The sequence below is a fragment of the Cryptomeria japonica genome, chromosome 7, assembly GCF_030272615.1.
Source record: "Cryptomeria japonica chromosome 7, Sugi_1.0, whole genome shotgun sequence".
NCBI lineage: Eukaryota > Viridiplantae > Streptophyta > Pinopsida > Cupressales > Cupressaceae > Cryptomeria > Cryptomeria japonica.
The window spans coordinates 747505607-747649785 of record NC_081411.1 but is presented as its reverse complement, the minus strand read 5'-3'; the positions used below and the strand labels follow the sequence as shown (position 1 = coordinate 747649785).

At 36.7% G+C, this 144179-nt stretch overlaps 1 protein-coding gene and 1 pseudogene across 4 annotated transcripts; one reads left to right on the top strand and one right to left on the bottom strand.

Moving 5' to 3' along the window:
• The first annotated feature begins 34109 nt into the window (after positions 1 to 34109).
• Positions 34110 to 122719, top strand: LOC131039808 (uncharacterized). 4 transcript variants are annotated; one of them, XM_057972645.2, is made up of 10 exons: positions 34112 to 34502; positions 44874 to 44919; positions 45040 to 45176; positions 46045 to 46111; positions 46367 to 46508; positions 46638 to 46847; positions 102499 to 102572; positions 121440 to 121631; positions 121879 to 121974; positions 122067 to 122719. In XM_057972645.2, the coding sequence occupies exons 1-10, from the start codon at positions 34228 to 34230 to the stop codon at positions 122460 to 122462; spliced, it is 1635 nt and encodes a 544-aa protein (XP_057828628.1). In that variant the 5' UTR covers positions 34112 to 34227; the 3' UTR covers positions 122463 to 122719. The 4 variants fall into 4 exon arrangements, with proteins under 4 accessions (XP_057828631.1, XP_057828630.1, XP_057828628.1 ...); XM_057972646.2 differs by having other exon boundaries at positions 34282 to 34502; positions 44846 to 44919; XM_057972648.2 differs by lacking the exon at positions 122067 to 122719 and having other exon boundaries at positions 34110 to 34502; positions 121779 to 121893.
• A 12319-nt stretch (positions 122720 to 135038) lies between these two features.
• Positions 135039 to 136752, bottom strand: LOC131039795 (heat shock 70 kDa protein, mitochondrial-like; annotated as a pseudogene).
• Positions 136753 to 144179: the final 7427 nt, after the last annotated feature.

Sequence of the window (144179 nt, the reverse complement as noted above, 5' to 3'; positions counted from 1 at the left end):
CAGAGAAGATTGTAAACCAATTAGACAACCTCAATGAAGGATTAATCCTGCCCTAAGGGAAATAGTTAAAGAGGAACTATGAAAGCTACTTAATGCAGGATTCATTTACCCTATTTCAAACAATAAATGGGTTTCTCTCCTGGTTATAGTTTTAAAGGAAGGAGGGAAATGGAGAGTTTTTGTGGACTATAGGGAGCTCAACACTGCTACCAAAAAGGATCACTTCCCACTTCCATTCATAGATCAAGTGTTAGATTCTCTAGCAGGTAAGCAATACTTTTCATTCTTGGATGGGTTTAGTGGTTCTAATCAAATCAGAATAGCTCTAGAAGATCAAGAAAACACCACCTCTACCTACCCCTGGGGCGCATATGCCTATACAATTCTCCCTTTTGGTTTATGTAATGCTCCTACAACCTTTCAAAGGGTTGTCCTCAATATATTCTCAGATATATCCCATGATTGTATGGAAATTTACATGGATGATTTTACTTCTTATGGGGCCACCTTTAAGGAAGCATTACAAAATCTTGCTAAAGTGTTGTAGCGGTGTGAGGATCACAATTTATCCCTAAATAGTGAAAAATATTTTATGATGATGCAAGAAGGAATAGTTTCGGGGCATCGTATTTCTCAATCAGGTATTCAAGTAGATCCAGCCAAAATTGAGGTAATACTTTCTCTTCCTACCCCTACAAAGCAAAAGGATGTAAGAAGCTTTTTAGGCCATGCAAGGTACTATAGGAGATTTATCAAGAACTTTAGTAAAATAGCAGGACCTCTGTATTCTCTATTAATAAAAGATGGTGAGTTTGAATGGACAACTACATGTGAAGAGGCATTTTCTAAACTAAAAGGAGCCTTAACTCAGGCCCCTGTTCTTAAAGCACCTAATTGGTCTCTTCCTTTTCACATTCATACAGATGCATCTGATTTTGCAATAGAAGTTTTGGGGCAGAAGTAAGGAGGGTTGGAAAATACAATTTATTATATCAGTAAAACTTTGCAAGGACCAAAGTTGAATTATATTGTCACTGAAAAGGAAATGTTAGTTGTCATTTATGCCCTCAATAAATTCAAGCACTATATAACTAGTTATCAAATCTTTGTGCATGTTGATCATGTAGCTATTAGGTACCTCATGAACAAAAGTTCCATTACAGGTAGGTTGGCAAGATGGTTGTTGTTAATGTAGGAATTTGACATTACTATCATAGATAAACTAGGTAAAGCAAATGTAGTGGCAGAATTTCTATCTAGAATTCAAACACCAGACAATCTTGAAGTCATTGATGATTCTTTTCCAGATGAGCATTTGTTCTCAATTAATTTGAACAGTCCATGGTATGCTAACATAGCCAACTACTTAGCAGCTAACAAGATACCTCCTCATTTCTCACCAAAAGAAAAAAAATTGTTGGTAGAAAAGAGTTTCAACTTCTCATGGATAACAAATTGCTTATTTTATATAGGACCAGATCAAATTATAAGGTGATGTGTAAGAGAAGATGAGACTTATGATATCCTTCACGCCTATAATGATGAGCCTTGTGGAGGTCACTTTTCTACCAAAAGAACATCTCTCAAGATATTGACTACAGGGTATTATTGGCCAACCTTGCATAAGGATGCAGTCAAATTTACCAGGAAATGTGACAAATGTCAGAGAATGGGAAGACCAACTCGGTCTGATGAAATGCCTTTACACCCACAAGTGGTTGTTACACCATTTGACAAATGGGGCTTAGAATTTGTTGGGCCAATTGGTCCATCATTAAATGGTTGGTCATACATTCTTCTTTGTACCAACTATATCACAAAGTGGGTAGAGGTCAAAGCATTCAAGCATGCTAGGGATAATAAGGTAGCAGAATTTTTATGTGAAGAGATCTTCACTCGGTATGGAGTTCCCAGAGAAATTGTAACAGATCAAGGGGCACAATTCACTTCCACTTTGATCACTGCCCTGGTTAATGAATACAATGTAAGGCATAGAAAATCCACTCCCTATCATCCTCAGGCTAATAGACAAGCAGAGATCACTAACAGGGACCTTGAATCAATATTGACCAAAATAGTAGCTCTTAACTGCAAGGATTGGTCTAGCAGGTTATTTGAAGCAGTATGGACTTATAGAACCACTGGGAAAATGACAACGGGGTTTACACCCTTTGAAATGGTATACGGGACAAAAGCAATGATGCATGTGGAATTTGAGCATAAAACCTTGACTATGGCCATTCCCTTGGATATGACTCTTTCTGCAGCACAAGAGGAAAGACTTATGCAGCTTAATGCCTTAGATGAGATAAAAAAGTCAGCCCTGCAACACACCGAATCAATTCAAAATCAGTGCATGAAGTGGCATGATCACTATATCAAAGATAAATCATTCAAGCCAGGTGATTGGGCCCTTCTCTATGATTCAAGGTATAAAGATAACTTGGGAAAATTACAGACACGATGGTTAGGACCTTATGAGATAGTTGAAACATTCTCTAATGGTGTCATTTGATTATCTACAATTAATCCTATCAAATTTAAATTGTTAGTCAATCGTCATTGTTTGCGCCTATACCACAAGCCTCTTAGAAAGGACGAATTTCTATAGCAGTTCTCCACAACTGAAAATGTCGAGATTCTTGCAGCAATTGGCGATGGCTTTGTCGTTACCTCTCCATCCTAAATCTTTGTTGCATGCTCATAATAAATACTTCCATATCCGGAGGAAGTACATTTTTGAGCAATAAATATTTCATTTTGTATTCACTCATTTCTTTCCACTCTCTTCATCCATTTCCACCTCATTTTCCATGCATGACGGCTCAATGTCTTCAGCTGCAGTCATTATCGTGTGATGTCAGGTACGCTCGTGTGTATTTATTTTGTTACATGTATATAATTCAAACATATTAGCTATCATTATGATATTTTACATAGTGTCCTTTTTCAGTCATCCTCTGCATGTGTGGACACCTATTAAACCTTAGGTTTGTGGGGGAAAGTATGCTAATAATTACTCTAGTAGATAATTTTTATGTCATCGCAGATTGAGTTTTAAGTTTTCAAATTTTTAGTTTGAGGTGATATTTTGTACTATGTCCTTCTGTCTGCCTAGAGTTATTTTAAAATTGTAGTTGGGTTCTGACCAAGAGCGAGCACATTGAGTATATTTTAGTTGAAGAAATTGGACAAATTTAGGCCATTAGTGAGTAGAAAGTGTTATTACTGCAATGGGTGGTCCACCTGTTCATCATGAGCCGACAGTTCATGAAGTCCTTCTTCAAGACCAAGATTATGAGCCAATACTCTGCAACAGTGGGTGGCTGGATTATTTTTTGAAATTGATTGAGTTTAATGAGGAAATTGCAAGGGAATTTACTCACACACTTTCAAATGGAGAAGCCTAGGTAAAAGGTTTGAGAGTTGTGGTGACAGAGGAATGGATTACAAAAGTAACTAGGTTGCCAACAGACGGAGAAAAGTACCCAGAATCTAAGGATGCACATAGTGCAAGAGCAGAGTTTACACGGCAGGGAGGCCCACCCTTAGTAATAGATAGATAGGGATCTAGGCGAGAATCTCTTCCGCCTGAATGGAGACCAGTTGCATTATATGTTTTGAAGTATTTAACTTGTGAAGGAAAGTTCTCGTGTCTACATTCCCATCATTTCAAGCTTCTGAGTCATCTACACCATGAGAGAAGGATGAACGTTCCAAACATATTGTACAACCTTCTTTTCATAAGCACAACAGAAACCCAAAAAGGTAGGCCTCACTCTGTTTCTCATCATTGCTTAATTAAGCAGTTGGTTGAAAGATCTTTAAGAGATGTCTCTCCAATGTCTTGGAATGAATTTATTGAAATTAGAAGGTTTAGGGTAGAAAATGTGGGTTCAGAGGAACCACTTCCATCTCAAGAATAGGAAAAATTTAAAAATATTGAAAAACCCGGTTCCCCTATTGAACCCTCATCCTCTAGAATATCATCAGAACAAAATGTTCCTGCAGCAGAGGAACCCTTATAAGAAAAAGCTGCAGCAGGGGTTCCTTCTCAAAGCCTAATAAAAACTAGGGTTGTCGTATGAAAGGAAAAAGGCAAAGAAAAACAGGTTGACATAGAAAAGAAGGAGGAGAAAAGTAAAAGTGAGAATTTACCCTCTTGTGGCCAAGAAAAGGAGAGTTACAAAAACAATTTCTCCTATAACCACTAAAGTGGTTGAGGAGTTAGCTACAGGGAATAGTCATGCAACTGCTAAAGGGAAATCTCGGAGAAGCAGTGGTAGGCTCCATAAAACGCTTAAAACCAAGACCAATCAACATAGCCAAATGTCACCATCCTGGTTGATTCTCTAGAACAAGAGCCACATAGTCCACCCACAATGATGTTCCTCCTTCTCCACCTAGGGAACTCCAAAGGGAACAAGAAAAAGATGAAGAGGAAGAACTGTAGCTGCATGAAGAGTAAGAATTGTAAAACATTGAGCAGTCGCAAGGAGAAGTAGGTTTTGATAGGTTGGATAGTTTAGCATCCATTGTAGAATAGGTTATTGAAGTAGGGAGAAAAGTTGAAAAGATGAAACCTAGGGCACCTATTCATAGACCACCGACTTCCCTTACTAGTCATGCAGTGGCACTTTCCCTTTACCAGGAATTGGATTGGAAAAGGAAGAAATGCAGATCATAATCAACCAACAGAAGAAGATTATTGAACAAAAAGATGAGGAGATTTCTCAACTTAAAACTAAGGTTGAAACGGTACCCAGTATGGTACCACAGCTAATTCAATGGTGAGAACCTCCTCGTGTTTACTTTCTATATTAAAACAACAACATATTTGTTTCTAGATTATGAGAATTTTCAGGGATCTAAGTCCCTCATTGCAGACACCTGAGGAATTATACAATGTTTATCAGACATCTCCTACAACCATTAAGAATCTACTCTATGAATTTTATATGCATAACTATGTTGTTCCTGATGATGTCAATTGGAACCCTCTCCTCTACATTAGAGATATCCAATTGAGAGCTCTCATGTCATGGATGCAAAACAAAATAGCAAGAGGAGAGTAGTTTCTGGTACATAGAAAGGAATAATTTGACCTTTCACTGCCATTAAGTGATGAATCAAGAGAGCCTAGAAGACTTTATTTTGACTGGCAAAAGATTGTATATCAGCTAGATTATGCAAAAGATATTATACCCTTAAGAGAGGAGTTGTATAAAAAATATGAACAAATGGCTACAACTAAAGGACAAGTAGCAATAGCACATTTGGTCCAATGTTGGAATAGTTTGCTAGATGAGTTGAGGCAATCTGAGCCACACTCCGTACAAAAATACCATGCAACACTAATGAGAGCACCCAAATATATGCGGTTTAAAGAAGCACCAAGTATGTAGCCACAATGCAGACCCAGTCAAAGAAAAGAAGTATTAAGGGAGATCGAAGCCACTTGACCAGTTCTTCAGCAAAATGATTTATGGGACATTTATAACTGTCCTTAGTGGAGCTTAGATCTAGGAAGCAAGTCATGCTATATTTTCTCAGCTACAGGATAGATGTTATGTTTTCCTGTGCTGACTTCTTCTTCTTTTGTTTAATGAATATTGTTTGCCTATTCCGTAGGAATGTGGTTGATCAGTTAGGAATATGTTATAAGTTTCCATATAAATAAAGGGGTCTCTCTCTCCTCTTGAGGACATAAGAGAACGACCATAATATTTGTAATACTCAGTCTTTTGGTACTTATGTATTTTCACAGTCAAATTGGAATAAAGAGATCAATGCAATTTTAAAAGCTTAACAATTATAATCTGAAAGTTCTGGATATGCTCACTCAAGGGGGCCCACTTGGTGAGTAATCCTTGATGTTTTCTAGTTAGTTTCCATTTTTCAATAGTTGTTGTTTCGATAATTGTCTATTTTTGCAGCCATTAGAAACAGTTCCTGTGTTTGTTCTTGCAGCCACAGCCGGAGAGTAGTTCTTATTTGCTTGCCAGAACATTATCATTTAGTAGTAGTTGTTTGAGTGATTTCCAGTTGTGAATTTGGATTAAGTATTAGTTCATTGAGATTTTGCATGTTTACTTCAAAGAATTTCCTTTCCTGCAGTAATATAGAATGATTGCGATATGAACTTGGTGCACATACAGTGCTGGTCCATTTTAAGTTTACATCCCTGGTTGATAAGTAAATGAGGCTTTGTTACTAGAAAACTAGCTATTCAAGGATATCCAATCTCTAAATTGTGTTTTATTACCTAGTTGTCATTCCAGTTGTGAGGACCAAGAATTTGCAGAGACAGAAGAACCCTTTTCATTTCATGGATTTTGTGGAGGACCATGTACATTCCCACCATCGTCCCAACTACTTTTCTCCAAATTTATAGGGCAGATCCATATCAGTCTAATTAGCTTAGATCCAAAATTACAGCGTGATCCTAGACCGGTAGCTCCTCATTTCACTCGTTTTCTCTCTCTTTTCCACATAGTCAACATGTCAACTTTCCCATTTACAAAAGAGGGTAAATCACACTTCAACCCTTGCAATCCATTTGGTATTCACATCCTTGTTTCCCTCATATTTGGATCTAGTGGATTCAAGCCCTATTTTGAATGTAGAGTTCTCCCAAGCGAAAATCATCCTAGTGGCTTCCTTTCTCTCTCCTAGGTGGGGAGTCACTAGGATCCAATTTTCTACTTTACATATTGCATACTATAAATTATTATCACTATTAAATTTAGTTCTCACATTCTTATATTTGTACCCTCTAGTTTATTATTTAACTACATCTTTCTAGAACATTAACCATTGCAGCCTGTAGCACACAAATATTAAGACATTTACTTTAGCATTTGTATGTATCTTATTTCCCTTATAGAAGATTAGTACATATTTAATTTGTAATTTTCATATTCTTCAATACCTTCCTTTAGGGTGTGATGCTAAAAAATTCAAGGATTCTACTATATCTTAAATATTTAATTAAATAAAAGATTTGAATTTTGTTCTTTCTTCATCTAAATAATAAGAATGCTTTGAAATATACATAGTGGAATTAGGACAATGCTTGTTATAAAAAAATTACATAATATGACTTAAATAATTCTTGTACATGGAATGATCTACAAAGAGATTTATAGTGAGTTGTTGTAACAATCATAGTTAACATGGTTGCCTTTAAAAATAAGGGCATTGAAAGACCATTACTTTGTAATTTTATTATTGACATTGTAAATATCTTTGTGATTTTACTTGTCACTGCATCCTTGTTTATATCGAAAGATTCTTTATTGCCACACCTAATTGTAACATTATTCCTCCATTTGAAATATTACTCCTTTCTACTAAGGAGATTAAAGAACACCCCACACTCAATATTCAATCATATACTCCATAAATATCAATAATGTTATTTATGAACATATTGATTGAACAAACACTACCAACACACATAAAAAGATTGATATAGTAAAATATCTCATACCCATCCAAGCAGTCAATGGGTATGTGTTGGTGTAAATAAATATTCATTATGGATATTATTACACTTTACTTAAGTTAACTTAGGATAATGCATCTCTTCGTAGTTTGGATTTGAGACACTTAGGGAAGTGTGCACATAGGGATAGAGCTTGTAGGAGAAATTCCACCTTTTGTGGTCTTATTTTGCTGTTACACTCCACATTCAGTGGGTCATCCACCTCTTGTGGAATATTATATTATTTCTCCTACCTATCCCTAGTATTTCTTACCTACCCTTGTTTCTCATTGAGCCACATGTCATGATTGTGTGCTCGTACATCCATATGGCCTTGCCTATATAAGCAGGCCTATATTCATTGTATTGGTGAATCCAGTTGATCATTTTCATATTGATGAGAATACAGTTTGTTCTTGTCATTCTTTTGTCTCTATTTTTATACTTTTCATTGTGCCCTTGATCTTGGCAAAATCTCACAGTATGAATATAAATTTTTAAAAAGGAAGAATTTTTTTAAGAAAAATGGATGGCACTACTTGTGCACAAGGAAGAAAAAGTTTTATTTAGGCACAAATGGGTGATGGGGGATAATGAATGAGAGTGTGTAGAGAAGGGTGGAATGGTAGAATGTGAGCTACAGAGGAGATCATTTCAAAAGAGAAATTTTGGTAAATTTTGTAGTTACAATTGTTCTAGTAGACCTAAATGCAGAATGTTGAAGCATAGAAAAACACATGAATTATTTGACATAATGTCTTAAAAAAAAGTGGTCTTATAAAATGCGATGAATGCAATATATGCACAAAATATATTTTTTGATAAGGCTTTGAAAAATATCAAAGAAAATACAATTGATAGGTGTAGATCTAGAATCTACAACCTATGCTAGCATTGTCTCAATCTGTTTTGCCGTTAGAGATTTAGAACAAGTTATGGACACCCCTTGATGTATAAGGGTTAGAGGGATTCTCCAAGAAAACTAGAAAGATGGGATTTTGCAGTAGAAGTTACAAGGATGTGAGAAAAGAAAATCCTAGGATTAGGAAGTGGCATTGGAATAAAAAGGAAGGACTATAGATTTTTGGAAAGAAATCAAGAATATCTTCAACTCTCCCCAAAGCCAAGTATAACATCTTTCAAATGGTATTGAACTTGGAACCTTATATTTTCTCATTGTTATGTAAGGATTTTATGTTAGCATTGTGTTGTCATTGATGTCAACCGATATAGGATGTTACCGACATCACTAACATTGATGTCAACTAGTGAACAAGAGGTTGTTGGCATTAGAGTTTGATGACAACCGGAATAGAAGATGGACCGGTATGGGAGAAGAGATTATGTGTTGTCATTTGTGACAACTAGGTGACCATCTTCATGCAGAAGGAAGAACCGACATGTACCAGTATGTTTGATGTGCAGTAATGTGACCACTCTGAAAAAGGGTTGTTGATACAGTGTTGCATACAACCAGGATGAAGATATTACATGATGAGCATTGGTTATGCTGAAGTAGTAGAATACTGTTTGGTTCACATCAACACCGAAGGAGAAGTAGAAGTATGAACAGGCCACCTGATTGCTAGTATAAGGATAACTAGTAGGACTTCCACCAGATGAAGAAGTCATCACAAGCTAGGCAATAGGATTGACAGAGTATGTTCCCTCTATTTGCAGGATGACAAATGTCATGAGGATGATGTATTCTCCCCCCAACAAAGTCTCACTTGGACCGGCAGAATGATTCCCTGAGATAGACAAGTGATTGAATGCAGAGACCGGTTATACCAGTGAAGGAAGAATGCGGTGTTGAGATGGCGTGTTTGTCATCTTGACAAACTAGATGAGAATAGAACTGGTTTGATGAAGAAGCATGTTAGTGAGTCTACAGGAATATACATATGGTGTTACCAGGATGCTGAAGGGAGATTGATGCAGAACAGTAGGAGTGTGATGACTTGGTTTCATCAATGTATCTCACCGGCAAGAAGGAAAGTATGTTGTCCACCGGCAAACACATCTACTTGATTCTGCATTGGTGATAGTTGACATGTTATGTCAACTAGTGAAACAACAGAGAAGAGACAAGGAAGATAAGGTTCTCACCTAATAAAGATGGAGTTCGTTGAATGTTGATGACATGGTGTCATCAAGAGTGGTTACAAGTATGAAAGCCCACTGATAATATGGACAAGGTGCAGGTGCAAAAGACTCCTATGTGATGAGAATGTGCATGTTTTGGATCTAACATGTCTGAAGACCGGTTTTAGTGTTCCATCGGTAGTTCAACATAGTGCAGACATGATGAGGTAACCGGTAGAGTGTGAGACACCGGCATAGCGGTGAAGTGCAGACACGAGGTGTCATATGCTAGTAGGGTTTGTTTACCGGGAGATGAAACTGGTTATTTATGTGTTTGGTGACTAGGCATGAACCGATAGAACAATATGATGAGGTGGATACCGACAATGATGCCACGTAAAGATGAAGTGGCAAAATTACATGAAGTGGCAGTTGAAACATGCACAGGTCGATGAAGTAAAGTCGGTGAGGTAGTTATGATTGGTTCAACATTAATGGTGACTGCAAAGCTTGAGGTAGAGTTGTGCGTCTGGAGATCCAGGATAGATTGATTATGTAGATTGAAGTAGGTGAAGGAGACAACTGGGCCATTTATGGCGATTGAGTGAGCAAAGGCGATAGATTGGTTGCAGGTTGTTGAAGAAGGAAGGCGTGTTTTGGAAGACACGATATTGGCGGAAATGTACAAGCAGTCATCATAGAGTTGTGAGCCTATCAGATATGATTGGATTCAATGTGCCTCGTGATTAGTGGAGAAAACCCTAAGGTGCCAAGTTTGAATTGGTTTTTGGTGGGAAGTCTAGGTTATAAATATGCAAGCCTAAGAGATAGTAAAGTGTTGTTGAATAGAAGAAATATGGTGTGCTATTGTGAAGTGGTAGAGTATTACTTCTATATGTGAGAAAATTAGCCAAGTGCTCAGAGAGTATCTGAGAGGAGAGTGAGAGTGAGGGAGAACCAGGTTGAAGTATTCAACTGGTAGCAGAGCAGGATCGATAGTGTCCATACCGGCAGAGCAGAAGTGAAGGAAGCTGCAATGAAGGCAAACAGAAAACTGAAAAAGTATTGTACTAGTAAAGAGTAGAGAGTAAGGTGGAGATCTAGTAGAGCAGAAGAAGAGGAGAGGTGTACCGACAGAGAAGCATCAGATGAGAGCAGTAGCAGAAGTGAGTCAGTGTAACAGAGAAGGTATCTCACCGGCAGAGAAAGGTGTATGAAATGGTTGCGAGATCCACTTGTAACAAGATAACTACTTTTGTAGTCGAAGTTGTCATTGTGATCACTGAGTTGTAGCTAGGTGTAGGGGTTGGTGCTCCTTGGGTTGGTGCCCTAAATCAGGGGTTGGTGCCCTAAACATTGTAACAGTTTTCATTGTGAGGCTATATTGGAGTAGTAGTCTCCAACAACATTGCTCATCGAGGTTTTTCCCATCTTGAGTTTTCCTCGTACATCCTGGTGTTATGTGATGCCTCCTTGTGTGTGATTGTTTTGAGTTAGTCTCCTCACTAACCGATATGTCTCCATTGTTGTAGATCCCATAACCGGTATACACACATTATCTAGTTAAAGAGAAAGGATTAAGAACCATTGATTCACCCCTCTCTCAGTTGTGCATTGTGTCTAACATTTTCAAGATTTGTAATAAAGGATATGGTACAAATAAAAAATGACATCTAAAACTTAAAGTTATCAACTTTAAGTAATTTTGTCATATTTTCTGAAACTTGGCAATTGTTAAGATTATTTGGTATTTGTTTTTAATATTGACGAAGTTATATTCATACACCCTTGCGCGATGTAGAATGTAGAATATTAAAATAATATTTTCCAAGGTCTCATTTTAGCTATGAAATATGTAGAATGTTAAGGTGTTGTGATTGTCTTTCTTATGAGTATCATTACTAATGTTATTTCTTTTGACATTAACCAATCAACTTAAAAGTAATTTTATTGAAACTATTAATTGGTAGGATAAGGATACTTTGTGATTGTCCCTTACATAATCAATTATGAAATATATTCATTTTCACATAGAAGCTTGCAACCTATGAACTAAGGTATATTACCTAATATTACTTGATTCTCTCTAAGTTGGAAGGAAATCGAGAAGTAGGAATTTTAATCCTCACAAAAGTAACCTCTTGTATGTTCTCCTTAAAGTCTAAATACATATAAATTGTAAAGAAAATTATCCAAATAGGGATTTTGGCCTTGTTGAATATGCATCCACGATCATATGCATGAATGTTGTTACTTAATAATAAACACTATGTCGATGATTGTATTTCTTTATATGTGGAACTATATTGGGTCATAATCATATCAAAATATTATAGCTAGTAGTGGCATACGATGTTTATGTAACCATTATGTTATTATTCCAGGACCAAGAAAAGTGTCTTGAGTATTAAACTCTATCTTGAAATTAGATTGTGTCTTATGTGAACACTTCCTAGTAGGCTTGGCATCAAGTGAAATATTATTAATGGTTGAGAATTAGAAAAAGGAACTATACGGGTTAGCAATGAAACTTGACTCTTATTTGATTTTATTGGATATGAAGTGGGTATTAATACAAGTCAAACTAAATATATATAACCCTCTACCTAATTTTCCTCTACATAATATGATAAAATGATTAGCATAGTGTTGGCATTAGTAATGTAGCAGTGCAACACTTAAATGCGGATAGTTATTTTGGTTGGTTGAATAAATTGATTTTTTTCTTTAGAATAGGACACCTAATGGAACCATATCAAGGCTTGCATATTGGGTGCATTGTCATGATACCTTGGGCTATAGTGATCTTATTCTATGATATCCCCTCATGCATAATATCTAGATATACAGGACAATAATATTAAATTAGTTTTGGTCAAGTATGTGGACCTTAGTTGGATGAACAATATTGTAAGACTTTCTTTCGAATCATGAGTAGAAACATGTTTTATGGTATTGTATGTTATCATTTTCTATTGAATAATCATAAATATATTATCACCATGTGGATGGATTAGCAATCAAATCCATTATCTCTATGATTGGTAGGGCGGGCATTCAAATTTTGGTATGATATACCAACTTGTGTCATTCAATCATATTTATAAATTAAATGCGAAGATTTGAATTTGTAAATATTTGCTATATGTGCAAGAACATATTATTATTTGATGTAGGGTGAGAGTTGGTAATTTACACCTTACATTGATTGCATCAGGATAAATTTTGGATGTGTATATAATAGTGAAACTTCATGTTATGTATTCACTATTACATGTAGTCCTAGTCCAATGATTAAGTATTGTTTGTAAAAACAAAGAGAATTTCTTTTTAAGTGATAAACCTAAACCTTGCTTCATGGAGATGAACTTATAGGATATTATGGGGAAACTTTATTACCTAAGAACTTACTATAATGAAGGGTTAATTATTTAAATAACTTTATGTTTGAACTTTAAGAGAATTAAAATGGAAAATAAATCTCAATCAAATCTTTAGCTATAAGATACCCTTATAATGTGAACCAAGAATACTATATAATTAATATGAGCCATGGCTTTTGATTGCAATATATAATAGGGTTGACTTTGTTTAGCAGTACTACAACCACACTTTACTACACATATTTTTAATTATTGGGGTAAGTGCACCAAGATGGTGAACATAAAAGTGGCCACATGCAACCAAAAAAAATGAAATTTTTCATAACCCGTGTGTTCTAAAAATTCAAAAACGTGCTAGACTTGGTAACACCAAGCCTAGCCAAAAACAACTAAAAAAACAAAAATTTCCTCAAAACTCGTATGGGTTTTGAGGAACATTATGTTTTATAATAAAAAAATCATAAGTTCCTCAAAACTTGTACGGGTTTGGAGGAACATTATATTTTTTGGTAATCCGCAGGTTTTGCCCATTTTCAATGCCAAAATTCGTGGAACAGTAGCAAAAGGATGCCAAAAAACCACAGAACCCGCACGGGTTTGGAATCATTTTGGATTTTTCCAGCATTAAGAGCAATTTTTCAACAATGGCACCCTGTCGAACAGGTAAGATTTGATTGGTTTGATTATTTTTGTTTTCATTTTAATTAAAGTAGGGTTTTTTAATTGATTTAAGCTTTGTTTTTATTAATTTGATGTCAGATTCTACAAGCAATCCCCAAAAATGAAATAGACAACAAAGACCTCCTCCTGCACAAGCAACACAAGCAAACCATGTAAACATTGCACATGAGCAACAAGAAAACCCTCAAGACGTTTCTCTACAACCACAAATCCTCAAAATGTTGCTCCTCAACAACCACCACCACCCTAAAACCCTCCACGTCCTCCATTAGATCATGTAGATGCCACACAAGAGGATACCATCAATTACCTTACACAAAATAGTGCCCAAATTTCTATATTGGTGAATAGGTTGAGGTCCTCTAGTCTTGAGCACCACTCAACCCTCGCCACAATGCTAGAAACAATGGCCAATAGTGCAAATGAGGTATTTAGGGAGGTTACAAAATGGGGTTCATGGAGGGATAGATGTCAAACATTTTATGCGGATGGGTTGTCATATGATCAAGTGAAAAAAAAGGGCATACTTAAAGCTGACATATGTTCTCTTTTCACTGATCTTATTACCAGTAACAACCTAGAACTAAATACGACTCTGTTTCCTATACATTGGTGTGTTCATGCTAGGCTGAAAGAAGTTTTTTGGGATAGGTAGTATATGATCTTTGACCAACCACCTTGTAATAATTGGGAGGTGCCTCTATATTTTTTGAGAAAGTTGTATTGTGAGTTTATCCTCGGCAAGAAGCCGAATTACTTTGACATCTGACAATTTTAGGGTAGAGGGAGAGGCTCTGCACAGGATAGACCTGGGGCCCATAGGGTGGTACAGCTCCTAAATTCATGGTTCATGTCACTGTCCCTATATCCTTGAAGGAGTCTGTGGAATTGTAGACTCTTCAGGCAGTTGCATCATTGACTGATGTCATTGTTCAACATGGCACACAATTGGTCAGAGCAGAGGATGTACTAGCACCTATGAAACCTCCTTCATCAGCAATGCCTCCTTCATCGGCATCACCTCATGCATCATTTGGCACGAGCCAACCCATTGAGTATATGTACACCACCTGCCAGGGTGTATGTTCTGGTGTAGACACTGATGCAGATGAGGATGGTTCAACATCTCATTCGTGTAAATGTTGCGGGAGTAGATGTCATGCTTCCACTATAGAGGATGTGGCCCTCACCGACGACCTGATGAGTATGTTGTTCCCTCGCTATCAGACACAGGTGCGTTTAATTATGTTTATGACATGTTATCAATTAAGTGACTATATCTTATAAAAAGAAATGATTTTTTATTTTTAGAACAATTTAAAGTGACATAAATAAAATGCATTGCAGGGTATAGTAGGTGGTGGGAGTACACCACATGCTTTTCAGTCGACTCCATGGTCACGAGTAGTTTCGCCACCGGAGGTAAAGATTTTTAAATTTATTAAAAATATAATAATACATTGGTTTCAAAATATCTTTTATTAATATACATGTATCATTAATTTGTGTTTTATAGGGCTTATCAGGGGTTGAGATGTCCCAACTTGATGATATCACGCTTTCAACCATTGACTTTGGCCTAGATAGCTATGTGGTACCATTTAGATTTATATATTTTTGACTTAGGTGATATATTCAATACATGCTTTTTTCCCTTATGTTAATTTTTTCCTGTTAGTTTACCCCATGTGCCTGAAGGACATCTTGTGTGAGAAAGTCATCCTCTAGCACTCCGAGGCAAAAAAAGATATCCTCTTGGACACCCAAATGACAGAAGGTAATTCAGTACAATTTAAATGCATCTGTTGAAATGTATTATGATTAAGCATGTATATGTAGATATTGATAAATGCACTTAATTTATTTGTTCTATATACAGAAACACATGGGGTTTATGGAATTGATGAATGCACTTGATGTAGATGAGGTTCAACAGAGAGAAGAGGTGATATCTTCATATTCACTTTGGATTGCATTCTTGCTTGTTCGAAATAACTAAATCCTTTTATGTCTATATCATATTTAATTATTTTTTATACAAGAAATGGTAATAGCTGCATCAGATTCGACTGGGCCTCCTAAGGTTACAGGAGAACTATATGAGGCTTCGATGTGCATTTTTTCTACATATGTTGGCATATGTGCAGAGTTGGATGACATGATGATATTGTATATTGTCATTGATGTCAATATGTTGAAGTATGAACTGGTATATTGAAGAAAGCAAACTGGCAAGAAAACCGATATGATGGTATGAAGTGAACCGGTATGATGATGTGAACCGGTATATGCGAAAAGGTGAACCAGTATGTTGGAATGTGAACCGGTATATGCAAAGTTTGTATCGGGGTTCATTTGATATGACTATCGGTTGGTAGTCTCAGCTTCAGGGTTTTTGGTTGATGCATTTTAAGTCTGTGTGATTCGACCGACGACATCCTGTGATGAGTTAGCATTGAAATGAAGATCAGATCATGTTGCCAAGTCAGCCTTGTGCATGTGAAGGATTTCCTTGAGGATCTTGCATGAAGAAGATTGATTTTATCTACCTCAGGAATGTGCAAAATCTTAATAAACGACGGAGAACACGTGATGGGTTATCAACTTCCAGATTTGTTCAAGATTGTTTTACCCTATGGAATGTGTTCAATGATCAAGATTGGACTGATTGTATTGTTAACCTAGATGCTTAGGGTTTTAGGTTTTGGCTACCGCCCTAATTGTTGTCTATAAGGTCGATGATGATTCTCATTTGAAGTTGTTGGCAAATGTTGTGTGTGTATCCAAGTGAAGAGATACTTGATTCTTGCCAGACCAGTGCAGTGAGTAGAGATCTGTAGAGTGTGATTGTAGATGTAAAGGAACTGAAGTAGATTTGCCTTGGCATTGAGTGTTGTTATCAGATCAGTGTATTACCTGTTGACTTCTAACCATTTCAGTAGTTGGAAAATCCCTTTACCAGGTAGCTTTAATAGGCTTTTTGTAAATCCTTTAACATGGTGACTCAAAGTCATTGAGTTCTTTAAATCCTTTGACAAGGTAACCTTTAACAGGGTTTTAACCTCTAACCGGGTATCTAGCCATCCCTTAACCAGGTGATCCCTAGCAGGATCGGTTCCTAGCAGAACCTATTGTAAAGTCTTTAACCAGACTAGGCTCCTAACAAAGTGAACTTCAGAAGAGTTCAAGAACAACTTGTGGGTATTCATCCCCACCATGGTTTTTCCCAGTTGGGTTTCCACGTGAAAAATCAGTGTGTTATGTGTGATGATTTTTCATGTGATGTTTTAGTGTTTTCTATTAAGCGGTAAAGTATGTTGATCCAATGGTCATTATATTTCTGAGGTTTTACTTGCTTAAGCATATGGGTGAAGTTGAGATGAGATGTTAGGTGTGAAGATGATCTAGATGTTACCGGTTTATGTCTTTCACAGTCTCACCGTGTTTTACCGGTAGTGCCCTGATTTAGATCAATGATGTTGTTTACCAGTTAGTGCAGTCTTTGTAGTTTAAGTTGTTAAAGAAGTTTTTGTCTATACTGATTCACACCCCCCCCAGCCCCCTCTCAGTATCTGTTGAGTATTTACTATTCATCATTATTCATCAACATATGTTAGAAATATTTGTTCTATCTAGTTTGTCAACAACTTTGGGTTATTGACTTGTATAATTGTCTTTAACCTATTACAACCCCCTTCCAAACTTCCTACTGATGTTCTACCATTCCATTTCATTAGAAGTCCTACACGTATAATATGGGATCCAACACGGCAAAGGGAAAAGATGTGTCTTTCTTAGATCAACACCTTTTCACTAAGTGCACAACAGAGTTGAAACCCTCTTGTTAACTCCTTTTGGATCACTTACCATGGATATAGGAAATGATCGTAACCGATTCATCTGTGACTTTGCCTCCTACAACCATAGCACATCCATCTGAGGCTCTCATATGCTTTAGTTTTTAAGTCTATTCATTTTTTAGTTATTATGTGTTATTTTACATATATGTTATTAACTTGTATTAATGTTGTTTTACTAGTTACAGCCCCTTTCAGGACTTCCCACGGATCCTCAACCTCACCCAATTACAAAGGACAAAGATGAGGTAATCAACATTTCAACTTCAAACAATTTAGAGTTCAGTATTTAGTTATTTTGATGTTATAATGAGAAAATATATTTTATTCGACATTTAAATTGTCCTTGTGCAGCCACCTGCAGATCCACGTACTGCTTCGAAGAGGCTCGATTTTGATGATCCACCAGAGTCATAGATACCAATAGAGACATATAGTTGTAGTTGTGGTCATTGAAGGACCAATTTTTTCATATATTTGACATTTGTATATGTATATATCGACTTTGACAGACATGGCACATGCCACATTTTTGTAACTATTAGTGATTTGGCATCTATGCCATTTTTTGATATGTACATGATTAATGTTCATTTTGATATATATGAAACTTGATATTAGATCCAATTTGTCCATTGATATATATGAAAGTTGATATTCGATCCATTTTGATATACATGAAACTTGATATTCTTGAAACTTAGTTATTTGCTATTGAAATGCGATCAAACTTGTTCTTTATGTATATGTCTTGAAATGTGATCCAATTTGTTCATTACATGTAACTCATATGGAATATACTTGTAAACTAGGTTGTTCATATTGTGTATACCCACGTACCTAAGTATTGACACCGCTAATGCTCATATTATGTATTTTGATTGAGTGAATTTGCTTTGTCCTTTTGAGGATTGATGAAATTAAGTTGCATGAGTTTCAACATTTGAATGTGCAATGAAGTAATCTTTAGCTCTTTCATAATTTGCCTCACCTCTGAGTCTGTCTTGGATTTCAAAGTTTTACTTCATGACTTCACCTTTGGAGTGAACTTCAAGTGTGAGAGTTTAGGAGTGAACTTCGGCTTCAAGCAACTAGGAGCGAAATGCATATTTTAGGTATCAAAAGAGTTGAGCGAAGTTTCTTGCTTCATGAATCGGTGTTTATGAGCGAAGTTGATAACTTTAAGAGCTGCAAGCTTCAAATGAATTTCTTTACTTCATGTTTGACATAAGAGGAGCGAAATAATTCACTTCAAGGGTTGCTAAGGAAGAACGAAATTTTTGCTTCATGAATTGGGGAAATGAAGTGAAGTTATGCTTCATACATTTGGGAATAGGAGTGAAGGCATATACTTCATGAGTTGAGTGTGAGGAGAAAAGTTTCAACTTCATTTTCAAACACATTAGAGAGAACTTCATCTTCACCTTTGAGCACAATGAGAGAACTTTGTGTTGGAGAGAAGATGAGAAAACTTCATGTTCAAGAGGAGATGAGCGAACTTCAACTTCAAGAGGAGATGAATGAACTTCATGTTCAAGAGGAGATGAGCAAACTTCAACTTCAAGAGGAGATGAGCCAACTTCATGTTCAAGAGGAGATGAGTGAACTTCGTGTTGGAAGAGAGATAAGCGAAGTTCATGATTTAGTAAGGTAAAGCGATCTTGAGTGTAAAGTTGAATCAACTTCGTGTGCTAAAGGAAAGGAGCGAAGTGATTACTTCTTGAATTGAAGGGAGTAAGTGAGGTTTTAACTTCGTGTTCAAAGAAGAATGAGAAAACTTCAACTTTGAGAAGATAAGAGCGAACTTCAACTTCGATGTGATATGAGTAAACTTTGAGTTCAAACAATTAAGAGCGAAATGACAACTTCATGAGTTGAAAGTTTAAAGTAAAATTGCTACTTCACGTATCATTATTTAAAGCGATATTATTACTTCATGTGTTTGGGATAAGGAGTGAACTTCTTTCATGAAGAGATTGGAGTGAAGTTATTATTTCATAAACTCACGCTTTGGAGCAAAGTTTTCATGTATTGAACAAGGAGAGCGAAGTTTTATTACTTCATGAGTTGAGAGAAAAAAATATAACTTTGGGATTTCATATTATGGAGCGAAGTTCATCATTTCAAGAATCAATTAATAAAATATTTGAGTGCCCAAAGAAGATTTGAAATTTATCTATAGACGAGTCAACTTAGGTAAGGTTTTCATTTAAATTTTATTCCACAACAAGTCGGCCTTAGGGTAAGAAACACACCTATTCACCCAAATCGCCTATAAAAGAAGAGTTGAAGCAATCTTTTTAACATCAAATCAAACCAATTATGTCTTCTTTCATCAAAAACTGTTAGTGAGAGGTGGCAAAATAGTGCATCTTTTGTTCTGCTCGTCATGGGAACAAACTGTCAATGCGAGCGCATCTGGGTGGCCGGGTTTACGCTAGGTGTGCCCTTGTCTTGCTCCCCAAGACGTCCGATTGTTCTGAGCCACCTTGTAGCGATGTTTTCCCTTGAGTGCTCAAAGTGGAAAAAATGGTCAAACTTTGACGTTACATAACTCGGAGACCGTGGTACTTATGGATGAGTCATTTGAACCTATAGGGTTGTGTTTTTTCTACCTAAAAAATTATCTCTTAGTTTCAAACAAATCGACTCCATTTTCTTGTGGTGATATTTTTTTTGTCGCATCAAAAACCGTTAGTGAGAGGTGGCAAAATAGTGCATCTTTCATTCTTCTCATCGTGGGAACAAACCGTCAGCACATCTGGGTGGCTGGGTTTACACTAGGTGTTCCCTTGTCTCACTCCCTAAGATGTTCGATCGTTCTGAGCCACCTCATCGCGATTCTTTCCCTTGAGCGCTCAAAGTGGAAAAATGGTCAAACTTTGACGTCGCGTAACTCGAAGACCGTGACACTTATGGATGATTCGTTTCAACCTATAGGGTCATGTTGTTTCTGCCTAAAAAACTCTTTCTCAGTTTTGGACAACTCGATTCCATTTTCTTGTGGTGAGATTTTTTTTGTCACATTAAAACCGTAAAAAACTGTCAGTGAGAGGTGGCAAAATAGTGTATCTTTAATTCTGCTTGTCGTGGGAACAAACTGTCAGTGTGAGCACATCTGGGTGGTTGGTTTTATGCTAGGTGTGCCCTTGTCTTTCTCCCCAAGACGTCTGATTTTTCTGAGCCACCTCGTAGCGACGCTTTCCCTTGAGTGCTCAAAATGGAAAAACGGTCAAACCTTGACGTCGCGTAACTCAAAGACCGTGGCACTTATGAATGAGTCATTTGAACCTATGGGGTCATGTTTCCATTGCCTAAAAAATCCTTTCTCAGTTTCAGACACTCAATTATGTTTTCTTGTGGTGATATTTTTTTTGTTGCATCAAAAACCGTTAGTGAGAGGTGGCAAAATAGTGCATCTTTCGTTCTTCTCGTCGTGGGAACAAACCGTCAGCGCAAGCACATCTGGGTGGTCAGGTTTATGCTAGGTGTTCCCTTATCTCACTCCCCAAGACCTCCAATCATTCTGAGCCACCTCGTAGTGATGCTTTCCCTTGAGCGCTCAAAGTGGAAAAACAGTCAAACTTTGATGTCACGTAACTCGAAGACCGTGGTACTTATGGATGAGTTCTTCAAACCTATGGGGTTGTGTTGTTGCTGACTAAAAAAGCCTCTCTCGCCTTTGGACAACTTGATTCTGTTTTCTTGTGGTGATATTTTTTCTATCGCATCAAAAACCATGAAAAATCGTCAGTGAAAGGTGGTAGAATAGTGCATCTTTCATTCTACTCGTCGTGGGAATGAACCGTTAGCAAGAGCGCATTCGGGTGGTTAGGTTTACGCTAGGTGCTCCCTTGTCTCACTCTCCAAGACGTCCGATCGTTCTGAGCCACCTCATAGCGACGCTTTCCCTTGAGTGCTCAAAGTGGGAAAAAAGGTCAAATTTTGACGTCGCGTAACTCAAAGACCATGACACTTATGAACAAGTTGTTTGAACCTTTGAGGTCATGTTGTCTCTGCCTTAAAAAAACTCTTTTAGTTTTGGACAACTCGATTCCATTTTCTTGTGGTGATATTTTTTCTGTCGTATCAAAAATCGTCAGTGAAAGGTGGCAGAATAGTACATATTTCATTCTGCTCATCATGGGAACGAACTGTCAGTGTGAGCACATCTAGGTGGTCGGTTTTACGCTAGGTGTTCCCTTGTCTTGCTCCCCAAGATGTCTGATCATTCTGAGCCACCTCATAGTGATGCCTTCCCTTGAGCACTCCAAGTGGATAAAGGTCAAACTTTGACGTCGCATAACTCGGAGACCGTGACACTTATGGACGAGCCGTTCGAACCTACAGGGTCATGTTGTACCCATTGGTGGGCTTATTAGACCATAAATATAAAATTTATTACATTTTCTTGTTCACTGTTTACCCTAGGACAGGGTTATAATAGTTTTGACAAAAAATATTAGAACTTCCTCAATATACAACCAAATCAAGTGAAAAAATTTGCAAATGGAAGATAACTCATCAGTGAATCATTCCCAATCGGCTTGCCAGCCAAATGAAAGAGGAATCAACAAGATTTAAGCCTATGATCAGGCTGCTACACATGAGAATCATAATAAAAGTGCAACAAATGATAATTTTCTTATTGAACATCCTTCAATACATCAAAAATCCTTCAAATGTATTTATAATCAAATGGTACAAATTTATTACAAATGTATTTATAATCAAATGGTGCAAATTTAGGCTCTCAAAATTTGTAAATCAGCCCCATGGGCACTTTTATATATAAAATTTGGCATCTAATATAAATGATCAAGCTCATTACTATTTATATATACAAAATTTTGCATCTAAATATGCAAATTACAACTCATTTTTTTATACAAAATTCAGCATCTAGATATGCACATTACAACTCATTGTTATTTTTTTATACAAAATTTAGCATCTAGATATGCACATTACAACTCATTGATATTTTTATATACAAAATTTGGCATCTACATATGCACATTACAACTCATACGCATATTACAGCTCATATGCATGTAGAGCACATCCAAAAAAGAGAAGTTACAAAGATTCTAAAAAGATATATACAAAATTGTCAAAATTATTCTACCATATTGTGGAATTATTCTTCTAGATGGCCCAAAATCAATCAAGTGAACCTTCTGGATCAACTCTAACCCTTAGTGTCTCAAGTATTGCCTCGTGGTCAGATTCACGAACTTTCCACAAATCCTTGTTAAGATGTCTACCACGATATTTAATCAAATGAATATTAATTGTAACAAGAAGGTTTGACAGGAAGGAAGGAAGTTAAAAAAATGGATGAGAAAAGGAAGGAAGATGACACGAATTAGAAGCAATGGAAGCAGGACATGGAGGAAAAATTTAAAAAAATAGCAGTTCAGATTGACTATCTGGAAGAAGGGAAAGTGGCGATGAAACACCTATTTGGAATGATCCCGAATATCTTGTCTGCTGTTACAAAGAACCTAGAGGATATCTCAAAGGTCCTTGATAACTCCAGCTCTCCCAAACCGGTGGTGGACCTCGACATGGATGAAGATGCAATCAAGATTGGAAGTGGGGAAGCTACACCTGGTGGAGCAACAAAGAGAACTAGAGTGAGTGTTAAGAAAGTTGTTGTCGCGTCTGCTAAGGAAATCCCTAATCTTAGGGATAATATCAAAGACCTGTATGGGATTAGCAGTAACTTGGCTAATGCCCTGAAAAATATAAATTAGTTCCTTTTGTCTGGTCTGGCTGGTTTTTGTTGGTTTTTTGGGGCTTTTACCTAGTTTTTTCTAGTTATTTAGTTGGTTTTCCTAAAGTTTGTTCCTCCTGGTTTCTTAATGCTTTTATCTTTTAAGGTCATTTTGTAAAGGGTTTTGGGGCCCCTTCAAAACCTGCTTTTACTTTAATAAAAAACAAGAAGGTTTGAATAATGAAGAATATGTCTATGTGTCTCAAACTCAAACAACCAGGCATTAGAATTTTTGATAGGGTACCTGCATTTTATAGAAGGATAAGTTAATACTAAAATCAATACAACGACTGATAAATAAATGAGTTTAAGAGGTCTCAATACAACTCGACACAATAATGGTACCTTTTAAGCCATGTCCCTGTCGCAACAACGGATCCTATTGGGTACTCAATACCCTCTCCATCAACCACTGTAGAAGTCAATTTCTTTTTGGCCCCAATACAATGACACAAAAATGTAATTTGTTCGTTCTTTGTTGTTCTCATCTGCAATAACTGCATATACATGACCCGCATTTAATAAAAGGATATAGGTTAATACCCAAATCAACATATGTTAATACTAATAAATTGAGCTTAAAATTGATTTTACCCAAGTAACAAATTGCAACCCTTTACCTGGTTCAACTATGTATGATACATGGTCAAAATCCACTGATGCTTCAATCTAGTTCATTTGTGGTGCTCTAGGAAGTTGATATGTATCTAGGGTTTGCAAAGGTCTACAAGACCATTGGTCAACCCACTCTTTTGATTCACATTCATCCCACACAAAATGCATGCATGAAGAGCAAAAGCATGCAATCTGTCTAGTATAAATAACTAGTGATGTTGCATTTGAACTTATAAATGAATGCATGTCACTTGATCCTGTAAGTGTACAACAATCTAGATATTTTTCAATGTTAGATTCACATATTAACCAAAAATATCTAGAAAACATTGACTTATAAGAATTACCTGGTCCCATCATAGAGTTACACCATTTCACAATTGTTTATGCATCTACTAACATTGCACCACCTTCGTACTTCAATTCCTCTCTGTTAAGAGCTCTTTTCACACATGCTCCTGCACCATGATGCTCTCCCTTTCCATGCCCTACCTTAGTGAAATTACAAAAACATTGCACACCACTTGTCACATGCATCCTAGTCAACCAGTAGAACATCCTTGCATTCTTGAAAAGGGCGGTGCAATTGTCTGACCATATTAAGTGTTGGTTGTATCTTATATCTCTTTCCCTTAAACTATCATAGAAGACTGTTAAACATCCTTGCACAAACTCTAAGGAATGAGTACGATCATCGCTGATATAGAAGTGATATTCTCTTATAACCTTTTTGTCCTCCTTGGTGCTATCATGTGCATGCATGAATGCTATGTGTACACAAATTGTAACTTGTGTAGAGTGGTAATACATAGATTGTACTTCATTTTGCGGCTTTGGTGTATAACTCTTAGCAAAATCAATGAAAGAGACAATAGTGTCGAGGGGGAAAGTGTCCTTACACAACTTGAATTGCTCATCTAACCACCTAGCTCTATGTGTGGGACATATGTACTCATACACTAGTTTCTCTTCAAACATCTTCATAAAATCGGGCTATGCATGTATCCCTTTTCACTAGCTCACACCTCTTTAATTCTTTTCCATCTTTAACACCATATGTGACTGACTTGTATTTTCCAATAGAAACTAGTTCCTTACCAATTTCATGTTGATGAATAATGATGAACTACTAAGGTCCTAATTAGTACTGAGAGGGAGGGTGAATCAGTACAGACAAAAAAACTGCTTCAACACTTTGTCATATCAAAACACAGCTGACCGGTTGTCTTCACCACTGAACTTAACCATAACTATACTGGTTAGACAAAAATTCTTTAGACAACATTCAATAGATCTCAAACCTTGATAAGTACTACACTCATATAATCATGCATGATTTGTACCAATAATACCACAACCATTTAACAATGCATGCATATCTAACTTAATCAAAACCAAACAATCATCACATGAAAATCTCACAACCCATAACACATAGATTTTTCACGCGAAAACCCAAATGGGAAAAACTACGGTGGGAATGAATACCCACAAGCTGTTTGTGAACTCTTTTGAAGTCCGCTCTGTTAGGAGCCTAGTCCGGTTAAAGACTTTACAATAAAGGTCCTGTTAGGAACCGATCCTGTTAGGGATCACCTGGTTAAGGGATGGCTATATACTCTGTTAAAGGTTGAAACCCTGTTAGGAGTTACCTCGCTAGAGGATTTAAATAACTCAATAACCTTGAGCCACCTGGTTAGAGGATTTACAACAAATCCTGTTAAAGCTATCGATCAAGGGATTTACCTTATGTTGAAATGGTTAGAAGACAACAAGTAAAACACCGATCTGATAACAATACTTCTTGCTAAGGCAGATCCTTTTAAGTTCCTCTCTTTTGCAATCACACTCTGTAGATTCCTAACTCTGGTTCAACAAGTAACAAATCTCCAACACGCGGACACAAACACAACTTTTTCCAACCACTACAATAACAAAACTCATCTATCTTATAGACAACAACTAGGTCAGTAGCATAAACCCTAAACCCTAAATATTTCAAGTTTACACTTACAAGTGGTCCAATCCTGACCGTCCAAACACATTACATAGAATGAAACGATCTAAAACAGATCTCAAGACATTTTTGCATCGTCCAATCTTCACCGCATCTAAAAATCAATAACCCATTACGCGCTCTTCACACACCACTAAGAAAAATGCTCATTCCCAAGGTAGGCATTTAATGCATTCAATCTTCACGCGCAATAACCACAAAGAAATCCTTCACGTGCACATAGATGACATGGAATCTCGACCCTTATCCTTATTCCTTACCTAATTGGTCACAAAACATCATCGGTTGCACTGTGCAAGCCAAATCAGTAACCCTAGAGGTGAACTGGGACTACCAACCAGTAGTCACACTTAGTGAACCCCGACACCGGTCCATTCCATCCCGGTTGATCATAACCACTTCTGATCTTCATATCGGTTCATACCGGTTCACTTGCTTGTGTACTTATTGACATCAATGACAACATGCATTATCACTGCTTCATCATATGCCAACACATGTGTGCTATCCAGATGTAGGCATCTAGGCAATTGTTGAAAACCACCACATGTAGGACATAAACCTCTCAAACACATCATCTTATAGTAAATGCATGTGTCATCTCGTCTACATAGTACACTTGAAATAAATTCTCTCGGTGACTTAGGAGGTGCTTGTAGACCACATTCCTGCAAAACATCATTAGTGTGCAAAGTACCACATATTTAGCGATAAATATCATAATGCATGGAAAATTCAACATGGACCCTACAATGGCTTGGTATGCATCAAAAATATTTCTCACAGTGGTTCTTTCACTATTATTTTCGGATGTTCTTAACCCCAAAATTTCATCATTTCTCTATATTTCAGATTTTTAATGATTTCAAAACTAATTGGCATCTTCCACTTTGATTTAAGTTTTCAAAATAGTTATTCCAAATTCTTCTAACCATTCTTCTACAAGTTCTTTCAAAAAATTTATCATGCATTGGCTTCACAATATTTTCATCAATGTCTATTAGGAACTTTGGTTTTCTACAAATTATTCTAAGAGGTGTTAAGATTGGTGCATGCTCTTCGTTTTCATTAGGTGCATTACAATGCATTGATCACATCAAATTGAAATGGTATATCTTCTTTAATTTCATTAACATGTGCATTCACCGAATCATTTTCAAATGGTGTATGTTCATTGCATTCATTAGGTGCATTCATCATATGCATTTGAATTGGTGTATGTTGGTCATTTTGATTTGGTGCATTCATCATATCAATTTCAATTGTTGAATGTTCATCACTTCCATTAGGTGCATTAGATGATGTACCTTCACATAATCTCCTCATTTGCTCCCTTTGTCTTTCCTTTGCTGCCTCTCTTGTTCTTTCCCATTGTCCTACACATAACATCATGATGACAATCCACAATAAAATAGAAAAAAAATAACAAATGATCATCATTTTGGTATAATCTAAAGTAACAATGATAAAAATAACTTCAAAAAAAATCAAAATACAAGACAAATCAGTCATGATCAAAGCAAAAAAAACAAATGATCATCATTTTGTTATAATCTAAAGTAACAATGATAAAATAACTTAAAAAACAATCCAATATACGAGACAAATCAATCATTTCAAAGCAAAATTGACAAAAAAAAAGATGAAAACCTGACTGTTACTGTCCCAAAAAATTATGTGCAACAACAGTGGGGCCTTCAATTAACTTGCAATGTTGGTTTTTAGGCCATTGGGGCTAAAATATATTAAGATTTTCCCATAACCTGTACGGGTTATGGAAACCTAATTTGAACATTCACAATTTCTCATAACCCATACGGGTTATGCAAAACTAGAAGTTTTGGCCTTAGTTCTACATAACCTGTACGGGCTATGGAGAACTAGGAACCAAATAGAGAGAGAGAGAGAGAGAGAGAGAGAGAGAGAGAGAGAGAGAGAGAGAGAGAGAGAGAGAGAGAGAGAGAGAGAGAGAGAGAGAAGAGAGAGAGAGAGAGATTAGGAAAAGGAGAGGGGGGGAGGGAGAGAGAGGGAGATTGGGAAAAGGAGGGGGAGAGGGAGATTGGGAAAGAAAGAGAAGGGTGAGAGAGAGAGAGAGAGAGAGAGAGAGAGAGAGAGAGAGAGAGAGAGAGAGAGAGAGAGAGAGAGAGAGAGAATAGGATAAGGAGAGGGGGAGACACAGAGGAGATTGGGAGAGAGGGAGAGGGAGGGCAGAGAGAGAGAGAGAGAGAGAGAGAGAGAGAGAGAGAGAGAGAGAGAGAGAGAGAGAGAGAGAGAGAGAGAGAGAATAGGATAAGATAACGAGTGGGGGAGGGAGGGGGAGAGGGAGAGGGAGAGGGAGGGGGAGAGAAAGAGAGAGAAGGGGGAGAGGGTGAGAATAGGATAGGATAACGAGAGAGAGAGAGAGAGAGAGAGAGAGAGAGAGAGAGAGAGAGAGAGAGAGAGAGAGAGAGAGAGAGAGGAGAAAAGGGAAAGAGATTCGACAGAGAGAGAAGTGTGAGGGGGAGAGAGATGAGATAGAACTCAAGGAGGATAATTAGGGCTCAAAATAGACAGAGATGGTGATGGGGGAAGGAAGACGAGAGAGAGAGGAAAAGAAGAGAGACGTGCATGTATACAAACATATATACATATATCTATATAAATATATGTATATATAACTGTAGATATGCATATATACATACATTAACACATATTATATATGTATGTCTATACATATGTGTAGTAAATGCTAAGTTTACAAGCATACATTATTATGTCTTCATAACCCGTATGGGTTTTGTGAAACACAAAATAATGGTTTAAGTTCTACATAACCCGTATGGGTTTTGTGAAACACAAAATAATGGTTTTCGTTCTACATAACTCGTATGGGTTATGTAGAACTATGAATAGTACTTTTTGTTTTTCAAAACCCGTGCGGGTTTTGGCTTGGTAAGAGGGTTGGAAAATGACCCTAAGGCTTGCAAGCCCATTTCCCCCCCATTTTTGTCCCTTTACACGTTTTTTCATCTTCCAACATGATTTATCGACTTCGTCATCATCAAGTTTACAAATGATCAAGTGGGCATCTCTAAAATTAAGACCATAATCTCACATGTCTTCTCAGTTTTTTGACCATATAATTTTTTCTATTTTTGGACAACATTAGCATAGTAAACTTTAATTTTCTTTACCACTGCCTTGACAATCCTCACAGACATATGTCTACCATTTTTTTAATAAATTTTTATATACTTGACCAAATTAAAAACAAATTACATATTATTATTCTACACTAGATTCTATACACTTTTAAAAAAAGAAGTTTACATTTTCGATTATTTTGATGTAAGTTATGCCCAACGCACGAATAGGTACCAAATTTTCAGGATGCGGTCACCTCACAAAATCATAAAAAAAAAAAACTCAATGGAAAATTACAAAAAAATACAGAACTTCTAGATCTCACTCTTACCTATCATCCTAACAAAGGGTTTTGCAAAATACTAAATCTAACTATATATTTTGTGCAGTGCACGAAATAGCTATGCTATGTTTTTCTAAAAAAATCAAGAACAATTTTTCGTGCGTGAGGGGTTTGACCCTCTTAATCTTATCTAATTTAAAAAAAACTTTAGTAGTTTAGAAACTAGATTCAGAGTAACTATAATTCTTATTCTTTTCTCAACTCCTAGTTTTGAGTGCATGACCTTCAAATATCTCTTTGAAGTTCAAGTTTACATGTTTTTCAGAAGAAAAAGAGTGGCCACTTATACCCCCCTTTTTGTTCACCATCTTGGTGCACTTACCCTTGGTTGATAATGTGACATGAAATAATTTGAAGTGTCTCAAATAAGATAATAGAGGTGAATATTGTAGTAAAGAGTTTAATAGTTACTGTTGATACCATGTGATTCATAGACAAAAAACACTTCTAGGAACACCACAATAAAAATGGTGTGTTTGAAAGGATGAATAGAACAACCATGGATGGTGCAAGGATTATGAGATCACATATGAGATTGCCCTTATAATGTTGGCCATATGTCATGCATATTATTATTTCCTTCAAGTTATTAAGATGATGGTATTTCAAAGGAGGCATGGATGAGTAAAAATGCAAACTACCAATCTCAGAAAAGCTTTGGTTGCGAATAATTTATCCATATTGATATATATAATAGAACAAAGCTTGAGGCTAAATTCATGAAGTGTACTTTTATTGGATATGGAGTTAATGATTTTGGTTATCGTTTATGATATTATGAAAATCATAAAATAAATAGGAGCAGAGATGTGATATTCAATGAAAAGGGCATGTATAAAGATTAATGTAGGTAAATAAACGAGAAAAAAGATAAACACATAAAATATGGTTCTTGATGAAATCCTAAAAAATGTAGTTCCACAGGTGCTAGAAAATAAAAAATATTCAACAATAAAAAACAACACATACCTCAAGCTCCTGCAAAAAGATCTACTAGGATAAGTAGATCCCCTAAATGATACTCTCCTTTGTTGTATTTTGTATTGTTGATTGATTCCGGTCAACCAAAAAGTTACGAAGATGTAATGCAAGTAGAAACCAAAAAGAAGTGAGAGAAAGACATGAAAGAGGAAATGGACTCTTTGATACAAAACTATACTTGATTCAATTTTTTGAAGGTAAATGATAATTCCAAAATAAATGGGTTTACAACATTAAGGAAGAAGATGGAGGAAAAAGGAGGTACAAGGAAAAATTTGTTGTAAAGGGTTTTGACTGAAGAAAGGTATAGATTTTGATGAAATATTCTCTTGTTATCAAAATGATTTTCATTAGAACTATTCTCAATCTTGTGGCTATAGAAGACTTTCATCTTGAACAACTAGATGTAAAACAACTTTTCTCCATGGAGTTTTTCAAGACGAAATCTACATGCAACAACCATTGGGATATGAGATCAAAGACAATGACTTAGTGAGCAAGTCAAAGAAGAGTTGCCTAAAGAAAGCACACCGAAATGGTATTTAAAATTTGATAATTTTATGATTGAACAAGGTTACAAAAAAGTAGATAATGATAGCTATATTATCCCATTATTATATGTTGATGACATGCTTGTTATTGAATCTAATATGTGCACACATAAATGAGATTAAGTAGAAATTATCAAATTCATTTTCTTTGAAGGATTTGGGTGCAACCAAACAAATCATTGGTATGAGAATAGTAAGAGATGAAAAACATTACACATTAATAGTGTTTGAAAGTGAGTATCACAGAGAAGGTGTTGAAAACATTTTAGATGCATGATGCAAAATTAGTTAGTACACCTTTTCCTAGTAATTTTAACTTGAATAAGGATATGTGTCTCAAGACACAAGAGAAGATGTACCACATGCCCAAGGTTTCATACTCTTTAGTAGTTGGTAGCCTGATGTATATCATGGTATGTACAAGGCCATATATTGCACATGTAGTGGGAGTTGTGAGGAGGTATATGAACAACCTAAAAAGGGCATTGAAATGCATTAAAGTGGATTCTCAGATTTTTTAGAGGTACTAATACTCAAGAATTATGTTTTGGAGGTTCCAACTCTACTCTATTGAAAAAGAGGTTAGCCAAATGAAAGAAGCAATAACTCTATGAAAATGTAGAAAATAAGTGATAGATTTTTTTTATTTTTTTTATAGCCAACTTAACCATACATACATTTGTCTTGATATGCATGGTTGCTTTTTATTGAATGCTATAGAATGAATTTGCATTTCATTAGCTAACTTAAGGAAGCTAAGATTAAGGCATTTTAACATTATAGATATAGTAGATGGATGCTAGCATAAACATATATTTAAAAAAATCCATGCAAAAGATGTTAAGAGATATTCTTATGAAGGCACCTATCTTATTTGTACATTATTCCACTTAAATAAAATAAAATAACAACCACCTAAATGACAATTAATAATAACTATAATGACAATTGTGTCTTTTTATTTGAAGGCACTACTTTTGAGAGGATGCATAGCAATGATTCCCATTGAATCCCCAATGAACACTATAGTAAGCATCTCAATGTTACTTGCAATTCAACCATAAACAATGAAACTACTGTAAAAATACAGTTGATAAAAAATTTAAAATGCTAGTAACTCTTGGTAAGTTGCAATTTGCATGCTGCCATCTCTATTTTGTAGAGTCCAAATCATTGTCTCCATTGGCTCATATAGGATGACTCTCCATTGAAATAAAGTGAATCGAATGAATCATCATGTATCAATTTTCTACATAGAGAAAGTTTGTGTGGTGAATATATGAATCATATATAATAAATTTTTAGAATATTTCTATATTTTTCATCAACATTTAATACCATACTACATGATACTTTGTTTTCTATTTTCAGATTTGAAACCTTGACACTTACCTCGAATTGTTACTAAAGCCAACATACATGTTGATTTAAACAAATGCACAATACAATACAATTTTTTCTACTGGTGGAAAGAATGTATAAGACTAATCACCAAATGTGGCAAAATTTTGGAGGACTGTAATTCAAAACTTGAAACGAAGGTCCACCATGTTACACAAAAAATGTGGCCAAAAATCACACATATCTCTAGAACATCAAGATCGACCACTCAACATGGTGCCACAGTGCCTCTTACATTTATTCTCAGGGCTTGCGTATCCAACAAATTGATTTTCAAATTTTCTTTTAAAAGTTTTAAAATCTGAAGATGTCCATCAAATTAAGGTAACTGATGTAACATCCATCAAAAATAACTTATGCTACCACCATGGTTGATTCACACAGAACTGGGCGTCAATTTTAATCACTATTAGTATTTTTAATGAATTAATGGATATATTTGAATTTACTTGTATATTAATATTATGAATGGATTTCAAATCTAGGTACTATTGATAATTGATTTTATTGGTTTTAATTTTTTTTATTGGGGAGCCTTTCAATTGATTTTGAATTATTGTAATTATTTGTGTATTAAATGGATTAAGGAGAGAACCTATCAATTGAACTCTCTTATGTTTCTCAGAATTCTACATAGAAATTTCAAATTAATTCCAACTTTTTATAGTAGTTTAGTTAACAAGTCTCGTCTTTATAATTAAGGTTTCAAGGATATGCTTTTAGCCAAGGTGTCCAAAAAGGCCCAAGTCATGTTTTTTTGGTGCATTGATGTGGCATCACATGATTTGTTGCTTTTTAGATCTAAGGAATATATTTCATTCAATTATGAAAGCACTAACAACTTTAAAGTCACAACTATTGATGCAATATTGTAAAGAATATTGGACATTAAATCAATAAATGTTATAACAACTATAGGGTCCTCTTCCCTAATATTTGAACATGGTGATACTATGTAACTTTATTAATAATATCTAGTACACTATTATGCTCTGTAAAATTTATGCAACTGTTAGCAAAAGGATATTCATTAGTCATAATTAATATGAGTTTTTTTCATATCCATACTAAAATAGAACAAATACCATTTCAAACATATACACATAAAACCACTAAAATTTATGTCATATCAATATTTTTACAAAACTATATATTTAAAATTTCATTATTTACTTTTTTACTTCAAAATATCAAAATATATTTTTTTGGATATTAATTAAATCCTTTCTATAGCTATTAGGGGAAAGGACCCGGTAGTTGAGCATGTATCAATTGTTGTGAGGGTTGTTGATACCTTTTGTTCCAAAAATTGAACAAATAAAACTTATTGTTTGAAACAAAAAATATCAATTTTTGTTAGGAAATGTACCAACAGTTGTTAGGAAATGTACCAATAGTTGTTAAGAAATGTACTAATATTGTAAAAAGTAACCAATCAGGTGTTGCCACATCAGCTGCACAACTATTGGGGTCTCTTTTGCACGTCTATTGGTCTCGCTTTTTTTTGGGGCTGTTTTGGACACCTTGGCAAAAAGCATGCTGCTGTGGCATCATATTTGATGATGTGGCCTTGAAACCTTAGTTATAAGCAGGGGACTTGCCAAGTACGCTGCTGTAAAAAAATCGGAGTGATTTGAAATTTCCAAGTAAGATTTTGAGAAGCGCGAAATTAGGATGCACAACAAGTGGATCCTTTCCCCTAATACCTTAAACTACAAATTATTAAAAATAAAATTCAAATATGACTGTTACAACAAATAGAGTCCACATGATCAGTTCTAGAACATCTATAGGCCGCTGAGCCGCTCTCCTATAACAGAACCAACGGACATCAAGTTAATTTTAAAAAAACAAAAGCAATGGTTTGAGTTTTTATTTAATCTGCAGCGTATGGGTGTCATCCAAATTTAGCAAGCCGGTTTGCAATGGCTTGTGGAGGATTGATGGTGAAGGCAAGCACTAGCTTTCAGTGCAGGGCTTACCAGACAGCAGCAAGCGAAAATGGTGGCGAAAAGAGTGCCCGAAAATTGAGGGCTGTGGTTGTGGGAGGCGGATGGGCTGGATTTGGCGCTGCACACACTTTAGCCAAAGCTGGAGTTGAGGTAACTCTGCTGGATGCTGCTCTTTCTCCTGGAGGTCTCAGCACAGGCTTTAGGTCTGCTAAAGGAAAGCCAGTTGAGGCTGGCATCAAAGGATTCTGGTAGTTTACACAGCCCTCTTAATTATATTAACTTTTGGTTCATCATCTGGTTTATTTACAGATTTCTGATCACCTACATTGCTGAATTTTTGAATTACCGTCTACTTATATCCAATTAATGTTAATATTCTTCAGTTGTGATAATTATAAGAAAATTTTCAAAATCACTATATAGCTCACACCCATTTAGTGGGTGCTACCCTGATTTTGAGAAATTTCTAGCAATTATTCTTTAGGAACATTGAATGGAATTGGGTATGATTGGAGCATATACACATTCTGGAATGGAGATGGGCTACAGACTAATTTGCCAAATTTGGTCCCACTCACCCTCTTAATTATATTAAGCTAATTCGCTTTGGTTTATCATCTGGTTTATTTACAGAATTCTGACCTTCTACATTACTGAACTTTCGAATTGCCGTCCACTTATATCAAATTCAATGTAATTTTCTTCTGTAGTGATAATTATAAACAAATTTTCAAAATCACTATATAGCTCACACCCATTTTCAATATAGGTGGGAACTACACTGATTTTGAAAAATTTCTAGTAATTATTCTTCAGGAACATTGCATGGAATTGGGTATGATTGAAGCTTATACACATTCTGGAATAGAGATGGGTTACAGACTAATTTGCCAAATTTGGTCCCACTGATCCTCTTAATTATATTAAGCTAATTCGCTTTGGTTTATCATCTGGTTTATTTACAGAATTCTGACCATCTACATTACTGAACTTTCGAATTACCTTCTACTTATATCAAATTCAATGTAATATTCTTCAGTAGTGATAATTATAAGCAAATTTTCAAAATCACTATATAGCTTACACCCATTTTCAAGATAGGTGGGAACTACACTGATTTTGTAAAATTTCTAGTAATTATTCTTCAGGAACATTAAATTTCTAGTAATTATTCTTCAGGAACATTAAATCGAATTGGGTATGATTGAAGCATATACACATTCTGGAATGGAGATGGGCTACAGAGTAATCTGGCAAATTTGGTCCCACTCACTCTCTTAATTATGTTAAGCTAATTCGCTTTGGTTTATCATCTGGTTTATCTATAGAATTCTGACCATCTACATTACTGTACATTCGAGTTACCGTCTACTTATATCAAATCCAATGAAATATACTTCAGTAGTGATAATTATAAGGAAATTTTCAAAATCACTATATAACTCACACCCATTTTCAATATAGGTGGGAACTACACTGAGCTTGAAAAATTTCTAGTAATTATTCTTCAGGAACATTAAATTGCAGTGGGTATGATTGAATCATATACACATTCTGGAGTGGAGATGGGCTACAGAGTAATTTGCCAAATTTGGTCAAACTCAAATCCTCGTGTAGTTATTGCATGCTTAATGATTATAGGGGAATCTTTGATCATGACTCGTGCCTCTCAATCCCATTGAGTGGGTAGAATTCTATTCTGGCAGATTGTAATATTGTGGATCTAAAAGATAATCAGTCATTTCATTAACAATCTTCAAAGAAAATTAAGGCTTATTAGAATTGAAGCAATCAGTCATTTCTTGATCTAAAACAGCTCCACACGCATCTGCCTGATTTGGAAAGGGAATCTACCAAAATAAAAACTATCCATCAATTCAATTGAATGGATAATAAAAATCTTTGTCCTATATTCGGGCAATCACCAATCTGATGATAATTGTCTGATCATAATATCAAATAAAAAAGCATTTCTAAGATAAATAGTGATTTGTGCTTCTAGCAACTCCAAAGCATCTATGATATAGAAATCATTCTTTTCTATATTGTAATCCCAACTAACTCTTACCAGAGTCTTTGAGCATTTTGAGCTACTTGTTAGCATGTCAACTGGTTAGCAAAATATCGAAAATCTCAATTGGTAAATAAGGAGGATCTATGGGATCTATTATTTCAACATCTTGCAGTAAGTCTAGGCAAGCCTTGGGGAGTCTTGTAACCTTATCTTATGTTCAGCAAGTTGTAACAAAGGGATCTTAATCTGTTGGTTAGATTGGTAAAGGCAAACGTATGTCCTCATTTGTATAAAAGGCTGGTATTTTAATAGAAAAATATTTTTTAGCAGGATATCAGAATCCATGGAGTTGAACTCATTAAAATCCATAACAAAATCACTCCTATGAGAATTTGCACATTTTTAGAACGAGCTTCTCTCGTTATAGAGCTTCTCATGGGGGCTAATTCTGCTTCTTTCTAGTACTCGAGAGGTATAGGTTTAATTTTAGCAAAAAATCTAGAAGACCTTGTTTCGAAAGGGCATCTAAGCTTTAGGGGTTATACTTAAGCACATAAAAACTAATTCTAATGTATTTTGATACCATCTTAGTGGCGGTGCAGGCCAATCTGCTTCCAGGATAATTTTTCCAAGGGCAAACATTCTTTTGCCTAAGTCATTTGAATTCCTTTCTGATCGAAGGCTAATCTTTTTATATCTTCAAAATCCTTTTTAATGTGATTTAACCTAGCCATAAATGGATCAATGGTACATATTTTTTTTGTTTTTCTGCTTCAACTTCTTTTTATCCTCTTCTGAATCATATGGTTCACTTGAACCTTCTTCCTCTTATTCTGAAATTTCTTCATTGTCTTCTTCTATTGATTCTTTTTGAGCCTGTTTTGTATGTTTTTGCCAAGCAGGTTCGTCGTATCCATTGTCAATCCTTTTAGATAAATCACCTTTTTTACATTGCTTGAGCTTTTTAGTTTTTCTTTACTTTTTCTTTTTATCTCTTGAGATCTGATATGTCTTCTTGCTATCTTTCGCTTGCTGCTTTCATTTCTTCTTTGGACATTTCTTGTTTGAAGACATCCCTGTTTTCTACCAGCACAAGCTTTGACTTCATAGATTTAGTTTTTCTCTGAGAGTAGTTTTGATGATATAATCATCTTCTTCTTCATCCTTTGATGACTCCTTTTTCTTCTGCTTTAACATTTTTCTCTAGCCAGTTTATCCGTGATCAATCCATAATTTCCAATTAGAATTTCAACTAGCTCAAATTATTGATCTTGTAGTTCTTGCAAGGCTTGTTCTATGGGTAGGACATCCCACAATGCTTCTACTTGAGGAGACTCAATGAGTGCTTTTGTAGGAAAATTTTGGTTCTTGCCATGGCAGTCTGTGGCATGATGAGGACCTTTGCAAATATAGCTTTCACATGTGAAGGAATTTTGAGGGGGTTAGAATGTTTGAGGAGAAAATAGCGAAGATGTTTGGACTAGGCTTGACAAAATTCTTTTTAGACATGGGAATGGCATTAAATTTGTGGTGCCATTGGCTATAATAGGGAAGACAATCTCTAATCATTTTGTCTGAAATATTGTTTCAGCAAGTAGGATGCTGTTTGGAGATAGCTTTTTGGGAGAAACACTTGCATTTTCTGTCTTTAGAATACCCCCAATTAGAAGACGAAGGTGTTTTTTTACAGAAACTTTTTAAATTTTAAGATCTATTATACTTGTTCATCTTACTTTTTATGAGATTCAACAAGCATTGCTTAAGTTTCTGATGAACAAAACCTTTCAGTTCTGAAAAAGTATAATCATTAATCTCTTTACCTTCACTCTTTTGAGCCCATTCAATTCAACCCAATCTCCTAGCTTGCATGGAAAAGATGTTAAGAAATGCCTTTTGAGTCCAGACTGGTCCCAATCACTAGATCTATAGGTATATTTTTCATCGACAAGATCATACTCATTGAATAGCTTGATTGCATGATTTCATTGTGTACAAAATTCTTCTAGTGTCTTTTAGCTTTATCTTTTCTATCAAGGCAGAATTGAGCAAGCATATATAAATTGATTCAGTCCCAACTTTGCAATTTCATGTCTTTCCCAACGCACCATAATTTATGCTGTTATCTGGGTTTAGGGATCGTATTCTTGTATCCCTTCCCACCGGTCTTTAATTATTCCTTAAAGTAATCTAATTGCATGATGGATGAGTTTTTCATTTGACCATCCTGCATGAGTGTCAGAACTTTTTTGCATACCATAACACAGTGTCATGATTGCATCATATGGATCAAACTCTTTTGTCAATATTTAGGAAATAAACATTAGCATTTTTTGATCGTGATTGTACTGGGCCAAGGACTTAATTGACAACATCGTCCATATTTATATCAAGGGATTCATCTAATTGTATTTTTCCAATAATTGCGTCTGTATTAGGAGTTTCCAAATTTTTGTCATATTCTGTTAGGGTTTTTTGATTGACCTTCTTCTTCAAAGATATCTTTGTTATATGATTGTTGACTATAACAAATTCTTCTTCATGAGTTAGGACTACTTATATCTGAGTAGAGATAGGTTCTATCATTTCTTCTTTCACTCCAGTTTATTTAAACTAGTCAATCTTTTCTTCTGTTATAACTTTTATGATTTTATCTAGAATTTGCCCAAAGATATCATCGTGCTTCTTTGTATGTGGTTCTTTATGAGAAACTTCCTTGTTTTTCTTTAGGCTTAGTCTCTTTTTGAGAGGCTTTGTTGGTAAATGAAGAAACTAAGATGTTTCTTCATTAGAGCCTGCCTGATTTTTTTATTTCTTTTACATATTTTTTAATTTCTCAAGCTTTGAAGCTTGCAAAATGGGAAGCAATTGCTTTATCGTAATTTATTTCAGACAATTGTTTTTTGATTACTATTGATAGCAAGTATCATCTCGTCAACTTGGATTTGAAGATCTGTTAAATTATTCACCGAAGCTTTTATGTTCTTTTGATAATGAGCAATCATTCAACAAACGTATACAATTACTGTCCCTTCGGAGTATATATAACCTGAGTCTTTTCTTGGACTTTGACAATCAAATCTTCAACCTTTTCCAAAGTAGAAGTTACATCAGAGGCATTGTCATCAATATTTTCCCGTGTATGTTATGTTCCCATCCTTAACCCAATAATCAGATTAACAACTGTACATAGTTAGTGGCAGACCAGATCTGACACATGTCAGATCTGTCTGCCTTTGCAACAATTAATTACTAATACATGCATTAAAAGAGAGCAGCGATCTTATTACCACAGGCAACAATTAAGATAGTATTAATGATGAAGTTTTTATGTACAACGATTATGATGGGAGACCAATTGCTACGATAGGTATATTTAACAAAGACAACTACATGAAGGGGCAGCGATTGTTATAATAATCACAAATTAGCAATGGTTATGAAAAGGTATCCTATGGCAGCGATTCACAAATAAAAATTGTATTTATCAAGGGACGTCACCTTTTAGGGAGTTGCATGGGTAGAAGATACAACTTTTCTATCAATGAAAAGACTATAAAATATGTTAGGATGGGAAAAGTAAAGGCATCGGATCAAGGAGAAGACAGCAGTTTGATAATGATATCAACTGCAGTATAGATCGATCATAATAAGAACAGCTATTATAGTAGACTGATTTATTGGCAGTCATTAGTTTATATCAACATTAGTGGTAGCAGCAGATTGATATGCTGCATCCTACCCATGGAATTAATGTTTATTTATGATAATGTACAATGAAATACTGTTAGGAATAATAGGCCAATACAATGGCATGTACTAATAAGCTATTCCAATTATTCCTACAGATCTAATCTGTATATATAGACTGAGATAATATCAATAAGATTTATAATAATAAGAAATACAGATTTATGTGACAACCATACCTAATTTCAAAGCGTGCTAATGGTGAAAGGGTGTGTCTCTTGCCAAAGGGCATACATGATGAAGAGGTTTGACCTCTCCCTCACATTGAGAGATATAAAGGGAAGGAGTCAAGAGCATCTAGCGACATCACCATCGATCAGATCAGATCATAACTGTTATTAAGTTACAGACAGTAACATCTTTGTTCTTGGTGGTATGCATGGGGATGTGCTTAATATGTATGCTTAATATATGAAGCCTGATAATGTTCTTATGCAGAATTTAATAGTAATATTAATATGGACTGCAATATGTATGAAAGTCATACTTAATTTCATATATATTCATAATACATGAGAAGTTAGTATACTTATAGTCCGATTCTTGTTATTCTGTCAGTACCTAAGAAGCAGGGACTGAATTGTTTCCAAAGAGGGACAGTCTAAATCCAGCTACTAGGATGATTCCCAAGATAGGGTAAGGATCAGCATCCGGTAAACTTTGAGGGCATGGTCCCAAGATAGGGTAAGGGCTTGGATTTGTAAACTTTGAGGGAGCCTATTGAATTTTGCTCTCTAAGCACTTTGGTAACATAGACATCCTCTTCTTCCTTAGAACTGAAGTAGTAACAAAGGTTGGCATTTGCATTAAGAATTATGGATGATAAAGTTAATTATCTAGTATGGTAGATGAACAATTTACTTATTAATAATTGATAAATTAATTGAACCATGGAATATCACAGATTTGATCCATGTTAAGATAGATTTGTCTCCTAATCAATTTAGTTTAAGTCATAAGTATATTGAAATAGATTAATTATGGTTAAAACAGGCCTAAACCTAGTAGGGGACATTACAGTGTAGGTAGGTACCATTTTCCCAATTAGTTTCATTGGACTTCTAAATTCTTTTGAATTTGTCCCTATATTTGAATATTTATAGCTACTACAGTTTAGGAATATCAAATTGAATTGAGTGTGAGGTATACAACTATAAAAATCTCTCTTTGTTATATATATTTGTAATGTTCCTTTCTAGAACATTTCTAATTCTTGCCCTAAAACAATAATTTCAACTTATAATGATAACTGCATTATATTTATAAATATAACCTTCTCTAAAATGATGAAATTTTATTATAATATTCAACTATATATTTCTATGAATAATTCTGGCAATAGAGCTTATCTTGGTTTTCTGCTATAATTCTCCTTCAAACTGTGATGAGTTCCTCATCTATGTCTACTTTGGAAGTGCTTCCAGATCTGCCTGAATCAGGGGTTTTCATTGCTAACTTGCTAAGATAATTTAAGGGTTTTTGTCCTTAAAAATCTTAATTTACCTTGGAGAATTTTTGACCTCCTTGGCTGTAGTTCACTGGTAGACAGTTATAATATTTATTCCCAAAATTGATGATCTTCTTAATGGAATGGTTTGCCCTTTATATCCATTTCTTGAAGGAGTCACCATCCTTCACAAGAAATGAGTCACCACTCTTCATCACTGCCTTCTGAGATTAATAATTTATTTTTAATCAAACTAATGGTGCCAGCGCTACTTTCTATTGCTTGCATCCTCTTTGGCTGTAATTGCTTATTTGCAAGTCACTTCATATTTTCCCAAATTGATTGCTTGATTTCCCCACAAGGAAATGATCTCCCTTTTTATCTTATATTGGAGGGACTCACAACCTTTTACCTTGGAGGGAGTCACAACCCTTCCTCCAATTGCTGCCCATGATGGCTTTTAGTTTTAATTCTAATTAAATTCTTTTGTCATCTAAATCACTAGCATCTCCTTGTTAACTTTGGTGCCATTTTATTATGCTATTAGAAACCAATTTGCTTGGACCATGGTTTAAAAGGGATTGCGATCTGATGTCATCAGCAACTTTCATGGAATGCTGCAATCCTCTAACCCTTCCTTTGGGTAGCTTCTCTTTGAAATTGTGGCCTTTCATTCTCCAAGTCCGATCTGATACCATTTGTGGCGTAGGCATGGCTATGTTTATGTATATATATGAGAGTTTTATAGTTGTATAACTTAGACTCAATTCAATTTGATATTTCTAAACTATATATATATATATAAAATCTCCTCTGCATTCTCATTTGTTCTTGAGGTTGGGTAAACAATAGTTAACAATCACTTCCTGTAGAAATAATGCTTATTGAACATATTGGACCCATAGGCAAGCGATCTTTAGAAATGACTAGGTCTCCTAGCACAGGTTTATCCCTTGAACCTTATGGTAAGCTTCTATAAGTTGATTAATAAAAGATTTAGCAATTTGTAATGTCCCCTATTTTTAAGGTGACATTTAATTAAATTGATTTTTATTAAGTTATCAAAATATAAATAAAATATTCATATGATGACTTAATATTAATTAATTTAATTAAATAACAATAAAATAATAAAATATTATTATAATGTCACTTTATTAAACAAAGTTTCCCAATGTTCAAGTCGGCCTTATCTTCTAGAAAGTTCCTGGAGGTCTTTATAAGGAGGCTTGCTGGGAGTTGTAAAGCATGCTTGAATTCGATAAATGGATTGTGATTTCTGGAGACGAAAACCTTCAGGAGCTGAGAGGAGAGCTGGACGAAACCCCGGTTCTTCAAAGGGGTGGATTTGTGACAGAGTCTACATTGTGCCAAATTTGTGAAGTCTCCTTTGGAGAGAAATTTGCAGAAAAATAATTGCATTGGTGATTCTAAGGTTGGCTTCAATAATATTATCGAGGTTTTCCTATATCGTAATTCCGGCATAAGGAAATCATTCAAAGATAGTAATCAGTACCGCACAACTTGATATCAATTAATTAACTGTTGCAGTAGGGAGAAAGGACCAGAAGGAGGAGACAGAAGTGTTTGTGAAGGGAGATGGTTGCCACTCAGCGCCACTGCAAGGGCGCCCCTAATCATCAATCCTCTTTGGGGACTGGAATCACCGCTAGCCGATGGGGGTTCGAGTCAAATGAGTATTCTATTGGCTGGGTCTTCAGATGATTATTATAAGTGAATTTGAAGGGAAAGTGGAGTCCAGGCAAATCTATATAACAAAGCAGGGTTACAAGAAGAGGTTCTGCGCATCGGGTCTGATTGGCCTCTGCTTCTATTCAATATTTAGACAGAGGTAGCAAAGTCACTGTATTGTGCATAAAGAACAGTATGTAATTTCTTCATTTTCAATATATGAACTGTGCATTGAGGTTGATAATCTGAAAGATAAGACTCTGTTTTCACTTCTTTTCTCTAATTAATACATACACTCGTGATCACGGCATCAGAACACATTCTAAGATTCAATTGAGAGCTTTTCGCTGTTTGTTCCTGTTGAGTGATTAATCAATTCTTTCGCTGTCTGTTTTCATGCCTTGATAATGTTGGCAAATTTTGCTTTAAATTTTCATTGTTCATAAGTGGGCATCTTTCACAATTTAAAGGGAAAATAGTTGTTATGAAACTGGCTAGAAAACCAGGTGCTTGTGTTACTTTTACACATCATCCACTTGGAAGGCCTCTACATCTACCAGGGTTGAACCTGTGTCATTTTTATGGAGACAACTAGTCTCAAGCACTAAAATACAATTAAATTAATTATACTTTATGTTTAATATTGTTCAAGAAAATATTGAATTTGTTGATAGTACTTGAATGCAAGGAAGATCTTAAGGGCAAGCTTATATTTTTGTTGTTGCAACGCCATGCAAATGCTTGCTTAAATTTTCAGAATTAAAAAAATTAGGACACACCCACATACACTCACATATATATCTGAGCATGTATATGTCTTTTGAAAAGTAAACAAATATGGCCATGGCAGTTGACCCCTATAAGAGGTTTGATGACGATCATTTTCCTTATTCCTATTTGGAAGGTATAGTAATAACATGCTTTTGAAGGTACACAACAATTTTCTTTGATTTTATGTAAACAGGAAAGCAAAATGGCTTTGTTGTAATAATATACATATATAGTGATAACACATTCCATTTCTGAAAAACTTTGTTTGAAAGGTATCCCATTACACCATAAGAATGCATTGCAATTAAATTCATAGACAGTTCTCATTTCAACATGATGGAAGATATATTATTTGGACAATAATCAGCAATTGTTTTAGAATTTTTAATACATATGGGGGGGAATCGTGCTGTTCTTATTTTGACAAACCACATGTCGTGAACATACTTTCTAACTCTATGTTTCGATTGAGATAATGTTGTTGTGATTTTCATCAAGTTAGCTTAGTTTAACAAAGTCTTTATTGGTAGTATAATTTGAGGTTCATTCTTAAGGCCGGCCTGCACTCATTTATGAACATTGATTTGTCTTTTTGCCTCACTCTTTGGAGCTGTTGGTAAGTATTCAGAGAATATCTAGTTCAATGTATTTTGCCTACCTCAAAACACTTCACCGATCACATTATATTACTTCTATATGTGGATCAATTACTTGCCACAATAGTTCTTTCTTAATTTATGTGAGTGGTTTGGTTCATCACAAGGATCAGCTTGACAATGCCACAGCATCCATAGTTTGATTTTTTATATAGCTGACTTATTACTTTAGTAGTGTTTGAATGATTTGGTTATGTGTGTCGAAGCTTTATTGAAATATTTGTCTAAAAATTTATTCCTGTGATTGAAATCCTTGCATCATAGGTATCTGTTTTCCCAACACTTATTGCAGGTGGCAGTATCGCAATATATTTTCTCTAATCAAAGAGCTTGGAATTGTAAGTATTTGGGGTTCATTATTGTTGTGCATTTCAAATTCTTAAAGATTTATGCGAGATCCAAGATGCTTTAGGACAAGTAATTTTTAGTTTCAATACTTAGAACTTTCTGTGCTGCAGTCTTGGCCATTCACCAACTGGACTAGAAGTTCTTTCTACAATGCTTCTGGGATTCAAGTTGAAGCCCCTGTCTTTAACGAACTGCCTCGACTTCCAACACCTTTAGGTTCTCTTGTTTACACATCACCATATTTCAGGTACAATTTCTGGATTCTAGACATTACTGCACTTTCAAATTCTACAAATACTGTGTTTAACTATTTGGCCCTGTCTAGATGTTTCTGCGTACTATTAGTTTAACCTAAGAGAGTTTGTAAAAAGCATACTACTCCCAAAGACAATACTGTTCTATCATGGCCTACTATTATAGGCACAGCCCTATGTTTTTCTTACCTAACCCTCATTAAGGTATAAATTTAAAAAACTCATCATGGTTTAAAATTTTACTTCTGAAAGAATTCTATTCAAACTTGCAAAACAAATAAATTTTAAAATACCCTAATCCTTTACAAAAAATGTTCAGTGTGCCTTTGCTATGTTTTTTTTCTCTTTAAGTGTGAAATGAGTTTTAGGTACATAAAAAATTGTGGGTTTTTCAAGTGTGATATCACTATGGTTTTAGGCATTAGAAGGGTGTGGGTTAGATTAGGGCTGGATTAGTTTAGGTTAAGTTTATTCTTTGTTGATGAGTCTTTTTGTTTGAAGCTTATCTATGTGGATCCCCAGAATTGCTTGTTAGTTTCTTTGAAAACTGCCTGGAAAGGCATGTTATATTATGGGGATAGCTTAACATTTTGGCTGTTTCCCAAACTGACCCTCTGAGGATTAGGACCACAACAATGAGCCAAAATGTTATGGTATTAAAATGGGAGTATGCCTAGGAATTCTTGTAACGTAGATGCCAAGCTATTAATGCTTGCTTTGTGTAGTACTTGAATGTTAAAATTGATGCTAAATTTGTTTGCAATGTGCATTACTTACTTTGCTTTAACTATAAATAGAGTGTATGCTGTTGCCTAAATAGAGTGTATTCTGTTGCCTCGTATGATTTTGATTGTTAATCAGGTCTCTTTCAGTGTTGGACCGTCTATCAGCTTTGCCTCTAGTTAAAGCACTAATAGAATATGATGTGGTAAGATGTTTTAGTTATTTTGCATTCTGAAGACACTTGAAACTATAATATGGGTTTTCTTTGGTTTTTAGATGTGTTTTATGTTTTTAAAATCTACTATTCCAAAGATCAATTGCCAAGTTTTCAAAGTTTGTTCAGGAAGTTATGATCTTATACCACATTATCTAATAAGATGTATAGAAGAGTTGATATTGAAATCATTTACATTGCTCAATGTCATGTTGATGATTGAAGTATTCATAATATGGTATCCAGGATGAGAAAGCTTACATGTCATATGACTTCATGACTGCAAGACAACTTTTTCGTGAGGGAGGCATCTCAGCTCGACTTTATACTGACTTCTTGGAACCTTTCCTTCTGGTTACTTTATTCGCTTCTCCAGAAAAGCTTTCAGGTATGCCAGAGATTTTGGGAGTTACTGACACACTTGAGGGAAGCGTTTTAGAGGGCAGTTTACATCTCTTGTTTCACTTCCTTTCAGTGTGCATTGCAATCAGGCACAGTTTTCTTTTGTTTTTGACAGCTGCAGCAGCTTTAGGAACTTTATACTATTATGCCTTAGCCCACCAACAGGATTTTGATGTTTGCTGGTGCAAGGGGCCTGTGGCTGAGCTCATATTCATTCCATGGATTCATGAAATAGAACGGTTAGGTGGATCCATTCTTCAGGGAATATATGTACAGGATGTAGTACCTTGTGATAATTCAGACAGAATCACATCTGTTATAGCAGGTATTTTAATGGTCCTTTATAATGCATCCGCTAAATAATTGCTGACACATGGAAATGATGCCTATATAGAATAATTTCTCATTTAAAAAAATCTGGTTATGATTGTTCAAAGGCTCCAGAGTTTCTATTCTTTATACATTATCCAATTTCAACATGCAAACAATTTTTTCACTCATATTATTCCTTCTGATGTTCCTATTAAGTGGTATTCTAGAATCACTTTTTTCTCTGACTATGTGTATGCAGCATTTGACAACACAGGTACAGTTATGATCACAAATTTCAAATTCAATGGGAAAAGGCAAAAATATGTTTCAATATTTTCCTCTCTACTGAAGACTTTTTTCTGAATTTTGACAGAAGCGATTCCAAGAGTAAATGGACATATATCAACACACCAAAAAAATTAACCCATTAGGTTTGAGTTGCTTTCATCCAGCTGACCTGGTTTTCAATTTTTGCTTGTGCCTTATCCTCTTTGACACACTTGTCCTCTGAGGAGAACCCACCAACTAAAACCCAGGAAGCAAGGCTGTTACCGATGAATTTATCATTTGACCCACCACCAGGGGGCTTGTCATCTGGCTAAACTCCACACAAGTAGGAGGTTTGTCCTAGCTGTTGGATTTTGAATTAACCTATGGGACCATTTAGGTGTTGGGGTCAATGTCAACTAAAAATAAAAGAATGAAATTTATTGAGGTAGAAGGGTTTGTCTATAATTGGCAAGCTTTGTGGTCATTTTGAGAGGTTTGGAACCTCAATTCTCACATTCCAAATGAAAGGGCTTGCCTTATAGGGGGACTTATCACCTACCTTTACCATGGGAGTCTTCTTTAGGCTGGTTCACCCTCAGCCTGCCTCATTTTTGAGAAAGTCTGCCTCTACCAACAGTATTTCGCGCAGCCTTGCCTGAAGCTTTTTCTATTTCTGCCTCTTGGTAGCTGCCTTTCATTCCCCTTTTCTCTTTGCTTCTCTGCCTTCCTTTGGCCCTAGGTTCCTCATTCTCAGCTTTCTTACTGTAGCATTAACATTTATAGTTGTAGGACAAGTCTGGAATTAACTTTCAGCCATTGATCTTCTAGGATTCTTGTAGTTTTCTTGGCTTAAGGTTGAGACTGCCCAAGATAACGACATAGTGATATTTGTTCTGATCCTGAATTATGAAGATCAGTGTGATATGGGTCATATCTCATTTACTTGGAGTTAATGTTGTCTTTTCTGATGACTACTTGGTGTGCTTGAGAAAGAAAGAAATAAAATTTAGGCATGTCCACAATTGATCATTTTTGGTCAATGAGACTGGAAAGTACATTCCATAAACGTGAATTCTTTGTTTGAATGAATGAGTTTGATAACCTAGTTTAATTAGGTGGATAAGTTACTTGGGTATGTCTGGTTGGATATTATTTCCGATTTCTAGTTTCTTGATTGTTTAGACTTAAAACTCATTTTTTATATTTCTATCTTGAACAAACCATTGTTATTGAGCTGTTGCCATCAATATTTCAAAATGGCCAAAGGCTTTAATCCATAGGTCTGATTGGCAGGTCGTAAAATTAATTTTTTCTGTGGCCACCATCACTTTTGTTGTCAATGCTCTAAAAGATTTTACGTAGTGAAGTGTTGAGTGAATTGATCTCAAGTCTAGATAGTTAGATGACCAATATCCTTTGTGCAGAGGGATATGTCAAAATCATTGGACATTGAGTTGTTTACCTCCACCTTAGTTGGGATATATTAAAGCACTAAGATGAGTGTGCCTTGATTGAAGGTATTAGTAGAGGGATAAAGTGAGTCATTCTGGGGTGTTGACGTGTATTTTGTACACAGCCTAACACAGAATAAAATACCCAAGGGTACCTTATCCTCTCTTGAACAAAGCCTCCGATTGCTGAAGATATCGCAAAAAAGGATCAATCAGGATGACTCCAAGGTTCCTGTATGTAGGGTCTCTACGAGTGGATAAGCTCCAGTGGTATGATGTGATTTGCTGGAATCACAAGGGGACTTACATTCTATGATTGAACTTCCGATCTGTTTTGCTGGAACACAGGCTCTGACTAACTTAGATTTAAAAAAAAAATGAAAAAAGGATAAGGGCGAAGAGAGGATCTAATCCTAATACTAAGAATGTAGGAGCAATGATTTGATTTTTGATGAAACTCTAACTAGGTCTTGTTTTGACATCAATGGAACATCTACACAAGGCTAGTGCGATCTTCTAAGTGGAGCTTTATGATGTTCAAATTATCACCGTAGGCATAGACACCATCAAGTTGATGCATATCAATGAAGAAGCGACAAATTGAAATTGAGCTTAAGCGAAACGATTCCAGTTGACTACACAAGGCAAGTCTGCAATCAACAAACCGCTAGTAGTATGGATATACGAATTCCATCATCAATCAATCACATTTCCTCCATTCATCTAATTATCTACCATCTAAGATTGAAGACTCAACAAGAAACCATGCAAATTGCAAGAAAACGACATATTTCACCATTACTTCAATGAAAATGGAGTTTGTTTACAATCAATGGCAACAATTTCTTGCCTTGTCCTCCTATTCTATCAATTTCTAACTACTCTCTATCTACTAACTGCTTTCAACTATTTCTATCCTATCTCTAATTATCTCAACAAAATGAAATGTCAGGGCTTATATAGTGCCCTTAATACAATTTGATGGCTTAGATCAATTCAAGATCAATGGCCAAGATTCAACAATGAAAACCCTAATTAGGGTTTGTTACAACCATTACATAACATTTAATGTTTGACCAATGATAAAATTGTATTGCTTGGACACATGTCCCTTCTAGAAAAATCGACCAATGGATAGCCAGGGTAGGTACATCGGAGTTTGTGCCACCTTCCATGAGTTAAGTACATTGAATCTGGACATGCTGAGGTGGAACACACTGACTGGAGAAATGATGACTAGGACGCCACCTCATCTGACACTTGTAACTTGGTAGATATTCAACTTGATGTTGTTGAGAAGCTTGCTTTAATTAATTCATCTGGAACTATTTACTTCTTCAACGAGCCCTTGTTCTAACTCCCTGTGTCCTTGATGTGCAGGATGATGATGTACCTCGCCTTGGAATGCTGGATTGAAAGAGGTCGCCCTTGTCCTGGCGAAGACCGTCCTTGATCCGGCTTGATTTTCCTCGAAGAGATCTCCATTTGATGCCTACACAACATTTCAAAATTAGTACCATGATTTTGCAATACATAACATAAATTAGAGAGCAAATTTTTAGGAAACTTAGTGATAAGTCCTTTATTAATCATTTCCTAAAAACTACTGAGCTAAGGGAAAACAAACTTTCAAAATTCAAAATTAAGGCAATGATGATCAAAATTCGAAATTAAAACAAGAGATCTTGCCATACCTTACTTGAGAGCTTAACTCTAAAATGCAAAATAAAGGAATTCGCCTAGGCAAAAATCAAAATTTAATGGCTTCGATGTGATCTTGAAGGATAATGAATGTCCTCTTTGTCAATTCGCCACCCTTGGGGATATCTTTGATGTGTTCTTCAATGTCCTTGGCAAATTGGCTCAACTTGAAACTTGAACTCCTTTGATAATGCTTGCACCTTCCCTTTGAAATTCGCTCCTCCTCTTGAATGATACTTTCGCACTTCCTTTGTATACTCCAAATTGCATATGAAAGAGGATGCTTGAATAATGATTTAAAAATGAAATAAACACCTCCTTTATAGGCGCTTAGCCCCTTATTCACCTCTAGGCCGACTTTGCCAAAATGAGGCAATTAAAATGATTTTTAAATAAATAACAAGGGCCGACCTTCATAAAATAAACTCAAGCGCTCCATTTTTATTGCAAACAATAATTAATTAATTAAATTTCCTTGTTTATTAATTAATAAATTCGATTTTTTTTTTTACAAGGCAAAAATAATTAATTAATGTTTTGCGCAAATTTTAAATGCCATTTTAATTGAATTTTCAAAGTTATCGATTTTTAGCATTTAAATAAATTCAAAAACTTGTTTGAACGCCAAATTTGGAGAATTGGGAAGAGTACAAACCTCATCGCCCTGGTCCCTGACTAAGGGACAGGAGCGATCCATCAACTTAGTCTTGATCCTTGCATTTTTGACGTTCAAAGTTTTTATCCTTACGTTGGAATTGCCATTTTCGCTAGGTCCTTCAAGCTTGATTGACTTGTTCTTGCAAATGAATGTCCTTTAGATATGATATCGCCCTGGTCCCTTGGAGAGGGACAGGAGCGATCCCTCTTCTTTTATGTGAAATTCTCCGTTCTTAATATCAACTCTTCGCTCATTACCTTTTAATCAACGTTTTAGACCCTTTGCAACTTTGTTTTGTTATGATCTTCGAAGGATAACAAATGTTTTAGTAAATATCGCCTTGGTCCCTTGGAGAGGGACAGGAGCGATCCTAGTGTTCTAGCTAGAATTTGCCATCTTTCAACCTTTGTTCCTCGTTCATTATCTTTCAAATGGCGTCCTCGATCTTGCCCACCCTTGCATTGTCTTGATTTTGAAGGAGCATGAGTGTTTTAATAGAAATCGCTTTGGTCCTTGTCCAAAGGACAGGAGCGATATAGTCTCTTTAGCTCAATTGATGATCATTTAACGTTCGAAACCTTTGCATATCATCTTCAAAAGACACCTTGTACCTTTTACCACTTTGCAAAACCTTGACTTAACGTGATTTTTGAAGGAATTAGCAACTATAATCAATATCGCTCTGGTCCCTTCCTGAGGGACAGGAGCGAATTTTAAGATTTTGAGCTTGTCTTTGTTTCCATCAACTTGCCATCACTTTCATCGCGTAGAATGAAGTCCCTCTGATCCCCTTGGATACTTGATGTTTGATAAACTTTCAAAATTTAGAGCCTCATGAGGATTTCACTCTGGTCCCTTGGAGAGGGACAGGAGCGAATTTAGGTTTTTAAGTGCAAATCCTTCATTTTGGCGATCCTTGTAACTTTGTGCTTGATTGAGACGCTTCGAAATGTCCTTGCCACCTCTCACCTTGACTTGGAGTGGTTTGAACTTGGAGGAAAGGCAACATAACCATTATATCGCCCTGGTCCCTTGGAGAGGGACAGGAGCAAACTTGTACTTGTAGGCTCCATCACACTTCGCCATCTTCCAAGTTTATCTTCAACGGTCTTGCAATGTCCCCTTCCATTCATCCATGCCTTGGAATTCATTGTAGTTTGGCAAGAAATTTGTCCAAGACAAAAATCGCTCTGGTCCCTGCCTGAGGGACAGGAGCGAATTTGACCTTCTAGGCAAAAACTTCATCATTTCATTGTTTTTGATCAAGTCTGGATGCTCTATCATGCTCATTTCGTCCTTCACCATGCCTTTGATGTCTCAATTCGTCCAAACACGGTCAGGAATAGCTCAAATAAGTATTTTCGCTCTGGTCCCTTGGAGAGGGACAGGAGCGAAATTCGCTCTGGATCCTCAGTGAAGGACATGAGCGAAATTTGACTTTTCGCACTCTCTATCAGGATAATTTTTATGGAATATAACATTTAAGTATAAGAAAGAAGAAACATACTTATACTTTAAGTTATATTCCATATATACTTTCAGGATGTTTGAGAGTGGTTTCAGACCTCCAGGAGTTATATTGCGAAATCTAGTTTTTGGAGGTTTTTCAGTTTCCAGACTTAGTCAAATTTCAGGATCAGGACATTCCAGACTTAGCCAAATTTCAGGATCAGGACCTCACTCAAGCCGGACTTGCTTATCCATGTGATCTCCCCGACAACACTCAAAATGCCAAGGCTAACTAACAAAACCCTAAAAAAAACCAACCCTAAAAAGCAAAAAAAAACATGGGTCCCCATTTGCAATGGGGCGATGTGTGAAAACGTCACAACACGGGGTAAATAGGTGAATGTCATATGGTGTTGCCCATTGTGAGATGTAGTGAGTAGAGTTTTCCTCCCAAAGCTCCTAAAATGGAAATTTTGTGAGAAACTCATCATTCTTATTTACTTGTGTTCTGTGGAGAATTCTACAAGGACATCAACTATTGCATTGCCATTAATTCTTGTGGATGATAGCAGATCTATATAGAATCGTCTAAATCTAAATTGGTGCAATATCTATGATTTCTTTTCCATTTACTATGTCACTCTATTAGGATATTTCTTGGTAATAAAGATGTAAATAAATAAAAAATGAGACCACTTCAAGAGGGTGATCTCTAAAAAACAAAATTGGAGAATATTAATTTAAGTTCAACTTATGATGGTTTGTATGAGACTTTTTGTAGCCGGCATAACATGCCTATTGTTATATTTGGTAATATTTGTTATTTGCCAATGTATTAATTGTTTGTATCATGTGGGTTGTCACTTTCTGGTAGTTTATGTGTCAGTTAATTGACGATTGTGTTCCTCTCGGCAATCGTTGGGCCCTTTAAATATGTTGTGTATTGCCAAGGAAGGTAGTACGGTATAGTCGGATCTATTGTAATCCTTGGTTGATCATCTCTATTTTTCTCCTCTGTAATAATTTCATGTGCGAATAAAGATATATTTTACTGCTATGTTTGGTATGCGTTGTCATGTATATTATCATTTCCTGTATTTGATTTATTAGATATAGCGGTAAACATTTTGGCATCATTGCCTAAAAAGAAATCGGTTCAGCCTTGAGTGATTCATGCCCTTAGACCCCAGTAAAGTTGAGAAGAGGTCACAGGGTGCTCAAGACCAAGCGATTAGGTGATTTGATGACCCTCGGCCAGAGGGAGCATGGGGACGAGTTAGAGCATGGAAGCACCCAAAGTGTTGGGATGCTAGAGGTGGACGTGTCAAGGACACGCGTGTGGTTGAGAGTGCACAGAAAGCACCAGAACGTAGTGGTCGAAACAGTCCAACTAGGTTCGACATACTTGGAAGTACCTAGAGCGTTGGGGATGTTGGAGGTGGACGTATAGAGGACGTGCGTGTGGCCGAGAGTGTAGGGAAAGCAGCAGAACATAGCCATCAAAATAGTCCACCTAGGTTTGGCACACAAGGAAGTAAGTAGGCGAGAAACCAACTTGCACTGTATTGGGAACTTGTCCCTCTTTGAGGAACCGAGAATAAGGGGGCCTGAGCCGAAGACTCCAGGGAGGAGAGAGTATAGAAACGAAGAAGGTGACCAAGGTGTAGAAGACACAAAAGGTGGATGCGTAGAGAGCTTGTGCATGGTCGAGAGTGCAAGAGAGGCACAGGAACGTGGGCGAGAGCGAGATGTTCTTATCTGGTCGAATACACATGGTACCTTCCAAGTGAAAACAATGTTAAACACCTTGGAGAAGCAAAAAATCCTGAAATTCACAAGGGACAGATCGGAGGATCTCGTACGCCATTGCAAGACTTGCGTAACAATATGCGAGGCGAATGGTCAAGACAACCATGATTACTGGTTGAAGGTATTTCTCACCACCCTATTTGGAATTGCCATCGACTAGCATACAGAGCTAGAGGCTAAGCGCAATGCGAGATGGACTGAACTAAAGAAGGCATTTCAAGAAGAATTTAAACTGCTAAGAGATGACAATGAGATTGTTGCAGAAATTTACAACACCAAACAAGGGAAGCATGAGAATGTGGGGGCATACAATCGTAGGCTTAAAGAATTGCTGAGCAAGATGGAGAACCAGCCAGCCAACGAGTTGAAGAAGAGGGGGTTTATTGAGGGATTGATACCCTTGTTGCACAAGAAGATGAAAGTAGTGCCTTTGTCCTCGTATGGCGATGCTTACAACCGAGTGATGGACATCGAGAGTGAAAAGAAAACATCCTCTTGAGGGAAGAGGAAGACCGATGATGACGAGAGCACTAAAGGTGGCAGTGATGAAGAATCCAAAACTGTACAGGCCCTTTGATAGGATATGTTGAGAATGATGGAGGAATTCAAGACCAAGAAAGGAAGCAACAAAGAATGTAATGAACTATGGTGTACTGAGTGCAAAATTGAGGAGTACACGAAAGGTAATTGTCCTAGAAATATGTTTTGTGAGATTTGCCAGGTGCTAGGTCATTCAATCAAGGAGTGCCCATATAATTTGAAGACAAGTACACAAGTACTCTTCACACAGGGAGAGTCCACTCCATCGAAACCACAAAATGCATCACTAGGGCGAAATCAAATACAATATGACTCCAGAGGATGTCCTATCATTACAGTGCCAACAATGTAGCGAATGGGGACACTTTACGAGAGACTACCAAAACAAGAAAGACAACATACAATTGTTGTGCAAATGGTGTGGTCCATGTGACCATGAAAACACCAATTGCTTGAAGAAGGGTATTAATATGCTGGACGTGGAGGAACAAGATGACACAGTTTTGGCAATCACGAGAGCACAAACCAAGAAGGCGATGTACTCAAACCCTAGTACAGAGAAGGAACAAATAACTTCCAATGGAAGTGCGAGTACGTTATTGTAGGAGTCAGAGAAGAACATAGTTCGGCAAGTGCTATAGACAACCGTACCCATCAAGGTGATAGATCTTCTTCAAACTATGTCACAACTAGGAATGCCAATTACCAACATGGTCAGTGACGACAACTCCAGTCATCACAAATAGAACAAGCCACGAGAAATCGGCAGAGAAACCTCCATGTGAAGGGGACTAGGTGAGTGACCAAATGTTGTTGACGGTGGACATTGGCAGGAGGCTAGCCGTCATGGGGATGGAAATTATGGGAATGAAATTAACAAACACCATCATCAATGGAGGCTCGAGAGTCAATGTACTATTGGAGGAAACTTGGAAGAGCCTTGGAAAACCTATGCTTTGGCCGCCAACGTTCAATTTGGTGGGTGTCGACCAAAACGACATTAAGCCATTGGGGACTTTGATGGCACAAAAGTTAACAATTGGCACACAACCCTTCTTCCTGGATTTCGTCGTCATCCCATTAGAGAAGGCGTACGAGGCTTTCCTCGGGAGAGGGTGGTTAATCACTGCGAAGGCAGATCATAATTGGAAGCGTAACACACTCCATCGAGAGTCAGGGAAGGAAATACTTATCGACCTAAGTACTCAGGTGGTGAGTGAAGAATTGGCATTTTTAGACTCTCAGTTTGAAGACGGAGAATGGGGTTCAGAGGAAGGAAGAGGATGGAACATAATATTGAAGAGGTATTGGAATTGGAAGATTGCTTAGAGGATGAAACTAGTTTTCAGAATGTTCTATTCCATTGGCAAATGGAGGACTACGAGGTATTTTTGCCAATGTGTAATTTTCTTGAAGCTACAACTCTCAGTGAAGAGTAATTGATGAAAGCATGTAAAGTTATGAAGGATACATCCCACAGTACGAAGAGTAGAATATGGAATGTGGAGTGTATAGATACTTGTGAACGAAAATCAATGTCACAGGAAATTTATGGAGAAACTCATACTCCCAACTTCCTTGTACGGTAGTTTCAGGTTGCCTTGTATGATAGTCTCATTTTGCACCTGTACGGCGACATTGTGTATGACATTTTCATCTTGCACCCATATGAACTCCTTACTATTTTGTACCATGGCAGCTTGTTTCTTCCCACACTGAACGATGATTTCTTGCTGTATGACAACGTTATGTTCCTCTCGTACGACACATCTTTGGCCATTCCGTACGACTAGACAGTCTCGTACGACAATTTCCTACCGTATCACAACATTATGTTCCTCTTGTACGACCCATTTTTGGCCATTTCATACGGCTAGACAATCTTCACTTCTATTGTACGACAATTTTTTGTATGACAGTGTCATCAAGATTGTTTCATCCTCCTATATGGAAATACTATATGATGGGAGTATGGCTTCAATTACTTGTATAGCTTTTTCACATTCACCTTGTAGGGTCTCCAACACCATATGACATGCTGCATTTTTAAGCATACGAAATATTCCTTGGCATATCGCACGGTTTGGCAAAATCTCTTCCCTTGTACGACTTACTCTTGCTGCTACTATATGATACTCACCCCTGCACAAGTTCCGGGATAGAGAGAGGAAAGGGCTTAAGAGAGAAGGGGAACTTCGGAACCTCGGGGTTCCGGAGTTTCGAGCAAAGGATAGAAGAAAGGCTATGGAGAGGAAGGGAACTTCGGAACCTCGAGGTTCCGGAGTTTCGAGCAAAGGATAGAAGAAAGGCTATGGAGAGGAAGGGAACTTCGGAACCTCGGGGTTCTGGAGTTCTGAGCAAAGGAGAAGTTTAAGAGAAGAGGCAAAGGAAAGGAAGGCTAGGAAAAAGACTAAGGAGAGGAGGGGCTAGGTTAGGGAAAGAACTTCAGAACCTCGGGGTTCTGGAGTTTCGCAGAAACTGGAGAAAAGCTAAGGGAAGGAAGGGAACTTCGGAACCTTGGGGTTCCGGAGAAGGAAAGAAAGCGGCAAAGGCAAAGAAATTCAGAACCTCGAGGTTCTGGAGTTCCGGAAAAGGAAGAAGGAAAGAGACAAGGGCAAAGAGAAAAGAACTTTGAAACCTCAGGGTTCCGGAGTTCCGGAAAAAAAAAAAAAGGCTAAGGGAGGAACTTCGTTCGGACAAGGCAACACTTCACACTTCATGATTCTTCTCTCCCTAATCAATTGGGGCCGCGCTGGTCCATGGAACATATCTCTGATCGGTTTTCACTAATGGACCAAGGGTGTCATAAAATAACATTTTTGGCGATTTCTGCGGGATGCTTGCCTGCTAAGCATGAAGTCCAAAAGCCTTAAACGTCCATTGGGCATTGAGTTGTCGAAAGACCAAAACATTTGTGTGCCATCACTTGGAGGAAAACTGAAAACTAGAGTGCACACCCTCTTAAGGAGAATGCGGCATGTGCATAAGCACTTATGAAAGCAAAATAACTTCTAGTCTAATATTTACATAGTTATCAACACCCTCTTTAGAAGCAAGGCTTGAGATGAATCCCATTCACTAGGATTGGAAGAACTTCACTATCAAGCCTGGAGAGATGAAATGCATTGGCCTCCTTGCAATTAGTGATGACATATGGACCACTCCAGATAGCATCAAACTTAGAGTGTCGTCCAACTTTGGCTCTATTTGCATCCCACTTGAGAACTAGATCTCCTTCTTTGAAGACCCTATTAGTCGCCTTTTTGTCAAAAACTTTCTTGACCTGCCCTTGATGAGTCTCAAGTGTATGCATAGCCTGACTTCTAACCTCCTCTAGCTCCATTAGCTCTGCTAGCCTTACTGTCATGGAATCATTTTCTATCAATTCCAGCTAATGTGCTAGTTCAAGAGAGGGTAACTCTAGGGAAGTTGGGAGTCTTGCTTCCTTCCCATATACTAGCATGAAAGGGGAGTTACTAATTGCCCTCTTGGGTGTGATCCTGTCAGCTCATAAGGCTGTCTTCAACTTAATATGCCATGCCCTCTGATTGTCTTCAATTGTCCTTTTTACTTTCCTGATGAGGTTCTTGTTGGAAGATTCAACTAAGCCGTTACCTTGAGGGTAATAGTTGGATGATGTCTTCAAGTATACACCATGCTTAACTGCCCAAGAACTGATTTGGGTTCCAACAAATGCCTCGACATTGTCTGATATGATGGTGGAGGGGATATCGAATCTTGTCACAATTCCCTCAAGGAATTCCAACACTGAGGCCTCAGTGGCATTTTTCAATGCAACTGCCTCTGTCCACCTAGTGAAGTAATTTGTTGTGGCCAAGATCCACTTATGGCCAGCACTAGAAGGTGGATTGACCACGCCAATGAAGTCTAAACCCCATTGGGTGAACAGTTGATTTGCTTGGATGGGGTGAAGAGGTAGGGCAGCTAGTCTTTGCTTCCCAGAGAAGAGAGCACATTTCTTGCAATTCTTCACCCATCTATGTGAGTCACTGAATAAGGATGGCCAGTAATAACCAGCCCTCATTATTTTGATAGCTGTAGTCCTTGCAGAGAAGTGGCCCCCTGAAGAGCCATCATGAGATTCCTCTAACAGTCTGCTGACTTGGTTTTGCTCGATGCATCTTAGTGACTCCATTGGAGCCTTTTCGGAAAAGAGTGCCATTCACTAAGACATAGGGAATGGACTGCAACCTGAAATGCCTTCTTTTGGTCCTGTCCAGACCTTGGGGGTATCTACCCTCCATTAAGAAGGTGGTCATGTCACCTACCCAATTGAAATGAGTGTTGTTGTCAGTTGGTTGATCCTTTTGTAACATAAGGGCGACCTCTGAAGTAGTCTCGGAAGATGAGACAAGCTGTTCACATAGGCCCCTGCCTCTTACATGCTTGGTGATCTTGATGTTGATGTCATACTCCATGACCTTGGTTATCCAACCAGCCTTCTTCTCATTGATGTCCTTGTTTAGAAGGAAATCCTTGACACTTGCATGTGGTACTAAGAGTTGGATCCTGTTGTTGGACAACATGTGCCTGAACTTTTTTAATGCCCTTACAATAGTGAGGACCTTCTTCTCTACATAGCTATACTTAAGCTCATAGTCCTTTAGTCTCTCACTAAAGAAAGCAATAGGTTGCTCCAACTTGTCGTTGTTCAGCTGTGTTAGGACAACTGAGATACTGGATTCTCCTCCGAAGGTATAGAGGATAAAATCCCTTTCATAATTAGGATTGACAAGGGTAGGGGCCTGAGCAATTGCTTGTTTATCTCTTCGAAACCGGCCCTTCCCTCCTTGGTCCAATTGAAAGCCAAGTTTTTCTTCAACATGGAAGTAAGGGGTTTTACCATGGTGGCAAGGTTGGGAATGAATCTCCTCACAAAGTTGATCCTACCAAGGAAACCTTGCAATCCTCTCTTGTGACTGGGGAGTGGAAGAGAAAGAATAGCTTCCACTCGCTCTGGATCAATGGTTAAACCCTCCTTGGATACGATGTGTCCTAGCAATCTTCCTTGATTAGTAGCAAATACACACTTGCTAGGGTTCAAGGACACACTATACTCCTTGCATTTCATGAATACCTGCTCAAGATGACCAAGATGGTCAGCTGCATGCTTCGAATAAATAGTTATGTCATCATTGTATACAAGCACAAACTTTCCTAATACACCCTTGAAGGCCATGTCCATTGCTCTTTGGAATGTGGCACTTGCATTGGTTAGCCCAAAGGGCATTTTACAATAAGCATAGGTACCACAATTAGTAGTAAATGCAGTCTTGTATTGGTCTGATTCTTGGACCAAGATTTGATTGTAACCTGAATACCCATCCAAGAATGAAAATCTTTCTGAGCCACTGACCTTTTGGAGAATCTGCTCCATGGAGTGAAGGGGATAATGATCCTTGAGGGAGGTTCTATTGAGATCCCTAAAGTCTACACATAGCTTGATTTCCCCATTCTTCTTCCTTATAGGGACAAGGTTGGCCACCCAGGAGGAGTGCTGATAGGGAAGATGATATTGGCTTCTATGAGCTTGGTTAACTCCTTCCTCATTAGTGGCTCAATTTTGGGGTTTATTGGCCTTTGCTTTTGTCTAACTGACTTTGCATCCGAGTTTAGCTCTATGGTATGCTGGGCTAAGCTAGGGTCAAAACCCTTCAAGTCTTCATAAGTCCAACCAACTATGTCATCATATTGTTGGCAAAGCTCAACAAAGGCCTCTTGCTTGGTTAGGAACACACCTTGCCCAAGTTCAAGGACCTACCCTTAGCAACAACAACTGGCCTGTAATCACCCCTCTTTGCAGCCAAGTTCATTTTCTTCTTCAACTGATCATCGGAGTTGAAAATGCTTCCAAGGTAACTAGACCTTTAGGCAACTTGTTGGAGTTGAGCTGCATGATTTGATCTCCATACTGGTCTTGCAACTTAGATTGATTTTTAGTAGAAAAATTTGCTTCATTTTGCAAGAAGTTGACGATTTGCTGATCACTTTTGAACACTTGCCAATTCACTTGATTGTCTGGGACAGCAGGCCTCACAACAAGCCTGATATGTTGCTCCTTCTCACTTGCAACATGCGTTGGTATGTCGAACTGAGCACCAACCACTGCAAGCCTATCAATATGCTTGTTCTAACCCCTAGGAATGCTTTGGATATTGAAGGCCTCAAATCCTTCAATCAAATCCCAAACTCTATGTTTGTATGATTTGAGTAGTTTGTTCTTTGCTATACTTTGGGCTCGGATGTGGTTAACAACCAACTCACTATCTCTAAATACTTGCAAAGATTTGATCTTTCTGCTTTGTGCAAGTTGGAGACCTTGGATCAAGGTTTCATACTCAGCGACATTGCTAGTGCAACCAAATTGAAGCCTAAAAGAGAAGAAATATTTCTTCTGCTCAGGAGATACAAGTATCACCCCGGCACCTGCACCATTCTTGTTTCTCGAACCATCAAAAAACATGATCCATAACCCCTTTGAGTCTCCTTGTGTCTTGATGAGGTTAGGGATGGGAGTATTCTCTTCATGGATATAATAGGTGCCAAGCCCAGTCTCTTCAATCTCAGCTAATGGATCAAACTGAAAAGCATTGGCCCATTCGTCCAATAAGCAATCAGGGACCTCTTGCAAAAGAGTAGCAGGCTCACGGGCAGCACACTCCTCCCCCTCTTCATGCAAAGTGCAATTCATGTTTATAGGGCTGGGAGTGTAGGGCTCTATGTGGTTTTGGGCAATGGGCTTTGCCCTTATGGTGACCTTGGTACCATACCTTGTTTGAAATAGCATATGGGACCAGTCAGAAGATAGATACCCACCTATCTTGGCTGTGAAGTCTCTAGATAGGCAGATGGCAAAGAAGGCAGGGAGGTCGATGATCGATACGTCTTGCAAGACAGTGCAACTAGGGCATGCATGCAAGGTTAACTTCAAATTTTTTACCACCCCTACTGTCTCAATAGAAGTGCCATCTAACTGGACCACCCCTTTGGTCACGGGTTCATATTCTATGCCAAGAAGATCAGCTACCTTCTTAGGCATGACTGAGCTGCTAGCTCCTGAATCTATCATGCAGTTGTGAACCAAGTTATCTCCTATGATCAAGGAGAGATAGAAAGGGGGAGGCTTGCTGATCTTGCTTGAATCTTCTTCCTCCTTGGGTTGCACCAAATTGGTGGAGACTGCCTTTTCACTGACTACTGTCTCACCACCTGACTGATTGACATCCTTCAGTGCCTCCTTAAGCAAATCCCTTTGAGATGGGATTGAAAGGGCCTCCCACATAGTGACGTTAAGGTTGGCCTTCTTCATCTGATCAACTATGTTGAAAGGAACACCAACTGACTTTAGAGGCCCCTTTGAGGCTACAAGGTCTGCCTTTTCTCTTTGGACGACTTGGGCCTCCTCCTCCCTCTTTTTCCCTTGCATGGTACTTTTGGCTTGTATCATGGATGGCTACATTGGGTGTTGGAGCTTGGGTTGATGTTGAAGGTGATGCAACCTCCATGGCTCTCTTCTTTGACCTTGTATACTGTAGCATGGACTCACCGTTTGTTTGGTTCAAAGCACAAAATTCTGCCTCCTGCCAATTGACAAGGTAGAATCCCCTTGTAAGTGAGCCTAGGGACCAACACTAGGCTGATTTGGGTCATATTGCTGGCCAAAAGTGGTCGGCTCATCTTGCACTACTAAAGTTTGGACAAACTCTCCATTTTGGCATACACCTTGGTTGTGCGGCTGATTACATGGCTGACACCAATTTTTCTCTTGGGCGAGGTTATTTTGCATTGGAACTATCGCCCTTGAGTTGCTTGCGGTTGTGGGATTCACACTATTCAAAGGCCTGGCATTGCTCCATTTGTTTTGCCCTTGAAAGGGTGGCCTACTTTGTTGATAATTCTGACCTTGTCCTTGGTAAGGTCTGCTATACTAAGCTTGTTGTCTTTTTAGTGCCACCAATTCATTGCCAAAGTTTTGTAGTAGAGCCTTGACCTCATGGAGCTCATTGGAGGATGTAGATGGTGTGGATGATTGTCCTGCGGAAGCCATGGGAATAGGAGCCAAGGTGGGTTGTTGAGTAGGAGCTTCTGAGAAGAGAGGCATTGGAGGCCTTGGAGGCCTTGGAGCTATCTTCCCAGCTTGAATCAAGCAATTTTCTGCTCTTATGGCTATGTCATCTGCACCCGGTAGAGAGGCTCGACCCATTGATTGGATCATGACAACTATATCGCTATTGAGAGCTCTAAGATAATACAAGAATGCATGATTTCGAGATGGCTTCACTAGAGGAAGAATCCGATTCCATGTCTTATGGAATCTGAAATTGAAATCTCCCATGAACTCGTGGGGTGCCCTCTTGATTGTAGTCAACTGCTCTACAAGTGATAGGTGATCACTTTTGTCTTCGAAATTGTTGCACAACCTCTCCCCCAATTTGTCCCAATTGTGAATGGAGCTAGACGGCAACCCTCTATACCAGTGCAAGGCTTTGCCTTTCAAAGATGTGGCTAAGAGTCTGACAACAACATCATCTTGAGTGATATTATGGATGGAGCAGATGTTTGCAATGTCTTGAATATGCTCAATGGGCGTAGTAGTTGTTTCACCAGTGAAGTATGGTATACTCTTCAACGCAGCCATTGGTATGTCATTCCACTGAGTCAAAATAAGGGGACTCCCCCCATTGAAGGTAACAAAGACTTGATTTCCTGCCATGTGAAACAATGGTCTATTGATATGAGTGGTGGGAGCCCTTGATAGCAATGGCCTTGCAAATGGAGGAGTAGAAAGAGACCTGGGAGATGGAGTGTTTACAACTTGTCACCCCTGACTGGTGAAAATGAAGGTCTGCCTCTCTGCCTTCTAGAGCCTGTAGATGGGAGCTCTACGAATTGGAAACTGCCTCTAGAAGACGCCCTTGTATGAATTTTGGGCATGAAATTTGCAACCGACCTCAGAAGTTTGGAGGTTCGGAGTTGCGGAGTATGATCACTTCGGCACCTCGGGAGCTCGGAGGTCTGGAGTGAAGAAGTTCGGAAGTTCGGGAGTTTGGAATCCATGCATAACTTCATAAAAAATGCACACAAAACTCCCAAGGGAAAATCGATGGCAGTTTGGATTGAAAAATCCACACTCCAAACTCACTTAACTTGCAAAAATCACACCTTGGTGGAAAATCGACTGCTGTCTGGATGAAAATCCAGACTCAAAACTCATTAAAATGCTCTTAGTGGAAAATCGACTTCTGTCTGGATGAAAATCCAGACAAAAATCTGCAGTCACATGTCACAAATATCCTGTTGGAAAATCGACTCAGGCATGGAATCATTCTCAACGTTGTCCACACTTTAGTCCACACTCCTGGTGGAAAATCGATGGCAGTTTGGATAAATCCTGACACTTAGCCAAATTTTAGCACTTCCAGGGGAAAATCGATCCAGGTATGGATAAACAGTGGGGGAAAATAGTAGCCAGTATGGATTTCAGGGGAAAACCATGTGTAGTGTGGATTTTGAGTGGGGGAATGGGTTGGGTAGTCTGGAATGTGAGGGGAAAAGCACCTCTAGCATGGAATTTGACCCTTTAACCCTTGGAATATGAATTTCCCTTAGGATTTTATCATTTTAACCACTCAAAATCACTTAGAAATGTTAAAGTTACACTGGACTTAGGCTAATTTTCCAAAATATGAGCGAAACACTAGGAAAATATTGGAATAAAGTGTGAAATCATTGTAAATAATACCTTAGGAGCAAGAAAACAACTCCAAAAGGTCTGTGAACACCTTGGCACTTTAAAATCACTGATGCGCGTGTTTAAAAACACGTTAACGCTCAAAAGGTCAAACACTTAGACAAAACTTAGGATCATTAAAATATCAACGTTTGCAACTTGATCCTATAACTTCAAAAACCCTAGACGACACTAGGCATGATCAAAACTCCGAGACTCAGGCACGGGAAATGCAAAATTGCCCACTAAGCGCCAAAACCCTAACCTAACAACGTAGAAAGCCGACAAAGAGGGGGTCCCCATTAGCAATGGGGCGATGTGTGAAAAGGTCACAACATCTGGCGACTCCACTGAGGAAATGTTCAGAACATTTCAAGAACAAAGCTCAATCCGACACTTAGAATCTTTAATTAATCCTTGCATAACATAGCAAAAGGTTAGAAAGCACATTTGAAAAGATGGAATCCAAGAATTGTATCAAGTTACTTAGTCATTGATTATCCAGGTGTGTGCAATTGCGTTCATTACCTTCATGAGAATATTGTAAAGTCAAAGGATCTAGTGAGACTACCTACGCAAGATGTCCATACTTCGCAAGCGGCCAATTATAACCTCACGAATATTGCTCCACTGCCGGCCAGGCGTCTATAGCCCCGATGGAGTTACTCGCATATTCCCACTAGCCAATTTAGATATTTCATTTCCTTGCATTTCTTTCTTTCTTTTGATATTTCGCTTTTTGCATACTTTCAAATTCCATCAATTCATTTGGCTTGTAAGTAATAAACTTACTTGGGTTCAAGAATTATAATGGCACTGAAGCAGGATATAAGATTTTTCACTGGTTGCAGCTTCACCTGAGAATCTATAATAACTCAGACAAAATTAATATGTGTAAATATAATAATCAAATGATGTCAGCATCAAAATACAATAAATTTTTTCCAATCTCGTCAAATACGGATTCAACCTATGATACACTATACAAAAACAATCTCTAATTCAAAGAACTTCATGAGGTATCGCTCAAAAATGGACTAAACAAAACCTAGTGAAACGCAGAGTGTGTCTTGACAACAACTCCCACATCACAAGCGGATATCCCTCGGAACCAACACCTACACAAAGCCGAACTAAAACCTAAAGCAGAACTGGGAGCAAAACTAAACTAAGGCAAACCAAAGCAGACCTATTCTAACTATGATACAAGGGGTAGGCTTCAAAAGAAATCTAAGGTTGGAAGTAATGCTTGAGGAATTGTCCATTGACGGGCAACGGAACATCCTCACCAGTTAAGGTTCTCAGCTTGAATGCATTCTCTCCTAGTATCTCAGCATTCTGATAGGGGCCTTTCCATAGTTTGTCAAATTTGTCGTGATCTCCCCTTCTTTTGTGGGCTTTATCCCAATATAGCACTAGGTCAAAAATCCTAAAGGCTTTAACCCGTGCTTGTTTGTCAAACCATCTCTTAACTACGCCCTGATGTTTGGTGAAATTCTCTAATGCTTTATCTCTTTTTTCTTCTAAGTTCATCAACTGTGTCAGTCTTGTTTGCACTCTGTCTTCACCCTCCATGTAATCTTGTATGAATCTCAATGTAGGAATTCTCAGTTGTACGGGGAAGACAGGTTCTTGGCCATATACCAAAAAATATGGGGATGTCCCCAATGAATTATTAACTCTCGTTCTATCTGCCCAAAGGGCGAATCTTAATTGTGTGCCAATCTTTCGGATTTTTCTCTAATAATTTCTTAATCACACTCAGCACATTCTTATTCGTTGATTCAGCTAACCCATTACCCTGAGGATAATAATTTGATGAAAACTTAAGAGTTATACCATATTCAAAAGCCCAATTTGAAAATTTTAATGATGTAAAGGAAGAACCATTATCACAAACAATAGCATGTGGACAACCAAACCTGGTAATGATGTTCTCCTCTAAAAATTTAATCATGGCATCTGTTGTACATAACTTGAAAGCTTGAGCTTCTGACCACCGAGTACAGTAATCAGTCGTAGTTAGAATATACCTGTGTTGCGCAGAGGAAGGTGAATTGATCATACCAATGAAGTCGATACCCCACAGCGAAAGGTCTAGACTCGATCACGAGCTGCAGTGGCATGGCTGGATTCTTCTCTTGAACGACAACAACCTGGCATGTGTGACACATCTTCACATGTTCATGAGTATCTCGGAACAAGGTAGGCCAGTGATAGCCTGCTCTCAAAATTTGGTGCGCAGTAGCCAAGCTTGCACCATGACCTGTCCCAAATCTGTTGTGAAAATGTTCCATAATTTGTTTAGCTTCATTCTTTCCAACGCATCTCAAATCTATTCCTTCATGATTTCATGATTTCTTCTGAGCAGGACTCATATGCGCGGGGCATCTATGGTTTAATAAATAGCAAACAATATCTTTATACCATTCATCTGGAGCGACATCTTCAATTGCATAGACTTGTTGGACTAATCCGGGTCCATCAATTGCTAAAGTCTGCGCTAAGGCTTGACCTCGAACAAGTCTCATTGGTTGGATCTCAATGTCGTACTCTTGGATAGTGGCAACTCACTTTCCTCTTCTTTCTCCTAATTCATTCTGCATAAGGAGTGTCTTAACTGCTGCATTTGGGACAATGGCATTAACTTTTGTCCTCAAAATGTAATGTCTGAATTTCTTTATTGCTTTCACCAAAGCATAAGCTTGTTTTTCTACGTTCGGATATCTCAGCTCCGCATCTTTCAACGGTGCGCTTATAAATGCAATGGGATGTTCATCTTTATCTTCGTTCTTCTGTGTAAGGACTGCAGCACAAGTATGTTCTAAGGAGAATGAATACACATAAAAAGGTCTCGCATAATCATGATTGACCAAACTAGGAGCCTCAACGATGGTGGACTTGATTTCTTCAAATGCTTTCTTTGCTTCTGTTGTCCAATCCATCTTGGCATCTTTCTTCAACATTTCATTTAGTGGTTGTATTATATCAGCAAATCCGGAGATAAATTTCCTCACAAAATTAATCGTACCAAAGAAGGACTTTAGTTCTTTCTTACTGCTCGAGAGGTTTATCTTGGATATAGCCTCAACTCTTTCTAGATCAATGGAGATTCCTTTCTCCGAGATAATATGTCCTTACAATTTACCTTCTGTAACCCCGAATATGCATTTCTTGGGATTAAGAGATATCCCGTACTTTCTGCATCTTTGAAATACTTTTCTCAAATCTTCAATATGATCTTCTCTTTTCCTTGAGAAAATTGTAATGTCATCCATGTAAATAATGATGCATTTTCCAATTAAATCTTGAAATGCAATGTCCATAGCTCTCTGGAATGTGGCTCCAGCATTGATTAAGCCAAATGGCATCCTTCTGTATGCAAACGTACCCCACTTTGTGGTGAAGGCTGTCTTTAATCTATCTTCATATTCTACCATCACCTGATTGTATCCTGAATATCCGTCCAAAAAGGACATCATCTGCGATCCATTCACAATCTATAAAACCTTATCCAATGATGGAAGTGGGTAGTTATTCTTTTCTGATGCTTTATTCAAATTTCTGAAATCAACACAAAGCCTTATCTCTCCACTCTTCTTTCTAACTGGGACCAAAATGGCGACCCACGTCGAGTGTCACACATGAAAGATAATCCTTGTTGATAGCAATTTCTTCACTTCTTGATATATAAGGGGCTCCAACAAAGGGTTCACTAGCCTCTATCTCTGCCTAAATGGCTTACTGTCTGGTTTCAAGGGAATAGTAGGTGTAATAATTGATGTATCATATGTCTTCAAATCATCATATCCCCATGCAATCACATCGGGAAAATCTCTCATGTTCTTTAATATGCCTTCCCTTTCACTGGGTGTGCATGTTTTTCCTATGAATACATTCTTAACTTCGTTGTCATTCCCTAAATTCATTGTTTCACAGGCACTTCCACTTGAGTCATGCAATCTTTCAATCTTCATTTTATCTCTATCAAATATTCTTTCTAGCTCTATCATTCCCTTAGGAATGAAGTTTGTCTTCAAATCTAGGATACCATCTGAATCATACTCTGCTTCTTCGGCTTCCTCTTCATCAATAACCTGACTCAGGAAAATATTTGTATTTGTCAAAAAATCCAATATATGCTTATCATCTTCAAAAACTTGGAAATTGGTGACATTATTTGGTATGGATGGAACTGATGCGAGTTCCATTGTAAACTTCTTTAATCCTTCCATGGCGATGGGTGCCAAGGAACTAGCAGCCTGTGCAAGCACATTTGCCACTTGATTTTGTGATCTGTATATTGACTTGATATTGAAAGCATCAAAGCTTTCGATGAGATCCCATATCCTATTGCGGTATTTTGTCAATCTTTTGTTGTGGCAGACATATTGCTTCCGCACTTGTCTTACTACAATCTCTGAATCTCCAAACACATGTAAAATCTTCACTTTCTTCTGAATGGCTAACAACAATCCATGAACTAAGGATTCATACTCAGCAACATTGTTCATGCATGGAAACTGCAATTTATGGGAGGCCAAATAAGTTTCCCCAGAGGGACTTATTAATTCAAATCCAGCTCCTGATCCTTTCTTTGACTTTGAACCATCAAATCTCAATGTCCAAACTTGATCTTCGTCATGTATTTCTTCTATAATTTCTTCATCTGGCCTAGGAGAGGCCTCTCTAATTTCTTCAAGTGTTAGAATTTCAGGAATTCTCCTGTGTATTTGATTCAAAGCTACCTTGCACATCGCGCAAGAGAATTCAGAATGAGCAGTATTGTGGATTCGGCACCAGTTAGGCAACAATAAATTTTGAATGCGAGCACGGTTGCCTAACTCAACTCCCTGTTGGATATTCTTGAATACAAATCCTCTGAAACTTTCAAACATATCAATTTCTTCATTTGTACCATGCTCACTTTCTACTACAACTTCCGTGGAATTCACAATCTCATGATTTTCTTCTATCTTTTCAATTGGGTTTTGAAGCATCAAAACCTCTGCAACTTTTGGTCAGTAATTTCCCAGATCTGTTTCTAGGAAAAGAATTTCATTGTTTTCCCCATATTCTGTTATCATCAATCTTAATCTTGGGGTACTATCTATCTTGATCTGGTTTGGTACACCTCTCCATGGCAGCCACATGTGAGAGAAATTGGTCGAAAAGTAACCATTCTGTCTTCGTGACCAATCTCGACTCAGGAGCATGCCATATCCGTTTGGAATGTCTACAACTGATATATCTATGTAGTGTTGGACTCTTGGATCTGCAGCCAACTGCATCTGAATATTGTTTAACTCTCCAATCACAGGTACCTCTGTCTTATCTAATTGTGTAACTCTTTTACTAGTCTGTATGGGAATGAGACCCAATTTCTCGCATATAGCCTTTGGCATTACATTACTTGAAGCTCCGGAATCCACCAAACAATTATGTAAAACCTTGCCAAATATCCTTACCGAAAGCAAGAATGGGCCTGGCTCATCTTGATAATTCACTGCTGGCTTATCCCTATGGACTTGCAAGCTCTCTTCTTTTTTCACACTTTCTTTGGAAACTTCATCTTTTTTAACTGCGCTTTCGACAGAAGCAATCTCACTCTTAGGAGGGATTTCACCCTTGGTAGAATTTTCAGTCACAACTGGTGAATCCATAACTCTCTTTACATTATCTCTTGTGAGAAAAGCTTTGCCTTCTAGCATATCTTCTTTCTTTGGCACATTTGCCGTCTTTACTAATTCTTCTTTGTTGGGCATATTAGATGAATCTTGAACCACACATGCCTCTTCTGACAACTGTTGAATATTTGGTTCATCTTGAACCACATTTATGCTTGCTTGAGGAACATTTGAACCTCTTTGAATGCTGGAACTGGTTTGAGCTGTAGCTCTCCTGAAAGTATTCTCATTTAATCCATTCATTAATGTATCTCTGATATTAGGTACCTTCATTAGTTCGAACAGTGGTAGGCTTACCTTGACTTTCTTGAATTCTTCTAACACACACAGACCTAGCCGCTTCAACTCCTCTCCTAGAGGGGGAATGTTCTTTAGTCTATACTCAGGTGAATCTTGTGGATAGCTTGGTGTATTGCTAGCACTTGGATTTGGTGGCGTAGCAAAATTGTTCGGAGGAACAAAAGTAGTTCAAGGCTCTTGATTCCTCTGATAAACTCTTGGTCCTGTGTTTCTTGACGATTGATGAAACACTTATTTAATTCCTTCAACTAAAACACTGTTATTCAATGGTGGGAATTAGTAGTCTGGATCTTCAATAGGTCCATTGGTTGAAGCAGGTGGGAACTGAGAATTAGGCGGAACCACGGGTCCATTCGTCGACTCTGGAGGAAATCTTCCACCTTGTTCCCACATTAAACTTTCTTCATAAACTAGAGGAAACTTGAAATCCTCAATGATTAATGCTTGGTCATATCTTGTAGTGGGGACAATTTCATATCCCGCCGTTGTAATGTTTTCTGATGCTTCATTATTTCACACCTCCTGCTGGAAAATATTAGTAGCAACCTTGAATTCGAGACAATGCAACTCTGAATGCTGACTAGTGTTGTGTAATCTGCACCAATTTGATCAGGCAGCCTCTGCGAGGAAGACTCTGTCAGCCGATCGACCTTTCGAAGTAGGCGGATTGTCTAGGGGTGACGACACATTTCCATTGTTCGGCGCAGTATTCCACGTTCTCTTCTGATAGTTCTGATTATTGCCATGATATCCTTGATTATTCTGACAGTAGTTCTGATAATTTTGATTGTTACTTTGGTAACCTTGATTGTTGTTTTGATTACCACCTTGATAATTTCTATGCATACTGTAGAGCTGATTGTTCTGGTTCCTCAAATGAGTGACCTCTGTAGATAATTTCTTTACTTGGTCTATTAACTCTTTCATTTCTTCTTTCTCCTCCCGTGTCCTTGTGGATGTCATAGCATTTTGCAGGTACACTGGATGCGTCTGTGGAGCTTGAGAAATGGGTGCTCCAGGATGGAGTACCAACTGACTCGATGGCTGAGCAACTCGATACATCGGTTGTGGAACTTGATTCATTATCGGCGTATGATGCACCAAAGCTTGGCTTAAATTCTGAATTTGATTTGCGGCTGCAGGCGACCCCAAATTGAGCAAAGGTCCACTAAGATTCTGACGTAATATTTTACTAACTTCTATCGCCTTTGCGTAGGCTTTGTTCAAATTTGTTGGAGAGGGATGAGTTCGCACAAACATAGCTGTAAGTGGATCTAAAGCATGATAATATATCTCTCGAGCATCTGGAATGAGATAAGGAGTCTGCAACCTTGTGTAAGCTTTCTGAAATCGGTTGTTGAATGAATTGATAGGTTCATTCTCTTGTCTTTTGCACTCAACAAACTGTCTATGCAACTCCAATGGGGAAAATTGGATTCCAAACTTTCCAATGAATGTCTCTTTTAATTGCTCCCATGAGGTGATGGATCCTGCAGGTAAATGGATGAACCAATGATACGCTTCTTCTCCCAAGGAATAGGAAAAAAGTCTGCAAGCAACATCTCCATACTCAATTGGTCTATTTCTCAAATGATCTTCAAACATCTTGATGTGATCTTCCGCCGTCCGGCTTGAGTCGCTAGCATTGTACTTCGAACAAAAATTCTCTGGATTCTTCGGCATTTCATGAATGTCATTAAAGCGAGCGGTGACGGGTTGGTAACCAACTAGGTAGCACCGTTTGGAGGTGGTCCTTGATTCTCGGCCATCTCTTGGTCTTCTTGTTGAAACTGCTGAGCTTCCTCTTGATTTGGATCTGGAGGATTTGGAAAAGTATCGTCTTCTCTCATCACGTCTCTTCGATTGAATAATCTATCTCTATCTGCTATATCTGAATTCGGTGAAGTCTCCCGCCTTCCAAGTCTTGATCTGCGAGGAGTCCTCAATTCGCAATGTCTTCGATCTCCGGGAGTAGACCTTAGAATTCTCTGAAGTCTCTCGGGTGAAAAGGAATTGATGCGATCTAGCGTGATCTATCTAGGATCAATCCGAACTTGTTGTAATCTTTGAGCAAGTAAATCTCTTTCAATCTGCTCCTCAATTTGTTTGTCAATTCGTTCAGCTATCTCTTCTTCTTCGTCCAAGATAAGAGAAACTTCGATGTATTGTGGTGCACTTGTTTTCACTTCCCAGGCAAAGTTGTTCAAACTGGATATAATCTTTCTTTCGTCTCCGAGGTTCGGTTGCTTGAACTCAAGTTCATCCAATTCAAGCTCATTCGTTCTATCAGGATCAGGTAGCACCATGGTATCTCATACTAACTTGAAATCTTCAATAGGTTCAATTTCTTCAAGGCTGATTGGTAGACTGGTTCTCACGATCAATTGCTCCAGGAACAATGATAATCGGAGGCAAGTTTCCCAATTGCTCTTCTTTGTCTATCACTTTTCTCACTTGTCTGAATTCAGTGTGACTACCTTGGTTTCTCCAAGCAAGAGTGTTGAATTGTGAAATGATCTCTCTTTGTTCACCTTGGATAAGTTCTTCTTCAGGCAACACCATTTCGGAACATAATCTTCAAATGATTGCAAATCAAGCCCTCCTTCTAGCGCCAATTCTTTGTTGATGTGTGTTTTAGGCACATAACATTACAGAATAAATTACCAAGATAATTTACCCTCTCTTGAACAAAATCACCTCAGATGCTAAGAATGAGATCAACTAAAATGATTCCAAGGTTTCTACATGTTAGGTCTTGACGAGTGGGTAACTCAATGGTTGATGTGAATTGCTGTGTTCACTTGGGGACTTACGCAAATGTTTGGATTATCATGAATGATGCGGAATAGGTGTGCTGACAACTTAAGATTTATCAATATGGCTCTGGATTTACTTCCTACTAAAAAATGGGCAAAAGGAATAGGGTTCAGGAAATCTATTCTAAGCCTAGGAATGTAGGAAATGATGAATGGATCTAGTGGAATCAAACCAGACAAGGTCTCACAATCAGGTATTGACACAAGTTTAGTGCAATCGTCTAAGGTATACTTAAGGACTTTCAGGCTATCACCATCAAACGTTGACACCATCCAAGTTGATGTTTGTCAAGGGACGAGTAATAGTTGAAGTTATGCTTACTTAAATTCTAGTTGACCACACAAGGCGCACTTACCAACGGCAAGAGGCTAGTGGTGTGGATTAAGGATTCCACACAAATGAATTCAACAAATTTTTCACTCAATCTAACATACATGAAAATGAATTCTAATCTAAATTCTAATCTAACTTGGAGGAATTGAGAACAATGAATGCAAAGACAACATTTGAAGAGCAAAATTACCAACAATTGAACAATGATTAGGATTCAAATAGCTTTAGCATATACCAACAATTCTACAAAAACCCTCTCTTACAAATGAGAGACAAGGAGGCATATATAGAGTCTCTTACAAAATGGATGGCCAAGATTGATCTAAGATCAACGATCGAGATCATGCCAACAAAACCCTAGAATTGCCCTAATTAGGGTTACATAAAAAATGGTGCCACCAACATATGGCCCAATGAAAAGATACCTAGTCATCAAATAAGGAATTTTCTAGAAGATTCCTCCTTGCATCTCTCTCTCTCCTAGCATTCTCCAAGAATCTAGCCAATACTGAATCTAACTCCTCCATGGAAATACTAGGCAAGGTATCCTGTTGTAAATCAATCATGTCCAGTGAATCCGAGCAAGCATTCAAAGTATTCTCCCATTCTGGCATGAGCTTCTGCGAACTAGGAACATGAATTAAAAAGAGACCAAGTCATCTATCCGACTCTTCTTCAAAGAGTCCAACTGGCAAAAATACATAAATTTCATCTTGTCTCTTAATTCGGCTAAGTGTAAACCACTAGCATCACTAACATCAACATCCAATAATTCCTCAATCGAGGCAAGGACCTTCATCTGAATGTCCTGAATTAATTCTTCCATCTTCATACAAGTCGACTGGGCGCTCTCATAAGTTGATTTCTTCATGGCTAATGAACAATACCAGCCAGGGAAATCATATCTGTCTCCACTGTGCACAATGTTCTCGCTGACCAAGGTGGAATTAGGAATCTTCTTCAAAGCCTGGAAGCGTGGAATAGTCTTGTCTTGGATAGGCCGAAATTCTTCCCAAACTCTCTCCAAATACTGGATTCTGAATACAAGCCCTGTTGTCCTATCATATGCATGGACAAACTGAGTAAGGAAATCATCTGCCTGCTTTCTTGTGCTCTCAATCCACTTTTCTACCTCCGAGAGTGTACCTCTCACTGCCTCACAGTGTGAATGCATTCCATGGTCAACTGCAATAGGGGAAATAAGGGTGGGATTTCCACGCCTTGTCCTTGCAATATACTCTCTAAGTCTAATATTCTCTTCTCTGTACCTTTCTTTCTCCGCAATCTCTTTGTCTATCTTTGCATCTATTGCCTTGAGGTTTTCACCAACCTCCTGAAATTCTTGCTTTCTGGATGTACGACCAAGGGCAACTGAAGTGATCTGAAAATCCATAGGAGTAGCAATGTCCGCTGTCACGCCTGCAATAGGAAAAACAATCTGCGCAATCCGCATTCCTGTCTCATCTCTAGCTATATGCGACAAAATCTCTGCTCTCTTGAGCTCCTTCTCCTTAGCACTCCTAGCTAGGTAGTCATCAATATCATTAATAGGCTGTACCTCTATCATTTGTTTACTTTTCTCCATACTTCTCATTAGCCATTCAGGAATAGCGGCCATCTCCATACCATCATCGAGACATATTTCTTGATCAAGTCCTCTCAATGCCGAGATAACATCCTCATTATCATCAAGGTTGTTCCTAGTCCAATCATATACCTCATTTCTCAAACTTACTTCCAAAAGGACAGTAGGGGATTCCGGCGGATCATTATTATCATTCGGAGGTGCAAATGTTGTTGTGGCATGGAATTCTTGAATATTCTCTGGTAGTATCACTGTGTTGGAACACTGCTGAGTCTCCTTATTCTGTTCTGTAACTTCAATCACTTCGATTGATGAGACACTAGGAGGGGGTGAAGGAATGATAAGTGGAGGAATGATAGTTTTCTGTTTCTTCTTCACCTCCTCAATCTTCTTCCCCCTGGCCTCGACTTCTCTTGACGTGTTCTTCCTTCTCTTGGGAGCTTGACTCTCTTCGTCTGCATGAATCCTAACATCACTGATAGTCCTCTGATCATCCTCGGAAGTAGACTCTTCCGACTTCATCCTTTCATAAGTGAAGGGAACACCCATGTCAACTAACTTATTCATCTGTATATCTACCCATATGCGGGAGAAACTCAAGACCTCTCTCATCAATATATTCAGGTCAATCTCTTCTAACTCTGACCAATTTGGCAATAGGATTGCCTTCTTCATTTCACTCTCATACTGTGGATGTGTATGATCTCTATCATCTAATACTTGATCAGGAATGAGGAAAAGTCCACACTTCCTCATAAAATCCACTAACATTTTGGACCACATTCTTCTCTTTACTGCTTGCTCGTCCATCAGGTTAGCCCAATAATCTTCTATGTCAATTTTGTGAGTGAACTTCTCTCCCCTGATCCTTCCGACCTTCTTGTCTGGATCGAATCTTTCTCTTTTCTTGTATGTAGCAAATCGATAGAATGCAAGCTCCTCACTTGCAGTGCTGACGGTTATGGTGGACGGACAAACCTTTGACGTCTTCCCAAGTGAAATAGGGAATGTCATGCCTGTCCTGTGCTTCTATCTCTGAATAACATCGAACTCTAGAAGCTGTCTTACCACTTCCAACAAGATCATTCTGTCAGTCGGGTATCTAGGAAGTCTGTAGGGTTTAGATTGAAACCTATGAATCCTGAGGTATGTGAAAGTGGGAAACTGTATATACCACGATCCATATTTCTCTATTAACTCTGTTGCCTCCTTGGACAATCTTCTGTGGATTCCGCCTTGCAGCATCCGTGTGATGTACATAGTGAATGCATCATTCACTCTCTTATAGTCTTCAATTCTATACATTCTCGGCTGGGGGTAGCATTCATGACTCTTGAACTGTCCTTTCCCATTCCCGACTTCACCTTTGCATATTAATCATCTGTATGAAACAAACCGTGCAAGCAGGTATACCAGGTAAGAAGTCATGGCGAATGACTTGGACCGCTCTACATTCCTCAGCTGAAAATCCAGGTTGTCGCTTATAATCTTGGACCAATTTATTAGTGTTCCTCTAAGACAATCCTGGATGAAGTAGAACATCCATCCATCAAATATTGCTCCCTGTGGCATCCCCATCACTCTGTTGAGTAGGAATATCAAATCACTATATTCCTCCTTGAAATCTATGCACATGAGTGTCTTGGGAGCCTTGGAATGATGAGACCTAGGCTCAATCATCCATTCTTTGTTAATCAAATTCTTGCATACACCCATCTTCTTCGTGTATCTTTTTGCATATTCATCCTTGGTCACATCCTTCATGTCCGTTCCGTGTGGAATTCTGAAATAGCATCCTCAGCAAGTTAGGCGATGACGATGCCCTTAGGAGTCTTAATCATTCTTGTGAGCGGATCGTAACATTGTGCACACTTCAGGATAAGCTCACTGCACTGTATGGACTATGGAAATCCAGCGGCATGGAAAATGCCACTCTTCATAATGTTCGCATATGCTGGAGAAGGAACTTGATCTCCGACTCCGAACATCCGATGCTGCATCTGGTCGAAGTCTAGGAAATGCATGTTTGTATCAATGATCTCCTTCCATCTGGATGAAATCTTAAGCTCTGGATAAAATCCAGTCTCCAGCATCTTCAATAGTTCTTTCCTTTCCTTATATCCAGACTTTGACATCGTACCTATACGAAGCTCGAAGTTAGACTTAGGAAAATAAATAATGTTCTTTTAATAAAATTCCCGACTTTCTAAAGATTTAGCTAATTAGAGCATGGAGTCAAGAAAATAATCCATACACTTGGTAAATTTTAGCAATTAAGCTCAAAGTGTGACAACACTAAGGCATGGAAACTTTTCATAAAATTCATTGATACCTCCTTGCGCTTAGAAAATATGCAAGCTAAAATGCAAAGGAGTATACCAGATTAATGATGAATAAGGAAAGGTGTGAAAGGTTGTGTTTTCACACAATGTATGTTTGAAGACGCCTTCCACAGTTAACAATGGAGGTCAACAATTCTGAAGACAACCTGAAAATCAGACTTCTAAAACATGTTGCAATCTTAAAAAATTTGCATAAACTCGATAAAAATCAGTTTTAATGATAAAAATAATCATATTCAGGAATGTAAGTGTCTGGTAAAAATTAATTTCTGAGGACAAGTCTGAAAATTGATTACTTCAGAATTACTAGCACCTTGCAAAGTAGTTAAAAATCCCTGAAAATGATGAAAAAATGGCTAAGGAATCAGCTCCAAGAAAAATCGTCAAAATGGTTAGGTGGCTGGAAATGAAAATTTCTGAAGACAACTGCCTAACAATGGAGTTTTCAGACCTGCAACAACGATAAGATGGTTCTGAAAATGCACAGAAAACTCCACAAAATACCTCCAAACGCAAATCGCCTAAGTTGGAATTGGCTGGGCAATAAAAACTTAAGTCTGAAAATTAATGGCAGCCATTAATGGAGATCAAATTTGAAGCAAACCTCAGAGCTGAAGTGAATTAGCAGGTTGGAAATGATGGCAGCCACCAAGAATGCATGAAAATCCACCAGAATGTGGCACAAAACACCTCTCCAAGCAAAATTGAAATTTTCCTAGCTATGGCGCCAAAGTCAAATTCTGAAAATGTTATTAATGGTAGCCTTGATCTGCAATAACGGAGGCCTGGAACAGCAAGCAAAAAAATGGAGGAAAATATCGCCCAAGGCTCCAAACATAAAATCGCCACTTTTCACAAAAAATAACCAAATTTGGAAAAATCGCCAAACTTAGCAAAAATTGAAAATCTGGCACTGATCTTTCATGGCAGCAAAGGGGAATAGATCAACTAGCTGGAAAAATGAAGGAGGAAAGAATCCTCAACCCAACACTTCACTTCAATCACTTGCTTAAATTCACCCAACTTGGAGAAAAATCGCCTTTCATGGAGACACCTGGTAGATTTAATAATAAAATAATGCTAATGCTCCTCTCTTATACTTGCTTTTACCTCTTACTTTCACCACACAAGCAATGTGGGATAAAACACTTGCTTAAATACTTGCTTGGTAAAAACCTAACTTGCTTCTAGAAGGTTAAAATATTAAATGATTATTGCAAGTTATTAAATTTTGCTTTTAAAATTTTAAATAATCGTTAATCATGATTTAAAAGCAATTAAAAGGGGCTTATTTATTAAAATATTGCAATTTAAATCCAAAATAAGCCTCCAGGGGAAAATCGACTTGGGTTGAGATTGAAAAATCCCTTCAAAAATCATTAAAATGTCAAAATTTGCCTCATAAGGGAAAATCGACCCCAGCTTGGATAAAAATCCATGCATAACTTCATCAAAAATGCACACAAAACTCCCAGGGGAAAATTGATGGCAGTCTGGATTGAAAAATCCACACTCCAAACTCACTTAACTTGCAAAAATCACTCCCTGGTGGAAAATCGACCTCTGTTTGGATGAAAATCCGGACTCAAAAATCATTAAAATGCTCTCGGTGGAAAATCGACTTCTGTCTAGATGAAAATCCGGACAAAAATCCGCAGTCACTTGTCACAAATACCCTGGTGGAAAATCGACTCAGGCATGGAATCATCCTCAACGTTGTTCGCACTTTAGTTCGCACTCGAGTCCGCACTTTAGTTCGCTCTCGAGTCCGCACTCCTAGTGGAAAATCGATGGCAGTCTGGATAAATCCTGACACTTAGCCAAATTCTAGCACTTCCAGGGGAAAATCAATCCAGGTATGGATAAACAGTGGGGGAAAATAGTAGCTAGTATGGATTTCAGGGGAAACCCATGTGTAGTGTGGATTTTGAGTGGGGGAATGGGTTGGGTAGTCTGGAATGTGAGGGGAAAACACCTCTAGCATGAAATTTGACTCTTTAACCCTCGGAATATGAATTTCCCTTAGGATTTTATCATTTTAACCACTCAAAATCACTTAGAAACTTTAAATTTACATTGGCCTTAGGTTAATTTTTCAAAATATGAGCGAAACACTAGGAAAATATTGGAATAAAGTGCAAAATCATCATAAATAATACCTTAGGAGCGAGAAAACAACTCCAAAAGGTCTATGAACACCTTGGCACTTTAAAATCACTGATGCGCGTGTTTAAAAACACGTTAACGCTCAAAAGGTCAAACACTTAGACAAAACTTAGGATCATTAAAATATCAACGTTTGCAACTTGATCCTGTAACTTCAAAAACCCTAGACGACACTAGGCATGATCAAAACTCCGAGACTCGGGCACGGGAAACGCAAAATTGCTCACTAAGCAGCCAAAACCCTAACCTAACAACGCAGAAAGCCGACAAAGAGGGGGTCCCTGTTAGCAATGGGGCGATGTGTGAAAAGGTCACAATAGGACTTTCGGGGTAAGCAGAGTTACGATGAGGAACCTAGGGGTTTCGGGGTCCCAAAGTTATGAACTTTTTGTGCGAGAGATCGGTCTTGTGAGCGGAGTCGCCAAGTGCTTGAAGATGACTGCCTTTAAAGGCTGAGATGCCAAGAACAACACCGTATCCTTAGCATGTGAATTGAATGAGGTCCCATCGGGCGTGCCAAAAACTGTTATCACAATAGCTCGCACCCTTGCTGAGCTATCAACTCAGCAACCTTGTGGAACATGAAAACAACCTCGAAGTGTGGGACCTTGCACATGGGGTTGAATCTCCGGAGAAGGCCGACTTCCTTCTCAATCTAGTCGCAAGTGTTGAACTAATTCAACACTTCAAAACTAACTCCTAAGCCTACCCTAACAATTTGCAGTGGTAAAGGGAAGAGAGAATGCTTGAAATGAAAGGAGGTGATGCACCAAGAAGAGATTGTATCTCTCCCTACCAAAATGGCAGAAGGAATCAACTGAAATACTCCAGAGATGCACAACTTCAGTTGCATAAGTGACCCAAACGCATGTATGGAGGTTGGAATTTTGCTAAGTGTCAAGAGGGGAGAAGGATTCCCACAAGTCACACTCAGAAAACAAGTCAACATAGCATATATGGAGAGAGGAGCCACAACATACACTTATGATGAAGGTAAGGAAACATACACAACATGCACAAGTTGAAAGAAGGCAAGAATGTAACTTCAATTCATTCGAAGGCCAAAGGCCAATCTTACAGTTGCAGAAATGCAAAAATGATTACAAGTCTTCAAGAGAAGAGAAAGAGCATAGGAAAGCTCAAGGCAGCAGGGAGAGAACCCTTTACAATGAGGCTTAACAACCTTATATAGAGAAATTGGTTATAATGGTGATCATGACCCCTGCATGTCACTCTGGAAGTGCATGCACTTGGCTTGTTCATGCAAGCAACCTAGCCATACCACGAAAGGCAACTCTGAGGAAGGTGGACATACTGACCTTCTGTTGTGACCATTTCACACATCGCCCCATTAAAATGGGGACCCCCTCTTTTTGCTCGGTTTTACCTGTTTCTCTCTCTGCTTTTGGGTTTTTTGGGAAGTGAGTGAGTCGTCTGGACTAGGGCTAAGCCTTAGGGTTTCGTTTTTGATATTTTCAAGCCGCAGTCCAGTCAATTTTGAAGGTTATTAAGCATCCTTGTATGGATTGCAATTTTGGAATGAGAGGAGTCTGTCAGGATGCCAGGTGTGTCTGTCTAGGTCTAGTCGGAATTTTGAAAGCAAGTTCAAATTTTGCCTAGGTGTTAGTGCTGGAATTATGAGATTTTGTCCGGGTGAATTTTGACCTTATTTTGGAAAGTTTGATAATTGATCCTTGGCCTTGGAGATAACCTAATTTTGCCTTGTGAAGTGACTGAGAGCCTAAATTCTTGATATTTTGGCCTATAGAGGTAAAATCGCTCCTGTCCCTCTGTCAGGGACCAGGGCGAAATTGGTATTTTTATGCATCTTGGTTATTAACTTGTTTCATTTGTCTTGTGCAGGGTCGCCGGGAGACATAGTTGAACATGGATTGAGGATTTTGAGGATTTTGAATTCAAAAATGGCAAGTTTTTCAAGGTTTAAGGTCAAATCGCTCCTGTCCCTCTCCCAGGGACCAGGGCGAAATGGCTTACTTAGGGCATTTTTGGCCTTAGTTGATCAAATCAAAGCATCAAGGACGTAATAAGGGATGAAATCAACCTAATGGAGCATCCAGACTTAGTCATTTGCAATGAAAAGTTGAGATTTTGACCTCAAGGACAAAAATCGCTCTTGTCCCTCACTGAAGGACCGGAGCTTGTTTCTCAAAGTTACACTGTCCTTGCAGGACCAAGACGATTTTTGGATTGGAAGAGATCAAGGAGGGCATCTTTTGTCCATTGAATATAATTTGAAGTAATTTGCAAACAAGGAAATGTGCTAAAATGACAAAATCGCTCCTGTCCCTCACTGAAGGACCAGAGCTTGAACACCAAGTTTGCCTTATTCTTGCAAGATTTGAATGATTTCTTGATTTGAGAAGAACAAGGAAGGTACATTTTACTCATTCAATATAATTTGAATGCACCATGAAGGAGAAAATCGACCTAAGGCACAAGTTCGCTCCTGTCCCTCTGTCAAGGACCAAGGCAAATTTCAAAGGTAGCTCCTGTCCCTCTCCCAGGGACCAGAGCGATTTTCTCAAAAGACTAGTTTTGGACCAAAGAAAGGCGAATTTCAAGTTTGGGATGAAAGAAAGGCGACCCAACCAATCCGTTGAAGATAATCTTGAAGGTTGGCAAAACACGAATGAGCTTACAAATGAAAGTTCGCTCCTGTCCCTCAGTCAAGGACCAGGGCGAAATATACCTTATCTAGCATTTCCTTCCGAATTTGGTTAAGTCCAGGCCAAAGGGCATGATGGTAAAGATGTTTGGAATGCCTCAAAAAAGAACGAAGTGGTAAATAGCCCAAAAACTTGATGAAATTGCCCAAGGCGCTCCTGTCCCTCTCCCAGGGACTAGAGCGATTTTCTTAAAGGACAAGTTTTTGGCGAAGGTGAAGTGAATTTTAAGTTTGAGGCAAATGAAAGAAGGCGTAACCACTCTATTGAAGATAATTTTGAAGATTGCAAAGCACAAGTGAAACCTATTTTGTCCTAGGCGCTCCTGTCCCTCTCCAAGGGACCAGAGCGATTTCCTTATAAGGCAAATTTCCCACAAAGTTAGAACAAGTTCCATGTTGGAGATAAGTGAAGGGAAGCATAATGAATCCATTGAAGATAGTTTTAAACGTTGGCAAAGAATGATTGAGCCTATAATTGCCAAATCGCTCCTGTCCCTTTGCCAGGGACCATAGCGAAATATAGATTATCAAGCCGTCCCTTCCAAGTTTGGTCGAATCCAAGCCGAGGCACAAGGTGGCGAAGATGTTGGAGGTGCTTCGAAGGAAAGCAAAGTTACAGAGACCACGAAAAGTGATGAGAAATGACTAAGGCGCTCCTGTCCCTCTCCAAGGGACTAGAGCGAAATATGCAAGTGTGTCCAATTTTGAGGTGTCACTTCCGTTTCAAATGTTCAAGAAGGAGTAAGAGACACTATTTTACATTTTGAAAGCAATTGAAAGTTGATATGATCAAGGATTAGCACAAGGAACAAAAGTTCGCTCTTGTCCTTCACTGGAGGACCAGGGCGATATTCATTGAAACAATCATTTCCTTCCTAGACCACGTCAAGGCAAGGACATGCAAGATCGAAAATGTCTTTAGGAAGACGATGAACAAGGAGCTAACGTCGAAAGTCAACAATTTTGAGCTCAAATATAAAGTTCGCTCCTGTCCCTCACCAAGGGACCAGGGCGAAAATCACTTGAATATCGAGTTTGCTTTACAGTGGACAAGTTAAACATGCGCAAGACAAACAAGGATGATCATTCCTTACCTCGTAAATTGATTTAATGATTTAAAAGGCAAGGACCAAGGAGTAAAAGCAAAAATCGCTCCTGTCCCTCACCAAGGGACCAGAGCGAAAATGGTCTAGGAGGCATTCATTTCAAAAAATTGAATCGATCAAGCTCCTAGTTGCGAATGAAGATCCTGGTTTGGACGTAAAGGAAGTGACTTTGAACGTAAAAATCAATCAAAAATGCATGATCACTCTTGTCCCTCTCCCAGGGACCAGAGCGATGTGGTTAGTATTCCGAAATCCTCCCATGATTAGGCGCCAATATTTTCGAAATGCATTAAATGCTAAAAATCGATAAAACTTGAAATATTTAATTGAATTAGCATTTAAAAATAGCGCATGAGGCATTTAATGATTAATTTAGCCTTTTTTAAAAATCGAAATTATTAAATACAAAGGCATTTAAATTAATTGATTATTAAATTAAATAAAAAGAGAGCGCTTGGGTTTTATTTTAATGTTTTTACAAAAGTCGGCCTCCTCTTTTTATTTAAATTTTGTTATTATTTGCCTTATTTCCAAGTCGGCCTATAGGGATTGCAAAGAGGTGAGCGCCTATATAATGAAGGTATGTGAGCATGTTTAAACTTTAAACCATCATTCAATCATTGTTCATATGCGATTTGGAGAGGCGAATAGGGAAGTGCGAAATTTCCATCCAAGGAGGAGTGCGAACTTTGTTTTTGGTTAGAGGTGGAGCGATTTTTTTTTTTTCCTTCAAGGCGTTGAAGACCCCAAAGGTGGCGAATTTGATAAAGGAGACGCATTTGCTAGAGGAAGCTCACGTTGAAGACTTCAATCTTCATTTTGCCTAGGCGAATTTCCTAATTTTGCATCCTTTTGTTAGAGTTAGCTCTCAAAGTGAGGTATGGCGAGATCTCCCTTGTCCAAATTTCTGAATTTTGAAACATCCTAGCCTCAATCTTGAATTTTGAATTTTGAGTCTTGAATTCCAAAATTGCATCGTTATATTTAGGAAATGATAATTCAAGGATTTATCATGAAGTTTTCTAAAATCAATCTTTAATTTTAATCTATATTTCTATATTTCAAAATCTATTACTCATTATGAAATGTTGTGTAGGTGTCACGATGGCGACCCCGAAGACAGGAGCATCCACCAGTCGTCCAGCCCTCATGAAGGAAGATCAAAAGAACGAAGAATTGGAGACCAAGATCGTGTCGAAGTGGAGCAACATTGGAGATACCAACCTGGGAAACTTCAGTGTGAAGAAGTTTCGAGAGGTCCCTTACATTGGCAAGCCATCACCTGTCGCAAGGAGAATAATTGAAAGTGGCATTATCAAGGCGGCCGGCTTCCCTCCAGCAATCCAGTGCCATGAGTTGATGATCGAGTGTGCTCGCCTTTATGATTCACAGTCTAGATCGATTGTGTCCAAGGAAGGAAATACTCTGGTTTACCTTTCAGAGGAGGCTATCAGTGAAGCTCTTCATCTTCCGGAGCACAGAGATATGATCTATAAAAGCTTAGAAGGAGCCAGGTCCATGTACGAAGATGATCCAGACACTTGCTTGAGCATCATCAACAAGAATTGGTTACTCAAGAGTCGTCCTCGCCTGAGCAAGATTCCGAACACACCACATAGGATCGACTTCCAGGAGGAGTACAGAGATTTGATAACATTACTCAACCGAGTTACAGGAGCTCCTCAAGCCTTCTATTTTGAGAAGTGGATGTTCTACTTCATCCAAGTGATAGTTCAAGGAAAAGGAACAATTCATTGGGCTAGGATGATTAGCCATTGCTTGGACGTGCAGTTAAGAAGATTGAAGGCTACCAAGTCTTTCCACATGAGTTCATACATCATATATGCCTTGGTCAGGAGTTTTGAATATGCGGGACTACCTCACAGAGGAGTGATCGGAAGAGGGCCCGGGGAAGTCAGAGTTTGTGATTCCTATGTTCATTTGCATCATCCTCCAGGAAGCAACTACAAGTTAGTTAATGATACCTTCACGATGAACATCACCAGGACATTGCAAGGCGGGATTCACAATCGGCTATCTCAAGATGCACAAGAGCTTGTAAAGTGGTACGGTGCATGGTTTATCCAATTCCAGAAGTTTACATATATATTAGGGTTCATGGATGTCCTTCACTTCCCTACATGTTGCCAAGATATCCGACAGACAGAATAGTGTTACTTGAGGTAACTAGACAGTTGGCAGCTTATGTGAAGGCATTCAGACACAGGCATGGAAATGGAGTTCCTGTGCCTATCATACTAGGAAATTCAGTTGAGGTATGTCCTAATGCTCTAGCCATGGATGATGCAGAAAAGGAGTTGGCCTTATATTCATTTTCATTCTTTGCTTTGAGAGAGAGTTTTGATCCTTATGGGTATATAGAGGAGACAGTCGGAAGAAAATACAAGCATGAGTTTCAGATAGAAGACTTTATGATGAATCTCTCAGATGATCTTGAAGTAAAAAGAAAGATGCATTCCAGATTGCCTTTAGATTTCATCAGGAAATGCAAAATTTACAGAGTGGCCGACCAAGCTTAGGACAGTGGCAGACATCTCCAATCATCTTATGACCGAGAAAGCAAAATAGTGAGGCTAGATTGGAACGAACTTGAAATTTTGGATCTAGATGTTTTGATGGCTCCAATTTTGTCTTGTACTCGCAGATGGGTTGATGTGCAACATCAAAAGTTGAGAGAGCAGGGCATATCTATGACTTTTACTTTGGAAGAAAGGCCAGGAGAAGGAGTAGCAAATGCAATCAAGTTGAAGAAGTTATCCATCCGATCCAGGACAAGGTGTTTGAAGTGTTATGTACTATTCTTGGCAGGAGGATTGCAGTTGAGACAGATGTGGATTTGCAGGAATTAGAAGAAAGAGTCAAGGTCATCTTTTGCAAAGATGAAAATGTTATTATAGATGAGCAACGGGATCAGATGTTTGCTACCATGCTCCTGATTGAGAAAATCAAAGAACTTGAACTTGGATGGGACACTGCTCTTCTCAAGGCTTTCGATCAGGTCATCCACTTGGAGGAACGAATGAGGAATCTTCCCGAGATTCCAATTGCGGAGATCGAGGGAATCGTATCTAGATTCATTGCATATGCTAAGAAAGAGCATTGGAAGGGAAATAAGATTCTAGAAGAAAGGTTGTTATAGGTGAAGTAGCACCTTAATTGTCATTGGTCTATGTCTCCTAGATTTTTGTGCCAAAATTTAATATTTGGCTATGCATTTAATATTGTTCAATAAAAAGGGGACTATTTGTAATAAACCCTAATTAGGGTTTAGGTGTCATAATCTTGGCCATTGATCTTCTTTTGATCTGGACCGTTCATTGTAATTGAGGATGCTATATATACCCTCATTCATTTTCATTTTGATATATAGATAGATATAGAGATAGAGTTAAGAGAGAGCAAGAAATAGTTAGAGTTTTGAGAAGCAAGTATTTTGTAACAAGATTGAGCTTTGAAGAAGGAATTTCAAACAATTGTTGTTCATGATGGCTTTGAGATCAATAAAATATTGAAGTTATGGTGTTTTATTGCAATTCTTGTGGTTATCTTCATGGTTGTTTACTTTCTTGAATCATCCTCAGTCAAAATAGTATTTAAATTTGAAGGACTAAGTGTTGGGCTTGATCTTTGGTGAGATTCGTACTCCAAACCACTAGCTTCTTGCTGATTGTAAGGACGCCTTGTGTGGTCGACTGGAAATATTTGGATTGCATAAACCTTCATTCATTATTGAGTCATTGATATGTACCTTCATGGCAGTGCCTATGATTCTTGATGATTTGAAAAATCATTACTCACCTTAGAAGATCGCATCAGTTTCAGTAAAGTTGTAATTCCTTGGCGATACTGAAGTTGGTAGAACCTTGCCAAGTCTAGCCTACATTGAGTTGTTCTTAGGATTAGATTAGAATTTATCTCTTGCAAGCCCTACTCTTTTGATCTTTTTTTTGAGAACTTGTTAGTATTAGGAAATCTTGTTCCTGCAGCCCGGATTGACGTAAGGCCCCTTGATGAAACAGCAATCACAATGACCACTGGTGCTTATCCACACGTAGAGACCCTACATAAAAGAACATTGGAGTCACCCTGATTGATCCTTTTTTTGCGACATCTTCAGCAATCAGAGACTTTATTCAAGAGAGGATAAGGTACCCTTGGGTATTTTATTCTGTGTATGATTGTGTACAAAATACACGTCAACAGCTATCTATGGGAGTTTCCGTTCCCAAAGACACTATTCTGCATAAACCTCTTGGCTCTACAAAACCCAATCAATTTCAAATCCAATCCCATGCTGCCTTGAAGCTCAACTAGATCTCCTTTTATACTTTTTTCAGCTCATCTCTAGAAGCTTCTAATATTATTTCACTTAAGTGACTTTATGATATAATTTTTAATTAAGTCACTTTATTAAATTAATTAAATATAAAGTCATCTTTTAATTTTTAATTTATTTGATAACTTTATAAATAATTAACTTAATATTATTAATTAAGCTATTTGTGAAAATTAATAATAATTTGAACAACTTAACTAATTAAATTAATTAATCAATTCCTCTCCAAAAATGGGGACATTACAACAATAGTTTTTCTAGTGATACGACAAAGTGGTTTCTTCACAACATGTGGCATGCGTTGGTTAAAGCTCTCCTCTAGCTTCATTAGTATTGTTTCTGTCGTCTTCAAAAAACAGAAAAATAATGTGCACCATGGAGTTTCGTGTGGTTTTGAAGGTCTTAATTTGGGCTTGGCGATAGGGGCGTTGCCCCTCGACCCCACCTTGTATTGTGACAAGGAGGACACCCTAGGCGCTACCCCTCAACCCCACAGGGGGTGTTGTCCCTTGTTTCTTTTGGGAGTGTTGCCCCTAGACCCCTGTTGGGGGCATTGCCCCCAAACCCCCATTTGATTTGGTAGGCACACTATAAATTGGGGTGGTCTAGTCCAAGTGATTGTCTATCATTAGTCTACTCGAATATTATTTGATGTTTATTTGTCGTTTGGAAGATGATTTTTTTCTTTTGGGGGGATGATGTAGTCAGCATAAAATGCCTATTGTTGTATGTGATAATATTTGTTAGCTGCCGATATATTAATTGTTTATATTTAGTGGGTTTTCACTTTCAGGTAGTTAATGTGTTGATTGGTTGATAGTTGTGTTCCTCTTGGTAACCATCGGGTCCTTTAAATATGTTGTGTATTGCCAGGGAAGGTAGTACGATATAGTTGGATCTATTGTAATCCTTGGTCGACCATCTTTGGTCTTCTCTATAATAATTTCATGTGCGAATCAAGATATATTTTACTGCTGTGTCTGGTATGCTTTGTCATGTATATTATTAATTCATGTATTTGATCTATCAGATATAGCAATAAACACTTTCTCTTCTTTGTTTGTAGACATGATTAGGTAGGGACACGTCCCTTTGTCCTAGTTAGGACGGTCTAAGGAATTAATTGCAGATAATAAATGAAAATATTAAGGTTAAGCATGGCAGAAGTGCCTAACCTTGTTACATTTAGAGACATGAATATTAGGGGCATAACATCCTTATCTCCTCCCCTTTTAAAAAGCAACGTTTCTCAACGCTTAACAACTTTGGAGAATTGCTTAGTAGGCCGAATCCAAGTTCATAAATTTGCCTAGTAGGCCGAATTCCCTTAGTCGAGAGAAATCGTGCGATTCGGCTTAGTAGCCCAAAATTGCTATAAGAGGGTATTCACAATTCTCACACAAACCCTTTAGATCCCGAAAATGAAAGTTCATGATCATGAGCTCTCAAAATGGCCTTTGAGCCGAAAATCAAGAGAGAAAATCGTGAAAAGGGGGCAAAATACCCAAAAAGATGAACAAAGGTGTAAAATCTCACACAAATTGACTAGATAGCTCGAAAATCCATTCAACCCGAAATGCAACCTTATGACTCACAAAACCTCCTTGTTGGTCGAAAATAGAACAAATATTGTGCCATTTCATCCTAAAGGGCCGAAAATTAAAGAGTTTGAAAATCGTGCAATAGGAGTCTTTTGGCCGAAAATGGCCAATCTCGCGAATACCTTCACAATGCCGAAAAGACTAGTGAAACAATATTTCGCAAAATGTCTCAGTAAGCTAAAAAGAGAGGAAGGCCGAAAATCAAATCTCAAAATCGCCCTTTCCAAGCTGAAAAAGTTAAAATTCGAGTAAAATCGCGTAAAATACCAAAAGCGACCGAGAATCATTCAAAAAAATCAATATCCCGCAATGTCATTTTAAACGCCAAAAATCACAAAGTGAAATGGGGGAATATAAATCTAAGTTCAAGTCGCGAATAATCTCCAACTAGCCTGAAATCCAAAATGGCCGAAAATTATAACAATCACCAAGTTCGCAAAAGTTTTTTAGAAGGCCAAAAATCTTCAGAAGCCTAGAAATTGTGCAAAATGCTCAATTCACCCCCAAAAAAGAGATAACAAGCTCGCAAAAGCCTTTAACCCGAGATTCCACTTAAACTCAAAATCGGCCTACATGGCCATAATGCAAGCAAACTCTCAAAACGACTCATTTGGCTGAAATTGAAGATAAAAGGCAACATTGTGTATTTTTGCCTTAAAACGCTGAAAAGCAATTTCAATGTTGCGTGTTTGCCAACCGAGTTTCTAAGGTCGAAAAGGTATATGGTCTTGCATTTTAATCTTTTAGCCCGAAGTTGAAGACTTAAGGCGAGAACGAACACTAAATGAAAGTCGCCATTTTCCTCAAATAGGCCGAAAATGGAGTGAGAGATCATAAATCACAAACCAAAAGCAAATGTACATCGCACAAAGGAGTTTCAAGACGAAAATAATCTTCTAAAAGACAAATCGCACAAAAGGCTTTGAACTTGCAAAATCGGTCGGAGAGCCAAAAGTGTAAAAGTGATAAAATGATGAACAAAGAGTTCTAAATTGCCTATAGGTCCCAAAATTTGAAAGAGAAGGCAAAGACATTTTTAGAAACATTTCGCAGTTCACCTCTCAGGCTGGAATTTCGTCTAAGTTGGAGAATGAATCAAGACAAAGAATCAGGATTTCACGTTCGAAGAGAAAGACGACATTTAAAAGATACGTCTCACAAAGAGCTTATCAAGCCCGAATTCCATTGGGACGAAACCCGACATCGTTTAAAATTTAATGTTTGTCAAATTAATTTAATTAATTTTTCACAATTAATCATTGTCAAATTAATTCAATTAATTTTTCAAATTGATTGATTAATTGTGAAATTAATTGTTCGCAGGTCGAAGGCATCGTCAGGAAGAACCAGGAGAAAGCTTGACACACAAATCGAGGAAGGATCGCAAGCGAAGCTGCAAACTGAAGAAGAAGACATAGAGGAGCACGAGATCGGAACGAAGCACGGAGAAGCGTGCCATCAGATTACAGAGTTGAGGTCCATCATCAAGACTGAGAACCGAAGAACATTCCGAATGTTTCAAGTATGCATTCTTGAGAAATGCACTGCTGGATTTAATTCCAGAAATTCAGTTTGGAAAAACTGAAATTGTTTAAATATAAAACTGCTTGTGGGCCCCACTTAAGATATTTTGAAACAAAGGGTAAACAAGTCAGTTGTGGACAGTTATGTCCAACTAACAAATAGACCCAAATTTAAGCCAAACAGTTGTAGGCAGTTGAGGAGAGTGGTTGGGTGGATGACTGAGAGTTTAATAGGCATGGGTTAAGGCTGCCAGCTTCTGGAAGGCAAGTTGGGACCCTTGGATGCAGTCAATCTTGGCCACCGGGTCAAATTGTGAATCTATAAAAGGCAGGATGCCTCTCATTGTAAAGGGTTAGAATTTTGTAGTTAGATTTTAGAAGTTAGAATAGGCTAGAAGTTAGAAGGTTAAATTTTAGGAATAGCATAGAGATGCTGCAGAAATTGTTGTAATAGGCAGCTGAAATCAATATATAGACATTGATTTGGTATTTATCATCTTGTTTTCATTCTGTTTGCATGGTTTCTTTTAGCTTGTTAATTTTAGAGTGCAGGGATTTTAAGGGTGAAGTGTAGAGGGATATTTGATGCATTTCTGGTTCATACCATTGGGGGTCTGCTGATTGTAGGTTACCGTGCATGGTTAGTCTGAACCCAAATTGTGCTTAGTTCAACTACAGGTGTTCGTCTTAGGCTGCGCCAGAATTGGGTGCCTAAAACGAGTGTCTCTGATCTGAAAATCCTTCATCCCTTGGAGCTTGCACCGTTCTTGTCTAGTTGTGAGGGTGCCTCTAGAAAAACAAGAACTGGTTTATCGAAATCTGTCTATCCGCTGCATCAGCTGTTATCATCCTTGTCCTTAGGTCTCCTAAACCCTTCCTCTTTGCTTTTTATTTCCAAGTCCGAAAATGGCAGCAGACCAACTTGTTGCAAAACGTAAGTCCGTTTGTGCTCCCAGAAAACACATCGATCGTTGAGCTATCCTACAGTCAAGACCTAACAATCGAAACTTTGAGGTCGTCCCCATTGATCAATTGAAATAGCAATAGGGATTTCCTTATCTCAAGAGAGGATAGGATACTTAGCATTCTATTTTGCGTTGGTTGGATGGAGTTGTAGCAATGCGATTTTAGCCACGTCAACAGACATCAATGACAACACAATGACAACACCTTCATTACATTATCACTCACCAATACCTCAAATCATACAATCAATCAATTATTCATCAATCATTCAACCATGGAAGGATTCAAATCTGACATTTCTTAAGATGTTAACACTCAGGCAGTCCGTCTGCAGTTTGGTATGAATTCTCTATGCAATCATAATAAGTGCTGTATATATATATTTATATTATTGCAAATTCATGATTAATAATATACTGCTGATATGATTGCTCATATATGTCATAATAGATAGAAATTTGATTAGTGATACTGTGCAGTTAAGTTATTTCATCTAAATTGTATACCTTCATATGTTTTGAATGTTTTCTGCCATGATAGAGGAAGGGAGGGTTACAAGTAGGGGAACAGTGTTGGGGTCATCTTCTAGGTATGCCACCTCATCGTATAAGATCGAGGAGTCCCATGGGGCCAAGGGGGTACAAAGGGTCTTGCCTTTGGGCTTAGAAAGGATGGACTACTAGGGAACCCTATTTTGAATGCTCCTCATGCTCTCTATCATGGTAAATGAATACACTAAGAATGATCATGGGAAGTAGGATAGAAGTAGCAAGATTAAGGGGAATAGTTATAGGACACCTCACTAGGTACCCCACATCATCTGGATGGCACAAGCCACATGAGGCCAAGGGAGGGATAAGGTCCACCCTTGGGCTTAAGGAAGAGGCTCTCTAGGGCACCCTATCAAGTCACCCTATATTAGCTCTTCTATAGTTCAGCCTTCTCAATCTGATTTAAGCAATCTTGTGATTAGATCTATATTCCGAATATATATACTTGTGCTTTCTAAGAAATCTATTTTATGAATTATGATTATGAATAATTTCTAACTTGTTTGTAGGGTCCGAATCAAAGTGAAAGGTATTCTCTAACCCCACTTGTTTATTTGGAAATTGAGAATTAGGGCAAATTTAGGGCATTCCCTATTGGGGACATTACACCAAGTACACTATGATTACAAGATGTCATAATAACACACACTTGTTATATACTTAGCATGGAGGAATTCATAGTCAAACCTACAACACCTTTTGGCTTGCTCAAATTTTCTTAGAACTTGTACCCAATCTTATTTGTGCACACATTAAGACGACTACCTTCGCATGAAGAACATGATTATTGGAGCTTGAATCCAGATCATCATCACACTATATGTATACTCATGCTACTCAAGCATTACCAACTAAAAAAATAAAAATACATCATTTCTATATAGATTTAACATGTTTCAATTAATGATGAATTATGAAATCATAATAAAATAAATAAAGTCATTTCAATAAATTAATCTTTCATTTATTGGCTTTGGGAATATGCGGATATCTCCACCGGGGCTATGGATGCTCAACCGACAATGGAGCAATATTTGTGGAATTTCAGAGACAACCTTGTCGGGGCTATGGACGCTTGACTGTCAGCGAGGCAATGTCCTAGATGCTTTTGAAGTATAGATACTATTAGCTTGGCATAACTGATTTTGGGAGTTTTAAATGGTCTTTTGAGATGGAATTAATACATATGCACATACTCTAACAATCTAAGATGACAGTGTTTTATCTAGGCTCTAGCCCTGAAGTGTTTTTCAACACTTCACTTGTGGAGTCGCCAGATGTTGTGACCTAATCACATATCACCCGATTCTAAATGGGGACCACCTACTTTTTAGGTCCTCTCAATCTTTTGATTTTGGTTTTTGGGTCTTTTTGCGGCTGTTTCTTCCATCTCTCTACTTTGCAAATGTTTGGGGGATAAATTGATCAAGTCTGCTTTTCGTTTGGACAATTTTGGCTAAGTCTAGGGCTTGTTTTGTCAGTTTTAGGGTGTTTTCCTTCAGTCCTAGATTTTAGGGTTTTCGAAAACTAAACGTTGCAATGGAGTCAAGACCCCCTAAGGAACTTGCACGTAAAATTTGAGAGAATTCTGAGCAACTTTCTATTTATAGAAAGTTCCTATTTTTGAGGGATTTCACTGCCTCCCCGGATTGGTCTAATTTTGCCAAAAAATGAAACTTACTATTTTTAGTAAGTTTCTATTTATAGTGTCTCTACGTCCTTGCTCTAACTCATTCAATCTGAAGCATTTTCTATTTCTGGAAAGTCCATTTGTGGTAGGTTCTTTGCAGGAAGATACTGAGGATCAAGTATTCATGAGCATTCCTAAATACGAAAAGTAAAAAAGTAGGCTACAAAGATTAAAAAAATGGGCATTCATTCCAGAAGTGAAAATGTTGAAGAAAATCTCCTAAGTTTGGAAATCCACCTCTATTCCTAGAATGGCATCTTGAAATTGGAAACATCAAAATTCTCTAAGTTTGGAAATGAACAAAAGGTCAAAATTCCTTGGCCAAGTGATTTTGGTGCCCAAGAGCCAGGAAGGGCGCCAAATTGGAGTCTTCAGGGAAGAGTGAAAAATGTGAAAATTCCATGGCATAGTGGAAATGGCGCCCAAGGATGGAGTTGGGCGCCAAAATAAGGTCTCCATGGAGAATCACAAAATGTGCAAATTCCTTGTCTATGGTGGAATAGTGCCCATGGATGAAGAAGAGTGCCAATTGTCTGTGGTGGAATAGCGCCCATGGATGAAGAAGAGCGCTAATTGTCTGTGGTGGAATAGCGCCCATGGATGAAGAAGAGCGCCAAATTGGCTAAGGCGTGGAAAACTTAAAAAACCAAATTTCCTCCACCATAGGCATTTAGCGCCCAAGATTAGTATAGGGCACTAAAATGATTGTGCCATGGAAAGCTTCAAATTACCAAGTTTAATTTGACTCGAGTAAAACAACACCCAAGAGTCAGGAGGGGCGCCAAAATGCCCAAGGCAAGGAAAACCAAGTGATGAAGGAATTCCCCCACCATGTGGAAATGGCGCCCATATCTAGAGTAGGGCGCCAAATCAAGGTTGCCAAGGAAAATCAAGAAACATACGAATTCCTTCATCAAGCCAATTCGGCGCCCAGATTGGTCAAAGAACTCCAAAATCACCAAGGCAAGGATAAATGCTTCAAGATGAAATTTTCTCCATCAATGTCAAAATTCCATGCCCTAGTCAGAAATTCAAGAAATTTTCTAAGGCAAGAAAATCCAAGGGTCAAGGATGGATTGAAAAAGCAAAAAATCCCCTCGGGAAAAGTTAAAAATCCATTTTTAGACACCAAATCTCATCCGAATTTCAAAATTTTTGCAGATTTGGATTCATAGGAGGATTCTTTCTCTTGGACCCAAAACCTAAATTTGTGGAAAATCCCTAAAAAATAGGAGATTGTTGAAAATTGTTGAACATATCCTCCAAAGCAAGGAAAGCTAAAAAAAGTTAAAGAAAAGTCTTCTTGAGTCAAAGATTCTCTCTCCTGAAGTTTTCCACCAAGTGGATGGATAAGGTGAATCTTGTGTGAATCTTCCAAATTCCCTCCAAAATTCAAAAGATAGAGAGTTGGTGAGTTGGCAATGTAAGGAGTATTCCAAATCATGACGCACAACTCGATGCATTAAAAGAAAATTCCTTTTTCAAACTCAACTACGAGAGTGGCTCCCATTTGCATGGTGTGTTGGAAAGGATGTATGACGCGTCATTAAAACAACTCCCTAAATTGACCTTTGCCAATTTAGCAGCATGTTGGAAGAATTCTATATAAACGCACAAGTACAATTCATTCTTCACATGCGAATTTGGAGAAAGAAAAATTGGAGAGAAAGTGCAAGAAGTCAAGCTTGGAGAATATTTTATTCTTTTTAGGAAGCTTTGTTTGCAGGAAGTGCTAATTTATTCTTGAAAGGACTAAAGCAAGTAAAGTGGCAACAGTTACCAGGCAGGCACAAATTAAAATAGACATGAAGAGATTCTTTCCGGAATCCAAGATGGTGTCCAGATGGAAGAAAATTAGCAACACGAACTTGGGAACATTCAATCTGGCTTCTTTCTGAATCAGTATGTTTGGGACAGCCGAGCACAATCCATCACCTGTCGTTGCCGAAATTGTTGCGGCAGTTGGTTTTCCCCCTTCTATTCAATGTCCAAACTTGATCCTGCAATGTGCAAAACACTACAATCCGGAGAGGAGAACAATTTCAACATCAAGTGGCAAGCTTTTGGCCACTTTGACTCCAGAAGCTATCGGGGAAGCCTTTGGAATTCCCTCTCATCATTCCATGACCTACAGGACCATGAATGGAGCTAAGGCAGTGTACGAGGCAGGTCCTGACAGATGTACAAATATGATCAACAAGCATTGGTTGCAGAAGCCTAGAGCACACATCTCCAAAATGCCTAAGATGCTCACCATTTTCGAATTCAAGTAGGAGTATGTGGACTTGATAATGATGTTGAGCAGAATTAAGGGGTGTCCACATGCCATAAATTTCGAACCATGGATGTTTTTCTACATTGGCAAAGTCATGAATGCCAATGGATTGGTGGACTGGGCTAGATTAATCAACCATTACGTGCATGAACAGCTGAAAGATTTGAAAGAAAAGAAGTTCCAATCCTTCTACATGAGCTCCTATGTAATTTATATGCTTGCAAGGATGGGTGGCTTCGATGGTCTGCAAGGAAAAGGAGTTATGGGTTGCGGACCGACACAGCTAAAAGTTCATGAATATTATCCTCAGCTACACCTCTACAACACTAATTCTTTCAAGCTGGCGAATGACACTTTCACCATGTACCTGACCAGACTTACGCAAAATCAACTTCATACAAGAGTGTCACCTGAAGCCAGGGCATTGGTGCAAAAGTTTGGGGCCACGTTCTTGTAATTTCCAAAGTTCACCTATATCAGGATGTAGGGATTCTCGTACCAGTCATATAAATTGCCAAGATATCCGTCTGACAAACTAGTGTTGCTAGAACTCATGAGACAGTTGACGGCCTACGATCAAATGCAAAAAAAGAAAAGAAAGTTCTCCATTAAATTGCCTGTCGTCCTCGGTGATTATGTGGAAATGTGCCCAAACTTGGCAGCAACTAAGAAGGCAACAAAAGACTTGGCATTCTACTGCTTGGCATTTTACACATCCAGATCACAGTATGATCCATATTGTAAAATCAGAAAGGTTGCTGGAGTGAATTTTTTGCACAAGTTTCACCTAGAAGACTATTGGGCAGGTGCCAAGGATGATCTTGAAGTCAGGAAGAAAATGTTTTCCAGGCATAGGTGAAATAATCCAAGTGCCGGACTAGGTGAAAGAAGATTCAAATTTAATGCAGCCAGAATTTGAAAAGGTAAAAGATCAACCCATTCGGCTTCCAGAATGGTTAGAACTTGAAATCGACAATCTAGACATTTTGGCTAGGCCTATCTTGAAATTCACCAGGCATTGGGTTGATCGACATATCAAGAAACTGAAAGAAGGAAACATTTGCCTGAGCTACCAGTTAATGGGAAATCTGGATTCCCATAGTGAAGCCACTGAAGGATCTTCACAAGCCCAAGCTGAGGAAGGAGAAGTTGGACAAAAAGAAGTTGAGTTCGATAAAGGGAAAAGTGCTCCGAAGAGGCCAATAACGACAAGGAAGAAGGAAGTCCAACTAGAAATTCAGCACGAAATCTAGCAGGAAGTTCAATACGAAGAAGCACCGCAAAAAAGAGCAAGGGTGGAAAGGATTCCAGGAAAATGAAATCTACGACTTCCCGCGGTGGTTTTGTGCCATTTGCTCCGGAAAGAATATCTTTGAAACATTTAGTATGGAATCTTTAACTTTGATAGACTCAATCAGAAGGGTGCGGGAGGAAATTATTAGCGTGATTGAAGCATTGTTCGCAAAGAGGTTCAATGAAAACGGAGTGACAGTGAACTTCTTGAGGGATCAACTACATGAATTCTTCTTCGTAGGGTCATTTTCCACTGAACACATTGAGAATGTTTATTCATTTCTAGCACAATGAAGAAGACACAAGAAACTATGTTCCACGGAGTTTCGGGGACGGGGAGGGCAGGGGATGTCGGGACGTGTTTGCGGTACAGGGGTACTTTTGGGTCATTTTCGGGGGAACGACAGGGTACAACTGTTAAAAAAATAGGGAGGTTTTTACAAATATAGAGAAACGTCATATGTATATCCTAACAATGGTAAAGCATTCATCATAGACATTAGTACATTGCATTAGACTTGAATTGAGATTTCACAAGAGAATTGACAAACATTTTACCAAAATTCAAATGCTTTTATCAATCATTGCCAACAAACATATGTCATAAACATCCATAATAGACATTAAATGATAAATATCAAATATTAAACTTCCATAACTATGAGATGACAAAAACTGTAAATAGATAAGTTAAAACATAGAAGTCCACAATCAATTGTCTATCATAATGTCAAGATAAACTAAGAAAATATATGGTTGTCCATAATCCGCACATGGTAGACCTAAGACTAAGAGTCTAAATCAAGATCAGAGCTAGATTCTCTATCTAAGACTAATAGTAAGAGTCTAAATCAAGATCAGCACATGGTAGATTTGATGGCCTAAGCTCCTCTTCCACCTGTTGTTCACTCCTCAACCAGTTGTTTCTTCTCTTCTTACTGCTCTTTTCCTATTTTGCAAATGTTAAAATGAGTGTCTTTTTCTTCCTTTTGTTTGTTTTATACATTAGATTAGGGTTTTCTATATTTTAATGTTTATTGGGGATCTTGGTGGGGCCAGCTAAACCTCTATTGTAAATTAAAAATGTGTTTTTTTTTTAAATTTTGGACTTTAAAACATTTTGGGCCATAGGGGATGGCCAACTATCTCGGGGACTGTTAGGGGACGCCTAGGCGTCCCCTAGCTGTCCCGGGGACAGCTGGCCGTCCCCTACCTTCCCCTACTACCCAACACCCATCCCCGAAACATCCCCTGTGTTTTTGCCAAAAAAGAGATGCTTAGGAAACAACAAATTCCCGTCCCAACGTCCCCGTTTCGTCCCCGGTACGGGTACAAGGGAAAAAAGGCAGGGGATGCATACCCATGGAACATAGACAGGAAATGATGGTGGAATGGGAGAACTTTTTCTCCAAAAGCGAAGAGGAAATCACCTTGATGGAATACTAGATTGAGAGTGCGCCAAGTGTCGTCGTGGGTGAATTTGAAGCCGTCATCTCCAAATTTATCACATATGCAATTAATGAGCGCGACAACGGTTGTACATTCTTGGACAAGAATATTTAGACCGATTAGTGGTGGCACTCTTATTACAAGAATATGTTGGCCAAGTGGTGGACCCGTCAATGCATGGTGAATTTATGGAGCATCTTTTGCATGCAACCGCCATATTTATGATTTTATGATAGATTCCTTTTGCATGTTGCCGTCACATGGAATGGTGGACATTTATGAACGGGGAATATTCATTGTATGATGGACAAGCTTGATAAAGTGGTGCATTTAATGCACAAATGGATGCCATTTTGGGCTTGTTTGAATTGATTGTATATGGGTTTCATGGGCATTTATTGTAGATTCCCACCTTGTTGCATCATGTGTGGGGAATCTTTTGGAGGAAACCCTAATTAGGGATTGCATGCCTTCTTGGTTTGAGGCCTATATAAAGGGGTGACCCCCCTCATTTGTAAGGGGAGGAGAGATTGATTTCTGAGATTGTTGCTATAAGTTTTGAAGCAGTCCACTTAATACATTGTTCAGATTGTTGGTGTATTCTTGTGTTGTTTTAAGACTTGCATGGTCTCACTTTCTTCATTTAGTTTAGATTTGCTTTCAAGTTATTAGAGAACGGGATTTGATGAGATTGCTTGTTGTGAAATCCGAGCTCATACCTTTTGTTTGCAGCTGATTGTTGCCTACTTTGCAAGGTTAGTCTGACCCATTACATGTGTAGACTTAACTTCGATCATCTGGTGAATGTTGTTCAAATTGATGGCTTTCATTGGTGATATGAAAAACTATTACACAACCTCTGAAGATTGCACCGCCTTCGTGTAGTTGTGCTATGTTGGCGAAGCAAAGTTTGTTGTTTGATTTTGCACAAGTGATCTTGTCTCTTTGTTCTTAGAGTTAGACTAGACTTAGCTTAGGTCTCTCAACCCTTTCCTATTTACTTTCTACATATCTTAGCCCAAAAATCCAAAAAAAAAAATGAACTTATAATGATAAATCATTCGCAATTGGAATTCCTTGAATCCACAAATTTGTCAGAATCTTCTTTGAGTGTACGTAAGGCCCCTTGGATTACCAATAGAACACATCAGTTGACTGAATCACGTCCGTTGCACAAAGGAACCTTGGAGTTAGCCGTTTGAACTTTTTCGCAATCTTAGCATACGGTTAAACTTTGATCAAGAGAGGGTGAAGTGACCATTGGGAACTTTATTCTGTGTTAGACGCTGTCCTAAAAAACACATCAATATTCTTCTTAAGAGTGAAGCAGATCATAGTTGGTCAAGAGTTTTTACCTAATATAAGGTTAGACCTCTCCTCTATATTGGTTCTTAAAAGGGTGTTTGGTTGTCATTTGACCTCTCTAGAAAAGGTTACATGTGTGCTGGGCTAAGCAACACCCAATGCAAACTTGCAAAATTTGGGTATGCTGGTGTGATGGTCAGGGATACAAATGGTGCATGTACTGGTACAATATGACCATGCTATAACATTATAAATCAAATGCCAAACTTGAATATTGAAACTTGAAACATAAGCTTATCATGTAACTTTTCAAATCAGATATATCATGAAATAAAAATTATATTGTAATTGTTGAGTTTGTTAATGTAATCTTTTATCATTTATTGTTATACTTGTATACTATGTTATTATTGATTTATTTAATGTATATCATATAAATCAATTTATCAAAATATGTCACAATGAAATTTCAAAATAATTTCCAATTCTTCAGAAATTGTTTGCTACTACATCTACATTAGTATTCATAAAAATCTTTGCAATGTGGCTCAATAATGTAATGTGAATAGTAACACAGAATGGTTTTAACAAAATATATGCTCTGAATTTTTCATTTGATTGTTTCAGTTATTTCTTAATTGATTTTCTATGGGATGCATATCAAATAAAGGCAAATGCACCCAATGTGCTTAGTGTGTGTTTTGCATCTGCGCTTGTGTACTAGTGCAGGTGCATATATGGTACAGCCCAACTATGGGTGGGTATGCACACCATGATAACACGGCCTCTGAGGGTCATTTTAAAAAATAATAAAATTCTAATCTCTACATTTTCTCAAAATTTAGATTTTTTACCTGATCTGATTATGGACAAATTTGGTAGATTTTATATTTATTAGCTTTAGCCTCATCAATAATATTCAATAAGATTTCATATTCAACGGTGCTCATAAACTGTGCTTGTGCTTTTTCCCAAATATTTTTGGATTCAGCCAATTATTTAAATCAGTAACAGAACAGTCCAGTAAATATCCTAGGCAAAGTGTAGCCCACCATGATATAAGTAGTGCTGAGGGATGGAAGGTCAACTAACCACCTAATCAAAGAGATCCACAATTTAAGTAGCCAAAAAAGCTGAACCGTTCTGAAGGAATTCAGCATTTATGTTTTTTAATATCAACTAGTTGGCTGGGTTTGAGAGAATAAATGACTTCGAGGACTGAGCTGTCAATAAAGAAATGGCAGTCTGGTAATTATAATGTTCATATGGACAGAGTGATTCTCTAAAACAAGCAACACAAGCTTTGGGTCATGACTGGTAAAACTAATTGCCAAAGGAAAGTTGGACTTGTAAGAATCAAAGTATCTTTGGTATAACCTAACATGAACACATTTCTTGGTCTGTACCTTGTTACACAGGCTGAAGAGTAGTGCAACTTCTCAGATCAATGATGGTAACAATATATTGTTACTAAATTCTTGTACAAAGATATATTCTTAATTTATTTACATTGATATCACTTCTGCCAACAGAACCTTAGATAGCTAGTAAGATTGACGAAGTTTTAAGCTATCTATCAGAGTTTGATTCTTGCAGTGGTCTTGCCTACCTGGGTGACGTCACATGAGAACAAAAAGATGAATCTGGACCACCAGACCTGGCATCTAAGAGGAAGTGAGTCTGTCCAATGCAATGCAGCCACTTGGATTGTACCTTTTTAGCTTAATAAAATGAAAGAGATTAATATCATTCTTCTCAGGTTGGACTCATCATCCAATGGTATAAAATTTCTCCCTCCCTTTGACCAGCTGGGGGGTTCTTGAAAATCTGAAATGTATTTTCTATATATTAAATTTATTATTGAATGTTAAATCAAAGTTCCCGAATATTAAGCTACACATCTTATTTGTTTCAATTTATTTTGTTTTCTGAAATATTTGATTTTTCTCCTCATTTTGAGTTTATTTGAATATTTAGCACTGCAATTTGCTTGGGCAATGCAGTAAATAAACGTGGAGATGCAGAGCTCTATAATGCAGATGTGGTAGTTTTTGCAGTGGGAGTAAAGGCTATGCAGGTTCTCTCTCTCTCTCTCTCTACTCTGATACAGGCACATGCATACACATTCATGCATCTCATCAGAGTTGGTTCAACTGCCTTTTAGAAGTTGAGAACCATTATCTTAGATAAAATGAAATTGTATAGAAATAAGATCCTGGGGATTTCTGAGCCATCTGTTAAATATTAAATTATAGACTCGACAATGATAATTTATTTAGTACTGAACTATGTATGTCATGTATTTTTTTTTTCTGGCTTTGTTCTTTTAACAAACCAAAAGAATCTTTAGGATTTGATCAGCAGATGATGGTTTTCTTCAATGGTTTATGTTCAGTTTACCTTCAGTGTTGTATCAGTGTTCCATGAGGACATGTTCCCTGCTGCGGACCATTTTGGATGTTTTGCGGACACGGAGAGGAAATCTCCCTGCATTTCCTTGTTTCTACTTTTTTCCTCATTTTTAGTGGATGTTTCTGTGGAAATACTGTAAAACTACAGTCTTTTTTTGGATAATATTATGGGGCCCCAGTTGTCTGTGTTAACCACCCATGCCCATAGCAGGCAAAAGAAGCATTCAGAAAATGAGGAGAAAATGACAAAACCACAAAAGGAAACAACATTGAAAGAAAAAAAATCAAGGGCTGATACCCCTGATCAGCCAACCCTAGTGACTTCATTTCACTTCATTTGCTTGATTGAAAGCCAGAATGGTCCAACCATCCTGATGCAGTTACAGATGGAGGGCCTAATGAAAGACCCTCCAACCATGGAGCAATAACATACAGACTTAATAATACCATGAAAAATTTCATATGCACAAAACATGAATAGAGAAATGCTGTCTTTTTTATTTATCAACATTGAACTATACTAATATCAAGCCACTTGTTAGTACAAATATGCCTGGAAGCCTTAAAACATTCATAGATGTCAAAGATATTTTGGATCAGCTACAAGCTCAACATGATCCTCCTCTATAACTGATAGATGAAATACCAATTTGTTATGCAACATAAAGGCTAGCTCTAGTCTTTTTCCCTATACCTACACCTCAAGCAATGTGCCCACAAATAAACACTACTTTGTCATTGAACTGTTGATCATCCACCTTGATTTTAGCCTCTTGCATTCAATCTTGGGTCTTGTTGGTGTCTGTTTTATCATCTACCAAACATTAGAATAAGATACCCAAAGGTATTCTATCCTCTCCTGAAAAATCACTGCTGATTCCAAGGTCTATATGTGCGAACAAGCGACTTTAGTGGGATAGCTACTTGGGTAGTGTATGCTGAAAATCTCAAGGGGGACTTACGTTTACAAATGTCTTTCAAGCTTCTGGACTTAGATAAATTTGTCAATTTCAGGCTCTCTCTTTTTTTTTTTTTGATTTTCCGGGATTTAGACTTTAAAAAAAAAGGGAAAAAGGGATAGGGTTAAGAAAGCTGATCTAAACCTATGAATTTTGGAGATGGTATTAACTGGGTGTTCTCGGGAAACCGCACTTTGCTTTGCCACACTAAGGACAACTACACAAAGCAGGTGCAATCTTCAATGGGTTGTGCTTATGATCGAAGTTTTGGCATACACAGGGGATAGGCTCAGACTAACTTTGCACAGTGAAATGGAAATCATCCATTCACCAAAAGTATGAGCGGAGATACACCGTTAATTAATACTTATCAAATCCTTCATTCAACTCTAACAATTTTGAAAGCAAATCTAAATTAACTTCTAATTAATGTGTTGAGGAAATTGAAACCATGTTAATCACTCAAATAACAGAGATTACAAAGCCTTAAGAGGAAGTGCACATGCAATGTATTATTTGAAAAATGACATTCACGCAACAATATATCAAAAACCTCACACTCTCCAAATGAGAGGAGGCAGCCTTATATAGTTTTTGAGAAAACAATGAACGAGCGAGATCAAATAGTGATCAAGGGCCCAAATTGAAAGCTACAAACCCTAATTAGGGTTTCCCAAAACTAAATACCCCTCAACCAATGAGAAAATTACATTTGAGGACACCTGTCCTTCTTGCTAAATATAAATTAACAATAAAAATAGAAGGTTGCTGCATTGTGAAGTGTGTCCTTCTAGAAGCTTCTGGACAAGTCAGGTTCATTGAACCTAGACGTGTTGACTTGGAACAATCTGATTGGTTGGAAGATGACGGGGTGCCACCTCAGCATGTTGGATGTCTTTTTTGAATTCTTCAATTTGTGTGAAGAAATTGTCTTAAGTATGGAAATTTGATTCTTCTTGTCACTATTTGATTCTGATTGGGAGCTTGTTTTTGACTCTTCAGGAGATGAAATCCTTCAAGAAGTTGTCCTGATTGCTCCAATAGGTTTGGGATTATAAATGAAATTTCCCAAGAAGTCTGAAATTCTTCTCATCAAGTCTGAGGACGTTTCTTTCTTGGTGTCTTGAGATCCTTTCAAGTGCCTTGAATTTGGGGAAGAATCCCTTTTGTGAAGTATTTCTCATGCTTAGCCAAATTTTGGCCATCTTTACGCTCGAACGAATTTTGCTCGTGGTCCTGTCTTCAATTTTGAATTTGGCTTGAAACTCCATTTGTGTTTTCTGCGATGATTCCGCCTTCAGCTGCCAATTTATGTTGTACGGGAAAAAACTCTGGATAACTCCTTGCGAGTATAAATTGATATGATCTAAAGTTCAGCTTTCAGACATTCATCGCGTTCAGCCGTCATCCAAAACCTGCAAAACCAAAAGAAATTAAATTAGAATCCTCATTTTGAGCATAAACTTTGAAGGTTTGGGAGTGAAATTTGTCTTTGATTACTCTAAAAATGAACAACGTAGTCCCAAAATCTGGGAAGTGAATGTTGAAATCAGATTCAAATCCTGAAAAATGTGTGAAGAGCAGACTAAGTCCCTGAAAACTCCATCCAAAATTTGAAAACCAGGTTGAAAACTCAATAAATCTTCCTTGAATACCCCTGTCACCTTTAGGATCTCAAAAATATGTGAATTTGCTCTTCAAAACAGTCAAGAATCTCCTTCAATATGCGTGTAAACTTTTGAGAATCTCAAACTTATACTTGGAATCACCCTTAAAATCTTCTTTCAACCTGCAAAACTCTTAAAAGTTCTCTCTAAATGTTCTTTACCTACAAAAAACATCTCTTAATTGCTCTCAACTTGCTCAAGAAATTCGAACCTCACGTATAAAAATGAGAGAGTGAATGAAATATTTGTATGAGGGTTCGATTTTATAATTAGAAACTCAAAAAATCTCTTCAAAACTTGTTTCTAATCCTTCCCTAGTCTTTTGAATCTGTAGAGAATGTTTCTAATTTGGTCTTTAGTTTGTAGATCAAATTCAATCTTCTATATTCTTCTTTCAAAACTTTCCAAATCTGCACTCAATTCAAACTTGGATGATAGATTCTGCTGAGATCATCTTCTTGTGTTCCATTTTAACAAGTATCTTACTTGGGCGGACTTATTTCAAGTCGGGGAACTAAACAAGGCACCACACTCTAGCATAGGGCAGACTTTGGAAGATTGGTGGAACAAGACAAGGTACCTACTTCATATTCATTCATACTTAACCAAAATCTGATCATTTCATCGTGAACTTGAACTCCTCTTCAGCTTAACACCTCATCTTCAAACCTGATCTTACCATGATCTGATCATTTTCAAGGCATACTTTTGAGTTTGTTTGATCTTTCATCAGTGGGGCGGACTTCAACCAACTCATGACACCACACTTGTTCATCTTTTAGGGCGGAGTTTAGAGAGTTTGTGGCACCACACAATCATCTTCATTAATACTTCCAAAGGCAGACTTTATGAAGTTCATGGAATAGCTCTTTCAAACATAAGGCGGAGTTTTTGAAACTCATGGAACAAGTCTTGGCACTTCATCAAGTAGGGCGGACTTCCATGAGTTTGTGTATCCTCATGTTAACTTTGCAACCATTACTAGGGCAGACTTTGAGAAGCTCATGACCATGCTTCTTTCACCCTTAGGCGGACTTTACTTGTTCTCTTCCCAAGTAGGAAGGCGGCCTTTACTTCCAATGCAAACCAGTCCTAGGCGGACTTTCCTTGCCTTATGCACTTGGTCTTTGTAGGAGGGCAAACTTTCTCAGGTTCACACACCATTTACCATCTCCTTAGGCGGACTTTGTGAGACTTATGCACTTTTTACTCGCTTCTTATGTTACCTTAGGGTGGACTTTGGAGGGGTTGATGACACTTTGTCTCAAGGCGGACTTCAAGAGGAACATAATTATGGTTTTGCTTTGGACTCACCCCTAGGGCGAACTTTGAGAAACTTGAAAAACCTTAATCTTTCATTGCAAGGCGGACCTTACTTGATCCATGATCTTAGGAGGGCGAACTTTTTGCTTCCTTGCACCATTGCTATGACCTCCAAACACTTAGAAACTTCCTTCAACTTTGACAAGGCGGACTTTTTGGAGTTAGGCAACCTCACTCATCACCTTGGGTGGACTTCCTTGCCTCCTTGGACCTTCTTCATGGGCGGAGTTGCTTGGGCGGATTTTGAGAAGGTTTTGGAAACCTTGGAGGGCGAACTTCATCAGCTTCATGCCACTTTGCTTGGGCAGACTTTCTCCTACATGGGCACTTTGGAGGGCGGACGTCCTGGCTCATGCTCTAATGCTATCAAGAGTAGGGCGGACTTTTTTGAGTCTCCATCATGGGGCAAACTTTTTAGGAACCATGGAGGGTGGACTTTGTTGACTTCCTTGTACCTTCTCTATCATTCATAGGGCGGACTTTGTGGAGTTCCTGACATAACATTGGACACCAAACACGATTAGCCAGACTTAGAGGAATATTTAGAAAACTTTAAAATTTGATAACTTCTTCAATTTTAGCCAGATTAACATGATATTTGAAACCCATACTCAGGTAACCCATCCGAAGCGCCATGACCCCTAAAATTTTCGATTGCGATTGATGCAGGTCAGTGGTACCAGCGCAAACCCTAGGTCCCCACTTCGAAAAAGCAAAAAGCAGACATACCTAAAAATATGGAAAACTTTCTAAAAAAGCCATCTCGAGGATCGAGCTAAAAATGCCAAAAACAAAACTTCCTAAAAAATAGGAAAAAACAAAAAACAAACTTTCCAAATATAGAAAATTGTTTGAATTCTTTCAAATCAATTGCGTTCTTCGTCCTTTGGACACTTTGACGGTGTCTAGACTCTGTTATGACTTGTTTTGCAAAAACTGACTTTCAATCCTTAAGACTCAAACTGTTCAAAACTGACAAACTTGGCAATACCGACGCAGGAAGGTCGCAAGGCTCTAACAAAAACCCTAGAAAGCAAGAAAAAGGGAGGGTCACCATTCGCAATGGGGCGATGTGTGAAAAAAGGTCACAACAGGTCTGGCCTCTTGCCTTGATTTCCGTCTTCTATTCCTTTGATCCGCACTCCCCTTTTCTAAATGAGTCTGAACATTTGGCTTTAGATAGTTTATTCTCAAAGGATAACCTATTACATAATTCCAATGCAAATAAGGATGATGTTATTAAGTGTTTATGATTCAGAACCATTTTTCATTATCCCAAGGCATAATAAAGCATTAAAATGATTGGCGCCTGTTGACGTGTCTAAAGTCGTATCGCTACAACTCTATCTAGCCAACGCATAATAGAATGATCTCGCCGAGTATCCTATCCTCTCTTGTATAAGGAAGCCCTAATGCTTCTTTTAATCGATCAAAGGAGACAACCTCAAGGCTCCAAATGTCAGTTTTTGATTGCGGGATAATTCAACAGTCGATGTGTTTTGCTGGGAGCACAAGGGGCCTTACATTTTGCAACAAGCTGGTCTGCATCCTACGATGCTGCGATTCTCAGCTGCGAAATAAAAGCAAAAGAGAAGGGTTTAGGGATCCTAAGGACAACGATAAGAATGACTAGTGTAGTGGGTAGACATATTTCCATTAACAGATTCTTGTTTTGCCAGAGACACCCTCACAACTGGACAAGAATAGTGCAATCTCCAAGGGATAAAGGATTTTCAGATCGGAGACGCTCATTTAGGTACCCAATTCTGGCGCAACCTAAGACGAACACCTGCAGTTGAACTAAGCAAAGTTTGGGTTCAGACTAACCGTGCACGGTGACCTACAATCAGCAGGCCCCCAATGGTATGAACCTGAAATTGTTAATGTATAGATAGCTTCGGTAAGATAAATGATTGAATGAGAGATAAATGAAGTCTCTCATTCAATCATTTAACATATCGATTATTAAAATGAATAAACTCAAGCACTCAACTGATAAACATTCCCTTTATATTAATCATAGTATCCAAATTTGATAATCTATTCATATTCACCGATTGACAAATCGAGTTAACTCTTGCAAATAAGACTTAATGATTATCGGTTAAACTATCGTTTGATATTTAGATTAGTCTATGTTCACACCGATTATATCGGGTGTTAAGGATACACAGTTTGGCTACACCAATTATATTGGGTGTAAGAGATAATGTTAATATTACCAAACACCACCGATAATTATATCGGGTGTTAATATGACCATGCTCCATCGATAATTATATCGAGTGTTATTATAACCATTCACCACCGATAATTATCAGGTGTTTTAGTATATGCACCGGTTGGTAAATAAAATGCCATGCATCATTATCGTGAGGGGGCACGATCAAGTGATGTCTTGATCGGCCATGTCCAAAAGACATGGCCGGTCAAGGCATTGCTTGACCGTACCCAGCCCACTACATATACCAAATGAAATGTGTGAGAATGGACATTGAAATTTATAAATGCTCCTCCTCTCCTGCCATATAAAAGAAGACAATTAGATTTATATAACAACTCAGTGATAGATAAAATAAATATTAAAGTAGAATATAAACTTGCATATTGAATGTAAATTGAACATCATTTACATGGTATCAGAGCCAGGTTCAGGCTAGGAGCCCCAAGCACACGAGAGGTGTGGCTTAAGGGGGGGTCTTGGTGTTGGAAATAAGCCACACCTGGACCGACGATGGACTGGTCCAAGAGGGGCCAGTAGCTCAGTGGTAGAGCACTCTAGTAGCGTATGGAAGATCCTAGGTTCGAGTCCTAGTTGGTCCATGTCTCAACATGGTATCAGAGCTATAGTTAAATCGAACCTGAGGCTGTTCAATTTTACGTAAAATTCAAATCAAGTATATATTCAACATCACAATTCTATCAATGGTTGGCGCTATCAGATTTGAAGACAGACTCGCAGGGGGTGACGACTTCTCCGCATGGAAGTTCAGAATTCAAATGATTCTAAAAGATAACAAAGTTGAATCATTTGTAAAGACCGAAACTAAAGAACCTGAGACTGAACCTGACCAAGCAATTTGGAGAGAAGGAAATGATAAGGCTATCAAAATAATAGTTGATGGGGTAAGGAACAATATTATGCCCATTATAAAGAAACACGAAACAACCTTCAACATGTTCAAAGCACTTGAAAACGCTTTTGAGATATCCAATGCCAGTAGAACCTTGGCTCTAAAAAGAGAGATAAATCATATAACCATGATAAAAGGAGAATCAGTCAATGCCTACTTCTACCTTGAGGGATGAACTCGCAACCCTTGGATATGAGATTTTGGAGAGTTGGTACTTGATGACTTTGAAGAGATTTTGTTCTGAGTTTAAATGTCCTCCTTTCATCACTTCGGGCGAAATAGGTTAAATTCAAGATTTATTTTAAATCACAATGTTTGCCCATTGCCAATTTTGGTGCGTAGAGGCCTTTTGCAAGATTTCAACTTTCAAGTTAAAGGCTCTCCTTTTGAATTTCGGGCCTAAGGAGCCTTTTGAGAGACTTTAATTTAAATGCCTAACTTGCTTGTTTAATGAAATTTGACCATTTAGAAGGTTTTGCGTGATTTTAGCTTGCCCCATTCAACTGAGGAATTTCAGGCTATTTGTCTAAAATGAGCGATTTATTCATGTTTTGCCTTTAGTCTTAAAAACTTCGGGCTTTTTGGCCATTTTGCACTAAAATGTGCGATTTTCCCTTTGACTTCAAGTGCCCCCCTTAAGTGAAATTCGGGCCTTTGATTGAAAATGTGCGAGTTTTACACTTTGCTTCATTCAGCTTCAAATGCCCCCCCTCTATGGTCTAAAACTCGGGAGTTTAATGAGAATGTGTGAATCCTAACTTAAACACCCTTTAAGTTTGGAAGAAATTTCGGCCATTCCAACCATAACGGGTGAATTTGGTCTTTAGACTAAAACGCCTAACTTGACTTGCAAATGCGATTTTGTTTTACCAAGTTTAACGCCCCATATCATTGAATGAATTTTGGGCCTTACAGGAGAAATGCGCGACTTTGGTCTTTGCCCTTGAATCGAACTTCGGGCATTTAGGCTTAGATTCGCGATTTTCTATCAAGTTGCCTTGCAATTTTACATTTTCGGCCAATGAGGTTATTTTGCAAGCTTATCACTTTCGGTCTTTTCACCTTTTATCTTTGCTCAGTTTTGTCCTATGAAACCTATATGGCGCGATTTTGAACTTAACGTCCTTTTCTTGTTTTCGGCCTTTGAGGTGAAATGGCGAACTTTCATTTTCGTTCAAATGCCCTTTCATGGCAATTTCGGGCTAATTGATGATTTTGGAGGTCTTTGTGTTTTTCGGCCCTAGAGGCCAATTGGAGAGTTTTTAAGTAGTTTTTGGCCTAAATGGCCAGAATGTGCGATTTTCTCCCTTTTGGCCCACTAGTCCATTTTGAGAGATTTTCACCAAAACCGCCCTTTGCAAGAAATTCGGGCCTTAGGGAGGAATTGCGCGATTTTTTGAGCTTTAGATTTTCGGGCAATATGGGCCATTTGGCGCGATTTTGAAGCTTTTTATTTCACTTTCAGCATTTTAGACTTTTTGGAAGATTTAAACTTTTATTCTTTTCAGCCTATTTGCTCGATTTTGCGAACTTCGGCCAAATGAAGGATTTGGCGAACTTAGACGTTTTCTCATTTTTGGACTTTTAAGTCATTTTCGCCTACTTGCGCAACTTTCAACTCTTTGTCATTTCGGCCTTATGAAGGATTTTGCAAGTGGTCTACGAATATCAGCCTTATGGGTCATTTTGTGCGAATTTGCACTTCTCTTCACATTTTCGGCTTAATTGCTTGAAGTGTGCGACCTTAGGCCCTTTCGATCTTTTCGGCCTTTTGAGGTTATTTTGTGAACTTAGACTTGTTTTAAGTTTTCAGCCGAAATAGTGCTTGCACGATTTGATTCCTTGAATGATTTTCGGGCTTCATAGACCTCCCTGCGATTTGAAATTGGTTTTCAGTTTGAATGATTTTGGCTCATGATGATATCGCGCGATTTGTATATATTGATCATTTTTGGCTCTCTAGATGGTTTGGCGCGATTTTGAGGCTTTAGAGATTTTCGAGCAAACTGAAGGTTTTGAAAGTCTGTGTGTTTTTCGGCCCTAGAGGCCAATTTGAAAATTTTGTGGTTTTTCGGCCTAAATGGCTAGAATGTGGAATTTTCTCCCCTTTCGGCCCACTACTCCAATTTGAGAGATTTTCGCCAAAACCACCCTTTGCAAGAAATTCGGGCCTTCAGGAGGATTGCACGATTTGGGATTGCTTGTATTGCGCGATTTTTGAGCTTTAGATTTTCGGGCAATATGGGCCATTTGGCGTGATTTTGAACACCATTTTTCATTGTTCCCTGCAAAACACGAGGAGAGGCCGAATTTAGGCTCTTAACGCCAAAGTCGATTCAGCAAAACTCGACACTTTCTCACGAAATGGGTGAATTTTGGTTTTCTTTCTCGCAAAGTTGAGGTAAATACCGAACTTTATTTTGTGCTCTGGTTTTAGGTATTGGCTTAGCCGGGCTTGAAAGTGCAAGTGTGATTTACCTTGCTTAAACGCCTCCCTCTCCTTCTCTCCGAGCAATGGGGGTCCCCTGTCACGGACGGGGTGTCTGTGCATTATGCACAACAACGCCTAGAAATAGGCTTTCAATAAAGACCAATGTGGCCCTAAACTATTAAATGTGTACCTTATATAAATTCAAAAAACAAAATATTAAATTGGGCTTATATAAATTTGATATTTTTTTAAATATAAGTTATATATCTAGAAAATTATCAAAACAAGGTTACAATGCTAAATAACTAAATTCAGATATTAAATAATAGCTATATTTATATAATTTGTTTAATACAATACAAATATATAATTTTATAATATTATAATATTATAATTTATATTTATATTTATTTATAAATTTATTCATATATTTTTATTATTAAAATGAATAATATATATATATATATATATATATTCAGTTATAAATTTAATAAAAATATGTAGAACACAACATAAAGAAATATTAATGTTGTTCTCAATTTTTTGTAATATCCCATGCTGATATAGGACTGATAGGTAGGGAATATTGTCAAACACTTAGCGGATTACCTGCTGTTCTTGTTTTCAGACTGGAATTTCTGCGTGTTATTGGTGTTATTGATTCTGAATGTCCTGCTGTTTGCGTGTTATTGATTCTAAAGTTTGTCTTCAGACTTATGCAATAATGATCAAAGCAATAACTGATTGTAAATAACTAAATATGCAAAATATACTTCAAATCTGACTTGTAATGGACATTGACATTTTGTCATACAATCGTCATACTTGCTTCAGAATTAACAATTGAATATTCAAGACTGTTGCTATGAAATTCTGATTACATTTCAGTCATTATATGAACATAGAAACTTTCTTTCTCAATGACCAAATAATCATTTAATGGCTGTCCCTAATTCTGAAGACAAATACTCAGAGAATGACCCATATCATAAGCCAGAAGTATGCAAAAACCTGATTTATTGATGTCAATTTGAAGAAGAATGTTGGGCGATGAAGTCTGATTAATTCGATGATTTTTGGAGGTCTCCAAGTCTGAAATTGCCCCTCCTAGAGCAGGTCGCCCAACCCTTGAAGTTGCAGAAGTAAATATAAAATAATAGCAGCTTCCTCTCCACCAAATTTGTGATCAAAATGATTGTCTTGGCAAGGCGAGTTGATTGGACAGCTACCCACAAATTTCTTTCCTTCCAGCTGAAAGCAATGAGCAAATATGTAGGAATCAGTCGGTCTGATCGGCCCCCTTGGCAGACCTGAAGTTGTATCTCAAACTCCTTCAATTGCACTCTAAGCACCTCCAAAATACTCCTACATGAATCGCCTATCTCCCTAGATGAGATTAGATGCACTTGGGAGACGCCAAGTCCTTAATCTGAAGCATATAACCCTTCCACCATGAAAATGCAAGAAACTCAATTAGCACAATATGAAAGACTGAGTGTCCCTCACTCTCAAAACAACCCTTCGGTGGATCTCTCACCCCCTCAGTTATGCAAATCAAAGGGAGGTTTCGTTCCCTAAGACCAAATCTGCAAACAACCTTTGGCTCCACAACCACCTCCACAACCACAATACAAGAGAATATAAAAAACAACTGATGCCCAACCATGAATTACCCACCTCTATTTATTGTTTTCATATCTCATCATAAGATTCCTTCTAGAAGATCCCCTCCTTATCGGGTTGGTACACTTTATTATTTCTTAAGTGACTTTTTAAATTATTTTTATTTTATACTTAAGTCACTTTATTAATCATAGTTCCAGGACTCGGCGAGTCTTGAGCTGAGTGACCCTAGCCAAGTCTCAAGGACTCGTGACTCTCCAGGACTCGCTCTAGGCAAAAAGCACCAGAAATTTTTTTTTTTGCCGAGTTCTGCCGATTTTTTGCTGAGTCTTGTTGATTTTTTGCCGAGTCCTGAGTTGGGTCAGCCTTGCTGAGTCCGCGCCGAGTTCGAGTCTTGTTTCTATGCTATTAATTTAATAAAATATAAAGTCATCTCACGTATGTTTTTAAATGAGACAACTTATATAATATTAAATTAAATAATTTCCCCTTATTTCTCCAAAAACATCTAACACAAACAATTCCAGGCCAAAATCCAAAATCGGGGACATTACATTTTCATGGATCTGTGTGAATTCCAAATAGCACAAAATTTTGTAGGCTTGATGCTTCGTCCATATTCAATGTTTTTTAAACATATTCTAATTAAATCTACAACATGCTTTATTGTACGAAAGTATATATAGTGTAAAGATGGGATGGCTCCAATCCATTTACAAAGACTAGAATAGATGCATCAATGAAGCCTAGAAAACAACAAAGATGCAACAAGGATCAAACACTAGTAAGGTTGTAAAAGAACATAAAACTTTCAGCACATCACAACTTGGAGGAGCAAAAAAAAGATAACTTAGGCACCATAAACAACAAAACATTCTACTCAAGGTTGCTTGAAGCCTTAGTGCTCTAGGAAGCTCTAGACCCTACCATTAGCCAATCCTCTGGCTCAATGAAGCTGCATTCCTTCCTATGAGTTTTCCCTTTTTAAAATGCCAATCTTGAATCATTAGAGGTCAAGGGGCTTCTAGCAACTCTCTATTAATTTCATCATCTTTTTTCCCCTATTAGAGGAAGGCAAGAATGACGAACATTGAAAACCAATTGTAGGGTTGAATAACATCAATATTTGGCCTATACCCAATAAATTCCCCTATTAGAGAATTCCCCAACCTTGAGGACAACCTTTCAAAAGTCAATTCAGCTTATTAGGGAGTCTAATCAGAAAGCCTTTTCCATCCACAACAAGACCCAAAAATAAGGATTGATAATAGGTAGAGTTAACCTTACCTTTGACTGCATTAGCCCAAGAAATCTTCAAATGATGGCTATAAGCATCCCCTAGATCTTGTGATGCTCCAGAAAACAAACTAGCATCCTTGTGTCTAAACCTAGATCAACAGAACAACAATATCTCTACAAAGAAGCTGCCGCAACAACCACCTAATTAGTCTTCAACACATCTAGCACAGATGCCCTCAAAGGGCAGAGCTAATATAGGCATTAATAGGAGAAATGTTGACCCCTAAGCACACACGAGTACAAAACATTTGGGAAGCATCTAAAGCAACAACTTCATCTTGGTTGCACAAGACATCCTCCAATATAGCATGTGTAACAAATAGGTCTCTGCCATTATTGTTGATGGAATCTTCCTAAGGAGAAGCAAAGGAATGCATAGACTCCTGTAGGAGAAAACCATGCTTTAAATCTAGTTTCAAGCTATTAGAAATAGAACAGTCCCGCCCATTACCAACTAGAGTAGTGGCCTTCACAAGAGGACAATCCTACTCTGCAGAGTGAGCATCCAAACCTGCCCTGGAAAACCAACAGCAGCCCCCTCCAAAAGGTACATCTCCACTGTAGAACATGCCTGAGAGGTTCTTTGATAGAGACCTCTAACCAGAGATCACTAAGTCTTTCCTCTTCCTCCTCATCCAAAAAACCATTCTACTCATCCTCCACTTCTCCCTACTCAACATCAATGCCATCTTCATGCTTGTCTTCCCCATTTCCATCTTCTTGGCTCTTTCTGCTCATTGATGATTCAAACCCCGTGTTCCCACTCATCTCTTACAATGTAATTATAAACCATTGCAAACCATTTCTCAGCATTTTTTATTCACATTTCTTTGAAGTTTACACTTAGCTCCAACCTATTTTCACTGTCATATATGTGAGATTAATTTGTTTTTGTTTTGAGCATTCTGAAGTTGCCCAGGATCTTTAAGGATCGGGGTTCATTTATGACTTCTATAAATAAATTATATGCTACGAGTGCAATGGCAAACACAACTTCCTTTAGGAGATGGACTTCAAATCCTTTGCGTGTTTGTCTGACAGTTTGATTTGAATATGTATTCAATTTCATGTAGAACACAGAAATTCATTTAAGCTAATTAACTTCAAATTCGTGCCTTAATGTAAAAAGAAATTCGAGGAAAATAAAGCCAAACCCTTCATCTTGGCCTGGATTCCTAGATTTGGAATAGGATTTAAGATTCATACAAATTAAATCAAAGTCAATAGTTGTGAGCTTTGGTTACAGTTTTCAATTTGTTGCAAATGCAGTGACAATATTTCTTGTCTTCTAGTGCATATTTTTACGTAGTGTTGGGGCCTATTTTTTTAACCCTTTTTGATATTGGAAAACTAATAGTTCCCTATAAATAGGATCAATAAACAGTGCTGGAACAAATGCTAACTAGCTACAAGCAAATTATGTTGGGAATTAGTCCTCACATTGTTGTTTAGGTTAGCATTATTAATATAATTAAATTAATAGAGTTGTGCAGGGTAATGTTGAGTTGTTGAGAAACAACTTATTGTTAAATTATAGTTTCTGTTTCTTTGTGAGTTGTTAGAGGAACTCCCTTATAATATAGGAGATTAAATTCTTATAAATCTACATATGCAGTGTCGAAGAAGTATGAATTAGACGAGATATTATGTGAGTCAAAAAATTATATGTTTGATTTATATGACTGCCCATAATTCAGTATGAATTAGACGAAATATTATGTGTAAAAAAAATTATATGTTTGATTTATATGACTGCCCATAATTCTTACATGGTATCAGAGCTTTGTGTGAACCTCCACAAGGAGCCATTGTTCAAGGGTAATGGAATACGTCAAAAGTCATTTCACCAATTATAGCCAATCTTTGAAATCTACAGCCATTTTTTGAGAATGAAAGCAACCAAGAAGTTTGGCATAGCAGGATCTCATAAGCCCTTCATTTATCTGTAGAGGATGTTAAATTGAATATTTTCATGTATAGACGTAATCCCTTTGTGTAATTTGACTATAAGCTTTCACCAAACTATACATAAGTGTGCCAAGATTAAAATATGGTCTGAATTTTTTATTGTGTATGGTTTTATCATTATTTTGTTTCAAACCAAAAAGTTTATGATCGAATGAACAAATTAGCAAAGGAGATTGTGAAAATGGAAGCTATAATGATCTCTGGCAAAGATGCAAATTCACCTTCAATTTCACATTTGCAAATCAGAAGTAATGTGCGCAGAAGAGTGAGGTAGTATATGCTCTATTTAATATATCATATTAAGATTTATGTTCTCAAACATAAAATAAGTGAGCAAGCTTCAAAGTTGAAGCCTATATAGAATGAAGGATATTGTGCATACAAAATAGAGGATATTATAATTTATTATCTAAGTACTCTACTTGTTGTTAGTTTAGTGTTTCAAAATGTTGTATTAGTTCTTATAGAAATATGTTATGTGAGTCTAAAAGTCCAATAAAAATATTTGTATGCAACTCAAAGTCAAGTTGTATCGTTATTTTTAGAATAGGGTCTATTTTTCCCTCTCCAATGTACGAGTTGTTAATTCTAATGTCATTAAAAGAATACATCAAAAATTCATGTGTCAAAAAATGAAAACTATCTCAATTATAATTGGAGTGCATGATCATTGGTACCTGACACTCCTTGTAAAAAGTTCACATCAAGGGGGAGAGGATATATTCTTTCCTCACAACTTTGAAATGAGCCTCAAAAAAAAATTGTTGAGTAATTAGAAAACTAATTGGAGGTTGGAGGCATGAGAAGCTAGAGGACATTCAGCGTCCTCTCGTTAGTCACCAACGACAAGGCCACTTATCAGCTTTGGTGGTGTTTTCTTTTCTATTGTTGACAATGATAATCTCCTATGCTGTTGGAGATTGAGTGACATGATCAACAATAGTGACTTGTTTTGTTCATTTGTGTGTTCTTTTCTTATGTAACCTCCTGGTGTAAAGTAGTGCATTGAATAAAAGCACTAATGTAATGCAGCTCATGGATCTTGAAATGCTTAGTGGTAATCTACGAAACCATATGAGGTGAATAGATGAATGTGTTCTTGTTCATGTCCAAGTTTGTGGTAAACCTATATGTGAAAACTAAAAACCATGAAAGGTTGATGAGAGGTTCCTTTTGTTTGAATCAAGATCATGAGCCACAAGAGATGGTTTACTGCAATTGGAAGTGTTAAGTTTGAAAGGAGAATTTGGACAGTTGTATAGGAGTGCAACCGACTATAGAGATCCTCTAACTGTCAGACTTCTTGAAGTATGGTCGGCAGGTGACAAGTTCACTAGAAGTGAAAGCAGGATAAATTTTCATATGTTGGTGATCATTTGCAACAAGATCCAGATAGTAGTATGCAAACCTAAAAGTATGTGTAGGCATAGGATTCCATTTCCATTCCCTGTGATGTACTTTCTCCCCACATTCACACTGAGGGGGTGTTAGGAATTAGTTTTCACATGGTTTTTTAAGTTAGCATTACTATTATGATTATTTAAATAGAGTTATCTACAGTAATGCTAAGTTGTTGAGAAACAACTTAATATTAAACTATAGTTAGTGTTTGTTTGTGAGTTGTTAAAAGAAATCATATATTTAGAGAATCGTTATAAGAACTTCCCTATAATATAGGAGATACAATTCCTATAAATCTACATATGTATTGTTGAAGAAAGACGAATTAGAAAAGACATTGTGTTTGTAAATTTTTTGTCCGATTTCTATGACTCTGCCCCTAATTCTTAAAAATTATGCCTTAGATATTGATCACACATATTTCACTGACATACATTACTCTCATTTCTTTTTTGAATTTAAAATTTGGTTGTTGAAATTTTTGTTAGAATAATGATAATATTGGCATTTGATCACTTTCAGATAATGACCTACTAAGAAAGGAAAATATATAGCAAATCTACAAGAGTCAATAAAGATTTTATGGCATAAAGCAAAGAGGGAGGTAAAACAAATGAATAATTTAAAACACCTTGATATTTAACTTCTTATTTTCATCTTTCTTTAAAAAAATTCTTAAATTTTTACACATGGTACATCAAATGTATGGATTTATATGTTGCTTTTATTATTATTTTAATAGTTTGGGTACGGTTTTCTACATTGGATAATGATATTGTTCAAGATGATTTTTTAAATGGGAGGGTGATTTAGCTGGCTAAAAGTTAATTTTGTAATAAAATTTAATAGTAAGTTTTTGTATTGAATTATTCTAACACACTTCGTTAAATGGCTTGTTCACTTCAAAATAGAAAATTCTATTTTATTAGAGATTTTTTAATTTAAAAAAGAAACTCCATACGTAAAAACAAAATTTTGTTTTTGAACTAGTAAGTTTAACCAGTAGATTTATATATTCATATTTTTATGTTATAATCAAATTCAATATTATTATTTCTTTATATTTTTTTTTTCTTATTGACAATATTATATTTAATTTTGTTTTCTAGTTTAAATTATTTATAATTTGTATTTGCTTTTGGTGCTGAAATTTTATATACAGATTTTTTAACAGTTTTTCAAATTTATGATTAATTTTTTTTTATTATTTATTTAGGACTAACTTATTTACTCCAGGGCAGTTATTTAGTTCATATTAGGAATGAGTTGGATGCAAATTCCAATTTCGATGTAAATGTAAGACTAGGGACAACAATCTAGTTGCTATGTTGTTTTCCTACAATTCTGTCATTTTGTAGTTGGAGCCTTTGGGCCTTGTGTTGTACTTGTTATATATGCACATTGACGAAAAAGAAAAAAGTTGTTAATTTGTGTATCAACTTCCATCTGAATTCTCAATTCAAGTCTAGTGTTATGTATTATGATTATATAATAGATATGATAAATGCCTCGTAATATGAATAATTTAAATTTCATATGATTTAAATTTTTCACTAATTTTTAAATTGCAATACACCAAAAAGGCCCCACGTGCTCTGCCATCCTCATCCTGGAAACACCGTGGAACATAGCTTTGAAAACTCATATGACATGGACCTGGCAAAAAATCTGCAAACCAAAAACTTGAGATCAACTCGTCTCTTAGGCAAAAATTCAGTAAAAAATGTCTCAAATCCAAATGTATGTTCTTCATTCAAAAATTTAGCAAAAACCAAAATATATACAAGTCTATACACATAAGAAATTTATCATTTAGACATCAAAATGGAAAGATACCATCCTCATATAAACAGTAAGATTTTGAATAGGAAGATTAAATTAATGACCACATCAGCAATCAAAGTTATCAATCATATTTTACCATCACAAATTATTAACTTTCTGTTGTAAATGTCCAATGTCCTAACCTGATCTAATAATGGTAAGGGTAGAATTCCAGCTTCCAAATTTCGATGGATTACATCTCCCATTCCAGCTATTAGTTCAAGACATAATGTGTATTTCTTCAAAAGAACATGTGCTTCTAGGCTGAAATGAGTTTATCAAATGATAAAATTTTCAAATCTCAGAACAAATATAATATTTAGGTGTAAATTTGGTGGAAAACAGCAATTCAAATCATAGTTTAGAAACTTGGACTCGGCAAAACGTGTTAAACCCAAATTTAACTTGGACTTGACAGCTCTGCAAAAAGCTTGGCAAAACTTTGTAAACTCATAAAAATGAAAAACTCAGCAAAAACTTTGCAAAACTCAGGTATGCACAAGTTTTCTCCTTCAAACTCACCGAGTCCTCACTAGTGCTTGCCAGCCACCACAAGTCGCACTAGAAACTCACCAGAAACTCGACTGGAATCTTAGCAAGGTCAAGATTGGGTTATGCAGTGCAGAAAACTATTCGCAAGTACTGGTGTGACTCATGAGTACTCGATGCATTTGCATTCTATGCAACAAATTACTGAACCTTCGTAAAATAGAGCCGAAATGATGACTCAGTATTTGCAAGCCAAAATGAAGTGTCCCGTGACTATGCATCATACTTTATTCCATTTATGTTAGTTAAATACTGACAGATCAGGGGGAGATGGGGTCACTTATAGTTCTAGGTAAATTGACAAAGAAGATAGTGGAAAATGCTTTTGATAAATCTGCCGTGTGGTGACATGCAGAAAATTGTTGCATCATCCATGACCTTAGAAGCACATGATGAATTTGTTTCAGCCTCGAACATTGGGAGTATTGATGTAATGGCTATTCGATTATGGTTTGATGCCATGATTCCACTTCAGAACCCTTCTAATGTGCTGGCTGGTATTGGACCTGGTGTTGGTGCTACATTATTTGACCTTAATGCGTTGCAGGTATTGAATTGGATGATCTTCTTACAATAATCTATGAGATATATTAGTACCTAGAAGGTGATGAGATGAAAGCAATTTAGTCATAGAATGTAAGAAGAAAGTGTAGACTTCTTGACACATTTAATTTCTAGTTTCTTTGGATCACAGGGTAACTACAGAATATAACAAAAATATGCATTGCTAGCTGAATGAATTGTTTCTTCTCTGCATTCATGCTTTGTATGGCACTTGACAATTCCATTGCCAGGAAGAATTTTCAACGGATATGGGAAGTGTCATGGAGGTTGATTTGTATCATGCAAACCCGTTTATTCCTTTATCAGATAACATGGTCATCGAAAAGGTATTCAACTTCGTTCAATCCTTTTCTTGTCATTAGCTTATGATGTGTTTCACAATTCTCTGTCTGAGATAATTTTCTTGGTTGTCATATAGATCATGAAGTATTTGATTCAGTGTGATAGCCGTTTTGGCAATGCCCAAATTATTGACAGTAGCGTTCTTCGATACAAGGAGGCTGTAACCCTTTTTGGTCCAGGTTCACACCAGTATATGGCATCAACTGAGACCAGCTTCTCAAATGTATTCATCGCTGGTGATTGGCTCAAGCAAGGTCCAGGTTCACATGGAGCCCGAGGGCTCTCTCAAGAAAAAGCCTATGTTTCTGGACTAATAGCTGCAAATGCAGCTGCCAGATATCTTGGAATAGATTTCCATGTAGACATAATTAATACTGAAGAAGATGAGCCTCATGTCGCAGCAGCTAAATACATGGTGAGAGAGATGAGGAAGACTGCACAAAACTTGGGTATTGACTACCCTTTCCTATGAAATTTCGAGAGTGTGGACTGAAGCAGACAGCAGATTCACTTGCTCGAACTCAGAAGATAAGTATTTGATATTTGTAATTTTTTGATCCCGAAACATTTACATGTTGCCTGATAGCTATTAAAGTCGCATATCTTATAGTGAAGTGCTTGTTTGAAATAATTGAATGCATTCATTAGGCTGTATTCGTTACCCTACATTGCCATCCTTGTATCACTTGAAACAATCTGTTAACCATGAGAATGAACTGTGATTTTTCATGTTGCTAGCTTCATTATTGAAGAGTGGATAAATTGATAAGTCCATGAACTGGAATAAAAACATATTAAACCTTTACTTGATGTATAGTAGATATGACTAACACATCCATAGAAGATCATATGTGAAATACTCCTAGAAAAAAAGAAAGAAAGATTATTTGGAAAGTCTATATATGGGTCTACAGATGGCTTATAGCAGTATGGGACTACACCATACTCCTTGGGGAGGCACCTAATTGTGGTACAAATGAGGCATACATACCTTACCCTTTGTGACATTTTGAATTTGTGACCTCTCTTTCAGAACTCTGTCAAGAGCAACTAAGCCATTAAAATTGATTCTACTAAGAAATTAAAGATAAAATCTACATATATCCTTTCTCATTATCTTATCAATATATTTCAATCTTCAATTGTGTATTAAGATTATCTCTCTATTTTCCAATTGAATTCATTTGTTATGTATATTGTAGTACCCCTACCCTGTTCAGACCATTTTTGGCCTCGTTGACCAAGGTTGACTTTTCAGTGGCTTATGTAGATGGTTGATTCATTGTGATTGTGATGTGTATTCCGGTATTATGCTTTGGAGTGTATTTGGTGAATATGATTATGCATTATAGTTCATTGAGGAATAGATATTGAATATACACTATTGCTTGTTGATGACCAGTTGTTAACTCTGCTTCTACATCGTATTTTATTAATGAGGAAATGTTAAACTTATTTATGCGTTACTAAGGATGGACTAACACATTTACTTTACGTGCGATTTGCTTCATGTATATGTCGTCATGTTGTGTGGAAGTGTATGGGGTGCGAGGAGATGATTTTCTGTCACTCACTTCGGTGAGACAGAGAACGCCACAATTCTCCTTCACCGGTGTGTCTATTGTGTTTGTATATATATGCATATGTGGTTCGTTGATGCAGGAAATTGCAAGTACAAGTACCATATAGGTACGAGGTATCGTCTCCCCCTGGCTCCACAAATATGAGCATACCTAATTAACCCAATGGAAGTGGAGGAGGTAGTTTTAAGGTCCTAATGTCGTCCCTAGCCTTGCTCAATTGTGAGTGTCTCCAGTCTTTTGTTTTGCCTGTCGGTTCGCTAAGTAGGCCACTTTTTCGACGTTGGTATGTGTGTCATGTTCTATTTTGGTTTTAGTTGAGTGTTGCATGTTATGCGTTTTGTGTGTTTAATTATTCTCTTCTTGAGTAGTTAATGAGAATTTAATGTGTCGTGTTGATTAAAGGGAATTAAGAATAAATTATATTAGAATCATTTTTGTGGTTAATTAATTAATCGATTATTTTTAATTGTCTAAGTTAGAGTGAATGTTGAATTGTTAGTGAAAGTTAAATTATATTTGGCTTGAGTAATTGTTTAAAAAAAATAAAATAAGATCATTATTTTAATAAATTGATAAATCAAATTTTATTAAGCTAGTAAAATTAGTGTTTTTTTTTATTACCATATGGTGGAATTAAATGTGTTATGCATTTTTTGAAAAAACATTATTATTTTCCAAATTTTGGAGATTTCCAACCCTACAATGGATTTTTTAAATTTTGATTGAGAAAGTTTGCTTGGAGAGATTTTGTGGGTAGAAGCTTGTTGGATTCGAGCGGGAAAAACTCTTGTTGCTACTTGGTTTTCGTGAGCTCTTTCAGAGTCTTTGGCTTCGTATTTCATTTTGAAATAATTCAACTTGAATGTGAGTTTATTTGATTTCTTCCTTGATTCTTTATGAAATTGTGTAATTCTAGTTGCAAATGGATAGCAAATGGATTTAGAACCGTTCTCCAACTTGAATTTTGGATATTAATTTAGATTTGAATTTGTATGCTTCATTTTTTTTATAATGAGAGTTGCTTTAGGGAAACGCTGCCCAAATTTTTATGTATGCCCAAAAAGTGAATTTTATTTCAAAAGTGTGATGTTGTGCACGTATCAACCAATGGGTTTTAAGAAATTTTTGATTTGACAAGTTTTAATTTTTTGAGTTTTTTAAGGTCCATCAATGGTGGATGGCTTCCAAAACTTGGTTATTGGGCTCCTTAGACTTTTTGAAAAATGTGAATCTGATGTTTTAAATGTGAAATTATTATGTGGAATAATGATATTATATATGCAAATTTCATTTGTGGATTGAATCAGATTTGTTCTCCTAGCATTAGGGCCAATTGAGTAATTAAATACATTTATTGGAAATGAATTGTTGGCATGAGTTATTTGTGTGAATTTAAAATAAAATAAAATAAATCAGTCAAAACAAAATCATAGTAAATGTTATATATAATTTGTAATCTTTAATTTGTAAATTTGTAATTTTATTCGAAATATGGTGTTAGATGAAATTCGATTTTAAAAAGAATTATCATTTTAGCAATTAATATATAAATACATTTATACTATGTATATTGAATTTATTATATGAATAAAATACTATGTATTTTGAATTTATTATATGAAGAAAATGTTAAATAATGATTTGATGTAAATGCAAATTAGTTGTGCAAATGAAATTTATATTCTTAGCTATCGATTACGTTTAGTCGATATGTTTTTTGAATTTTTTTTGTATTAAGTATCATAGAATCATAAAGCTCATTTTTGCTCTACTAGCTCCTTTCGAGCACCAAATTAATATATAAATACATTTATACTATGTATATTGAATTTATTATATGAATAAAATACTATGTATTTTGAATTTATTATATGAAGAAAATGTTAAATAATGATTTGATGTAAATGCAAATTAGTTGTGCAAATGAAATTTATATTCTTAGCTATCGATTACGTTTAGTCGATATGTTTTTTGAATTTTTTTTGTATTAAGTATTATAGAATCACAAAGCTCGTTTTTGCTCTACTAGCTCCTTTCGAACACCAAATTAGAAACAAGCTCCTTTCGAGCACCAAATTAGAAACAACAATTGGAAGACCAAGGGTCTTGAGTCACAACTTAGAATTCCACAAAGATGTCCCTTATGGGAGTTGAACTTGGGTCTCCACATTGAGAACTCAATGCTTTAACCAACTAAGTTTAAACCCTTGGACATATGTTTTTTGAATTGGAAATATTATTTTTATTTATATATCGAATTTAATTTTCAAAAGTATTTTAAATGTTAATTTCATTATCTTGAAATTTGAAATTCAATTGATATTTGTTATAGCCAAATTGGCTTAAATTGAAATGATTATATATTTGTTTTTAAATGATGTGTTGTTCCTTAATATGGATTTTATTATCATGAAAGAGTTAGTTATTCTCCTTCACCGGTGTGTCTACTGTATTTGTATATATATACATATGTGGTTCGTCAATGCAGGAAATTGCAGGCACTAGTACACCGTATAGGTACAAGGTATCGTCTCCAGTTGGCTCCACAGGTATGGGCGTACCTAATTAGCCTAATGGAAGTGGAGGAGGTGGTTTTAAGTTGCTAATGTCGTCCCTAGCCTTCCTCAATTGTGAGTGTCGTCAATCTTTTGTTTTCCCTGTCGGTTCGCCAAGTAGGCCACTTTTCCGACGTTGGTATGTATGTAATTTTTTATTTTGGTTTCGGTTTAGTGTTGGTTTTATGCGTTGTGTGTTTAATTATTCTCTTTTCGAGTAGTTAATGAAAATTTAATGTGTCGTGTTGATTAAAGGGAATTAAGAATAAATTATATTAGAATCATTTTTGTGGTTGATTAATTAATCGATTATTTTTAATTGTCTAAGTTAGAGTGAATATTGAATTATTAATGAAAGTTGAATTATATTCGACTTGAGTAATTGTTTAAAAAAGAAAAATAAGACCATTGTTTTTATAAAGTGATAAATCAAATTTTATTAAGCTAGCAAAATCAGAGTATTTATTTATTACCATATGGTGGAATTAAATGTGTTATGCATTTTTTGAAAAAGGATTATTATTTTCCAAATTTTGGAGATTTCTAACCTTACAATGGATTTTTGAAATTTCGATTGGGAAGGATTTGCTTGGAGAGATTTTGTGGGTAGAAGCTTGTTGGATTCGAGCGAGAAAACTCTTGTTGCTATTTGGTTTTCGTGAGTTCTTTCGAAGTCTTTGACTCCATGTTTCATTTTGAAATTCTTCAACTTGAAGGTGAGTTTATTTGTTTTCTCCCTTGATTCTTTATGAAATTGTGTAATTCTAGTTGCAAATGGATAACAAATGGATTTAGAACCTTTCTCTAACTTGAATTTTGGATATTAATTTAGATTTGAATTTGTATGCTTCATTTTTTTAAAATGAGAGTTGCTTTAGGGAAAAGCTGCCCAAATTTCTATGTATGCCCAAAAGTGAATTTTATTTCAAAAGTGTGATGTTGTGCACGTATCAACCAATGGGGTTTAATAAATTTTTGATTTGGCGAGTTTTAATTTTTTGAGTTTTTTAAAGTCCATCAATGGTGGATGACTTCCAAAACTTGGTTATTGGTCTCCTTAGACTTTTTGAAAAATGTGAATTTGATGTTTTAAATGTGAAATTGTTATGTGGAATAATGATATTATATATGAAAATTTCATTTGTGGATTGAATCGGATCCGGTCTCCTAGCGTTAGGGCCAATTGAGTAATTGAATACATTTACTGGAAATGAATTGTTGGCATGAGTTCATTGCGTGAATTTAAAAAAAATCAGTCAAAACAAAATAAGAGTAAATGTTATATATGTTTGTAATCTTTAATTTGTAAATTCTTAATTTTTATTCGGAATATGGTGTTAGATGAAATTCGATTTTAAAAAGAATTATTAGTTTTGTAATTAATATATCAATATATTTATACTATGTATGTTGAATTTATTATATGAATAAAATACTATGTATTTTGAATTTATTATATGAAGAAAATGTTAAATATTGATTTGATGTAAATGCAAATTAGTTGTGCAAATGAAATTTATATTGTTAGCCATTAATTACGTTTAGTCGATATGTTTTTGAATTGGAAATATTATTTTGATTTATATATCGAATTTAATTTTCAAAAGTATTTTAAATGTTAATTTCATTATTTTGAGATTTGAAATTTAACTGATATTTGTTATAGCCAAATTGGCTTAAATTGAAATGATTATATATTTGTTTTTAAATGATGTGTTGCTCCTTAATATGGATTTTATTATCATGAAAGAGTCAATTATTCTCCTTCAACGGTGTGTCTACTGTGTTTGTACATATATACATATGTGGTTCGTTGATGCAGGAAATTGTAGGCACAAGTACATCGTATAGGTACGAGGTATTGTCTCTAGCTGGCTCTACAGGTATAAGCGTACCTAATTAACCTAATGGAAGTGGAGGAGGTGGTTTTAAGTTGCTAATCTTGTTCCTCTCAATTGTTAGTGTCGCCAATCTTTTTTTTTCCCTATTGCTTCGCCAAGTAGGCCACTTTTTCGACGTTGGTATGTGTGTCATGTTTTATTTTTGTTTCAGTTAAGTGTTGTGTTTTATGCGTTTTGTGTGTTTAATTATTCTCTTCTTGAGTAGTTAATGAGAATTTAATGTGTCGTGTTGATTAAATGGAATGAAGAATAAATTATATTAGAATCATTTTTGTGGTTAATTAATTAATTGATTATTTATAATTGTCTAAGTTAGAGTGAATGTTAAATTATTAGTGAAAATTAAATTATATTTGGTTTGAATAATTGTTTAAAAAAAAAAAATAAGACCATTGTTTTTATAAATTGATAAATCAAATTTTATTAAGCTAGCAAAATCAGAGTATTTATTTATTACCATATGGTGGAATTAAATGTGTTATGCATTTTTGGAAAAAAGATTATTATTTTCCAAATTTTGGAGATTTCCAACCCCACAATGGATTTTTGAAATTTGGATTGGGAAGGATTTGCTGGGAGAGATTTTGTGGGTAGAAGCTTGTTCGATTCAAGCAGGAAAAATCTTGTTGCTACTTGGTTTTTGTGAGTTCTTTCAGGGTCTTTGACTCCAAGTTTCATTTTGAAATTTTTAAACCTGAAGGTGAGTTTATTTGATTTCTCTCTTGTTTCTTTATGAAATTGTGTAATTCTAGTTGCAAATGGATAGCAAATGGATTTAGAATCGTTGTCCAACTTGAATTTTGGATATTAATTTAGATTTGAATTTGTATGCTTCATTTTTTTATAATGAGAGTTGCTTTAGGGAAATGCTGCCCAGATTTCTATGTATGCCCAGAAAGTGAATTTTATTTCAAAATTGTGATATTGTGCACCCATCAACCAATGGGTTTTAAGAAATTTTTGATTTGACAAGTTTTAAATTTTTGAGTTTCTGAAGGTCCATCAATGGTAGATGACTTGCAAAACTTGGTTATAGGTCTCCTTAGAATTTTTGAAAAATGTGAATCTGATGTTTTAAATGTGAAATTATTATGTGGAATAATGCTATTATATATGAAAATTTCATTTGTACATTGAATCGGATCCATTCTCCTAATGTTAGGGTCAATTGAGTAATTGAATACATCTACTGGAAATGAATTGTTGGCATTAGTTATTTGTGTGAATTTTAAAAAAAAAACCATTCAAAACAAAATCACGATATAAATTTGTTATTATAAAAAAAATAAAAAATAAGACCATTATTTTCATAAATTGATAAATCAAATTTTATTAAGCTACCAAAATCAGAGTATTTATTTATTACCATATGGCGGAATTAAATATGTGTTATGCATTTTTTGAAAAAAGGTTATTATTTTCCAAATTTTGGAAGATTTCCAATCCTACAATGGATTTTTGAAATTTTGATTGGGAAAGATTTGTTTGGAGAGATTTTGTGGGTAGAAGTTTGTTGGATTCGAGTGGGAAAACTCTTGTTGCTACTTGGTTTTCGTAAGTTCTTTCAGAGTCTTTGACTCGATGTTTTATTTTGAAATTCTTCAACCTGAAGGTTTGTTTATTTGATTTCTCCCTTGATTCTTTATGAAAATGTGTAATTCTAGTTGCAAATGGATAGCAAATGGATTTAGAACCTTTCTCCAACTTGAATTTTGGATATTAATTTAGATTTGAATTTGTATGCTTTATTTTTTTAAAATGAGAGTTGCTTTAGGGAAATGCTACCCAAATTTCTATGTATGTCCAGAAAGTAACTTTTATTTTAAAAGTGTGATATTGTGGACCCATCAACCAATGGGTTTTAAGGAATTTTTGAGTTTCTGAAGGTCCATCAATAGTAGATGGCTTGCAAAACCTGGTTATTGGTCTCCTTAGACTTTTTGAAAAATGTGAATATGATGTTATAAATGTGAAATTATTATGTGGATTAATGATATTATATATGAAAATTTGATTTGTACATTGAATCAGATTTGTTCTCCTAATGTTAGGGTCAATTGAGTAATTGAATACATCTACTGGAAATGAATTGTTGGCATGAGTTATTTGTTATTTATGTGCAATGCGTAATATTTTATATTATTTTTAAATTCGATATAGATATAGATATGTAATTTATAATTTATAATTTATAATTTTTATTCAGAATATTGTGTTAGATGAAATTCGATTTAAAAAAGAATTATCAGTTTAATAATTAATATATAAATATATTTATACTATGTATTTTGAATTTATTATATGAAAAAAATGTTATATATTGATTTGATGTAAATGCAAATGAGTTATCCAAATGAAATTTATATTGTTAGCCATCAATTATGTTTAATCGATATGACTTTGAATTGGAAATATTATTTTGATTTATATATTGAATTTAGTTTTCAAAAGTATTTCAAATGTTAATTTCATTATTTTGAAATTTGAAATTCAACTGATATTTGTTATAGCCAAATTGGCTTAAATTGAAATGATTATATATTTGTTTTTAAATGATCTGTTGTTCCTTAATGTGAAATTTATTATCATGAAAAAGTCAGTTATTTTCCTTCAACGGTTTGTCTACTATGTTTGTATATATATGCATATGTGGTTCGTTGATGCAGGAAATTGCAGGTACAAGTACACCATATAGGTACAAGGTATCATCTCCAATTGGCTCCACAAGTATGAGCATACCTAATTAACCTAGTGGAAGTGGAGGAGGTATATTTAAGTTGCTAATGTCGTCCCGAGCCTTGCTCAATTGTGAGTGTCGTCAATCTTTTGTTTTCTCTGTCAGTTCGCCAAGTAGGCCACTTTTTTGACGTTGGTATATGTGTCATGTTCTATTTTGGTTTTAGTTGAGTGTTGCGTGTTATGTGTTTTGTTTGTTTAATTATTCTCTTCTTGAGTAGGTAAAAAGAATTTAATGTGTCGTGTTGATTAAAGGGAATTAAGAATACATAATATTAGAATCATTTTTGTGGTTAATTAATTAATCGATTATTTTTAATTGTCTAAGCTAGAGTGAATGTTGAATTATTAGTGAAAGTTAAATTATATTTGGCTTGAGTAATTGTTTAAAAAAAAGAAATAAGACCATTGTTTTTATAAATTAATAAATCAAATTTTATGAAGCTAGCAAAATCAAAGTATTTATTTATTACCATATGGTTGAATTAAATGTCTTATGCATTTTTTGAAGAAGGATTATTAATTTCCAAATTTTGGAGATTTCCAACCCTATAATAGATTTTTAAAATTTTGATTGGGAAGGATTTTCTTGGAGAGATTTTGTGGGTAGAAGCTTCTTGTATTCGAGTGGGAAAACTCTTGTTGCTACTTGGTTTTCGTGAGTTCTTTGGGAGTCTTTGGCCCCGTGTTTCATTTTGAAATTATTCAACTTGAAGGTGAGTTTATTTGATTTCTTCCTTGATTCTTTCTGAAATTGTGTAATTCTAGTTGCAAATGGATAGCAAATGGATTTAGAACCTTTCTCCAACTTGAATTTTGGATTTTAGTTTAGATTTGAATTTGTATGCTTCATTTTTTTAAAATGAGAGTTGCTTTAGGGAAATGCTGCCCAAATTTCTATGTATGCCCAGAAAGTGAATTTTATTTCATAAGTGTGATGTTGTGCACCCATCAATCAATGGGTTTTTAAAGAATTTTTGATTTGGCAAGTTTTAATTTTTTGAGTTTTTGAAGGTCCATCAATGGTGGACGGCTTCCAAAACCTGGTTATTGGTCTCCTTGGACTTTTTGAAAAATTTGAATCTGATGTTTTAAATGTGAAATTATTATATGGAATAATGATATTATATATGAAAATTTCATTTGTGGATTGAATCGGATCCGTTCTCCTAGCGTTAGAGCCAATTGAGTAATTGAATACATTTACTGGAAATGAATTGTTGACATGAGTTATTTGTGTGAATTTAAAAAAAAAAAAAACCCAGTCAAAACAAAATCACAGTAAATGTTATTTCTATAATTTGAAAATTCGTAATTTTTATTCGGAATATGGTGTTAGATGAAATTCGATTTTAAAAAGAATTATCAGTTTACTGATTAATATATAAATATATTTATACCATGTATTTTGAATTTATTATATGAAGAAAATGTTAAATATTGATTTGATGTAAATGCAAATTAGTTGTGCAAATGAAATTTATATTGTTAGCCATCAATTACGTTTAGTCGATATGACTTTGATTTGGAAATATTATTTTGATTTATATATCGAATTTAGTTTTCAAAAGTATTTTAAATGTTAATTTCATTATCTTGAAATTTGAAATTCAACTGATATTTGTTATAGCCAAATTGGCTTAAATTAAAATGATTATATATTTGTTTTTGAATGATGTGTTGTTCCCTAATGTGAATTTTATTATCATGAAAGAGTCAGTTATTGAAATAGTTGCAATTAGAGATTGTTAGTTTTAAGTATATTTTGAGTGATTGTTTTGATTTCTTAACATGGATGAATTTAGAGTGCAAGTAGATTCGTTTTAAGTGTTTACTTTGATTGGTGAATTTTTGGTGTTGATTTGGTAAAGTCATTTTCGTGTCATGATGGCATGTTGTTGAATATCAGTTTATTGTGCAAGTTGATTTGGTTAAGTTTTGGTTGTGGTCGTACATGCTTTATTGTGGTTTTGGTCTTGTTTTGTGGATAGACTAGTTGTTTGTTTCACACTTCCAATTGATTTAACTTTGGTAGAAGGTTTGTTTAATCAAGTTGTCCTTCAGTTTTTCTTTTTGAACTCCTTATGTTGGTTGGCTTTTGAATATCGGTTTATTGTGTGTTGGTAAACAGATTTGTCATTGCGGTCGTTTACCTAAAACCGACCCTGTTTGCTCGATGAGCAGTGACAAATGTTCCAACAGTTGGAGAGATTGTTTTGTGAAACATGATCTTCCTCTACGTTTGAGAGGGGCAACTCCCTCGTATGATAGGGGTGTTTATGATTTTCGTGTACTTTTAACCTGAAAGTACATAAAGGAGAAAATATAGAACTTAAACAAGATTAATAACAAAAACCCTACTAGAAGACATACAAACAACAAATAGGATTCCATAAATGATAATAATCACAAAAGGGGTTACCACCAAAAAGGTTAGCCATGCAACAATGATGAAAGAAATACAATAAACCTCGACACACGAAGAGATAGGTTGTACTAGCACATGCAAGTCAAGATACCATGAAATGATGTGTTTCATCAATGGATTTCACCAATACATAAAGGGATCACTAATTCAACATACACAAAATTAGCAACAATAACTCATGAATACATTCAAGACACACGAACTTAATGCATTCTTCATTATTCTTTTTGAAAATATACAAGTTCAAAAACCCCTTAGTCAAAGGTATGAATATCAAAAGATCTCACTTAGTTTCTCTACAAAAATTCTGCGGAGTTTTCCCCCTCTGTCAGAGTCCCCCCCCCCACTTTTACATTACCAATAGCCTTGTATTTATAGGCTTCCCAGGATAACCATCTTAGTAACTAACTTTATTCTTGGGTTAATAACTAACTCTTTTCTGCGTAAATCTCAATGAGTTAGTAACTTACACACTTATGCACAGAAAAAGTCAACTTCCTAACCTTTAGTTACGATAAGTGAGTTAAATCACTTTTACAAAAGAACATCTTGAAACATAAAACTTTAGAAAAACTTTCAAGTTAGGATTGCAATGAGGCTCTTATCCAAGTTCATCTTATTCATTCACCAATTTCCTCACGACTCAAACCTTGACTTTTATACTTGATTTTGCACAAATATTCAAAAGATGAACATAAGCCACATCATTTGAGTTGTTGCATATACTCTTAAACTCATATTTTTATGTGATGTACGAGCACCAAGTAGATACATTCACCAATGTCTTTTCCCATTCTTACATGGGTTTAAATGATGCCATCCTCTCTGGTATGAACATAAGTGCTTGTCCACAACTTTGAGTCATTTCTCAAGAGATTTAATTGGCAAGACTTTGATCCTTTTCATAACACAATAAAACCATCCTCATCTTTAGATAACTTTGAGTCATATACATATCTAGAATAAGATATTGATATCCCACATGAATTTACTACAAAATTGGTTGAAGAGATCCATGGTTATTCTGTCAAATGATGAACGCCCACATGCTGGTTCAAAGCTTTCAATTTGGCCCAAGGTGTTCTGAAACCTTCGCAATAGAACAATTTTGTGCACATCTAGAATTCCATGTGAGCTTATTTTATGAAGGCATTTTGTCAAACGGTTTGCTTACCTTGTCTAAACTTCTACACTCTGCAGCATATGACATTTTGTCAAACATGTCATGCCGTGAGATGACATCAATTTGAGGCATTCAATCAAACAATTTGCATGTGGTTGATATGCTTTGATGGATGTTAATACCCCATTTCAAAGTTTTTCTTTATTTTTGACAAATTCATTTTGTGGATATCCTGCAATCATCGGATTTCATGAGACCACATTTCTGCAATCAAAGCATGTCGTGAGATGACGTTTCTTTGAAGAATTTTGTCAAACGGTTAGCGTGCCTTGTGCATTACCTATGCTCCCACGATGCATTCATGTCTGCCATGGTGTATTGTCAACAGTTCACGTGCCACATCAATGCTTCCATGGTTTGCATTTGCCGAGTGACATATTTCTTTGAGGAGGTTTGTCAAACAGTTAAACGCCTTGTCTATGCTTCCACTATTGCATTTCACATGGTGTTTTGCCAAACACTCCACATGCATTGTCTACGCCTCCACATTCTGCAACATGTCTACCAGAGCAGCCGTGACTACAACATCTAACGCAATCCCTATCTCTTTTTATATTTTGATGAATGTCCATATCGTGGCCAAAAACTTCCATTTTAACACATACCAAAATGATGGTTGCAAAGTTGATGGAATTAGGCTATACACTTGTCAATACATCTCTTTAGAGAATTTTATCAAATAGTTCGCAACGAAGTTCATATTCAGCCTTAGGAGCATCTGGCCTTTGAGAGCCACCTTCAGAACCACCTTGAGAACCAAAAGATGACCCACCAGATTGTTGGTTGATATGTTGGCCAATTTTCAAAGATGCCCTAGTTGCCGCATATGTTTTTGCAATGATCTCATCAACATTATCACTAGACATTGCCTTCTTCAAATTAGCTACAACTGACTCTATTTCAGGGACTTTCTGAAGGAATTTTATCCTTTTGATCACTCAAACTCTTCTCTACATTGTATATTGTGTTGTTTGCACTGTTCCTAGCATCAATTAGTTTCTTCTTTTCTTGATCTTTCTGAGCATGCAACTCAGCCTCTCTAACCATCTTTTGAATCTCATCTTCTGACAATCCTCCAGATGACTTAATTGTAATAGCCTACTCTTTATTAGTGGCCTTATCTTTGGCATTCACAGTAACAATGCCATTTGCATCTATGTCAAAAGTGACTTCAATTTGGGGAACACCCCTAGGGCTGGAGGAATACTGACTAGTTCAAACTCCCCTAAAAGTTTATTGTCGGAAGCCATTTCACGCTCGCCTTGCAATACTTTGACTCCTACCTGAGTCTGACCATCTACAGCAATTGAAAAACCTGACTTTTCTTGGTTGGAATTGTTGTGTTTCTGTTAATGAGCCTTGTAAAAACTCCACCAAGAGTTTCAATTCCTAGGGATAGAGGTGTGACATCCAAGAGTAATAGTTCCTTAACATCACCACAGAGAATACCACCTTGAATAGCAGCTCCCATAGCAACAACTTCATCTGGGTTAACACCTTTGCTTGGTTGTTTGCCAAAGATCTCAGAAACAATTTCTTGAACCTTTGGAACTCTTGTCATTCCTCCTACGAGAAGCACTTTGTCCACTTGTTTTATTGAGATGCATGCATCTTTCAGGCAACTCTTGCAAGGTTCTCTGGTTTGCTCAATGAGGTGATTAACCAGATTCTCAAACTTTGATCGAGTCAAAGTAATATTCAAATGTTTGGCCCCAGATGCATCTGCTGTGATAAATGGTAGATTAATATCCATCTGAGAAGAAGAAAAAGAAGAAAGCTCTACCTTAGCTTTCTCGGCAGCCTCACACAACCTTTGCAAGGGCAACTTGTCCTTGGACAAGTCAATGCTTTCAGATTTCTTAAATTCATAAACCAAATAGTCAAGCAGATTTCTTTGCAGAGGAGATGGGAGATTGCAACGGAGTTAACTAGCGTTAATTCTGTCGTGCTTGCATACCGTGATGAGGTGACATACACAAGATGTCCATGCTTCACATTTTGAGACAATGCGATACATATCCTGCAATCATTTCAATTGGTACTCCTCCATTTGCTCTGCGATGTATGGCCTGTTTGCACTTACCATATTCTGCAATTATAAGAGGTTAAGAATGCTACAAAAGTGAGCATTTCTAACCTTCTTGACAAAGTGGGGCCCGCGAGGTTAAGAAATAAGGTTAAGAATGCTCAATTTGAGCATTCTTAACCTTTTCTTTTTCATTTATGAGCGGTTAGAAATATGGGTTATAAATGCTCAAAAAGTGAGCATTTTTAACCTTCTTGGCAAAATGTTAAAAAATGAGGTTAAGAATGCTAAAAAAGTGAACATTTCTAACCTTCTGCTTCAAAGACTGTGATTTTGACCTTGGAAACCATTGAGCAGAGAGGGGAACCAAGGAGGAATGCAACTGATGCTTTTAGACAACTTTTTATCACAAATGACTAGACATATTAAATTATTATTTGAGAAATATTTTAAACTTATTGTTTTGGCTGGAGAAAAATGACATAACTTACAAACGGTAGGGAGTTAGGTCTTGAAATTTGAAACACGCATCAATGGTAGGGAAATGGGTCCACACAATTATTTACACCTCATGGCGAATCCTAGGATGAGATATTTTAATCATTTTGGGGCAACAAACATCAAAAATTGAAAGTTTAAAATATGACAAAGTATGAACTGAGTTCAAGTGAAAGTTGGCCACGTGAAACAAAATGATGCTTAGATCTTGACTGTCAACTGATTTCCCTCAATTTGTAGTAATTCTCAAAATTCATCCACTTTTCATATTTTGACAAGCAACGACCATGGATCACGTGCTCATTGGTTAAGCATAAACAGCTATTGGATCTTTACTCGACACTGAGACCGATTTGAAGTTCAAATTTTGTGTAGGCCAAATATGGGGGCAACATTGTGCAAGTTGATTTGGTTAAATTTTGGTTGTGGTCGTACATGCTTTAATGTGGTTTTGGTTTTGTTTTGTGGATAAATTAGTTATTTGTTTCACACCTCCAATTGATTTAACCTTGGTAGAAGGTCTATTTAATCAAATTGTCCTTCAATTTTTCTTTTTGAACTCCTTATGTTGGTTGGCTTTTGTGTAGTGTCATAAGGAAGAGTGGCTTTCGAGTGGGGGCCGCACCCAAAGAGGTAGCAGGATAACCCATTGAAAGTTGAGTTATAAGTGATCTTAATTAAAAAAATGGGGGGTTGGGTTCTACAAACACTAATCAAGATAAATTGTGCCCCACTCATGGTTGAGTGCTAGTATAGACTCGGGATGTAGTGGGAAGGCTTGGTGTAGTACCATTCCTTGTTTGAACTTATTAGATTCATATTTTATTATTGTTTGTTTTCAATGGATACATTACCATGATGTGTTATTCAAACTTATATGATATTATTTCATGCTTTATCTAGATATGAGATGCATAATTTATTTGCAGTATTTGAGTACTTGTGATTTATGATATTTTATGGATTATTGCTATGTACTGATACTTTACTTTATCTATGCAATGTGTAATTATATGTTTTGTGTCTGCAAGTGTATTGGATGTAAGGGGACAATTTTCCTTCACCCATTTCGGTGAGACAGGGAATGTAGCGATTCTCCTTCATCGGTGTGTATGTCGTGTTTTCTATATTGTATATATGCATGTGTGGTTCGGTGATGCAGGATATTGTAGGTACAAGTACCAGGTAGGTACGAGGTTTTGTCTCCATCCGACTTCACAGGTTTGAGCGTGCCTTATATTTTCCGATGGAAGTGGAGGAGATAGTAGTTGACTCTATTTTTACTTAGTTACACTCTTGTGAGTGTCATCAGTTGGTCGTCCTGTTAATTTGTTCGACTTTCATATTTTGTCGTTTGATCTTTTTATGAGTATTTGCTTGAGGTTTGTTCAGTTTGTGTGTTTTAGTGGATTTAAATTAATTAATTAAATTTATGGAGTTATCTCATAGTTGGTATTTTTATTATGTATTTTATGTATTGAGATTATAAATTTAGTTAATTAAAAGAAGTTATTAAATGAAGTTGCAATCTGCAAGATATTGGAAATTATATTTTATTTAAATTTTAGTGAAAAATAAATTAGATTAATTTCATTTATAGTTTCCTAGAATTTTAAATAAATAAAAGAATAAATAATTGAATAAAAGAATTAATTAGAATTAAAGTATTGCTTTAATTTCTTTATTAAAAAAAATTAATTAATTTGCATGAGAAAAGAAAAGAAAGAAAAATGATTTTTAATTATTGCATGTTAACTTATCCTTTGTTATAAAATTAGAAAAAAAAATAAAATTGTTTTTATTACTAAATTTAGGTTTTTGGGAAAAAGATATTCAACCTAGAATTTTAGTTTAAAAAGGGGAATAGGTCTTTATTTTAAGGGATAACAGGAAAGAGGTTAGGGATTTAAGGAAGATAAATTTATTTGGAAACTTGTTTAAGGATTGACTCTCTTCTACAAATTTCTTCCAGGAAAGCTATACCAGGTTGGGGTGGTTTCTTTTGATTGTTTGTTTTTAAGAAAATATTTTTATTTCTTCTGTCCTTCTGAATGATGTGTGTGTTAAGATGTTTGTCAAATCTAAAATCCTGTCTGATTATTTTATATTCTTGGCTAAAGTCTATTCCTGAAGTTAATTTTTGGTTTATGGTAAGAAGTTATTTTCTGGGTGTTTTTAGATTAAAACTTTGAGAAGATTAAGAAAAGTTATTATGGCAAATTTTGCCAAGATTTTTATTATGCATGAAAATTGCAAGATTTGGGAGAAATGAGATTTACCAGAGAAAATACTCCCTCTTGTTTGGTTGTTGTTTTGATATTTTGTTATGGTTGTTCTGTCAATATTTGTATATCTCTGGGTAATTATTTAGTTACTATGGTAATGAATTTAATTTTAATTAAATTTATTGGGTTATTAAAAGTTATGGGGAAATTGTTTTATTTTAGTATTTTGGAGAAAATCTGTATTAATTAGATTCCCTAGAAATAAATTTAATGTTTTTTTTAGGTTATTGGAATTTAAAAAAAAAAAAAATTAAATTAAATTAAAATAAAATTAAATAAAAAAATTATATATATATTATGTGGTTTTAATTATGTTATTTTGGAAATGAAAGATATTTCAAAATTAAATCTTCTTTTTATTATATATTTTAATGTGATAATTATATAATATTATATTCGTAGAATATATATATTTATGTAATTATATTATATTATTATATATAATTTTTAATTTGAAATTTAATTTAGATTATTGATACAATCTAATCGGGTTTATTTGTAAAGTAATCATGAACATATAATTAGGGGGTTAATTTTTATGTGATTTTATTTAACCTTATTGGACAAATGACAACATTGATTTCCTTGTATTAATATAGTTGTATTTTCTTATTTTCTGGAAAATCTTTAATTGCAAGTATTTTATGCTTTTGGCTGTTTAAAGAAAAGATTGTCTGTATTAGAATTTTGTGTAAATGGTATTTGCAGTCAAGCTTAATTTTGTTGCAATTCTGGTTGAGTTGTCGTTATGTCATATGTTGATATATCCCCTTGGTCAGGTGTTGTTGTATAACCCTGTTGATATGAGCCATTGTGTGTTTTGTTTCAAATGGTCAATCCTGGGTTAGTGATTGTGTATCCTTCACCTGTGGTTTGTCAGGATTATATATGACTGTCTGTTTCTCCATAGAGTTCTCGTAGAGAGTGACCTTTTCTGTTAGTTTCCTATGAGAGAGAGTGGCTTTAGAGCGGGGGCAGCGCCCGAAGTGGATGACATGATAACCCTTCGAAAGTCAGTTAAGAAGTGATAACCTAATAATTGATTAGGGGGTGGGTAGATTTAATATTAATTAAGATAATGCACCTCGTGCATAGGTGAGTGCTAGTACATGGCTCATAATGTTGCGAGAAGACCTAGAATGACAAACTTACCACCTTGTCTTCACGAAAGGATTGGTAGGGTCCGCATGAGACTTAGTTGGAACCAGAGGTTTGGGAGAGGTTACCAAGACAGTGAGTCGGAACCTATGGAGGTTGTATCATGTTATTTATCTTAAGCTATGCGATGACACTCTCTCTTTAGAGTCACTAGTGTTTGTGAGTTGAGTCACATGGATGTTTGTGGAGTCATGTAGTTCTTTCGTACTTTTCTTATTTTGCTTGCTTGAGGGTTTTGTACTATCTCCTAGCACAGTGGGGTGGTTCCATTTCGGGATCACATGGTTGAGTGGTAGTACCACTTCCCATCAGATGTTCTAGATTGTATCTTCCGGTGAGGAAAGACTTCGCTGGTGTTTCTTGGTTCGTGGTTCATGTACCAGCTCATGTTCGTGATCATTGTTCAGTTGAGATCTTGTGGTCATTGTATCAGACTTTTATGTAACCTTGATATTGTAACTTTGTAATCCGTGGTATTTTTGGAAGTCATGTATTTATGGATATTGTAATATTATGTTAGTGGAATGTATGTTAATTCAGTTGCTTTGATCTTTTGTATAGATGGTTTATGGATAAATAAATGCTTTGGAAGACTTTGGTTCTTTCATTTTTGAATTTAGATGTATGTGTAGTTTTAATCTTACACATTTAATTTACCTAATTAAATGGACAATTGGATTAACCATGGTGTTAATATAATCTACGTATTAAACTTCGTTGGTAACCCTTAGGAAATCATGTGTTAGACTTCTGCTGTGTTATTAAATGTGCTATTGTTATAATTAATGCACTTAATCTTTAAAAAAAAATATTTCACCCTTTAGTTGCCTAGTTGTGTTGTTTTCCTTTAGGGTTCCTGGTGGGGCATTACACTTGGAATGACAAACTAACTACCTAGTCTTGACGAAATGTTTGTTGGGTACCGCATGAGACATGGATGGGGGCCGGAGGTTTGGGAGAGGCTACCAGGGTAACCCAGGATGGGGGTCGGAGCCTATGGAGGCTTGCCAGAGACCATACCAGCTATGCGATGACACTCTTCCCTTATGTTCACTAGTGTGTAGTCATGTGTTAGATTTTCTTGGAGAACTCTTGTGAGAGTCATGCTTGTATGTTTATGTCTTGTGTAAGTACCTGATGTTAATGTGAGACCATGTGATGCTTTGTTGTGGCTTGATTGAGGGCCTTAGTACTATCTCCTAACACGAAGGAGTTTTTCCTTTTTAGGCCACATGGTTGGGTGGTAGTGCCACTTTCCATTGGGTATTTTGCTCGTGCCTTCTTGCGATGGATTAGCTTTGCAGGTGCTCTAGTTGTTATTTTTATATTTAATCTATTCCATGTTTCAGATAGATCCTTTTGTTCTTCTCGGATCATTCATGTATCTCTTGGACCCTACGTGGTCATATGTATCATTTGTTTATGTACGCCTTGATGTCAGGTTGTAATTGATGTAATCTTTATGTATTTTTCATCTTTTATTTATTAGAGTGGTCTTGCACTTGAACCGGATCCGAAGATGTAGCCCATTAGGGGTGAACTCCGATATCAATTGATGTTGTATGGTGTATGTGTTCATCTGGTTCCTTTTAATTTTGGATGTATGAATGGTATTATGGTCAAATTGTATAATACAATTTTGGTGATATTAATCTTAATTGTATGTATGAAGTTATTAATTTAAATGCAGTAATATGGATTATGATGAATGTAGCTTTAGTGACGTAATGTAACAAATGATATATATATATATATATATATATATATATATATATATATATATATATATATATATATATATATATATATATATATATATATATATATTCAATCATGCTTAGTTTAATCTCTTATGGAATTTAATTGCTATTTTCATGTGGTAATCATTCTATCATGAGTAGGTTTAATCAATCTCATTGTTAATTGGATTAATACACCTTAATGTTTATTGGATTAATCGAGTAATCTTCGTTGGAAACCCTTCAGGAGTTTGTGTTAAGCCTTTCACTTGTGCAACTTATATTGCAATGCATATCTTGTACATTAGTGTGTTCTTATTAAAAAAAAATTATTTTCTCTTTTCAATTGTTTGTAGTTGTTTCCTTTAGGGTATCTTGATGGGGCATTACACTTGGTATCAGAGCCAAGGTTTACAAACACTGGGATTTCTGGTGTAAGTGGTGCCCTTAGTGTGGTGTGCAATATATATAGTCCTTTTGTTGTATGCTTCTCTCTTTGATGTATGTTTGTGATTAACGCTTGGGATCTTGAAGGTCTTAGATGTTTCATGCTTTGTTTTTCTTTAACTCACTCTTTCTGGAAACCCTAAACGAGTGTAACATGTGTATTCAGTTCTTGCTCTTCTTGATTGATGATTAGTGCTTGATGTGTGATTATATGTGCATTGTTTTCTTGTAAGATGTTAGGTCTACAATTACTCTTATTTTCAGAGTTAATTGGATGTACCTTCTTAACTGGTATTATACTAATTAGATTAGGTTGAATAATGCATTGTCTTAAGTCTGAAAGTATGAGTTTGGGCTTGTGTTATACTTATAATTGTATTTAGTGTCGTAACTATGAGAGCTTGTAGAGAAAATGTTGAGTGTGTATTCATTGTGAATTAGATGTATTTCTTCCTCCTCTTCAGAAATTAAAATATCTTTATGTTGTGTTTTCTTGAAACACTTTGTGAATCTTGGAGAGGTTGGTGTGTACTTGAATGTTAGAAGATATCTTGGATGGGTAAATGATTATGTCTAGTGGTATAGGAGGGAATTGGATGTGTTTTTATTAAGGATCTCATTGTGTGTTTTATATGATCAAATTGAATAATGACTTGTAAGAATAGTACAATAATGCAATTGCAGTGGGCATATTAAAGACTATGTATAAATAGAATGTGTAAATGTAAAACATGTTTGATGTGCCTACATAACAACACATTAGATAAATGGTAATTTTAATTTTCCTTCTTCTCCTCATGTTTTGACATTCAATGAATAGTCATAGTTAATGATGTGTTTATATCATTTAAGAGTAATGAGTGTTTTGCTTGAAGTTAGCATGTAAGGAAAGACTGAAATTCTATTATTCTCATTTGGAAACAAAGAAATTACTGGCATATTTAATGTAAGGAAATGTCATGATAAGCCAAATTGTATTCTTTATATCAGAAGTGAAATGAAAAATAGTACAATAAAGATGATAGGCATATAGGGAGAAATTTATTCTTACTTGTGTGAACTTGTAGATTACATGCATAAGTGTGAAGTGATTGACTATTGAAAATTATTTCCCTTCTCTCTTTATCTAGTTATAAAGATTAAAATAAATGCTATTAAATGATGTAATTAAAACTTAAATATAAATAATTGATTGTTTGCAATGAATATTAAGAGGCATGTATTAAGGAGTGTCTGTTTCATTCTGCATTGAGAACCAAAGTGGGTTGTTTTGCCTATGAATGAATCATGTCAAGTAAGTAAATGGAATACTTTTTGCATAAGATTTTATAGGTAATCCATGTAGCTTAGATGATTGATAGATCATGAAGGGGGAAAAAAGTATTGATTAAGATAATCTTATCACTGCATGTAAAATGTGTGTGGAGAATAGGAAATTAATTTTTTATGATTCTGTTTTATTTGGAAATAAAATTCTTAGCTTCACAAAACCTTTGTGTAATTGTTAAGAACTACAAGAATGTTGTGTTGGGTTAGTGGAAATATAGAAAAGATGTTACTTCCTTATCTTATTAGATTTGTGAATTCTAGTAATATGGATAAACGGTAATGTTGGGAAGGTGACACTTGTGAATTAAGATTGCATGGTAT

Coding starts and splice junctions, on each gene's coding strand:
- LOC131039808 (XM_057972645.2), top strand. CDS start 34,228: ATGGCTTGTGGAGGATTGATGGTGAAGGCAAGCACTAGCTTTCAGTGC. Junction 45,177..46,044: donor TACACATCACCATATTTCAG/GTACAATTTCTG, acceptor ATTGTTAATCAG/GTCTCTTTCAGTGTTGGACC. Junction 121,632..121,878: donor TTGACCTTAATGCGTTGCAG/GTATTGAATTGG, acceptor TTCCATTGCCAG/GAAGAATTTTCAACGGATAT.